At 52.9% G+C, this 140,331-nt stretch overlaps 21 non-coding genes across 21 annotated transcripts; 7 read left to right on the top strand and 14 right to left on the bottom strand.

The window, feature by feature from the left end:
• Positions 1-4,044: 4,044 nt before the first annotated feature.
• TRNAH-GUG lies at positions 4,045-4,116 on the bottom strand. The gene has a single exon. It is a non-coding gene; the product is annotated as a tRNA-His (tRNA).
• A 490-nt stretch (positions 4,117-4,606) lies between these two features.
• TRNAD-GUC lies at positions 4,607-4,678 on the bottom strand. The gene has a single exon. It is a non-coding gene; the product is annotated as a tRNA-Asp (tRNA).
• A 3,161-nt stretch (positions 4,679-7,839) lies between these two features.
• Positions 7,840-7,912, top strand: TRNAR-UCG. The gene has a single exon. It is a non-coding gene; the product is annotated as a tRNA-Arg (tRNA).
• A 5,170-nt stretch (positions 7,913-13,082) lies between these two features.
• TRNAS-AGA lies at positions 13,083-13,164 on the top strand. The gene has a single exon. It is a non-coding gene; the product is annotated as a tRNA-Ser (tRNA).
• Positions 13,165-15,968: 2,804 nt separating this feature from the next.
• Positions 15,969-16,062, bottom strand: TRNAI-UAU. Its single transcript has 2 exons — positions 16,025-16,062; positions 15,969-16,004 (listed from the first exon to the last, which is right to left on the bottom strand). It is a non-coding gene; the product is annotated as a tRNA-Ile (tRNA).
• Positions 16,063-19,575: 3,513 nt separating this feature from the next.
• On the bottom strand, positions 19,576-19,657 carry TRNAS-UGA. Its single transcript has one exon. It is a non-coding gene; the product is annotated as a tRNA-Ser (tRNA).
• A 4,177-nt stretch (positions 19,658-23,834) lies between these two features.
• Positions 23,835-23,916, top strand: TRNAS-GCU. The gene has a single exon. It is a non-coding gene; the product is annotated as a tRNA-Ser (tRNA).
• Positions 23,917-42,716: 18,800 nt separating this feature from the next.
• Positions 42,717-42,790, bottom strand: TRNAT-UGU. The gene has a single exon. It is a non-coding gene; the product is annotated as a tRNA-Thr (tRNA).
• A 1,535-nt stretch (positions 42,791-44,325) lies between these two features.
• On the bottom strand, positions 44,326-44,407 carry TRNAS-GCU. The gene has a single exon. It is a non-coding gene; the product is annotated as a tRNA-Ser (tRNA).
• A 3,451-nt stretch (positions 44,408-47,858) lies between these two features.
• LOC123359045 lies at positions 47,859-48,022 on the top strand. The gene has a single exon (XR_006575813.1). It is a non-coding gene; the product is annotated as a U1 spliceosomal RNA (small nuclear RNA).
• A 4,400-nt stretch (positions 48,023-52,422) lies between these two features.
• On the bottom strand, positions 52,423-52,611 carry LOC123359057. Its single transcript, XR_006575822.1, has one exon. It is a non-coding gene; the product is annotated as a U2 spliceosomal RNA (small nuclear RNA).
• Positions 52,612-58,849: 6,238 nt separating this feature from the next.
• On the bottom strand, positions 58,850-58,921 carry TRNAE-UUC. Its single transcript has one exon. It is a non-coding gene; the product is annotated as a tRNA-Glu (tRNA).
• Positions 58,922-59,570: 649 nt separating this feature from the next.
• TRNAK-CUU lies at positions 59,571-59,643 on the bottom strand. Its single transcript has one exon. It is a non-coding gene; the product is annotated as a tRNA-Lys (tRNA).
• Positions 59,644-61,129: 1,486 nt separating this feature from the next.
• Positions 61,130-61,238, bottom strand: TRNAF-AAA. The gene is made up of 2 exons: positions 61,201-61,238; positions 61,130-61,175 (listed from the first exon to the last, which is right to left on the bottom strand). It is a non-coding gene; the product is annotated as a tRNA-Phe (tRNA).
• Positions 61,239-61,992: 754 nt separating this feature from the next.
• Positions 61,993-62,066, bottom strand: TRNAN-GUU. Its single transcript has one exon. It is a non-coding gene; the product is annotated as a tRNA-Asn (tRNA).
• Positions 62,067-64,491: 2,425 nt separating this feature from the next.
• On the bottom strand, positions 64,492-64,565 carry TRNAN-GUU. The gene has a single exon. It is a non-coding gene; the product is annotated as a tRNA-Asn (tRNA).
• Positions 64,566-76,475: 11,910 nt separating this feature from the next.
• Positions 76,476-76,547, bottom strand: TRNAD-GUC. The gene has a single exon. It is a non-coding gene; the product is annotated as a tRNA-Asp (tRNA).
• Positions 76,548-79,636: 3,089 nt separating this feature from the next.
• On the top strand, positions 79,637-79,709 carry TRNAR-UCG. The gene has a single exon. It is a non-coding gene; the product is annotated as a tRNA-Arg (tRNA).
• An 8,809-nt stretch (positions 79,710-88,518) lies between these two features.
• TRNAS-UGA lies at positions 88,519-88,600 on the top strand. The gene has a single exon. It is a non-coding gene; the product is annotated as a tRNA-Ser (tRNA).
• Positions 88,601-99,255: 10,655 nt separating this feature from the next.
• Positions 99,256-99,327, top strand: TRNAG-UCC. The gene has a single exon. It is a non-coding gene; the product is annotated as a tRNA-Gly (tRNA).
• Positions 99,328-131,964: 32,637 nt separating this feature from the next.
• On the bottom strand, positions 131,965-132,046 carry TRNAS-UGA. The gene has a single exon. It is a non-coding gene; the product is annotated as a tRNA-Ser (tRNA).
• Positions 132,047-140,331: the final 8,285 nt, after the last annotated feature.

Raw genomic sequence — 140,331 nt, 5'->3', positions numbered from 1 at the left:
GAATTTTTGTGCCTTAGTTGTAATATGAATTTGTCTCTTTTCACTGTCCAGCCATTAGGTCTTGTTATGCCTTTCTCTGCTAGATTAAAGAGCCCTTTAATACCCAATCTTTTCTCTCCATTAAGGCCCTTCAACACTTCAGTGAAGTCACCTTTCAATCTTCTTTTGATAAGCTAAACAGGTTGAGCTCCTTCAATAGCTCACTAGAAGGCATTTTTCTCCAGCCCTCAGAACATTTGGTGGCTCTTTGCTGACCCAGCTCCAATTTCACAACATCTTTTTCAAATGAGGACACCAAAACTGGAGGCTATTCCAGTATCAGTCTCACTGATGCCATGTCACCTCCTGTGATGTTAGTGACATAATCTGTAACTGTATAGATCGCCGTTGGGACCACTGTTCTATATTTGCAGCCAATATGGTAGAAAGGTTGTCGTGTAAGGGGTCTATGGAGAGGTTCTGATTGGCTGATTATAATTATGCCATCTCTAGATGTGTATCATTTCTGTAGTTGACGTTATGAATATTGGCTCTATGCTGCCCGTATTTCAAATTTGCGCTATGCTTCCGGGGAACACCCCAGCCAGACAAGTTGGGTGTCAGTTCTGCCTAGCCTGCTTGATGGCTCATTAAGGACCATCAGCTATACAATCGACCCATCGAGAGAAGGCAGATTCGCCTTGTGCCTCAGCAAGGTATGCAGGGACCTGCCTGTGGACAGAACTCTTAAGTTTTTCTATGCCACATGCTGGATAGAGTGTCCTCGAGACAAAGAAAGCAAAGACCACATGGCAAGAGACTATACAAGGCTGATGCCTCATCTCCATCTTGTCTTCAATCTTGCTTCATACCTCTGGAGGGACTTTGATAGAAACTGAAGCTCTAGACAAAGGACTGAATGACCCATCCCCGCTGTGGATGGACTCCAGAGACTTGATTTGAACCTGCAGTTTATTCCATCACTGCTACAAGCCTGAACCAAGAACTTTGCCATTACTGAATATGAAGGGTTAAAATTCATGTGCATTTTGTATAACAACCTGCTCTATGGATTGTGCCAGCTCTTTTCCAGAGCCAAAGTCCAGAGTATGGTCAAGGGACCAGAGGCCTAGCAAATCGTGATCAGCTAAGAGAAAGCTGGGTAAACAGAAAGCCTTGCTTGCTAAGATAGGCCTGGTCAGCAAATTGCCAGGTGTTGGAGCTAAGAACTAAATAATTGTGTCTTATTCAGAGTTGCAGATTGAACAAAGAATCCCTGTTCCTATTGTGTTAGTCCCATCTGTAGGGAGACATTCTTCCCACAGATCCAGCCTTGAGTTTATGAGAAGTTGGCACATATCAGTATAAGATATGGCATCCTTCTCCCTCCCTTCCCATGGACCATGTAGTAAGTTTTTTGGCAGAAGCGGGTTGTAGTGAAAGGAAGTTTGAGAAACTCTGGCATAGAGCATCTCCATTAATGAGCTGCAGTGACATAGACTCAATGTTTGAAATGTTGACTTGTCCTTAGCCTCTGAATACGTCTAGACTTGGCGCACTGTGGGTGATCTGACACTGAAAGTACAACCATGAAGATACCACACACCAGCCTTGTCTTGCTGGCAAGAATCAAGCCTCCACAGAAAGACACCCATGGTTTTCTAGCCCAGCTCCCTAAGCCCTCAGCCACAACCACTTAACACAGGGGCCTTTCTACACTCTGGTTCTGTTCTCACTGAAGGGTCATTTCCAATTGTTTGCTCAGACCAGCTTCCCCAGCACACTCACTGCTGTGCAGCTCTGTACGTGTGGCCATGGCTGAACAGCAAGAATTCCTGCCCATTTCCCTACTGGCTGGAGCATGGTTAGAGTGTGTTTGTGGTTAATGACGTTGCTGTAGATTGTTCATTCCCTGCCTTGGCAATTCAGACAGTCCCTTTTCCCAACATATCTCCAGCACATCAGTCCCTGGCTGGGTCTCCTGGGTAGTGGAAAACATCCCTTGTTTGGCCCTGCCAAGGGGATCGTGCAGAGCTGAGACGTCCCTCGGCTTGGATCAAAGGGGGAGTTGGATGGAATTTATCACACAACCCTCCCTGCTCCCCAGAGCCCCACGGGGAGAATCTAGAGAAGGGGGAGTCATTCCTCACCTGTGCTCCCAGGGGAGCTGCTAGGACTCCTTCCTGCCGGCTTCGCACCTCTGGATTCATCCTCAGCTCCTGGGATCTTTCTGCTCCAAAGGCTCCAGAGGCCTGGGGTGGGGAGGGCGTCACTGCACAGTCTGAAACACAAGGGAGGTTTCTGGAATTGAAGGAAGGAGCAGAAAATGGAGAGGAAAGAAACAGAGAGAAAACACCTCGTCTCTCCCGTCCCCGTCCCAGCAAGAAATGTTACCAAGGAGCAGTGTTAGGGGAAATGGTGCCCGGGGCAAAACTTGTACTTTGGCACTTCCCCATTGCCCCTGGGGGATCCCCCTCCCCCTTTACCGCTAGCTCCTGCACTCCCAACCCTTGTGCCTCCTTCACCCCTAACTCCTGCCCCCTCCTGTGCCCTAACCCCTACACTGTGTCCCCTTTGCCCTTAACTCCCACACTCCCCTCCTGTGCCACCAGCCATTGCCTCGCTCCTGCACCCCCTTCACCCCTGACCCTGCACCCCCTCCTGCACCCATGTGGGGACACTGACCTGTGTGCATGGAGCAGCTGGCATTGCTGCCTGCTCCTCCCTGGGATGCTGCTCCTCCGGGCACCCCAAGGGGCTGCGGGGGCAGGGTGATAAGCGACATCATCCAAGCTCCCTGCATCCAGGTCACTTTCCTCAGCCGGGCTGCGTCAGGGGAGGGCAGAGAGCAGCAGCTTCTGATGCTCCCCTCACAGCCCAGCCCAGGTGGGAAAGCGACCAGGACGCATGGAGCACATAGTGTTCCTCTTCGCTCCCCACAACCCTCTATGGGGCCATGGAGGAGCACTGGGGCAGGGGAGAGCAGTGAGCACCTTTGCACTGGCACACGGTGCCCTTTGACCCCCTGGAGCCCTGGGTGGCTGCCAGGGGCCCCACCCCTAAGGCCGGCCAGGCTCCCCAGCACGAACAGCAGACACAGGGAGACTGCCCCCCCATTGAGCAGTGGTGGCCTGGGCGGCTCATAATGGAGGCTCAGCCTTCCCAAATCTTGTGTCGCCAGGGGGACAGTGGGTCCCATGACTAGGGGCCCTGGGCCAAACTGGGCCCCCCTGGAAAAGTCTCCCCCATGTCAGCGTCATGACAGCGAAGGGAAGTGGCCGTAGAAGGAGAATGCAAGGCAGTTGGTGGGCAGGCCAGGGATTTCTTTGTCCCCCCCCTTGAAAAGGGGTCACCCTCCCTGTCAGGGAATCGAACCCCGGTCTCCCACGTGACAGGCGGGGATACTCACCACTATACTAACGAGGAAAGGGGCACGGGGAGAGGCCCTAGCTCCCACAGACCAGCTATGGTCAGCGTACACCTACACCGTCGCATGGGCCCCAGGAGGCAACAGCACCCCTGGCCCTCTTCTGCTTCCCAAAGGCTTTGGACGCAGCAACAGCCCTGGGAAAAGCCCTGGCCCTCCTCACCTGCCCTTGCCCAGCACCACGCTTTTTCGGGCCTACACAGCTCCTCACACAACACCCGCCTGGGACTTTGCCCTCACCTACCAGCTCAGCAGCACCTTTTTTCCTCTCAAAACCTCCTCTTGACACCCTCCCCCTTCCACACTTCAGACTCACCTCATCACAAACTCACCCACGGCCCCTTTGGCTTCTCAAGCTCCTCTGGAGGGACGCAGCTTCCCAGGCACGCAGATCCTTCCCTTCAACGCGCACTGGATGGACATTCGAAACACAGCCCTTTCCAGGAGGGAATGCGCTGCTTTTGGACCCTGGCGCCCAGCAAGAAGTCCTGGGACTCTTTTTCTGACCGATGGACCCCACTGACTTGCCTTTACCAAGCAGAAACTAAGGACCGGCCGATGGCTCTCTTTGCAAACGGACGCCATCAGACTGAGCCACGAGGCGTGCTGCAGGATAGCCCCTCCCCACCAAAAATTAATGCCGTGACTCGGATTCGAACCGAGGTTGCTGCGGCCACAGCGCAGAGTACTAACCACTATACGATCACGGCCAGGCACTGGGTGACCAGGCAGCAGCCCACTGCAAAATGCTCAGGTCTGAGCTCTCGGGGCGGCCACCTACGTCGCCGGCGGGCACGGGTATTTCTCAAGTCTGCCCATTACAGTCACAGGTAAAATGCTGAGCAAAGGAAAAAATAGAGGAAGCCAATCCCATGCCTGTCCCTTTTTCTGTCTTCCTCCACCCCTGGACCAAGTCCCTCCCCGTTTGTCTGGGCCATTGTCCTCATGCCCCTGGCCAGCCTATTTCCCTTTGCCGCTCTGAAACGTGCCCCCACGTGCAGGCCCCGAAGCTGGGCCCGGCGGCGGAAGGCCAGGGAGAGGCTTTGGCTAGGGCCAGCGTGTCCTTGCGAGGTAATTGTCTCTCTGGAGGTGAAAGTCATCAGTGCGGGGTGCGAAGGGAAGTGGCCGTAGAAGGAGAACGCAAGGCATGTGGTGGGCAGGCCAGGGATTTCTTTGTTCCCCCCTTCAAAAGGGGTCACCCTCCCCGTCGGGGAATTGAACCCCAGTCTCCCGCGTGACAGGCGGGGATACTCACCACTATACTAACGAGGAAAGGGGCATGCTGAGTGGCCCTACCTCCCACAGACCAGCTATGGTCAGCATACACCTACACCGTCGCATGGGCCCCAGCAGGCAACAGCACCCCTGGCCCTCTTCTGCTTCCCAAAGGCTTTGGCCACAGCAACAGGCCCTGGGAAAAGCCCTGGCCCTCCTCACCTGCCCTTGCCCAGTAGGACGCCTTTCCGGGCCTACACAGCTCCTCACACAACACCCGCCTGGGACTTTGCCCTCACCTACCAGCTCAGCAGCACCCTTTTTTCCTCTCAAAACCTCCTCTTGACACCCTCCCCGTTCCACACTTCACACTCACCTCATCACAAACTCACCCACGGCCCCTTTGGCTTCTCAAGCGCCTCTGGAGGATGCAGCTTCCCAGGCACGCAGATCCGGCTGATGGCTCCCAAGTGTGCAAGTCCGTCCCCACAGAGCTGCCCCATAGGGTGACATTGAAGAAACTGTGGAAAACGGGATGGGGGTGGGGGGTAATAGGCTCCTATATAAGAAAAAGTCCAGCCAAACTGGCCTGTCCCTTTAAAAATTGGACATCTGGTCACCCTGGAGCAGCCCCCACACTCCTGCTCCCCGGTTGGTGCGTTTGTAACCTGGGGGCTGAAGCCGACGCGTGAAATGGAGTGAGCGAGCTCAGAGCTCTCCGGCGCCACCTGCTGGGAACAGACGAAATGACTGAGCAACGTCCTGGCTAATTTAAATATCACCTGGTTTTCTATCGGGTGGCTCCACTGGAGAGCTGGGGAGTGGCCTGAGTGTGGCAGCACCTTATTTGCATATTAAAAGTGGCAGTTTGAGACCATTGGGGTAAAATATGAGAAAGTTTTGGGGTTGGGCCCCACATGTTTTTAGTGCAGGCTGTGGGGAGCCGGGCTGAGCAGAGCCTGCCCCGACGGGGAGTGTGATGTCACCCTGAGCTTGGAGCGTGTGGCCAGACATGGGGAAGGGGCTGGGGGTAGGGTAAGGTAGGTTGGTTTTTCTATTTTTGGTATTCTTCTTATGTAAAATTGAGAGTTGGCTTGGGGGAAGGAAATTGCGACTCCTGCTTTGGGGGTTGTTGGGGGGAGTGACACAAGCGTCTTTGGTGGTGTCTGCTGCAGTAGGGCATAGGACAGGTGGGGGCGGGGCTGTCTGGGTGCTTCAGATCAGGGGCGGCTCCTGGTTGGCTGGTGCCTTGGCCTGCCTAGTGTTTTCTGACAGCTGATCTCCCATTGGCCCTCGTGTGGGGTGTGTCTCTGAAAGCTCGTCTCCCATTGGGCCCTCCCCAACTGATGTTTCTGACAGGCTCAGCTCCCATTGGTGACGTTGTCTGACAGTGATGCGGGGCGGAGCCGCCAGGGCCTTGTGCGCTCAGAGCTCAGCGCCGCCCGCGGGAAGCAGCGCGAGGCCGCGCGGGGCCGGGTCCCGCTGCCGGGCGGAGGAACCTAGACCGCAGCAGCGGCGCCGCCTCCCGCCTGGCGAGAAGCCGCAGCACCGGGGGGGGGGGGGTCACAGGGCGCGAGGGGCTTCCGCGCGCGGCTGTTTTCTGCCGGTCGCGGGGTGACGGGTCCTGCCCGGGGTGGCCGGGGGCCGCGGGGTCCCGATGGCAGCGGGGGGCTCTGGCGTCCGCCCGCCCGCGGCGGCTGGGAGCTGCGGGGCCACCTGCAATGGCCGGGGGCTGCGGCTTCTCCTCACCCCCCCCCCGGTGACTGGGCGCTCCGGGCTATGCCTGCGGTGTCTGAGCGCTGGGGGCTCCTCTCCTGCCTGGGGCGGCCGGGAGCTCCCGGGGCTTCGGTGCTGTGGGGTCTATGAGCAATGACGTGGGGCTGCAGGGTCCTCCCGCCATCAAGGCCTGTTGGGAAATCCTGGGTCCATCCGCAGCGGCTGGGAGCTCTGGGGTCCACTCGTAGGAGCTGCAGGGTCCATAGGCAGTGGGGTGGGGCTGTGGGGGCTCCCCGGCCACCCATGGCTGCTGGGAGCTCCAGGGTCTGCCTGTGGGAGCTGTGGGGAGATGAGGGGTTTGGGGTGGAGGAGGGGGCTCCAGGCTGCAGGGTGGGGCCGAGGGATTCAGAGTGCAGGAGGGGGCTGTGGGTTGAGGCAGGGGGTCGGGGTCCAGGACGGGCTGATGGCTCTGGGGTGGGGGCAGGGATGATGGGTTCCAGGTGTGGGAGGAAGCTCTGGGCTGGGGCACGGGGGTGAGGGCTCTGGGGTGCAAGAGGGGGCTCTGGGTTAGGGGGGGTTCAGGGCTCGGGCAGGGGGTTGGGGTGCAGACTTACCTCGGGCAGCTCCTGGTCAGTGGTGCAGCAGGGGGGACCTACTGGCCACTTCCAGGGCACAGTGCGGTGCCCTAGGACACCGTAGGGACCAGCCTGCCTGAGCCCCGCAGCACCACTGACCTGACTTTATAACCTGGTCACCCCACTGGGAGCTCCAGGGTCCCCCTGTCCCATGTGGTGGCTGGGAGCTCTGGGATCCACTCACAGCAGCTGGGAGCTGTGGGATCCATCCATGCTGGCATGGGCCTGTGGGAGCCCCTTCCGACACTGGTGCCTGATAGCTGTGAGGCCCCCACCGGCCGACAGCTCCAATCTTGCTGCCCCAGGGCTGAGGCAGAAAATGTCACTAGAGATCTCTGAAAGTCACAAATTCTGTGACCCCCTTTATATAATCTTAGCCTTAATAGTTGTTGACTGTCTCTCTCAATCTAGTGGTCTGCTCTAGCGCAGATGGGACAGGGAAGACAGACGCTCACCCCCCAGCACAGGTTTGGGCAGAAATGGCTCTTGGGCTATTTGCTGTGCATGCAGAGGACTTGTCCAGGCCGGTGGAGCAGTTCAGCCAGATGAGGAGCTGGAAGAAGGAGACCTGAGCAGCCTGGACATCCCACTTTTTCTCCACAGCCACTGCCTGTCAGCAGGATTCCTTCTCCTCCTCAGTGAGACCAAATCTAAGCACCTAGATAGCTGGTCTGTCCGCTGCACCCCAATCCCTCATGCCTGAGCCTCCCTGCCAAAGTCCTGCACCTGGCTCCAGAGAATTGTCTCACATCTCGCTGGGAACTCGACTTCTTGTGCCCAGAGATTCTCGGCCGCCCTCAGTAGAGGACCAGAGAAACACAGTGTCTGCCTTTTCCAAATCAGTGCTTGGAGAGGTTTTGTTCCTGTGACCACGTGGCCTAATGGATAAGGCGTCTGACTTCGGATCAGGTGATTGAGGGTTCGAGTCCCTTCGTGGTTGTGCTTGTGCAGTTTTACCTTTGTGCTGAACGTCCTGCTCCCTTCAGGGCTGGAACCTCTTCTTGGCTGCTCAGGCCAATGCTCTGGCTTCAGCTAGAGCCCCGGGAAGGAGTTGGGGGTTGGGTGTCACAAAGGCTGGGGCATGAGCCCCAGGTGCTTCCAGTCTCACCTTTGCCCTTCCTGACTTGCCAAAGAAAATGGGCGGCTGCCCGGGCTAGTGTGTGCGCCTGTCCCTGTGCTGGAGGGTACTTGCTACATAGCACCTTGGGAGCCTGGGTGTTTCTCTGCTTCTCGCCAGCTGGGGAAAAGCCTTTTGGGGTAAAATCTCCTGTCCCACTGCCAAAGTGAGCACCTTGAGTGGGAATGGTAAGAGGCCCCACCAGGGGGGCTGGCCCTGCTTTCCTACCATCTTCTGATGTTGGCCAAAGAGCATCAGCAGCTGGCTGTGGGTGGTTTTCAGTGGGTGTTTGGCATGCCAGGGAGCAGGGAGCAGCCTGACTGGGTGTCTCTGTGGCTGTCTGCTGGCCACACATAGGCATGGTTCTCCTCTCCTCTTGCCCTGCCCTTGGTTGCTCTGTGGCTTTTAAGCCTTCCCCTGGAGCTGTCAGTACCAGCCACCTCTGTCCTAGGTGCCCAGAGGAGGAGAGGTGCTGGGCTCCAGCCTGGGACTCTGCCTCCCTCCTGCCTTTCCCTGACTATGAAACCTGGCCCCGACACTCCTTTCTTCAAGTGCCATGTGGGCAAGAGGAAAGTGTGGTAGAAAGCACAAGGGCCAAACTTGTGGGCATCAGAAATCCCAAACACCCAGTCAAACCATTAGCCACTTCTAGACCCCATTCCAACCAAAGACCTGGCTCCAGTGGGGATGAGTCACTCAGCACAAGGTAAACAACTCATTCTTATACAGCTGGAGATAGGAAAGCGCTTGGATCTCCAGGGATTTACCATAAGGTCCCACTGAGATTTGAACTCAGATTCCAGCATGCCAACCATTACACCATGGGCCCAGCTTGTGCTAGTTTCTCTGAACATTGGTGACCCTATCATACAATACCAGGGTTGGAAGGGACCTCAGGAGGTCATCTAGTCCAACCCCCTGCTCAATAGCAGGGCCAATCCACAGACAGATTTTTATCCCAGATTCCTAAATAGCCCTCTCAAGGACTGAGCTCACACACCTGGGTTTAGCAGGCCAATACTCAAACCACTGAGCTCTCCCTCCCTCACAGGCCCAGCTTGTGTAAGGGGACTGTTGGCCCTTTACTAAAACTGAGTGGGGTTTTTTTGGTTGGCTAGTTCCCTTTCCCAATCGAAGGGGGAAGGGTCAATGGGAAATCAGGACCCTGAGACTGACAGGCCCCTGGGGGCGATGGTCACCAACTGGTAGGGAACAAGTGAGAATTTGTTTAATGAGTAAAATTCCTGGTGAAAATTGGCAAAGCTGTGGAGAGTTTTGAAAAGTTCCAGTGAATTTACACATGAAGATACAAACAGAGAGAAAGAGATCCATCACAGACTGCACAGGCCCACACAGACATAAACAAAAACCAAACCCACACAGCACACAGAGCCATAGACACATAAGGGAAAGCCACACAAAACATAGAACAAATCCACACCAAAAAGTACAGCAAAAGCCCACAAGAGGAAAGCACAAAAACCACATAGCAAAAGAATACTTAGCAAAAACCAATCTGCATGCAAAAGTCACACACACACAGACACACACACACAACTATGCAAGGCATCCACAAAAATCACACAGGACCCACACGCACATCAACACGACAGACAACCCCCCCCCCCTCCAACATACAGAAAGCCAGGCAGAGGTTTGAGTCTCACAGCCAAGAGTGGTGAGCACACAGGTGGTTTGGGGAGCAAAGACTGAGCGGGAGTCGGGGGCAGTGCTCTGGGCTCTGCCTGACCCCTCCTGACACAGGCGGCTGGTGGAGAGCAGAGCCTGGTAGATCTGTGGAATCTGCCCTGCTCTCTGTAAAGCAAGGGGACCTCGGTGTCTTCTGAGCTGCAATTGTATTTTCTGCAGGGCAAAATGATTGGCAGAAGCCATTTGCTTAAAGGAAACTAGTGCCTAGGTGAGGTTTGAACTCACCACCTCAGCATGACTCTACTCAGCACAGCTATTAGAAGTTCTGTGCACTAACCCATTGCATGGCTGGTGCCCAACTGAGAGTTTTGTCTCTTTGACTCATGGATGGATTAGGGGTCGAGGGGGTTGCATTAGCTAAAACAAATCCATATGAATTGCAGCAGCAGAGGTGGGGAGCCTCCTTCCATGTGATAGAGCTGGTTCCCCCTTCCGTTGCTCAGGGAAAGGTTGGTGCTTTGAACCCACCCGGTGCTGGAACGTCCCATGGGTGAGATTAACAAGACTTTTGAGAGGGGAGGGGAGGGGAAGTCTTTTTCTATCCCTGCCTAGCTCCATTGGTTTCCTGTAGCCCTTTCGGCTCTCTGCTCCCCTGTTGGGGACATGCAGAGACAAGCCCCCATCTGGATGAGTCACCGAGAGGCTGTGTCCCGTGGTGTGTGGGGGGTAGGGGTGGGATGGGGCTCAAGGGGAGAAGGTTCTGTGTGACAGTGTGTGGGGGAGGGGGAGGGTGTGTTCCTTAGGATAGAAATGATGGAAATCACAGGGGCAGTGACAGTGAAGCCCCGTGGCTGAGTGTTATGACCCTGTGTGGTGCTGCCGTTCCACCTTCGCCCTCCTATGGGCTCATCTTTCATTGAATCCAGCCATTTTTTCACCTGTCCCTCAACCAAGGAGGTGTCCCACATGCCTCAGCTACCGAGTGTCCCCTCTTAGAGACGCCGAGGACTGGAACGGATTTCATCATGCTGGACAGCTCTGCTAGGGTCTTTTATTCATTTGCACAGGAAAATGCTGAGTGTTTTAAATTCCATTTCCAAGCCACCGTGTTTTTGGGGGTGGTTGTGGGTTTGTTTTGGGCGGGTTGCCCCCATTCACAAAACTCCTGAACATACTGGGAGATGGGTCTAGTGGAAATCGATTTTCCATTTGAAAAAGTTTTTAAAGGGAAATCACTTGGATTGGAATTAGGAACCCATCATCCCAGCAAGAAACAATTCACACACCCCACTGACCTATACTCTCAACAGAGAGTGTCCTGGAAAGGCCCAGAGCAGGAACAGTTTTTAACCTGGGGGTTAGTAAACTTTATCTTTGTACAAACAACCACAGCTTACAAACTCCCCACCCCCAGCTCTGTGTCACCAGAGCAACAACAACAACTCTCCTTGGGGCACACACAGCTCCCCCAGCTTCCCTGCCCGTCAGTCTCTCCAGCATTGCTCCAATCCCTTAAAGCAGGGTCTCCAAACCCTCAAATTTACCGTTAGGACCAGGTGCCAGTCCCTCCAGTACCTTCCCAGTGGGCCAAATAATGTCACTCCATACTGCCCAGAACCCCGCCCCCCAAAACTCCAACCCTCCACCTGCCCTAAGGCTCTGGGAGGGAGTTTGGGTAGGGGGAGGAGGTCTAGGGTGGTCAGGCCCTGGGTTGTGGGCTGGGGATTGGCGTTCAGTGAGGGGTGCAGGGTCTGGTGAGGGAGTTTGGGGGCTGGGGGTGGGGAGGGAGGGGGTGCAGGCTCGGGGTGGGAGTTTGGGGGTGGGAGTGAGTATATGAGGAGGGGGTGGTGGTGTTCAGGCACCCAGGAAGGGGGTCAGGGGTGTGGCGCTTAACCTGGGTGCTACCAATGGTGGGGCAGGCTGGGGGGGCCCTCCGTGAGCTGCCATGCCCCCAGGCATCACCCCCACAGCATCCCATTAGGCCCCACAGGGCTTTGATCAGGCAGGGGCAGCGCGTAGAGGCACAGCCCCACCCTGCCCTGCCATGGAGATGGCCCGGCAAGCCACTGGAGCGAGCAGGCAGATGCTGCTCCAGCTCCGCCTGCACCTGAAATGGCCCCTGAGGGGCGCGCCTGGGAGCGGCAGGTGGGGCCAAGGGAGTGACCTGGTCCCAAAACTGTCTGGAATCCCCACGGGCGAGACCTGGGGACCAGGACTGCCAGCCAGACAAACACCTTTAAGAGGAGGCGTCCCTCTCCCTGTCAAAAACTGATCTTCCTCCTTCATTTCAGTGACAGCCTGAAAGCAGCAACATCAAACCCCTGTGTAGCTCGCAGGAATGGACATAAACACTCCCTGGTATCTGAGGAGATGTTCAGCTTTGCCCTTAGTCAACTACAAGGCCAAAGGGAAAGGAGGTGGCGCCAGGTATAAAGAGTGAAACACGACACATGATAGTTATGCCCATGGTGGCTGCAATATCTTTTGATGTACTTCTTCTTATCAGCAGTGTATTGTTTTCTCTGGAGTCCAGGCCTTGACCAAGAAATTTGTACCTTGATAAAATAATCGACTGCCCCTGGTGAAGGCAATGGACTTGACACCCACTGGGGTGTCCCTACACAGGTACAAGTACTAACAACAGTGGCTGCCTTTTAGCCATAGATTTTAATCAGGGCAATAAATTGAAACAAACCCCTGTTAAATCATTTCTCAGCCCGAGTCCTTCACCCACATTCCATAGAGCATTGGGCCACCATGTGGACGTTTCATTTCTGACCTCAGTTTCACACAGAGACAAAATTTCCTTTGCACAGATCCATAAACAGCAAAACCTCCCTGTGTCTCTGGTCTGAGCCAGGGCGTTTGATTCCAGTGAACCCTTCTCTCCTGCAATGGCGATGGTCAGACAGAGGGGACGTGGCACCTGCATCCCTGCCAGGGAGATATTGGCTCAGCTCTTTCTTTCTGCTGCTGTTGTTAGTCCATGAAACATCAAGGGTGGAACGCAAGGCTGAGTTCACGCACCAGCCCTCAGTGCCCCAGAGAAATCCTGCCCCCTGCTATTGGAACGATGTGCTGGAGATTTGAATGGGAAAGGGACTGTCTGAATTGTCAGAGTGGGGAATGAACAACAAGCTACAGCAATGTCGTTCACACAAACACACTCTCATGCTGCTCCAGCCGGAAGGGAAATGGGCAGGAATTCTCGCTGTTCACCCAAGGACACACTTACACTGATGCGCAGCCGTGAGTGTGCTGGGGAAGCTGGTCTGAGCAAACAATTTGAAGTGACAATTCAGTGAGAACAAAATCATCATGCAGAGAAATGGATGCATATCAAGTAGTTGTGGCCGAGTGGTTAAGGCGATGGGCTAGAAATCCATTGGGGTCTCCCTGCGCAGGTTCAAATCCTGCCAACTACGCAAGCACTGTGCTGCTGTTATTATTATTGCAGTCTTAGTGCCTGAGCATCCACAGTGCGAACTGGAGATAAATCTAATTTCACTCTGTCTACACTTAAAATGCTGCTGTGGCACTGCTATAGCACTTTGGAGTAGACCAGGGGTCTCAAACTCAAATGACCCCGAGGGCCGCATGAGGACTAGTGCATTGGACTGAGGGCCGCATCACTGACACGCCCCCTTGCTGCCCCTGGCCCCGCCCCTGCCCTGTCTCTTCTCCACCTCCTCCGCTAAGCGCGCGGCTCCCCGCTCCTCCCGCCTCCCTCCTGGAAAGTGCTAAGCGCCACCAACAGCTGTTTGGTGGCGTGGCGGGGGGCACTTAGGCGGCGGGTCCCGGAACAGAAGGGGCCCCCCACCGCCGAAGACCGGGCTGCACTTCGGCGGCGGCGGGTCCCTCTTTTCCCCACCCCGGCCGGTCCCGCTTGCCCCCCCCGCCCCGGCCGGTCCCGCTTCCCTCCCCCACACCCCTGGCCCGGCCCGGGCCCGGCGGGTCTCGCTTCCCTCCCCCACCCCCCGGCCCGGCCCGGCCCCGGCGGGTCTCGCTTCCCTTCCCGCCCCCCTGGCCCGGCCCAGCCCGGCCCCGGCGGGTCTCGCTTCCCTCCTCCCCCCCACGGCTGGCCCGGCCCAGCGGCGCCCCGGCGGGTCTCGCTTCCCTCCTCCCCCCCCAGGCCCCGGCCCTGGCCCGGCGGCTCCCGCTTTCCCCCCCCGCTTACCCGAGCGCGTCTCCGGCGAGGCCTGAGCTTCGTCCCGCGCAGAGCCGCGTGGTGCGGGGGCGGGGCGGGCAGCCCCCCGCCGAGCGCCGCGCTCAGCCCCGCGCCCCCCGCCCCGCCCCCTCCCCACGCGGCTCGGATCGGGGCGGGGCTCAGGCGCTCGGACGGAGACTCGGCGCTCTATGCGCCGAGGCTCCAGGAGAGGGGCGGAGGCGGGAGCCTCCGCTTTTCTTTTGGGGGCCCCTGCGGAGCCTGGGGCCCGGGGCAAATTGCCCCGTTTGCCCCCCCCTGTGGGCGGCCCAGGGGAGCTCCGCGGGCCGCAGGGAAGAGCTCCGCGGGCCGCATGTTTGAGACCCCTGGAGTAGACAGTGACTGGAGGGATTTTCCCATCCCTCTAATAGCTGCATGGACAGAACAATTCTTCCTTTTCTTTAGCACTAACTAACCCGGGATTAGGTCACCTTAACTCTATGAGTTTGTGTGGGGGGTCACACCCTGGGAGACATCGCTTTGCCAGTTCAGTGCCCAGCGTACACCAGCCCTTAGATCCCTCTGGGTATTTCAATGCAGGCACTGACCTGTGAGAGGAAAACATCAGCTCACAAACACAGAGACTGAATTTCCTACATTTAATCTCGCTGCACTTTCCAGAAAGTCACAAAATTCAATTCATTCTTGCTAGGACAGAGAAAAAATAAGTGATACTAAGTTTTTTGGCTTGATTAAATAAAATTAAGTGTTTAATTAATATAGTAAAAATCTGTACTGATTCCTCTAACTAACACCATAGCGTGAAATAGGAACAGAGACAAATCTTGTCAGTGACGACTAATTTCACAAATGATCTTCCCATTATTAATTTCCACATTGCCCCTAGTGGAGGTCTGGGCATCTCCAGTGTCATTGTTCTGCGTTCACCTTCCCCTAGAATTGTTCTCGGACATTCGCTTTCCTCTGCAGCGTGGGGCACGGGTCACTTGCTGGAGGATTCCCTGCACCTTGAGGTCTTTAAGCCACAATTTGAGGACTTCAATAACTCAGACATAGGTTAGGGGTTTGTTACAGGAGTGGGTGAGTGAGATTCTGTGGCCTGCATTGTGCAGGAGGTCAGACTAGATGATCATAATGGTCCCTTCTGACCTTAAGTCTATGAATCTATGAATCTAGTCCCAAATTTGGAAAACTGTGCAGTTCAGAATGAGAATAGTGACCCCGTCTCCTTCCTGCACCTGCTCTACATTGCTCCACAGCAGCTTCTCCACCTGCAGAGTCACCCCAGCACTGCAGTGCAGCCGCCCAGGGTTCAGCAGGGGCCCCTGGCAAGGACCGTGGGTGCAGCTAACAGCCCGGTGTGCCTGGCCCTGAGGCAGCTGTAAAAAAGCAACACTCCCCCCAGAAGTACAGAGACTGAATTCCTTAACTTTAACATCATGACCCCCTGTAGAAAGCCACACGTCAGTTGTATTTTCACAGGGAGATGCAAAAATCAAATGACCAATTTTTAAGCTGAGTAAATAAATTTGAGGAGATAGTTATTAACCTCACAAAAATATATTAAAGATCCCTCAACATAACACCTGAAGGTGAAATATGAACAGAGACAAACCTTGTCAGCAAAGGCTCATTTCCCAAACGATCCTCAAAATGTTACTAATTTCCACCCTTCCTCCGCAGGAGCTCTGTGCAGTGTAACTGTTCTGCAGGCAGCTTCCCATTCAATGCTGTTGTGGGACATTCCCAGACCTGGGAATGTACCAACGACAGAATTTGAAGAGCAAACCTGGCTCCCCGCACCAGGCGGGATTTGAGTGTTTTGTCCCTGTCACTTAGTGTTTGTCAATAGTACAGACGCTCTGGGCAGGACTCCAGGCTCTGCTTGAGGGATCCTGGCACAGGGGCTGGGGGGGAGAAAGGATTGTAGATTCTGACCTGGAGAGGAGGTAATAAGTGAAGGGGGCATTTTTTATTAGCCCCCTCCTGAGGGTCCCCAGGTCTGGAATTCTACATTCCACAGTCCAAATGAGGGGGTGATGCCACTTGGCTAATGAAAACCAGTGCTCCAGATGAGGTTTGAACTCACAACCTCAGCATAGCTCCTCTCAGCACTGCCCTATAAGTACTGTGCGCTAACCAATTGCACCACTGGAGCACATGTTAATTGTGATTCTCCAAAACCCCTAGGTTGATACAGGCAAGGAGTGACCCCAAAACATTCTCAGTGGGGTTGAGACCAGGTAGCGACAAGTGTTGTACTCGGTGCGGTGGATTTTTCTTAAGGGTCCCAGGCCCCATTTGACCCTTTTGTTCTTCCCTGTGTAATAACAGAGCTGGTTAAGACTCAATGGAGAGTCTTGCTATAGACCAACAGATCTGAAATCACTGATAACCAGCTCTAAGCATTAGTCCTGCTTTGGGACAGTGTCTCTCGTGCAAGAAACTGCCCAGTCTGCGCTAGCAGTGAGGATCCCTCACTAACAGCTGAAATCAGGGAGAGCTGTGTGAAGTGCAGGGCCCCAGGGGTGCCTGAACAGGGGGGAACAACACCCCAGGTGCCCAGAGGAGGAGAGGTGCTGGGCTCCAGCCTGCGACCCTTCCTCCCTCCTGCCTAGCCCTGACTATGAAGCCTGGCCCTGGCCCTCCTTCCTTTAAATGCCGTGTGGGCAAGAGGAAGAGTGTGGCAGCTGCAGGGACCAAAGTTGTGAACATCAGGTGAAGCAGCGAGAAACAACCATATGGTCAAACCACAGGAATCTCTAGCCAGACTGTTAAGTTCTAGGACCCCAACCTATAGCCGCCATTCCATTGAACCAGCCGGACCAAAGACCTATCTCCAGTGGCCATCAGTCACCCAGCAGGAGGGAAAAAACTCACTCTAGTTCACCCTGAGAGAGGGTAGCCAATCATATTGAGCTCCAGGGCTTTGCAGCAAACTAACATATCTCCAGGAGGTCCCACTGAGATTTGAACTCATATTCCAGGATTCAAACTCCTGAGTGCCACCAAATTACACCATGAGACCTGCTGCTACTTCATTTTCTTGACCTCTGTGACTCTTGGCTGGTTTGCACTCTGCAATTATTGCTTCCCACCAGTGGCTTCCTCTCGCAGGACTCTCTCTCCTCCTCCATCCACTGTGGTCCTGCTCCACCAGATCCATGGGTCCTGCCCTGAGTCCCTGCATCCCCCTGCTTTGTCTCCATTCCCTGCAGGCTGCAAAAATGTCAGGGGAGGCCACCCTCCCTTCACTTGGTGCTCCCGCTCAAATCAGCCAGCTGCAGCCTCATCTCCTGGAACTCGGCTAGCTGTCACTTGATCCGGTCGTACAGTCACAGGCTGACTAGCTCCCCTGCCTGGATGCTCTTGTGGAAATTCCACAGATGATGCTTCAGGACTTGGCACCGTTGGTTTCTTTAATGTTGCGGTGTTTGCCCAACTGCCGGAACAAAGCCGCCAACTCCTCCCTCACCGATTCCCACCAATACCCCTGTTTTCCATAGAATCCTATGATGCTTTCCCGTTCTGCCGACACTGCCAGGCCTCATGCCCCTGCTCCTTTATCTTGCAAGCTCTGGATGTTCAGCTTCCAATATCCTCTGCCCTGGGTCAGGGAATTGCCCACATTGAGCACACGGTGAGAGCTGCATGATCTGAACACTCCATAGGCACCACCTTGCACTGGGCTGTTGACGTGCTCTCCTTCACGGAAATCCAGTCAGTGCGACTCCTGGCCTGTCCCCGCAGAAAGGTGTATCCCCTCTGCGGCTGATGTGAGCTCGGGTCAGAGGAATAGGAGGCTACCACCCGCCCTCCACTGGTTCCACTGTGGAGAAACACGTTCTCTAAGCCGACCTCGCTACAGACCTGCGCCAGGTAGTGCTCGTCATAGAAGAGTTTCCTCTGACGATTGGGAAAACAGGACCAGCAGTCCTCAGGCCAGTGCGACAATTGAAATCTTCCCCCCCCCCCCGACACCAAAAACCGTGCGGTCTAGAGGAAGGGAGCCAGTTCCTTCATAGACCTTTCATTTTACACCTTAACTGGGGACCATACACACTAATATAGCCATAACCAGTGCTGCAGAGCACAAAGCCCACCAGTAATGCCCTCCCTGGTGGGAGCTCCAGCCCCTTCTGTACTCGCACCGCAAATGTGAAGAACAAGACTCCAACCCCCTTGTTCTTCACTTGCCTGGAGGACCAGAGAGATGGGCCCTTCCACCAATCACCCTCTGCCTATCAAGCTACCCTAGAGTTGTTAATGTGCATTTCCTGAACACCCACCATGGCCAAGCCCAGCTGCTCCTAGCCAATGAACATGAAGCATCTCCTCCTGGGCCCCCAAATCCCTTCCACCTTCCCAGATGCCCCTTCCCTGGTACTGCCCTCCCTCAGCTGCACAGAGTTTTCATCCCCTTTTCCTGCCTGTCACTGCCCAGCACCTCCTCTGGCACCATTCCTGAGGGCCACCCTGCCTCACTCTCTTCCTGCCAAATTGGGTCCACCAATAACTCATGTAGGAGAGACAGCTCCCGTCCCTCATTGTTAAGGGTCAGGCCAGCCAACTAGGGGCAGAAGCCCACAGTTCTTTTTTCCCCCTATTGCAGAGCCCAAGAACTCACCTTGGGTGCAGGCACCCCTGCGGTCCCAGAGGGAAAGCCACCACTGTACAAAGAGGGAATGAAAGGGCCTGCTAAAGCCTGGGATTGAACCAGGAACCTTTAGATTTTCAGTCTAACACTCTCCCAAATGAGCTACTTTGGTAGTTGTGTGCTAGTATTTTGGCCTGTTGCTTCTCTGTCCGGGAGGTTTTTGCAGGCGTTGCACACAAAAAGGACATCATTGGGAGCGGCCCATGAAGACAAGACTCACTTTTGCCTGCCTTGCTCAGCTTGACTTGCTGCCTCACCCTGTTCCTGCCCTAGTGCCCGGGTTGACCTGGTGGCAGAAGGGGACTGGGGGCCAGTGGCGCGGGGAGGAAGTTGAGCTGGACCCTGAGCTAGACTAGACCCTGGCGGTGAGAGTCTGGCCACCACCTGCCGCCCCCCCCCCCTGTTGTGCTGGCTTCCCCCACTGGGCGTCATTTCGGGAGGGAAGTGGGGCTTCTGCCTCCCCTCCCCAATTTTCACACCGCAGAGGAGTGCAAACAGGAAAACGAATGGCTGCTCCACACCCCCACCGGAGGAACCCGGCGCCCTTAGCTGTGGGGAGGAAGAAGTGGCTGTTGGCTCCCTACCTGCACCCCACTGAACAGCTGGTCACTGGCAAGTGGGAGGTGCTGAAGGGGAAGAGGAGGAGCTTGTCAGCAAGGCCTGTAGTGGGGCAGGGGGGGAGCTGGCTGCCAGTGGGCGCTGAGCACCATTTTTTTCTGTTGGTTCTGCAGCCCCGTAGCTCCCATGGAGTCGCTGACTTGGCTCCTTTCGCACTCTAGAGAGAGGAGCAGAACCAGGGCTATGGCTGATCTATGGGGCACTAGGTGAGTGGCAGAGGCTTCAGGTGCTGAGAGTTTGCCTGACCCCTCAGGGACACAGTGTGAGGTGGTGTCCCAGGGATCTCTATGAAAGGAGCAGAACAGGATTTACTTGGGCTGGGGAGAGAATTGAGAGTGTCTCAGGGGGTTGTACAGAGATGTTGCCTGGGTGAGAGACTGGCTAAAACACAGGCCTCACTGTAAGCAGGATTTGAACCTGCGCAGGGGAACCCTATTGGATTTCAAGACCTACGCCTTAACCACTCGGCCATCACAGCTGTGAGCACAAAAGTGCCCCAATGCCAGAGAAACTGGTAAATAATCCCAATGCCCAGGCGTGAAGTCATCTGAACTACAGAATTCCCACCGCAAACCTGGCTCCCAAAGCACAGGGGGTTTGTTCTGTTTGCTTAGCCAGGTGCCACAGGAGACTTTGCTGCTTTTACAGATCCAGACTAACACGGCTACCCCTCTGATACTTCTAGTGACACTCTCCAATGGATCCCCATCCTCCACCCACCTTGAGCTAGGTAGGAGCGGATCATTATTATCCCTACTTGAAAGAGGGAGAAGCCAAGGCTGAGAAAGGAGAATTGACTTGTCTTAGGTCACACAGCCAGTCAGTGGCAGAGTTGGGAATAGGACCAAGAGCGCTGATTTTCATACTAACCATCAGATCGTGAATTTCAAACACTAAATGACCTGAATAAAGTGCTCTCAGATGAGCTCCAGACCAACAACAGTGCACAGTAATTATTCAGCAAGTATTTGGGGAGAACTGCAACGTTAGAAAGAATCATGAACTGCTCAGGGACAATTAATGCAGCAAAATTTGTCAACATATAACAGGTTCTGACTTATTTCCTTGGTCTTAAAAGAGAACAACAAGGACCTGAATCTCCTCCTTGTCAATAACCCCCTGCTCAGCCAATCAGGGTAGAGACAGGATGGGAGGCTGAGGGTTCTCACCAGAGAGCCCAAAGGGTGGCCCAGGTCACCGGTGGGGATCACTGCCCGAGCACTATTTCAGCCCCACATTTTTGGGTGGACCTTCCACAGTGGGAGCTGCCGAGCACTCCCCCGCAACATACACATACAGACACACACATACACACACACCACTCCTGGTGTTGGGAGGGGAACAGGTGAAAGGACAAAAGAAGCAAGAGACAAAGAGAAAGGAGGACGGGATGGATGGAGGAAAAGGCGAAACAAAAAGGACAAACCCTAATGACCCCAGTGATTTTAAGGGACAAAATCCCAGGTGCGGAATAAAATTCTGCCTCCTTAAGTTCGTGTTTTCCATGCCTAGAATTCAACTGTCACCAGATGGATCAGACTGAACAGGTTTCAAATCTCGAGGAGGCTCTTACCTTCTAAACAGGGATGGCTGTTTTCTAGTAAAATCACTAAAACGGGAGAAGAAAACTCAAAAGAGGTTCCTCCTGGTGCTTACGTCCGTGAACCCGAATACTCTCTCAGTCCTCAAAGAGAGACCTGGAGAAGGAGACTTGCTGAAGCAAAGCGACAGGGGTCTCTGAGGTTTCCCTGGCCCCTCACGCCTGTCCTGCCTGGCTGATGTCAGCATCTCTCTGTGAGGTCACCACCTCCCCACCATCTTTGACCAATAGTCTGAGGTCCTGCAAAAAGCCTTTGTGATGTCACTGCCACACCCCTCCCTTGCTGTGCTAATGTCCTGCCCCTGCCCAGGCACTTTGGAGGTTTGAGCTGTTCCCTGTGGATCACCCCACTCAAGGAGCATTTGTTCTAGGAAGCAAGCCGGCTAGACAGGAGAACATCAGACGCTGCTCCCAATGCTACACTCAGTTTTTCAGAAATTAGTCGACTTTATGGCCAGAAGAGACCATTAGAGCATCTAATCTGACCCCCTGCATATCACAGGCCTCCTGTATGACACAAGAGCTACTTTTGGGGCAAACACATTCCAGAAAGGCATCTAATCTTCACTGAATGACATCAGGACATGGCGAATCCACCACTTTCCTTGGGAGCTTGTTCCTGTGGTGAATCATCCTCGCTGTTTAATATTTGTGTCTTATTTGTAATATGAATTTGTCTCTTTTCACCTTCCAGCCACTGGGTCTTGTTATGCCTTTCTCTGCTAGATTAAAGAGCCCTTTAATACACAACCTTTTCTCTCCATTAAGGCCCTTCAACACTTCAATGAAGTCACCTTTCAATCTTCTTTTGATAAGCTAAAAAGGTTGAGCTTGTTCAATAGCTCACTAGAAGGCATTTTTTCCAGCCTTCAGAACATTTATCATCAGACTCCTGAACTTCAACTGGATGTGGTTCTTTGTTCTTCTGCACAACATAGCTCCTGGAGAAGAGGGATCTGTAAATGTACATTCGTATGATATCTTTGTTTAATTGATGAAAACATAAACTAGACACTTAGAGGATTGGAACTGATTTCAGCTGATGGACAGCTTTGCTAGGTTTTTAATGCATTTGGACAGCAAAATGTTGAGTGTTTACATTCATATCAAGCACTCCCGTACAGAGGAGCTCCTGAACATAATGAAGAATGGAAATGAAAATGTTTTCCTTTTTTTTTAAAAAAAAGGAAGAAGGTTATAAGAGAACACAGGGGTTTGAAGTACAGTTAAGCACTCTACCACTGAGCTAGACCCCCATGACAACAGGCGTATGGAATCGTGATGTCCAGGACTTTGAAGGACAAACCCTGATTCATCGAGGTCCTTTGCCATTCCCAGACCATGGGTTGTTTTAAAAATGGGGTTTGATTAAACTTCTTAAATGTGGCAAACACCACAGCTTGCACACCCACCGATATAGCTTTTCCCACTGACATAGCTGCCACCTCTTGAGAAGTGGATTGACTACACCCACAGGAAAACTCTCTCCCATCGGCATAGAGCAGTGGTTCTCAAACTGTGAGTCAGGACCCCAAAGTGGGTCATAACCCTGTTTTAATGGGGTTGCCAGGGCTGGCATTAGACTTGTTGGTGCCCGGGGCTGAAGCCAAATGTCTGAGCCCCACCACCCAGGGCTGAATCCCTCAAGCTCTGGTTTTGCCCTCCCCCAACTGGGGCAGGGCTCAGGCTTTGTCTCCCCTGCCTCTGCTCCGTGTGGAGGGGCTTGGTCCCTCTTTCCAGGGTCATGTAGTAAGGTTTTTTTTTTTGGCAGAAAGGGGTTGCAGTGAAAGGAAGTTTGAGAAACCCTGGCATAGAGCCTCTGAATATGTCTAGACTTGGCTCCCTGTGGCAGATCAGAGATGGAAAGTACAGCCATGGAGACACCACACACCAGCCTTGCCCAGCAGGCAAGAATCAAACCTCCACAGAAAGACGCCTGTTGTTTTCTAACCCATCTCCCTAAGCCCTCAGCCTCCACCACTTAACAAAGGAGCTTTTCTACACTATGGTTCTGGTCTCACTGAAGGGTCATTTCCAACTGTTTGCTCAGACCAGCATTAGGGAAAATGGTGCCCTGGGCAAAGCTTGTACTTTGGCACTTCCCCATTGCCCCTGGACGATCCCCACTCCCCCTTTACCGCTAGCTCCTGCACTCCCAACCCTTGCACCTCCTTCAACACCTAACTCCTGCCCCCTCCTGTGCCCCCTTTGCCCTTAACTCCCTGTGCCACCAGCCATTGCCCCTCTCAGGCAGCCCATTCACATGGCTCCAGTGCTGGAGCCCCCACACTTGTTCTCCCTTTCCCTGGGCTTTGGCATCACTAGCCCCTGATTAGCGAGTAGGGTTCAGTGGTCCCCAAAATGTGGGGCATGACTCCTAGGGGGACACAGAGGAACATTCATGGGGGCACCTCAGGGTCCGAGCCAGCCCCCATGGAGGGAGCAGCACTCAGCCCCACTCTGTCCCAGCTCTTCCCCAACCCCACCCTCAGCCTGGGCCTCTGGTGCCCAGCTTGGCCTCAACCCCCTTACCCCTGTCTGCACCCCTCTCCCCAGCAAGCCACAGCTCCACTTCCAGCCTCGGTTCTTGACCGTGGCTTCCGAGGGGCCACAGCCATGGCTGAGAGGGCACAGTGTGAAATGTTTGGGGACCACTGGTTTAGGGTGATGTTCTCAATCACTTCTATGAAGTCCAATAAAAGCTATTCCTCACCCACCTACCCCTCCATCAGGACCAACTAGGTATGTTCTGCTGCCCCTCACTCATGCAGGAAGGATAATAACATTTCATTCTATTCACTCCTAAAGTGATTTGTAACCCAACACCACCAAAACTGGTCATTTTGGGAAAGTGGCCCCATCATGCTGCATAGCTAGGCAGAGTAGGTGTGTCTGTGCAAACACGGTCTGTTCCTGAAGTCTTTCCCCCAGCTCCTCACTAGATGTGAGGGGGGAGCTCATTCAGCCTCTGCTTCCGCTTAGTATTTAAAAACTCCTTATTGTCCCTAGCTCTGCTGGCCTTAGATTTCTATTCTGTCTTTTGCTTGACAGCTCAGATGAGGTGGCCGAGTGGTTAAGGTGATGGACTGCTAATCCATTGTGCTCTACACGCATGGGTTCGAATCCCATCCTCATCGGATGCATTTAGTCATCACCCCCTCCTTTGTAGACAACCATCTCCCCCTTTGGTACAATGACAGATCAAACAATGTTCCTTCTTGCAAACAGAAACCCAGAACTCCCTTGCTTAAAATAAAATGTCTAAATCCCAGATTTCTTTAAAAAAAAATTCTCTAGTGCTGTATTTCTTAGTTTTTATCTCAAAAGGGAACATCCTCATCATCTCCCCCAAACACCCTGGGACCTGCCCAAATTATTAAAATACCCTCAACCCGAGCAAGGCCAGAGCAGTGAACCAGAGCTAGTGTCTAGGCCAAGCTGTTCTGAAGGAGGCAACTCAAACATTTTCTCCCTGCTTCCCTTGGCAAAGTCTGACTGAGAAAACAAAATTCCCCAAACTGCAAATTTTCTGCTGAAAAACCAATACTAGTCTGTTTGGGGACTTTGGTTTGCAAGTATTATTGTTATTATTCTCTTCTGATTTCTGAATCAGTTCAGTTCAGTCTTTGTCCTCCAGGTGTGTTTCCAGCTGCTGAGTTGTGGGGGAGAGAGGCCAAGTCATGATGTCTCTTCCTCTCTTTCATAGTTTCTTCCAACTTGCTAGGAAGCTCCTTTGCTATGATGTGAGTCAAGCAGTGTCTATTGTCTCTGTGCTATCTCGGAGAAGCCTGCATTGTACACGGTTCCTGGGATAGTCCTTTGGAGTGTGGATCCCTTCAATGGGCCAGCAGCGAGTCTGGCGCCTCCCTTGTCGCACCTGAAAGGCTGGTGGGGGGCATTTCCCAACCTCATAACATATATCAGTAACGCACACAGAGCAAAACTTCATAACTTCCCAACCAATGCGAGCACACACAAGCCAACACGATATTAATGTTCAACAGATCAAGACTTTTGAAATGATACTTCACCAGGCAGACTTTGTACAAACCATGGCATCATTATATGAGAGTGGTGAATATGGGGCTTCCAGGTGCTGCTTTGAGCACAGCGTGCCACACCTGGGCTTACATTGCAGTGGAGACGTACTCTTAGAGTCCATCTCTCCTGGGATAAAGATGGCAGCAGGGCTGGCCTGGGTCATCTGACTTGGGCTCCTGGACGTAAAGCTGAGGGGCTAAAAACTGTGGTGCAGATATTTGTGTTCACACTGAAGCCTGGGTTCAGAAACCCTCGCCCCTCATGGGGCCTCAGAGGTTGGGCTCAAGCCCATTTGTCTGCACTGTAATTTTATAGTCTTGCAGCCCCAGCTCCATAACCCTGAGTCAGCTGACCCGGGCTTTGGGACAGGTGCCCTGGGTGTGTTAATCACAGTGTAGACGTAACATTAGGCTACATCTCCAGTGCAATGAAACACTCTCGGCTGGCCCGTGTCGGATTAATCAGGATCACGTGGCTTGGTCTGGAGTAAAGATGTAGTGTCCATGTCTGGGCTCAGGATCAGTCCCCTGCTCCAGGAGCCCAGAAGGGTGGGAGGGAGTTTAGCGAGTGGAAATGGTGAAACCATATTGAGGGGACTGGACCACTGACCTATCAGCTCTTAACACCCAAACTTTCAGTAACTCTATTGTCAGTGCCTGTGAATGTAATTCAAACCATAAGAAAAGCCACACTGGGCTAGAGCAAAGGTCCATCTAGCTCTGAATCTTGTCTTCTGACAGTAGCCAATACCAGGTGCCCCAAAAGCCACTCCCGAAGGTACCAGTGGGAGTTGAACCCAGGATCTCCAGTTTACAAAACAGGGGGTTTAACCAGATAAGCCATGGTACCTGCTGTTACTTGAAGCATTGTGCTGCCCACACCTGACTCTCTGCCAATCCCCACTGGGCCCTGACAAGCTTTGCTCATGTTTGGATTCTGTAAAGCAGAGGAGCAGGTGATGGTTTACTCCCAAGGTGTGTGAGCAATTATTTGCACAGGTCTACGCTACAAAATTAGGTCGGTGTAACTACATTACTTAGAGGTGTAAAAAATGTAACCCCTCCCCCCCAAGCAATGCAGTTATATCAACCTAATCCCGGTGTAGATAGCGGCTCAGCTGTCAGAACTTTCTGGAGCTATGAAAGGGGAGGGGCCCAGCCTCTGCAGCAGGAATGCAGGGCAGGCAAGTTCACCGCAGGCATTGTAGGATACTGGAGGCGGCCACTTATGGTGATATAATGAACAGCAGCATTTACACTGACAATTTGTCACTTTAAGTTTGCTGCAAAAAGCTCTAGGCCTCTCGTCGAGGTTGGGATTGAGGGGCACTGGGAATAGGAGGGGCTGTGGGTTGGGACAGAGGAGAAGGGTGCCGACTGAGGGAGCGTTGTGTGTTTTTCACACAACTGAGCAATATAATGATGCTGAAATAACTTTGTAGTGCAGACCTGACCAAAGATTCACACACAGAGACACAGTTTGCAAGGAAAACCTCACCTGCTTCTCTGCTTTGCAGAATCCAAACACATGGAAAGCTTGTCAGGTCCCGGTGGGGATGGCAGGGAGTCATGTGTGGGCAGACACTGTATTTTAGCCACAGGCAGGCACTATGGCTTAGCTGGCTAAAGCACCTGCTTTTAAACAGGAGATCCTGGATTCAACTCCCAGTGGTGCCTTGTTGAGTACCTCTTGGAGCACCTGGTATTGGCTACTGTCAGAGGACAAAACAGAGAGCTAGATGGACCTTTGGTCCAGTTCAGGCCAGTATGGTTTAAATTACGCTCACAGGCACTGATAATAGAGTTACTGAAAGTTTGGAAGTTAAAAGCTGATAGGTCAGTGTTCCAGTCTGTCACAGATAACCCCCTCCCTCTGGGACAGGGACAGGTCTGGGCTCTCAACAGCAAATGGTTCACCCTACTCCACCAGGTCCTGACCCAGGGCCTTGAGGAACCAATACTCCTGTGTCCAGGGTTGATCTCTCACTGCAACAGTCCTGTTCCCTGAGTCACTTCCCCCCCTTACGTCCGGAGTTGGTAATGTCCCGGCATCCAGCGTCGCATCCTTGGCGGTCAACTGGGTGTCTGCAGGGGCCTCAGGGTGGCTGGATTGTGCAGCCTGGGGGTCCAGCAGCTTCCTGGCAGGAGCCCACAACATAGGTTTGTTCTCCTCCTCCGTCCACCCAGGCTGAGCTGAGCTGCTCCCTTTTATACTCCCTCTCCAGTCGGCGCAAGCCCAGAGAGGGGGAGGGGGTGTGGGCTCTTCAGCCCACATGGCGCAGTTAACCCTAGCAGTGCCAGTTCAAGGTTGATACACCTCATCACAGATAGCATTTCCCAAATGTTGGGATTAGCTAGGAGATCTCTTCAGGAGTAACCTCCTGTAGGGACTGGGTCACAAATACCTTGGGAACCAAATACCTGGGCATTTTGCCTAGTTCCAAGTCACTTACTGTGGAATTCTATCCCTGGATCATCTGAGACAATATTGACTTAAACAACTGAACCACCCTGTGACCATGTGCACTTACTTCCGTCGGTTACATGGTTTGGGGTCTGCTGCTGTTCACCTTTTCAGAGTGGAGATTTAAATACACGACTGTTTCTCTGATAATATGTCCAGCAGCTTGGAGTATTCTCTCCTGTTGACTGAACTGCATTTGAATTTTCTCCATGTCACCATCCAGGGATAGGGGAAAAACAAATCTAAAGTAAAGAATGATGGTCATTTGTCTGAAATTTCCCAATAAATCTGACCTACAATCTGTCAAACAACACTAACATGCAGTTATATGACCAAGGACCCTTCATGAAAGATAGAAAACCCATATCACAGAGAGGTAGAAGACACTTTCATTTTAATTTAAAGTGAAATTCCAGACTAGGTTACATCTGATGTTTCAGAATCAGGATGAGAAATTCTCCAATGATCCACTGAAACCTGCTTCACCCAGCGCTGTCTCATTAGTGTTTTTTACAGAAGTTTTAGCACCTTCATAACGGGTGGAAAAAACAGCCGACCTTCCCAGAAGTGGCTTTGCCAATAGAGGGAAAAAGGGATTTGAACAGTGGTTGGGATCCATTTGAAATCCCCTTCCAAGTCTGTGACATTTTCACCTCCTGCCAGACTGACGGATTTAGGATCAAAGACGTACAAGCACCATTCCCAAGTGAGAGCCAAGAACATGACCTCACCGGACACTTTGGGAAGTGAAGGAATATGAAGGGGGTGAACTCTGCATGGCTCAGGCACAAGGTAGCAGTTCTGGGGTGATGGGGTGACTCAGAGATTCCATCCTTCCCCATCTCCTTCCAGTGTCACAGAGCCTAAAATGACACATTTCCCTGACACTGCTCCAGCTCTTCATCATATTTAAATATATTTTAAATGAGAAAAAAAGTCAAAATAACTGCTGTTCTGCACAATCCAGGGTAATGTGACAACAACTGGGAATAAGAAAATCTGTCCTCAAAGAGGAATGTGGCAACTCGAACAATAACTTTGCACTGGGAGGAAGAGTACAAATGTGAATCTCGGGTTTGTTTAGACAAGGAAATGTGACGGTGGTTAGGTCAGATCAGGAGGAAATGTGCAAGATAACTCCACCTACTTTCCATGGCCCATGTCTTTAGTGCAAGAATAGTTATCAGAAAAGTGAACTCAAGCTAGCTAACTCCATGGCAACCACAGTGATGAGGCCCAGGTAGATTTTATCTCAATGTAACTGGTTGAAGACACCCCCTATCTCCCTCACCTGGGGTGATGGACATTCCTGGTAGAAAGGACACCCACTCCCATGACTCGCAGGACAATGGAGTTGATAGAAAGGACCGCAGGATCCATCCCAAAGATGGGCGAGCTTCAAAACTGGGCAACTCATGTGTGGGAGCTGAGGGACCACAATGGGCAAAAGATGCAAATACCTTAATAGTCACTATCTGGAAACTGTCAAAAGAATTAAAGAAAAAAAATCTTCTGACAGCTCTAGAGAAGGTTTTTATGAAGTTTATCTCCTTTACGGATTCTCTGATGTTTAGAAAGGCCTGAGCTATGAGTGAAGCTTTTCCCACACTCGCAGCATTCATAGGGTCTCTCTCCCGTGTGGACTCTCTGGTGAGAGATAAGGGAGGAGAGGTGAGTGAAACGTTTCCCGCACTCACTGCATTCATAGGGTCTCTCTCCTGTGTGGATCCGCTGATGGACAGTAAGGTTTGAGCTCCGAGAGAAGCTTTTCCCACACTCACAACATTCGTAGGGTCGCTCTCCCGTGTGCATTGTCTGATGAGAGATAAGGGCTGATCTCTGAGTGAAGCTTATCCCGCATTTGCAGCATTTGTAGGGTCGCTCTCCCGTGTGGATTATCTCATGTCGAATAAGGGCTGAGCGGTAATGGAAGTTTTTCCCACACTCACTGCATGTCGTCTCTCTCTTTTCCCTGAGGATTTTCTCCTGGGACGTAGTTTCCGTGAGGTCCCTGTGAGTTCCCTGACAATTAATGAGTTCACCCACTCTCTCCTCTGAGTGGTTTCCCTGCTCTCTCTCTGGTCTGTGGTAACTTTCACCAGCTTTTCCCTGCTCACGGGGGCGGGACACGCTCCCTTTGGATCTTCGCAGTAATTCCCCATTCGCTTCGGCGAGCTCAGCATCTTCCTGGGGAGGATTCTGCTCCTCGCTCTCCCTCACCAGCCCATCACCTGCTAGAAGGGAGGAGAAATCTCAGAGTTGGGGATGGAAAGGCAGAGAACAAACCCAAGTAAGTGCTGGAGAGACAGAAAATAAAAATCGGGGACTGAATTCCCCCAAACTCATCCCCACAGGGGACAGTGGAGGGGATCAATTCTGCTCCCCACCCAGGACCGGCCTTTAGGGGGGGCCGTACGGGTGCCCCACCCAAGGGGGTGCCGGGCGCAGGGTTTGGATTCCCGCCTGACCTGCTGCCGAGAGGCTCGCTGGGCTGATGAACGCGGCACGGGAGGCAGATAAGCAGCAGCGTGGGGGAGTGGGAGAGAGCCGAGCTGCAGGGGGCAGTTGGACAACCAGCCGTCAGAGCCAGGTGACTGCTCCGGAGCGGAGGGGCCCCTCCTCCGCCCTGCTCCACATGTGCAGCTGCTGCTGTTCCTGGCCCCCCAAACCCCCACCCTCCGTTCACCCCCAGAGTCGCCCTGTCCACTCCCGACGGGGAGCATCGACCTGACTGCTCTGCGGGGGGGAGGTGCTGATTGATGGCGGGGTGTCCCCCTGCCCCCCACCCGGGTACCCAATTTCCACTGAGCTGGGGTGACGGGACGGGGGGAATCTGCGTGTGCTGCTGCCTCCCTGGGGCCGGAGCTGCCAGCAGCTGCTTGTGTCTGAACAAGCCTAGTTCAGGCTCCTGACCCTGAGAGCTTTCTTAAAGAGACAGCGCACTCACTCACTCAGGCACACACACACAGTCCTTCACACACTCCCTTCAACATACACATACTCCTTCATATCCTCCCCTCAACACACACACACACACACACACACACACACACCCCAGGGCTCCCTGCAGCCAGGTCACTTCGCGGGCCCCCCGCCCCCCCCCCGCTGAGCTGAGACATCAGGAGCAGCTGCTCTCCTGCCCTCCCCTTACACAGCCTGCAGGGAAAGTGACCTGGGTGCAGGAAGCCCTGACGTGGCTCCTTACTCCCCTCTCCCAGCCCCCCAGGGCTGCGTGGGGCGGGGGAGCAGCAGTCCAGTGGGGGAGCGAGCAGCAATGCCAGCTGCTTTGTGCATCTAGGTCAGGTTCCCCACTTGGGTGCAGGAGGATGCAGGGGTTAGGGGCAAATGGGGCAGAGTGCAGGGGGCTCAGGAAGGGGCAGGGTTTGGGGTGCGGGGGGGCAGAAGTTAGGATTGAAGGGGGTGTAGGGATTAGGGGTGCAGGAGGGGGAGAAGGCATTTGGGGCAAAGGGGGCACAGTGCAGGGGCTGGGGGCTCAGGAGGGGGCAGGGGTTGGGGTGCGGGGGGCAGAAGTTAGGATTGAAGGGGGTGTAGGGATTACAGGTGCAGGGGGGAGAAGGCATTTGGGGCAAAGGGGGCACAGTGCAGGGGCTGGGGGCTCAGGAAGGGGCAGGGGTTGAGGTGCAGGGGGCAGGGTTTGGGGTGAAGGGGGTATGCACCATGCAGGGGTTCAGGGTGCAGGAGGGAGGTGCAGGGGGTATGAGTGAAGGGGGCACAGTCCTGGGATTAGGGGCACATGAGGGAGGGGAGGGGGTTGGGGTGAAAGGGCACAGTGCAGGGCTTAGGGGCACAGGAGGGGGCAGGGGTTGGGAGCGAAGGGGGAGCAGGTATTTGGAGCGAAGGGGGCACAGTGCAGGGGCTGGGGGGAGAGAGGGGGAGGAGCCTGGGGAGCCCATGGGGGACAGAGGGAAGGGGGGCTGCCACGCCCATGGGAGCCAGGGGCACCAAAATGCAAGTTTGCCCAGGGTGCCATGTCCCCAAGGCCGGCCCTGCCCACATCCCATCCAAACACTCAGTAGGAAGGGAGGGAGCTCCAGCCAAGCTGTCAGTCATCATCTGTAGGAAGCCAGGAGTGAGATCTGCTGGGGACTGTCCTGAGCTCACAGAGTCTGTGTGGGGAATCCCAGCTGGTTCTCTCAGGCACTTACAGTTTCTGGGTTGATTTCATGTTTCCTCACCTGTCCAGGGACTTCTCAGGATCTCGCTTTCCTCTGAACCCTGGAGATCCAGGACCCACGGCTCTTCCCCTCCTTCCAGCTGGGAGATCACGTAGGGTTTGGAAACTGGAAACCCTGCTCAAGGGAAAGAAAACAAGGGAGGCAGGAGGGTACTTTGCCCACCTCCGGTATAGATGGTGACTAAACTTAAACCTCTGCGAACCAGGAAATGAGAAGTTAATATAAACGCCCCCCCATCCAATGCAACCTTCACTTTGCCCCCAACCCTTAACCCTGCAGCTGGCAAGAACCACTGAGGGTGGTTCTGTGTGGGCCGTGCAAAGGTTAACAAACTGCCACAGGGACTCAGGTGTTCAGCTCAATGCAGCAGTAACGGGATGAATTCTATGGTCTGTGGTTAGGGTGACCAGATCACAGGGATGAAATATCGGGACACGGGGGGGGGGGGGGGGGGGGGGGCGGAGCAAAAAAAATGGCGGCAGAGCAAAAAAAAAAAAAAAACAGTTTTGTAGGGGCCGGGGGCATTAGCAGGACCCAGCCGCGCCGCCGGATCGCACACAGCGCCCCAGCCGCGCGCACTGCATTCCCCACGGAGCCTCCCACCCCGGGCACATGAGATTCGTCCCACCGCAGGCGGGGAGCCCCGCGCCTCTCCCGCTCAGCTGCACTCCAGCAGCTCCTTCCCGGCAGGGCAAGATGCTGGAGCGCAGCCGAGCGGGAGAGGCGCAGGATTCCCCAGCAGCGTCGGGGAAGTTTATCGGTTCGGGGGACCCTGGCCGGCTCCTCGCGCCAGCTGCCCCGCCTGGGACAGATCTCGCCCCCGCAGCCCCTCTCCACCACATGTCTCCGGCGGGCAGCCCACACCCCCGGGCCACGCCGCTCACCCGGGCCCTGCCTGCTCCGCGCTGCCCCTGGACCCACCATGCTGCCCCGTGGACTGCAGGGCTGGAGCAGCCTCCGCGCTGCACTGCAGCGCTCCCGGCCCCAGCCAGCCATGGCCCGTGTGCCCAGGCTGCTGCACAGGGGCGTCTCCTCCCCAGGTTCGGCTTGGGATCCAATGGGGCAGTGAGGGGGCGGGGCAGGGGGCAGGGATTTGGTGAGGGATCCAATGGGGGAAGGAAGGGGCGGAGTCAGGCCGGGGGGCAAGAGCCCCTCCAGGCTCCGCCTGTGCACGGGAGCGGAGGGCAAAATTGTTTGTTTGTCCAGTGTCCCGACCGAACATTGGTCGGGACGCGGGACAAACAAGCAAATATCGGGACAGTCCCGATAAAATCGGGACGTCTGGTCACCCTATCTGTGGTATAAAGGACGTCAGAGTAGATGACCTAATAGTCATATCTGGCCTTCAAAGCTACGAACCTATAATCGATCTGAGGAAAGACTAAGAGAACGTGTCACTGTCTGTGCTGTGTTCACAGGTGGGAATCCCAGCATCTATCCACATGTCCTCCAGCTGTGTGCACGGGGCCAGCTGTAGCTGTGACTGGCTGACGGAGGGATGGGTTGCAGCAGCTGGGCAGAGCTGTGCCTGAGCTATGCAGAGAGGTGCATGTGAAACTTGGGAGGCCAATTCTGCCTCAGTTCTGTGCTGAGTGTTGCAGGCTTTGTCAGCAAAGGTGCCCAAGGGCGTGTTCTTGCCACGGGGGTTGTCAGCACCCTGGCGGCGTATGTTCGAGTGATCTGTGGGGCTTAGTGAGGGGTAAGTGAAGCAGTGACTCAAAAGGAAAACTCAGGTTGAGGGCAGAGGTGGTAACACTGCGAGTCTCAGCTGGTCTGTGTGCAGGAGGTTCAGTACCGGAGAGCAGGCCAGGGGGAGGAAGCTTCTGTTTGCTATGACGGAGACGAACCCGAATATTATCTTAGCAAAGAGAAGTCGTGAGACTTTCTGCTGTACTGCTCTGTTCCCAGAGCGCTCTGTAACCGGGGAGGGGAGAGGGCTAGTGTGTGTCTCTCTGGCATGTTGGGGTGGTGCTGAAACAGGGCAGAGCAGAGGTGGCATTGTGGGAGTGCCATGAACCTTAACTCTTCATTTCCTCTTCTAAGAACGGAGGGGACGGGAATCCTTACCCAGCGAGGTCACATTCTCATAGTTCTCCTGCACGACGTCTCTGCAGAGGGCTCTCTGAGTGGGGTCCAGCAGAGCCCACTCTTCCCTGGTGAAATACACAGCCACCTCCTCGAAGGTCACCGGCCCCTGGAAGAGCAAGAGTCCAACACCTGCTGCCCCACTAGTCATGGGGGAAAGGAACCAATCAAACGGAAGCTCTGAGACAGGGACAGACAGCAGAGTCCTATCCCCACACTGCCGAGAGCAGCCAGGGGGCACCACGGTGAGAGAACAAAGAGAGACCCCTTGTCTCTGCCAGCAGATCCATCACACGGCTAGGAGCCAGAGGCTGATCCAGCCCCATGGTAGGAACCCAACACCCTCCCCACTACCAGCAGCTGGATGTGAGGGGCCAGGACATCTTCCCTACACCTCCCAGGTGGGTGCCCCCTTTCTATGTCACACCAGCCCCTGGCTCGCAGGGGTTCAGCACTGGAAGTCTGGTCAGTTTTCCCAGCCCCACCCAGGGGGTTGCTTTGTCTGTTTCCTGTTTCACAAATTAGGGAATTTTCTCCCCCAACACCCAAGCGTTTGTTCTGAGGATGTAGGCCCCCGTTAAACAAGTCCCAGGAGGTTTGTCACACTCTGTCCCCCTCCCTCTCCTCACCCAGCGGATTCCCTGCCCCCTCCAGACCTAACTCCCCAGATGTTGCCACCTCTTCAGTATTTCCTGCCCCTCCCCCTCCAGCAGGAACCCACCAGCTGCCCCCCAATAACCCGACCTGAGCTGGCTCCACCGCAGCCAGAGAAGCCCCCGCCCGGGCCCGGAGGGGTTAATGTCGGGCTCCCCCCAGCACAGACCCCGCTGGGGAAGCAGCAGCTGCTCAGCTCCCAGCTCCGGATGGAGGCGGCAGCATCTGGTCTCTCCGGAGCTGTCGGGGGCTGATGCTCCCGGTTCTGTCCGCTCCCGGCTCCCGCCTCCTTCCTCCCGCCCCCCCGGCACCCAGCTGCCCCAGCCCCTTCCCGGGCCCTGCAAACCCCCGTGCCCTGCACCCGGGCACCGCGGGGGGGGGGAGGGGCCGAGCTGCTACACCAGCCCCTGGCCCCGCTTTTCCCCTGGGGAGACCCGGCCCCGATTCTGCCCCCTCCGGGCTGAGGCGGGTCCCGCTTCCCTGTGGGTCCCAACCCCCCTGCGAGGGGCCCGGGGGCGGGGCCATGGCCGGGGGCAGCGCGTGGGAGGGGACACGCGTGGGGCGGACACGCTCCTGCCGGGAGGGGTCGGGGCCGGGGGCTGCTCGGGGCTGGTTATTACGGGGGGGTCACAAGCCCCCCCCGGCTCTGCCGCTCCCCGGGAACAGGCGGGGGGGGGGGGGTCTGAGAGGCACCGGCTGGGGGAGGGGGCGGGGCCGGGGGGAAGGAAGAGCGGTGCGGGGAGGGTCAGGCTGGCCCCGGGGACCTCCCTTCCCTGGGCTGGAGATGCCGGAAGCGCCCCCGGGGCAGGCTGGGAGATGTAGTTCCTCACGCTCTCTGGACAGGAACTGACGTCGGCGAGGGAGGCGGAGCCGGTCTGCGAACGCGCGCGGGGCCGTTGGAGCCTCTCCCGGAGCCAGAGAAGAGTTTTGTGTCTCCCGGCTCTGGGCATGCGCAGATCGGGGGGGGGGGGGGCCGAGCGTGATCAGCTGCTGGGTGAGCGCCGCGTGGCTGCTCCATTGTGAGCCGGGAGCCCGGGCGGGGCAGCGGGGTCTGTGCCGGGGGCCCCTGAACCCCCCCGCGCCCGGCCCCGTCCCGCCCCCCCTGGGGCCGCCCCAGGCCCCGCCCCCACTGCGGAGCTGCAGCCTCCAGGTCCCGGCGGTGACTCCGCCCCAGTGTCGGGGGGCGGGACCCGGCATCTCGCAGCGCCGGGATCTGCTCCCTTGGGGGGGGGCTCGGAGCTGCTGCCCCCGCCCGAGTCCAGCGCCCCCCCCCTGAGCCCGGCCAGGGCGGGGGCTGCCGGGGGGAGACCGGGCGGGGGGGTCCCGAGGGGGCTGGGAAAGGGGCGGGGGGGGGAAGTGTCGGTGCAGCCCGGACATGGCCGGGGGGGGGGGGGAGCCGGTGACCCCCGAGGAGCGGGGCGAGAAAGGGGGGGGCTGAGATCCCCTCGGATTTACCGCTGTCCTCCCGTGGGGACCCCCCGTCCCCCCCCCGTCCTGCCCCCTTTCTCCCTAGAGAGCCACGAGCAGCCCCCAGGGTGATCCCCCCTCCCCCAACCCCTGAGAAGTTCCCTGTTCCCCCCCCCCCGATTGTGCCCCATTTTCTCTGCACTTCGCCAGTGGCCAGTTCAGAGCTCGGGTTTGGGGGGTTTCCCCCATTTCCACCTGCAGAGATTTGTCCTTGTGCGGGTGGGAAATGGTTCCCCCGAGTGATTCCTGAGCTGGGCAGAGGGTGAATGGGCAGAGGCTGGGGGGGCCCTGAGACAGGGACACCTCTGGGCTGGGCTGGGGGGGCCTCTCTCTGCTGGCAACGGGGCCTGGGAAGGCCCAGGAAGGGGGGAGGCAAGCGTCCCCCATGGAGACAGCCCAGCCCCAGGTTTCCCAGTCCAGCTACTGCCCCCCTCCCCCACCCTGCCCAACCCAGCAGCCCCCCCCATGCCCTCTCCACCACCTGCTAGTCACATTCCCAGACCCCACTGCCAGCCCTTCCGCAAAGCCAGTGACCTTCTGGCTCCAGCCCCACTCCTGTCCCCTGTGAAAGCCACATCACCCAGGGCTCCCTGCCGGCCATGGGAATATGAAGCAAGAATCCATCCCATTCTGTTGCTGATTCAATATCGCTGTATAATCCCCTCAAATTTCCCCTTTTCTCTTAAATGGTTGAATGGTGACACAAAATCTCCCCACCTGTTGATGCTTGTCCCTTATATTGGCAAATATTTAGTTTGTGCCCCATTTTCTCCTCAGTTCTGAAATACTGATATCGAATTCTTGAAAATCTTCCCGCTTTTCTCTCCAGGTGTGTGACTAAGATCAGGGCTCTTATTGCACTGAGCGTGGCCCTGTTCTGCCAGGCGCTGCAGAGACCCCATGTGAGATCAGACCCCACTGTTGTGCCAGGTAAAACTGAGCCCTGGACCGAGATCACGGGCCCCCTTGTGCCAGGCAGTGCACGACTGCGACCCGAACTGCTGCCTCCATTGTGCTGGGCACTTCAGAGACCTCGACTGAGATCTGTGACCCCGTTGGGTCCGGCCCTGCACTGACCCCAACCCAGATCACGTCCCATCACTGTACTGGGCACTGCACAGACCCTGACAGAGATCCTGGCCCCACATTTTGCCAGATGCTCCAGGGACCCCAAACAAAATCCGGGATCCTGTAATGCTAGGGTTTGCAGAGCCCCAACTGAGATCAGGCCCTCTGTTGTGCAGGGCTCTGCACAGACACTGACCGAGATCAGGGTCCCCATTGTGACAGGTGCTGAACAGACACCCAGGATATCTCTACCCTGCTGTTAAAACCCCCCAGCTGGCCCATGGCAGCTGACTTATGCTCACAGGGCTCAGGCAAAGGGGCTGGTTAATTGCAGTGTAGATGTCTGGGCTCGGGCTGGAGCCAGCCTGTAGGACTCTGCGAGATGGGAGGGTGCCAGACCTTGGGCTGCAACCCCAGCCGGAACATGGACACCACCATTAAGCAGCCCCATGGCCTGAGCCGTGTGCACCCAAGTCAGCGGGCACGGGCCAGCCGCCGGTGTCTGACTGCAGTGTAGATGTGCGCACAGGGACAGAGAGGCCTTGCCACAAAAGGCTCAAAGGCTAAATAGGCCAATGGTGGGAGGCGACTCTCCATTTTACAGATGGGGAAACTGAAGCTCCGAGAGCTGAAGTAATTTGCTCAAGTTTGCACGGAGAATTTGGGGCAAAACTGGGAACTGAACCCAGATTGTTTAAATTCTTGCCTCTCCCCTTAACCCCAAGCCCAGTGTGTGTGTACAGCTTGTTTTGGGCTGTGTTTGCCTTGCATTGGCTTCCAAGGGAGGCTGTGGCATTTTCGTCACTGGAGGTTTCTAAGACCAGGTTAGAGATACACCAGTCTGGGAATGTCTAGGGATTCTTGGTCCTGCCTCAGCACAGGAGGCTGGAGTAGACGCCCTCTCAAGATCCCTTCCAGGCCTACACTGAAATATTTCTGTTTTGTGCTGTGCCCTGTTCTACGCTGAGCTGTTTTGCATGGTGCCATTTGTGACTGCACCATGTTGTGTTGCATAGTTTTATGGTGCATTGTTTTGCCTCAGTGTATTTGGTGCCTGTGTCATGCTGGTTTGAGTTGAGCTCTTTTTCATTGTGTAATTTGGTCCTAGGGTGTATTAGTTAGCATTGTGTTGTTTTCTTTTCCTTTGTATTGTCATTGTATGCTGGTTTTTTTTTCTGAATTGCCTGACATGTTGTGGGTTTTACTCAGTACGTTGTGTTTTATACGTATTTATTTCATAGCATCATAGACATGTAGGGCTGGGCAGGAGCTCAAGATGTCATCAAGTCCAGCTCTCTCTGCGGGGGCAGGATCAAGTCTGTGTAGATTCCCTCTGACAGAGCTTTGTCCTACCTGCTTGTCACGGAGTCCCCGGGCAATGCTCTGGAACTGCTCCCCACGAAGCCAGGCAGGACTTTGGGGAACCCCCTCTTCCTCGGAGCAGACTGTCTTCAGGGCAAGAAGCTCACACGGCTTCACCTCCTGGGTCTCTCCTTGGAGCATTCAGCATCCTCTGCCCCTTTGTGCACTTCCAGGGGCGTCCTGGGGAAGCCACAGGGTCCTGCCCCCCCACTTCGCAGTCAGACGTGACTCTCAGCCAGCCAGTAAAACAGAGGTTTATTCGATGACAGGAACAGGGTCTAAAACAGAGCTTGTAGGTACAGAGAACCGGACCCCTCAGCCGGGTCCATTCTGGGGCCCAGCAAGGCAGGCCCCCACGTCTGCCCTCACACCTCGTCCCCAGCCAGCTCCCAAACTGAAACCCCCTCCAGCCCCTCCTCCTCTGGGCTTTGTCTCTTTGCCGGGCCAGGAGGTCACCTGATCTCTCGGTTCACCTTTAGCCATCCCCTTGCGGGGGGAAGGGCCCCAGCCATTTGTTGCTAGGATACAATGTGTCGGCCATTTATGCACACTGGGGACTTAAGAAATGCCTAGGGGAAACCGAGGCAGCCACACAGTATTCAGAGGAAACATTAAGAACAGCCCCACTTCGTCACACTGCTCTTAAAAACTTCCAGGGAAAGAGACCCCACAGCCCCCCTTGTAAGACTATTCCCGAGCTGAACTGCCTTAGCTCTGGGGACCCCCGCACAGATTTGAGTGGTGAGCAGCTCTGGAGAGAGAGGAGACCCCGTGAGTGGGCAGCTGGGTAAATAGATTAAAGTTGGGAGGAGAAACATTGATGTGTCCAAGGTCACCCAGGCTGTCCTGACAGAGCTAGAAATAGATCCCAGTTCTAGTGCCACCGTACTGCTGGTTTGGGCACTGAAGGACTCTGCCACACTGGTGGTGCAAACTCTTAGTATAGACAGAATTTACACTAGTGCACTCGGATTGGCACTGGTGCACCATGTCCCAGTTTGAAGGTTTGGGATGTGGGGGGACAGTGACCTCTCTGAGGCCTGGGGCTGGCTGAACAGTGCAGCTGGTAGCAGAGGGGCAGCAGTGAGTGCTGGAGGTGAGTCAGGAGCACAGCCCCACAGGGCTGGACACTGACTTCTCCTGATCCAGGACACCCCCACCCCCAGCTGTGTGCAGGGACTGCAGATGAGCTGCCATGGGCAACCCACCTGTTCCTGCAGCCTAATGCAATGGGGTCTGGGACCTTTCCAACCTGCGGGTGATGTGGCTCTGTCATTAACGGGGCCGTTCCTGGCTCTGTCCCTGACCTGCTTGGTGGCCTTGGGTAAGTCACAGCCCCCTCTGTTTTCCTCCTACCCATTGTCTACTTGGACTGTGATCTCTTTGGGGCAAGGATTGTCCCTCTCTGTCTGCAGTGCCCAGCACAACGCGGGTGCTGATCTCAGTCAGGGTCTCTGCCGTGTGCAGCACGATGGGGCCCTGATCTCCACCAGTGTCTGTGCAATGCAAGGCACAGTTTATAGACTCACAGACTTTAAGGGCAGAAGTACTAACCCTTCCCTGTGTCTACTGGAAATACCTCGCCTGATGCATCCTAGGACTGCATTAGCCTATTTCATGGCCACACCACATTGGCAGCTCATAATTATCCTGTGATCGACCAATGCACTTACGTCTTTCTCCGCCATCACTTCCAACTGATATTTCTGGGGAATGTCTGTAATTTTGCACTAGGGGCCAGGTCCTTGGAGAGACGGAACCTTGATTTCATTTTAACTTCTCCATGCTCAGCAGCTTCTGGAATTTGTTTCAAAGTATTTACATGTTTCCCTGCCCTGTTCTTAAAAGTGCTGCTATAGAAAGTGGGGAGGGGCAGGAACTCACTGCAGGATCAATAGCTGAGTCCCTTAGATATTTAGAGCTCATGGGAAGGAGGATGGGGATTGGTGGGTGTCTGGGGATTTAATAATAAACACACAAATATCATTGTTCTTAGTGAGTTTTCATCTTCTAATTCCCATAACCCACTAATTATCCCTGGCTGCCCCCGGCAGTCTGGGGAGGGAGTACTAGTCAACTCCTGGGGCCAGTGTGGAACCTAAAGCACAAGGATCTTTCCGTGACCGGCTCAAAGTCACCCAGAGTGAAATTCACTTCCCTGGATAAATCCCTAGTTCCTGGGCTCTGCAGAGGGGTGGGGAGGTGAATTCCATCCCCCATTCTTGAGCATGGACCCCCCCTCCAATGCCCCCCCCAATCACAAACAGTGCCCCTGCCTTCCCCTGCAGTGACGGACCCACTTGATGCTGCCAGAGCCATCTGCCATGGGGCCTATGGGGACAGAGGCCCAGCTCCAAAACTGCTACCCCTGCCCACAACCCCCAAGCTGTGCGGGAGTTGCCCTGACTTTCCAGTCTGCAGATCAGTCTAGCTGTTAGCTGTACCCAGCCCGTGCACCCACCACACACAAACTTCCTCACAACACACATCCCAGGCTGGGGAAGGACCATCTGGGCTGGCTGCAGTCTCCCCTTGCTGCTGTGAGAGGAATGGGGTGGTCCCTCATATAGGACACAAACATACCCAGGGGCAGAAGGGAAATGTAGTTTCTTCCAGGGGCTTGAAACTGTTTGATTTAGAGTCCTGAGCTCTGTCTTCCTGTTCGTCTCCTGCCACTTTCAGATCTCTTGGAGAGACAAGGTGGGTGAGGTCATTTCTTTTAGAACCAATTAAAATCCCTCTCTTTGATATCTTGGGACCAACATGGCTACAACAACTCTTTTCCATTTGTACCCGCTTCCCCTCTCATCTCCCCCTGAGCTGAGACTGTCCCATATGATGGGAGAATAAGGGTTCAGTCCTGTAACTGGATTGGGTCGTGCCAGCACTGACGGGAGTGAAAGCCTGTGTGCATTAATGACAGCAGCAGCTCTGGGACTCGGCGCATAGGGAGAAGAGATGGGAGTGAGCAGGTTATCTTTGTGCCGGGTGTGAGTTACTCATGTGGGAATTCTGGGCCACTGCGTACGCACAGAATTCACGTCCAGTGCAGAATTTCATTTTTTTTGCATGAAGAAAATAAATTCTGCCTGAGAAGTGCTGCAGTTCTGCCTTTCACCCACCCTGTTGCACCAGAACAGTCAGCAGCCAGCTGGGTTCATCTTGGTGGGAAATTGTTGCCCGGAGCTAGACCCCAAATGGGAAGAGAGTTAGTGGGTGCAGCTTGGGAGAGTCCTGAGACACGGCTGCCGCTGGGGGTGGGGACAGGGTGGTCATTCTCTACTGGCAAGAGGGTGTGGAAAGGGCCCAGGAGGAGCAAGTGTCCCCTATGGAGACTGCCCAGCCCCAGGTTATCCAGTCCCAGGTGCTTCTTCCCCCACCATACCCCAAACCTCTTCACCCCTCCAGCCATCAGTTGCCAGGCTTCCCTCGCTGCTCCCCCTTCCTGACTGGCAGAGACCCTCTGAGCCAGTCGTGTGTCAGGGCTCAGCCCTCTGTTTGAGGCCTCAGGGCACTTTCTTCCCCTCTCGGGGCACCATGCCACAGGGGCCCCACAAATCTACATTGCTCAGGCCTTGGCTTCAGCCCTGGTGGTGGGGCTCAGGGCCCTGGACTTCAGCCCCATGCGCTGGGTCTTCAGCTTTCTGCCCTGGGCCTCAGCGAGTCCAATGCCGGCCTTGCTTGGCAGCCCCCCTGAAAACTGCTAGTGTCCCCCCTAGCGGGCCCAGGACCCCTGGTTGAGAACCACCACCTTACCCCTGGGCTTACATTGCAGTGTAGACATACCCTGAGAGGGCATCTATACTGTGATAAAATCCCTGTGGCCCGGCTGGCCTGGATGATCTGATTTGGGCTCCTGGGGCTCAGACTGGAGCCCACACTTCGAGACCCTCACCCCTCGTGGGGTCTCAGAGGCCACACTGTAATTTTATAACCCTGCAGCACAAGCCCCACAAGCCTGAATCAACTGACCCAGGGTTTGAGAATAGTGACTTGGGTGTGTTAATGGCAGTGTAGACATAATGCTAGGCTATGTCCACACTGCGATGAAACACCCATGGCTGCCCTGTGCCAGTGCAGGCTCCCAGGCTAGGGCCGTGGGGTGGTAAATTTGCAGTGTAGACATCTCAGCTCAAGCTCAGCCCTCAAGTTTGGGAGGGAGTTTATCAAGCAAACAAGGTAAAATGGCAGTGGAGTATTAGCCTGGACTCAATGGCATTTCTCCATTGGTCTGTCTGCTTTGGGGCAGGGACAATAACACGTCCTGCTGCATTCGTTATTTCAAAGGCCGGTTTAGGATTTTCATTCTCACACACGGTGCACAAAGCAGGACTCAACCCTCAGCATAAACTAAATGAGCTGCTCACAGGTTCTGGCAGCCACAATGAGCCATTTGGTGTGAGAGCCTAGACCTGCCCCTGTCCCAGAGGGAGGGGGGTTTATCTGTGTTGGGCTGGACCACTGACCTACCAGCTCTTAACTCTCAGACTTTCAGTAATTCTGTTATCAGTATAATTTAAACAGCCATACTGGGCTGGACCAAAGGCCCATTTAATTCTCTGACAGTAGCCAATACCAGGTGCCCCAAGAGGTACTCAACAAGGCACCACTGGGAGTTGGACCCAGGATCTCCTGTTTACAAGACAAGTGCTTTAGCCAGCTAAGCCATGGTGCCTGCCTAGGGCTAAGACACAGTGTCTGCCCACACCTGACTCCCTGCCATCGCCACTGGGGCCTGAAAAGCTTTGCTTGTGTTTGGATTCTGCAAAGCAGAGGAGCAGGTGAGGTTTTCCTTGCAAGCTGTGTGTGTGTGTGTGTGTGTGTGTGTGTGTGTGTGTGTGTGAGTGTGAGTGTGTGAGTGAGAATCTTTGGCCAGGTCTGCACTACAAAGTTATTTCAGCATCATTATATTGCTCAGTTGTGTGAAAAACACACAACGCTCCCTCGGTCGGCAGCTTGTGGCTGGTGCACACACTGCAATGCCACATCTGGTGACAAAATTGCCCTGTTTTGGTGACAAAATAAAACCATCATGATGAGAGGCCTAGAGCTTTGTGCAGCAAACTTAAAGTGACAAATTGTCAGTGTAAATGCTGCTGGTTATTATATCACCATAACTGGTCTCCACCAGTATCCCACCATGCCTGCCGTGAACTCGCCTGACCTGCATTCCTGCTACAGAGGCTGGGCCCCTCCCCTTTCATAGCTCCAGAAAGTTCTGACAGCTGAGCCGCTATCTACACCGGGATTACGTTGATAGAACTGAATTGCCAGCCTAAGTAATGTAATTACACCAACCTAATTTCATAGTGTAGACCTGTGCAAAGAATCACACACACACCTTGGGAGCAAAACTTCACCTGCTCCTCTGCTTTACAGAAGCCAAACACAAGCAACACTTGTCAGGGCCCAGTGGGGATTGGCAGAGAGTCAGGTGTGGGCAAACACGCTGCTTTAAGTAACAGCAGGTACCATGGCTTGGCTGGTTAAAGCACCTGCTTTGTAAACAAGAGATCCTGGATTCAACTCCCAGTGGTACCTTGGTGAGTGGCTTTTGGGGCACCTGGTATTGGCTACTGTCAGAAGACAAGATTCAGAGCTAGATGGACCTATGGTTTAAATTACACTCACAGGTACTGATAATAGAGTTACTGAAAGTTTGGGTGTTAAGAGCTGATAGGTCAGTGGTCCAGTACCCACAATGTGGTTTTAGCTGGAAACACACCTGGAGGAAAAAGACTGAACTGAACCGATTCAGAAATCAGAAGAGAATAATAACAATAATACTTTCAAACCAAAGTCCCCAAACAGACTAGTATTGGTTTTTCAGTTTGGGGAATTTTGTTTTCTCAGTCAGACCTTGCCAAGGGAAGCAGGGAGAAAATGTTGGAGTTGCCTCCTTCAGAACAGCTTGGCCTAGATACTACCTCTGGTTCACTGCTCTGGCCTTGCTCGGGTTGAGGGTATTTTAATAATTTGGGCTGGTCCCAGGGTGTTTGGAGGACATGACGAGGATGTTACCTTTTGAGATAAAAATTAAGAAATACAGGACTAGAGAATTTTTCTTTTTTTAAGAAATCTGGGATTTAAACATTTTATTTAAAGCAATAGAGTTCTGAGTTTCTGAGAAGGTTTTTGTTTGCAAGAAGCAACGTTGTACCAAAGGGGGACATGGTTGTCTACAAAGGAAGGGAAATGACTAAATGCATCTAATGAAGATGGGATTTGAACCCATGGGTGCAGAGCACAATGGATTAGCAGTCCATCACCTTAACCACTTGGCCACCTCATCTGAATTGTCAAAAAAGAGACAGGAGGAGAAATCTAAGGCCAGCAGAGATAGGGACAAAAAGGAGTTTCTAAACACTAAGCGGAAGCAGAGGCTGAATGAGCTCCCCCCTCACATCTAGTGAGGAGCTGGGGGAAAGACTTCAGGAACAGAGTGTGTTTGCACAGACACACCTACTCTGCCTAGCTATGCAGCATGATGGGGCCACTTTCCCAAAATGACCAGTTTTGGCTGGTGGCGGGTTACAAATCACTTTAGGATTGAATGGAATGAAATGTTATTATCCTTCCTGCATGAGTGAAAGGCAGCAGAACATACCTAGTCGGTCCTGATGGAGGGCTAGGTGGGTGAGGAATAGCTTTTATTGGACTGCATAGAAGCGATTGAGAACGTCACCCTAAACCAGGGGTCCCCAAACATTTCACACTGTGCCCTCTTAGCCATGGCTGTGGCCCCTTGGAAGCCGTGGTCAAGAACCAAGGCTGGGAGTGGGGCTGTTGCTTGCTGGGGAGAGGGGTGCAGACAGTGGTAAGGGGGGTCGAGGCCAGGCTGGGAGCCAGAGGCCCAGGCTGAGGGTGGGGTTGGGGAAGAGCTGGGGCAGAGTGGGGCTGAGTGCTGTTCCCTCCATGGGGGCTGGCTCAGGCCCTGAGGTGCCCCCATGAATGTTCCTCTGCGTCCCCCTAGGAGTCATGCCCCACATTTTGGGAACCACTGAACCCTACTCGCTAAGCAGGGGCTAGTGATGCCAAAGCCCAGGGAAAGGGAGAACAAGTGCAGGGCCCCCAGCACCGGAGCCATGTGAAGGGGCTGCAGGAGAAGGGCAATGGCTGGTGGCACAGGGAGTTAAGGGCAAAGGGGGCACAGGAGGGGCAGGAGTTAGGGGTGAAGGAGGTGCAAGAGTTGGGAGTGCAGGAGCTAGCGGTAAAGGGGGAGTGGGGATCGTCCAGGGGCAATGGGGAAGTGCCAAAGTACAAGCTTTGCCCAGGGCACCATTTTCCCTAATGCTGGTCTGAGCAAACAGTTGGAAATGACCCTTCAGTGAGACCAGAACCATAGTGTAGAAAAGCCCCTTTGTTAAGTGGTGGTGGCTGAGGGCTTAGGGAAATTGCTTAGAAAGCAATGGGTGTTTTTCTGTGGAGGTTTGATTCTTGCCTGCTAGGCAAAGCTGGTGTGTGGTGTCTCCATGGCTGTACTTTCAGTGTCTGATCTGCCACAGGGAGCCAAGTCTAGACATATTCAGAGGCTCTATGCCAGGGATTCTCAAACTTCCTTTCACTGCAACCCCCTTCTGCCAAAAAAACCTTACTGCATGGTTCTGGAAAGAGGGACCAAGCCCCTGGGCAGAGGCAGGGGAGACAAAGCCTGAGCCCTGCCCCACTTAGGGGATGGCAAAACCAAAGCTTGGGGGATTCAGCCCTGGGTGGTGGGGCTCAGACATTTGGCCTCAGCCCCAGGCACCAACAAGTCTAATGCCAGCCCTGACAACCCCATTAAATCAGGGTCACAACCAGTGATGAGCTGCTAAAATCTTAACAACCGGTTCCCTATAAAAAGTTCTGATTTAAGGGATGTGCCACAGTATGGATTTTTGTACCAATAGGGTTACCATACGTCCGTATTTTTCTGGGAGGAATTTTTAAAATTTACCACCCAGACAGCGATTTAAGAACCAAAAAGCCTGACATGTCCAGGAAAATATGGATGTATGTTAACCCGACCTAAAGTTCTTTTTTAAAAAGATGGGCCTGCACTAGAAATGAGGTTCGTTTCACATGTGTGGGTCCCCGCCACTCCCTGGGGGTGTGCTAGGGTGACCAGATGTCCCGATTTTATAGGGACAGTCTCAATTTTTGGGTCTTTTTCTTATATAGGCTCCTATGACCCCTCACTCCGTCCCAATTTTTCACACTTGCTGTCTGGCCACCCTAGGGTGTGCACATATGTGGGTCCCAGCTGCTCCCTGCCCCCCTCATTGAAGCAGGTGTGCAGGGTTACTGCCCTGAGAACTGCAGGGCACCAGTGGACGTGGGGCTGGCTGCAGACAGGGGCGTGGGGCAGGGCTAGCTGGAGGCAGGGAGTGTGACACGGGCTGGCTGCAACAGGGGCTGGCTGTGGGCAGGGGGTGCAGACAGGCTGTGGAGGGGAAAGGGACTGTGGCAGGGGTCGGGGGGTGGCAGGGGCTGTGGGCAGGGGCTGGCTGCAGGCCGGGACTGTGGCAGGGGGCAGGAGGGATGGCAGGGGCTGTGGCAGGATGGATGGCAGGGGCTGGCTGTGGGCGGGGGAGGGCAGGGAGGGGCTGGCTGTGGGCAGGACGGATGGCAGGGGGGTGGCAAGGGCTGGCTGCGGGTGGGGGAGGGTGGCAGGGCTGGCAGGGGGCAGGGGCTGTGGCAGGAGGGGTGGCAGGGGCTGGCTCTGGCCAGGGTGTGCAGACAGGTGTTGGCTGGGGGAAGGGGGGGCAGAGGCTGTGGGCGGGGGGAGGGTGGCAGGGAGCAGCTGTGGGTAGGAGCCGGAGCGGGCAGGTGCAGACACTCACACAGGGAGAGTAGCTGGGAGCAGGAGACGGCTGCAGGCAGGGGCTGTGGGCAGGGACGTAGGGGGATGGCTGTGGGCAGGGGGGTGGCAGGGGCTGGCTGCAGGCAGGGGGTGCAATGGGGGGTGGCAGGACAGGGGCTGCAGATGGGGCTGGGGGCAGGGGGTGCAATGGGGGGTGGCAGGGCAGGGGGTGCAGACACGGGCTGGCTGTGGGCAGGGGGGTGACAGAGACTAGCTGCAGGCAGGGGGTGCAATGGGGGGTGGCAGGGCACGGGGGTGACAGGGGCTGGCTGCAGCCAGGGACCCACCAGGCAGTAGCAGAAGCCCCAGGGTCAGAGAAGCAGCAGCAACAAGGCCAGTAGACAGCTCACATGGCTCCCGCAGCGCAGCGCAGCACCCCCTGCAGGCCGGGAGGAGGGATGACACCCTTCCCACCAGAGCCCATCAACGCTTCCATCGCGGGGAAGCCAGTTTGCAAGCAGTTCTAAAATCGCTTCTAAATTTAACAACTGGTTTGTGCAAACCACCTCCAGCTAACCACTGGTCACGACCCACTTTAGGGTCCTGACTCACAGTTTGAGAACCACTGCTCTATGCTGAGGGGAGAGAGTTTTCCTGTGGGTGAAGTTAATCCACTTTCCCAGGGGCCCGAGCGAAGGGGCGGAGCCGCGTGAGCAGGTATGCAGATCTGTGTGCGAGCAGAGCATTGTGGGAGCGGATGCAGGCTGCCAGGCAGGGCCCGACTTTGGCACCGGGAGCTCGGCGTGGGGAAGGGACGGTCTCCGGGGGCCGCGTCGGGGCAGCTGTCGGCAGTGGGGGCCGGTGTGGGCGAGGCCGGTGGGGGGGGGGGCGCGGCGGTCCGCCCCGTGTGTTATAAGTGCGGGGCGAGCGAGGGCGGGCGGCGGCCGGGCGGCAGGAATTCATACTTACCTGGCAGGGGAGATACCATGATCATGAAGGTGGTTTTCCTAGGGTGAGGTTCATCCATTCCACTGTGGGAGTGCTGACCCCTGCGATTTCCCCAAATGCGGGAAACTCAACTGCATAATTTGTGGTAGTGGGGAACTGCGTTCGCGCTCTCCCCTGGCAATTGGTTTGAACAACAGGAAACCGACAGTGGGCTGTTTAGGCTTAGTGCACTGCAAAGCAGACTCTCAGGAAAGCAGTTGTTAGTCTGGGCCTTTGGGAGTGCTCTTTTCCACAGGCCCTGTATTTTTAGGCATCTTTGTCACACGTTCCTCCTTGTAAGCAAAGCTCAGCTCTGAAACTTTACTTGGGTCTTATAAGGCTCTCTGTGTTCTTGGTTTTCCCTGGTCTTTTGCAGCTGATCTGCTCTCTAGTCTGCTTTTGGGGGGCTTGGACCGGTGCCTTCCTTGGCTCTAAGGGGAGCTGCCTGCCTGCTCTGCTTCTTTCCCTGCTTGTAGCTTCTTGCCCGGCCCTTCTTCTCGGGCTCTTCCTCCTTTGACGGGAGGACGGCCTGTCCAAAACGCCTGTCCCACCTGGTCTCCTCGTCCAACAGGCAGCCTCGCCCCCTGCTCTGGGGCCGCTTTGGCTTTCGCTGTCTGTTCCTGTCTCTTGGTGGCCACCCTGTCTGTGCTACGGAGACTAGGCTGTCACAACCCCGTGCTGGAGGAGGGCTTTCCGTCGCTTGAGGCCCACCTGCCGCCTCCCCGAATGCCCTTAGCTACGCTGGGGGTTAGGGCGGCGTGGCCGCGTCACCCAGGAGCGGGTTTTCCCTTTTGCACACCTCTGACGGACGGAGCTGTTTTGACTTAACTGTTCAGCACGCACCGACCCTCGGGCCTGGGCTGCACGGGGAACGTAAATCAGCGCGGCTACATCAGTCCGCGCCTTGGTCGGAAGAATTCTTCCGTCGACCTAGCTCCCGCCTTTCGGGGAGGTGGATGGCTGGCACCAACGAGGAAAACCCTCTCCAGGACCCTTCTCCGGAAACACTGCCCTTCCATTTGGGGAGATTATGCTGCTTTAAAAAAGAGAAATTGTTTAACTGCCTTTCTCTGAGGCAAGGTTGACTTTGTATTGCTTCCCTCGTGGCTCCTTATAGCAGTTGTGTTCTGAAATCTTTAGGGTTTGACTTCATTTATGATGAAATCTTGCTGTAACTTTATTCTAATTTTCAATGAGTAACTAGACCTGAGCTGTTTGGTGTGTTAGTGGAGGATTGTTTAAAAACCTGGGATTCCACTTTCGGCTGCCTTTCCATTACATTTCCTCTGAAAGCCCACCGAAAGCCTCCACTTCCTACATAACTCTCTCAAACTTGCAGTCATCAGGCATACAGAAGATGCTTACAGTTTCACTCCATACGAGTCCAGTTCCTTGCTGTTCCCTGTCTAACCACTGCACACATATGGTATCCCCTCCCTACCCGGAGCTGCTTCCTGGCTTTTGCGCTCAGGACAGGAAAACGAGAATGGAGAGGTAAGCTGTGCAGGGAACTCTTCCTCAGCTTGCACTCCACCCCCCAAGGGCCTTTCGAGGTCTTCTACGGACTTCAGGTTTCATTTGATTTCCAAGGTTTATGGGCTCATTAATTAGCCATCTCTCCTAATGCAGGGATCCTACGGGTCAGACCAAAGATCGATGGCCCAAAAGAGCTAAGAAACAGAAATAAAGGTGAGCGCTAGGCGTTACATTCAGATGAGCATCCAGAATCTGACTGTGCCCTGGCAAGTTCAACGCTGCCGAAAAGAAGGAGCTCGTCAGGTCCCTCTGCTAGCACCCAAATCTGGTGGTTAGTCGGTCTGCTGGGAAATAAGGAAAAGGAAATGAATTAAAGGAGTCAGGCAATAACAAGGAAATGAAGAGGTTTGTCGAACGGGTTCTGTCTGATTTACCGTCTTCCCAGCTACCCGTCCAAGTTAAAGACCTAGCCCAGTATCCTGTCTGCTGACAGCGGCCAATGCCAGGTGCCCCAGAGGGAATGAACAGAACAGGGAATCATCAAGTGCTCCATCCCCTGTCGCCCATGCCCCGCTTCCGGCAAACAGGGATACCTAGCTAGGGATACTGCTGGCAAAGCGCCATAGATGGACCTATCCTCCATGAATTTATCTAGTGCTTTTTTGAACCCTGTTATAGTCTTGGCCTTCACGACATCCTCTGGCAAAGAGTTCCACAGGTTGACTGTGTGGTGCGGGAAGAAAGACTTCCTTTTGTTTGTTTTAAAGCTGCTGCCTATTAATTTGATTTGGTGACCCCTAGTTCGTGTGTTATGAGAAGGAGTAAATAACTCTTCCTTATTTACTTTCTCCACGCCGGTCATGGTTTTATAGATCTCCCTCGTATCCCCCTTTAGTCATCTCTTTTCCAAATGAAAAGTCCCAATCTTATTAATCTCTTCTTAGATGGAAGCTGGTCCATATCCCCTCATCATCTTTGTTGTCCGTTTCTGAATCTTTCCCATTCCCATATATCTTTTTTGAGATTGGGGCGACCGCATCAGCACGCAGTATTCAAGATGTGGGCGTACCATGGATTGATATTGAGGCGATATGATAGTTTCTGTCTTATTACCTGTCCCTTTCTTAATGAGTCCCAACGCTCCGCTGCACATTGAGTGGATGTTTTCAAATAACTATCCACGACGACTCCCAGATCTCTTTCTCGAGTGGTAACAGCTAATTTAGACCCCATCGTTTTACAGGGATAGTTGGGATTATGTTTGCCAATGTGCATTACTTTGCACTTATGAGCACCGACGTTCATCTGCCATTCGGTTGTCCCGTCACCCAGTTTTGTGAGATCTCTTTGTGGCTCTTGGCGGTCTGCCCGGGACTTAACTCTCTTGAGCAATTTTGTATCATCTGCAAATTTTGCCACCTCACTGTTTAGCCCTTTCCCCAGATCATTTATGAATAAGTTGAACAGTACTGCTCCCAGTACAGACACCTGGGGATAAGAGATGGCAGATCCTCTTCGGACACTGGCAGACCAGGTGCCAGCTCATGCCAAGGCCCCTAGGCCTTACTGAAAAGTGACAAACGCATGGCTGGAAACTAGTCTTGCTCACCTGTTTGTTAGTGTTGTTAAAACAGGCATTAGCTTTATAAAAACGTGTTTAGAGTTTACGACAAGCTCGTGAGTTGCTGCATGCATTATTCTCACCTATAATAGCCGTAGCCCATGTTGTAAGGTGATATATAAGCGTTGGCACTAAAGCTGTAAACCCCCTTGCCGCCGCCTCGCCACCAGTCAGGAGAGATGTATTAGCAAGTGTGAAATGCTAGTTTACCAGAAGAGGCGTCATCTCCTTTCCAACAAGAGAAGGCCCTGACTGAGACACCAGACAAGCCACTGTGGATCGTCCGTGGACAAAAGACTTGGTTGATTGCTCTGCCTCACACACCTCCGAGGAGGCAGAGCCCTGCACAAACACTTGCCCCCATCAGCTTGAGCTCTGGGAGAATGGAATAAAAATCCCTGTCAGGAAGAAACTGTTGTTCCCCCCGCCCCAATGCTGCTTGGACTTAAGGGAGACAGCACACCTTCTAAGCATCAGCAAGGGATCCCGGCTGTTTGGCTAGGGTTAGCCCTAAAGGACATACAGAGCTTGCGTGTTACAGCAGCTTCTACTACCCCTGGGTGGCAAGATAGAGTCAGGGTGCCCAAGGGGTCTGTCTGTGACTCCATGTTAAGGCTGTTCTAGTGTCTGAGGAGTTCACACTTGATACTTGGTGGGTGAAATCAAAGTGTGGAACATACAACCGTGAGGAGCCCCGCTGCCTGCCAGCCCCAGGCGCCGGGGGCGCCTGTTCTCTGGGGCTCTGGCCATACTAGAAAGGTAAGTTTATAGCTTGCCTGGTTCAGAAAACCAGAAGGGAAAGAAAGAGAACCCACATTACATTTTTTAAAAAAAGAATCCTCCTGATTTGTAAGCCACTGTCGTGATTTTGGGGATTTTCCAATAGTGAGGGTGGAAACAATGAGAAGCTAAGGGTTATTATTGAGCATTTAGATTACAGTAGGCTTGGGGGGAAAAAAATCAGGATTGGGTCCCCTGTGTGCCGGGCGCAGCACGACACCTAGTGCCTTGTCTTGATCTTACGAACCAAGATACATAGAACGTAGGCCGGGTGGGGAGAAGTCTATGTAACTCATGCAGTTGTGGATATACACATGACCTCAAATATTTCCAACCGCCCCACCCCAAACCACCCCCCAAAAAACAAACAAAAACAAACCAAAAAACCCCATCTCCCCAACAGACCCAGAATCTGGAAAGCATTTGTCCCTCATACTGTTGAAAAGTCTCACAGCAGAAAGAAGGAGTCCAGCTTTTTAATAATTCTCTAGCAAGACAAAGAAGAACCTCTTACATCTATAGTCTCACAAAACACTTCCAAGAAACTGTAAAGAAAGAAAAACACCCAGATTTTTCTGCTACTTCAAAAAAACATCTGCTTTAAAGAAAGTGTCACAGTTCAACTTTTTTCTGCTTTTCTAACCAGAAGGTTCTCCCCTAAAGGAGATACACCGTTCCTGGAAGCACTGCAATACCAGGTCGATGCATGGGGCAGACAAAGCAAGCTTCTGTTCTAACCCCCCCTGCTTCAAAAATTAAGCTAATATACAGCCCTCACATCAAGGACATATCAGAGATTAAACTGATAAGAACAGATTTAAAGTTTATTAGAGAATATTTGAAAATTTATTAGAGAATATTTAAAAATAAACAATACATAGTGTTTGAAGCGTCAGTTATTGTGTCATTGGGGGTAACATACAGGTTGTAGGGGGATATTAGCGTTTGGGTATTGGACGGCATATACATATACACAGTCTGTCATGTCCCCAATGCGGGCTATACCGTGGGTGAGTTCAAGGTACAGACAGCAAACAGTGAGGGTACATCATTCATACAAACAGGTTATAGGTAATCGTGGGCACGAAAAAATGAGCGGACTGGGTAATGGCAATAAAGTGACCTTCCACTACACTTTGATCTGGGAGCCAAGGAGCCAAGAAACAATGCTCACGCTCTGCCACGCACGCACACCCCTGCGCCCACCCATTTCGACCTCACCAGGACGAGCTCCCAGACACGCAACAAACACCACAACTCGGGAACTCTACCTGAGAATCACTTCCCCGAAATTACTCCAGTGGAAGACTTCGAAGCAAGAACCCTTAACACACAATTCTGTTCAAAGACAGACAAGTCTTGCAGACGCCTTCCTCTCCCTGGTTTCCCCTCTATACTCCTAATTTCCATAAACCCACCCACTGACCTGGACTACCAATCTCTCACGGTTAACTCTTACAGCAAAACAGGGCAAAGAAAGCCTATGCAGGCACTATTCCGCAGCCCCGAGGCTCTTTTCTGCTCCTTCCCACAGAACTAGCTCAAACAGACAGTCAATTGCATCAAAGCAATTCCTCGCCATTTGGGGCATTGGTGCCCCTTAGTCCCTCTGAGGTGATCGGCTGGTTCCTTCTGGCCTGAAACGCTAGGAATCTGACTCAAAGGGCCACAACCTTCCTCTTCTTCTGCTCCTATGAACTAGCCTTCATCTGGGCAAAACGTTGACCGTTTCCTAAGTTAAAACACTGGTGTTTTCCCAACAGGAAAGGGATGGACAATTTCTCTTCTGTGGGAAGACGAGGGAAACCATGCAATCACCTTCTGGAAGGTATATTAAGGAGGGTGGCAGAAGAACCCTCACGGACTAGACTAAGAAAGCAGCTCTTGAACTGACCTTCCAACAATGACAAACTAAAATCTGCAAGAGCAGCTTTTCAACTCAGGGGCCCAATAAGAAGCCGTTACCAATAACTAACCAAAGAGTTACAAATGAATCCAAACCATACACTTTTAGGAAAAAACCAAACGTTAACACAAACAACAACGCATTTCTTTGCTGCTCTTCAACCGTGATACTCTCCTCCACCGTTCCTCCGAAAAACATACAAAACCAAAGAGCCAGTAGAATGCACATCACAAAACAGTCCCCTGCTAGCTAGGAAACCATCTCACTAACATGAGAATCTTAAAGAAAAAAAACCATTTTCAGAGCTCTGAGCTTTTTTCATATACTATAGAAAAGCTTCAGCCAGTGACACCAGTTCAGGTAGCCCCCTTCTGTTTTTCTCACAGCAGGCAAGAGCCTTGCCAAAGCAAAGCCTTAAAAAATTGGGTACAAACTCATAAACATTCCTCTCCAAGGAAAAATGCAAAGGGAAACAGGCTGGCCAGGGGCATGAGGACAATGGCCCAGACAAACGGGGAGGGACTTGGTCCAGGGGTGGAGGAAGACAGAAAAAGGGACAGGCATGGGATTGGCTTCCTGTCTTTTTTCCTTTGCTCAGCATTTTACCTGTGACTGTAATGGGGAGACTTGAGAAATACCTGTGATGCCGGCGAGGTAGGTGGCCGCCCCGAGAGCACAGAGCTGAGCATTTTCTACTGGGTTGCTGCCTACGCCCCCAGCGCCTGGCCATGATTGTATAGCGGTTAGTACTCTGTCCTCTGGCCGCAGCAGCGTCGGTTCAAATCCGTGTCACGGCATTGCTTTTTGGTGGGGAGGGACTATCCTGCAGCACGCCTCGTGGCTCAGTCTGATGGCGTCCGTTTGCAAAGAGAGCCATCGGCTGGTCCTTAGTTTCTGCTTGGTAAAGGCAAGTCAGTGGGGTCCATCGGTCAGAAAAAGAGTACCAGGAATTCTTGCTGGGCGCCAGGGTCCAAAAGCAGCGCAATCCCTCCTGGAAAGGGCTGTGTTTGGAATGTCCGTCCAGTGCGCGTTGAAGGGAAGGATCTGCGTGCCTGGGAAGCTGCGTCCCTCCAGAGGCGCTTGAGAAGCCAAAGGGGCCATGGGTGAGTTTGTGATGAGGTGAGTGTGAAGTGTGGAAGCGGGAGGGTGGCAAGAGGAGGTTTTGAGAGGAAAAAAGGTGCTGCTGAGCTGGTAGGGGAGGGCAAGGTCCCAGGCGGGTGTTGTGTGAGGAGCTGTGTAGGCCCGAAAAGGCGTGGTGCTGGGCAAGGGCAGGTGAGGAGGGCCAGGGCTTTTCCCAGGGCTGTTGCTGTGGCCAAAGCCTTTGGGAAGCAGAAGAGGGCCATCTCGCTTTCAACACCTACATCACATCTGGTTTTTAGACACCATCACCCTCATCTAAAGTTTCAGGTTTCCTACAACCCTGTGCCTTCTGAGGAGTTCTAATCTCCCCCCTCACTTATTAGATGGACACTAGGACAGAGGCAGAATAGAGACACTTAGCTTAATGAGAACCTCAAACTCCCGCACGGTGGGCCACAGAGTCAAGCAGCCAGCACTCACAATCGGTACCGGCCTTGTTTGGGTTTTTTTCCCAAACTGGCTCAGCACTCAGGGTGTTGAGCCCTTCTGGAAATCTTGCAAAAGAGTTTGGAGCCTGAATGGGTGTTGAGTTCTTAAGAAAACCATGTTTTTGTTTTGTTTCCCCAAGAAAATTGGGGACAAAAGATTAATCTAGGGTGAACCTGGATGTTTATTGCTGTTTTCGTTCAGCTCCACTAGGCTCTTTCGAAAGCTGGTCCGTTCCCCATTACAGAGGGTCCAAGCAGAGAGAGTGAAGGAACCCCTGTGCTCAGCATCACAACCTGAGCCCGAGGAAAAGCACTGAAACACGCTCAAATGACGCTTTAGGTTCATCCATCAGAATCACAAGAGCAAGACAAAGACATCTCAAGAGGAAGAGTCCTCGGCTTTCATTTACCCCATCGCAACCCTCTTCACTTCTTCTGCCTACCTCGAGGCTCGTCCAGGAAAATCACTCAACTGATTATAATTTGGGCAGAGAAACCCAGGGAGGGCTTGTGCTCCCCCTCCATGTGAGCGGATAGCATTCTGACTTCGTCTACGGGGTCTCTCAGCTTTGGCTTCCCCAGTTTGTCAACTCGGTGCAGGCAGGAAGCAGGCTCTCCTCGGCTTTGGCAAGCCACTTTCTGTCCAAATTGGGAAACCGGTCCAGTCTCCATTCCCCTGTGAGAACAAGAGCAGAGAGTTCACCAGCTGAACCCAATCCGAGGCATTGAAAAAAATGGAATTATGCTTCCCGTTCCTCCGTCAGGATCACCAGGGAAACACACCAAAATCCCAAGAGGAACAACTCGTCTCTTTTTTATTTACCCCCAACGCAATCCTCTCCGCTTCTTCTGCCTCCCTCGAGGCTCTTCCAGGGACAAAACTCATTGAGCTGATAGGATTTGGGGGATGGAAACGGAGAGAGGGGGTTTGTCACCTCCTGAGAGGATGTGGACGCGATAGAACAGCTCTCTCGGTTTTAGAAGCCTCCTAGCCTGGCTCTTTTGTTGTCAATTCTGTGCCATCAGGAAGCAGCGAAAGCAGGGTAGGTAGGGCACCCGGTGACGTTGCACTCCATACGTTTTATGAAAAGATGCTTATAAGTGTGAGTATGATGTAAGTGGAATATGCTTGATGCAAAAGGTCTCTTGTAAGGTATCATAACAAAGGTTCTAACCTACTGAATATATGCCTCCTATTTGTATGCATGTCTCATTCTTGTCTCTGAAGCTGGAAATATGAAGTCTAACTCTGAGGTCCTATTGTAATTGTGCAAAGCGTGGGCCACTAATGACGGTTTAAAACCTTGACGGCTCCCATTGACAATTGGTTGTAAATGGTTTATTGACCTGCAAACCTTCCTGTGTACGTGTGGGCCAACCCAGGAAGAATGGAAACTAGGGGTCTTACAGAGACCACGATAGTGGAATCCATCTTAAATCTGGTATTTTTCCGTTTAGAAGGAAGGGTGAGGACCCGGAGAGACAAAAGATTCCCGCCTTATGCCAAAGCTATAAAAGGGGGTGAAGCAGGACAAAGGGGCTGCCAGTCATGAGAAAACCCCTGCCAGTCATGAGAAAACCTAAGATGTCTGCTGGAAGTAACAAAGACCGAAGCAGGGGAAAGGATTGGGCCCAGACTAGGCAGGAGTCTAGTCTGTGAAAGAAGCTGATTGGAACACCTCTGAGGGTGAGCTATTCCCTGGAATCAGTTTCTTAATGTATTAAGCTTAGGCTTGCGTGTTTTGTTTTAGTTTGCTTGGTGACTTCCTTTTTTTTGTCTGTTATTACTTGAAATCACTTCACTCCTACTTTTTAACCTTAATAAAAATGACTTTTGTTTATTAATAAACCCAGAGGAAGTGATTAATCCCTGGGGGAGCAAACAGCTGTGCATCTCTCTCTCTCAGTGATCTAGAGGGTGAAGAATTTAGGAATTTACCCTGTATAAGCTTTATAGAGAGTACAAGGGATTTATTTGGGGTTTTGGATCCCACTGGGAGCTGGGTGCTGGAGACAGGTGCTGAGCTGTTTTGAGTTAAAGTCTGCAGCTTTGGGGGTGTGGCCCAGAGCCTGGGTCTGTGTTGCAGCAGGCTAGGGTGTCTGGCTCAACAAGGCAGGGTTCTGGAGTCCCAAGCTGGCAGGGAAAACGGGCTCGGAAGTAATTTCAGTCCCAAGGGGATCTCTGTGACCGAACCCATCACAGTGGCGTAGTTGAGCAGGATATGTGCACAGCTGATTGCTTTGAGACACTGGTAGTGATTTTTAAGCGTGTTGCCCGGAGGACAGACAAAGTGCTTATTCGGGAAAGGGAAGATGACAACTTTGGTTGCCAAATTGGCTGGGAAAGCTCTGGATATATTCAGTAAGATGCCTATTGTTGATGCTTCAAACTATGGTCTATTTAAGGAATTGGTTTTGAAACAGTTTCAGATTAGGCCCGAAACCTAGAGGGTTAAATTCACAACTCTTTCAACTCCCAGAGCCCTTCTACAGCACAGATGATTTGTATACACCTTCAGCGTGAGCCAAATTGGCAGGTTTCCGGGAGCCCTGTGAGTCCGATGTTGTTTTAGTCTCCCTGCTGATTTATTAGGAGAATAAAAGATGGACACCAGAACTGAGGCAGACTACGGACACCGCATTCTGAGAAAACACTGGTGAACCTCCAACTCCAGCAGTGTGGGCCACATAGACAAGTAACCAGCACCCACAATCTTTACAAGCTTTTTTCCAAAATAACTCATCTTTTGGAAAAATAGGTTGAGCCTTTTTGACAATCTGGCTGAAGATTTTAGTGCCTAACTGGGAGCCTAGTTCTTCTGCAAATCTGGCCCTAGCGGTGGGTGTGAGACCTTCTGAAAATTCTGGCCAATGTGTCTGGAAGCTCCAAGAAGCATCGCAACTTTGAGCATTTACTAGAACAGGATGAACAAAACCTTCCTTCCTTGACCTACAATCACCTTGATTCCAGGTTGAGGTTTCAAGAGAATTGATTTGATTCTTAGATGCAATGCGAAACAAACACCCTCCTGTAGACATTGGAAGAGGGAGGCTGAAATGGATCTGCCACTAAACCATGTTGCCTTTCATCAGTAGCCACCTGAGCAAGAGGGTAACCACTGGCCTAGAGGTGAAAGGCCCATAGCCCATGCTCAGAAGCCTTCAGCGGCTAGATCTTAGGAATGGAAAAGCTTAATGATCTTTCTCCGGGGTGTTACTTCCAAAGACTTGTATATAGCGCTGGGTGAAAGGTTTTTGGATGAATATTATATTTAGTGAAATATTTTGGTGGACCCAAAATGATTGTTTGGTTTGGTTTGGTTTCACCAAGAAAAATGAAAAGAAAAGAAAAAGATCTTGGGTCAAAGTGCAATGTTGTTCTAATTTAGGTTAGGCTCGGTAAGAAGGAAAAACTAAATTGTTTGCACAAGTAAGTGTATTTGTGTAAAAGGGTGCAGAGGCTGGGCTTTAAAGGGCAGATAGCCATATTGTAGTAATTGGAAGCTTTGCTTTCCCCATGATCTCCAAGCATTCTGAAGGAGGCCAGGAAGTTGCAGTCTTCCGCTTGAACTCCTAGCGAGGAAGGCAAGGTAGATTTTTGTTGAAGAGGGTAACTCCCTGACCGGGAATTAAACCCGGGCTGTGGCGGTGAAAGCGCCAAATCCTAACCACTAGACCACCAGGGAGATGACATTTGTGGGGGTTGGGCATAACTTTCTAGGCCTATTTTCTGTCCAACTGAGGCCATTTGTTCGTCTTCAAAGGAGGTTAACACAAGCTCTGAGCTCTTCGTTTCCTTACGGTTCCCTTCCTATTTTTAGCACTGATATGAAAAAGAAACAGAAAACATATTAAAACAATTTCCAGTATTGTTATACATTGAGGCCACGTCTTTTTTTTTTTAAAAACAGTTTTGTTGCTATCTTGTTTTACTCTCCATGGGCTTACAGAAATGTACGAGGGATGAATAAGATGTGGTGTAATCGTCAGCCTTAAGCAATCTCCATCCCAATGAAGAGGGCTGGTGGAGGATTTGAGAAAGAAGCACTTATCTCAACTACTGAGCGCTGGCGAAGATATAGAAATAAGTAGAGAAGCTCTAGATGGCTGCTCAGGGGGTGGGGGGCAATCAGCTTCTGAAAGGTTATTTTTTCCCTCTCTTGCCTGGGCTAGAAGAGACTCAACTCTTTTAGGACCATGGAATTGTCAATGTGTCTTGTCTTCATGATGTACTAAAGGTCCGAGACCGCCTCAGCTGGTTGAGAGGACAAAGAGTGGATTCCGTTATGCTCTGAGACTCTAAGGGAGAGTGATGTTGAAGAGTGCAAGATCAAACGCCCAATGTGGGGCTTGAACCCACGACCCTGAGATTAAGAGTCTCATGCTCTACCAACTGAGCTAGTCAGGCTAGGCCTGAAGGGTTTGCAAAGGCACAGACAGTGCAAAAGAAGAGCGAAGGAAGTTTCTTTGCGTGCTGAGATTCGTTTCCTGACATTTGCCTTCTTTCCTGGTTCCTTTGCTCTCCAGCTAGCAAACAGGGCCCGTTCCAAGGCTAGTTAGATGCTGGTGTCTAGACCAGAGAAGTGGGGTTCATCTAGCAGCTGCTCAGAGAAACCTGGGTGGGAGGGTGGAATTTAGGATTCTCCCACCAGGAGGAGGTGCTGTTTCTCAGAAAAAGCTTCTCAGCGCCCAAAGAGGGGGCAGAGAAGACAGTTTCCCGCCGGCCGCCAGACACATCTTTTCGCAGGGAATCAGAACCCCCTGGGGTAAAACTCCTCCAAGGATGTGCGGCTCCAGGAATGTCAGAGAAGGGAAGGACTGTTTGCTTTAGGAGGTGGGTGTGGGAACCTGCAGGTCCTTAGGTCCCTCCAGCGTCCGATGAAAGCATTTGGGGGGAAGGGGCCGGGATAGACAAAGACAGGAAAGACGGGCTTGCGGCTCCTGTGCAAACACCATGTTGCCAGCGGTCCAAGAGAAGCGGGTGGGGGTTCGAGCATTTTGGCTGCTTCCTGAGGGCACGGAACTCACAACCTGGCAATGCTCAGAGCCCCGTTCCTCGGGAGTTTTCTTTGTGTTGGTCTTGTGATGCTGAGGGAGGAAGCTGAAGCATCATTTGAGTTTGTTTCAGTGCCTTCGGTTGGGCTAAGGTTGTGACCCTGAGCACAGGGGTTCCAGCTCTTAACCCCTGAGGGGAATGGACAATGGACCAACTTAATCTGTTGGACAGAAAGTAGCCAGAAAAAAATCAAATGATGCTTCCGGTTCCTCCGTCAGGATCACAAGAGAAACACAAAAAATCCCAAGAGGAACAATTCTTCTCTGCTTTAGTTACCTCCATCGCAACCCTCTCCACCTCTTCTTCTGCCTACCTAGCGGCTCTTTGATGGAGAAAGATCCTGGAGCGGATAGAATTTCTGAGATACAAACTGAGAGAGAGGCTTTGAGACCTCCTGATAGGATGTTGACACAACCTAACAGGGCTCTTGGTTGTAGCTGCCTCCTATCTCTGCTCCCTATGTTGTCAATTCTGTGCCCTCATGAAGCAGCCAAACCAGAGTACGTAGAGCACCCAGTTTAGGGCTCAAGCCCAAACCCTGAGACTAAGAGTCTTACCTTCCCTTTATCAGTGTCTACTGTACTGCTCCCTTCTTCCTCCACCTGTATATGTTTGACCTCCCTACCTGCCCAAGATCAAGCAATGCCAACTTTCTGGTGGGGAATAAACTGGAATTTACCCAACTAGGTGCCTTGAGTACAGGGATTCCGAAGGTATTTACGATTCCCTCTAACTTCTCTTGCCGCTACTCTAAGAAAGCTCCTAAACAAGGGCTCTTCCAATATGTTACAAGGGCAATTGAAACCAGGCCACCTCTTGAGGTGGAATCAAGAGGTTGTGTCAGAAGTGGGATTTGAACCCACACCTCCTGCAGGAGACCAGAAGCCCCAGTTGTGGGAAAGATAGAGCCTTTCATCTGGCACCTTAGACCACTCGGCCATCCTGACACTGGGACAAAAGCAGCTCTCTCAATCCTCCTTTTCTTCAATATTGTATGAGCCGCTCAAGGGGGCCAAGACAGCATCTCTCGTTCAACACCTACATCACATCTGGTTTTTAGACACCATCACCCTCATCTAAAGTTTCAGGTTTCCTACAACCCTGTGCCTTCTGAGGTGTTCTAATCTCGCCCCTCACTTCCTGGTCCCCTTTTCACACCCACACCGGCAGGCGGCTGCTGTGGGAGAACACGAGGGAGGCTCTCGGGGCGCTAGGCAGCGCTGTGTGTGTGGCTGTCAGGGGAAAGAGCCGAGGCTCCCGACTCGACCTGCCATTGACTCGCGTGGCTCTGCGCGCTGTCAGCCGGGGCGGGGCGGGCCAGGCCGCGGACGTGACTCAGGCTTGGGCCGCATGGCCGTGCTTTCCTGACGAGGCACGAGGCAGGCCAAGAGCTTTGCACAGCATACAGGGAAGTGGGAGGGAGGCATCTTTGAGCCGGTCTGTCTCCTCCGCTTCTCCCTTGCTGCTTGGGCGGAGGCGGGAAGGGAGCGAAATGTTCCCGGCTGAAAGTTTTTGTGCTCGGCTTTGAGGATTAAGCCTGAGCCTCCGGCACGGCTGCTGGCAGATGGGTTTCTGAATGGCATCCAGCCTGCTCTTTGGACCACCAGCTGAAAGCACTGAGGCCAAGAGGCAGCAAAATGGGACCTTTGAGGCTCCCCCTACAGGCCTCGGGGAAGTAAGGAAGTAGCACAGGCTTAGCATCGTCCCTGGCTGGGCTCGAACCACCATCCTTTCGGTTAACAGCCGAATGCGCTGACCCATTGCGCCACAGAGACACGGTGGGACAAGGCTGCATTGAGAACAAAAGCCGGGAATCAGCTCAGGGTACGGTATAGCACATGCATGCAGTGGTTAGCCAAGCAACAGCAAGGAACTGGACTGCTATGGAGGGAAAGTTCTGTGAGAAGGAACCGAAAAGAGCACCGGGGCTGTGGTACAGCGCTCGCATACACTTTCTTTGGCCTGTTTTGCTGGAAGAGTTAGCAGAGCGAGATTGTTAGTCACAGGTCAGTGGGTGGGTTTATGCAAATACTGGACTCTTGGACCAGGGTGGGGGCAGCACACGACTTCTGCGGTACATGCACCACCTCTGCAACTAACGTTTGCTACCTCACTCCCTAACAACACACCTTTTACCTCTCAGGACCAAAATACACCGTGAAAGAGATCTAACAGCATAAGCTGAGGGTGAGCAACTGCAGCACTAACAACAATTTTAAGAGATTCAAAACCACCTCTGTCTTTCCACACCAGGGACAGCAGAAAGGACATCAGCAGCACCTACAAGAAACCAACAAACATCCATTTCTACCTCCCTCCACGCGCTGCCGTTAGGAACCCATACCCCTTAATGGTGAGTCCTTTTCAGGCCAGGGTGACACTCTCAGGCCTCAAATGCCAGGTACAGTTACTCTGTCCTTGATCCAAAATCAACAGGAAAATACACTGGATTACTCCTGCCCCAATAACAAAGAGACTGGGGATCCCGCAGCAGCCGAAATGACCGTTTGGACAAGCACTCCCATCATGCAATCCGGGGTGGGTGTAACCATGCAAATGACATCAGCCCCAAAAGGCCTTGACGACAGATCACCAACAGATGGCAGGGTAGACTTCATACTGACCCTGCTTCAACTAGATTGTGGCAAAGATTCCAAAACACCGAACGTTAAAACTCACCTAACGCGGGTCAATCCATCCTCATCGTCGTAACCGCTCGTTATACTCCACACCCGAACGTAGCCCTCATATGGACAACATACCCTCCTAACTCAGTGTCTGTATGTTAACCTTTTACCCCCAGTCAGGGCTATTGCACATTATGTATTCCTTACGCCACCCCATTTTAAACCGAACTTTGCACCCCCTGGGTAAATTGTATGTTGTTCCCTGAGCACCAGAAACTTCTACACCGAAACTCTGTACCATACACTTTTTTTTTCTTTGAATGTTATCTTAATAAAATGTTGACTTTTGTTCGAGATCCTGGCTTCTCTTTCTTTGCAAGGCGTGTGCGTTCGCTCCGCGTTTTAGTCTGCTAATACGGCGGGGGGCGATTGAGCCAGAGGTGCTTGCCTGCTGCAGACACGGATCCAAGGCTGAACCTCGTCCCCCACAAGCGTAACTGAAAACAGTTTAAGAAGTGCTCCCGTCTCCGGCACTCAGCTACACAGCTCCCAATGGGGTCCAAACCCCAAATAGATCCTTTTTACCCTGTAGAAGCTAGCTGTAAAATCCTGTGACCAGGGCAGCTGCCTAGCAGCCTGTGTATCTGCCTGCCAGAGCGAGGGCGTGTAAGGCACTAATCCGGATAGTGGCAGCTAGGTGGCAGGGGGAGAGTGTGAAGAAACAGCAGAGTGGCGCAGCGGGAGCGTGCTGGGCCCGTAACCCAGAGGTCGATGAATTGAAACCATCCTCTGCTACGTGTGCACTTGTTTCTTTTCCCTCTGGGCCTTCAAGCAAGCCGGTGACCAGCAGAGCCCCAAGAGCCTAGGCCATGAGGCAAGAGGTGGCTGAAGCAAAGCGGCAGCCTGCCAGGGAGCTCCCTGGCACCTCTGGCTGCCTGGGCTGAAGGCAAGAGGCAGGCCCGGGCGTGGCGAGGGCCTCCTGTCCGGGAATGAGGCTGCAGTGCTTCCTGGTCCCCTTTTCCCACCCACACCGGCAGGCGGCTGCTGCGGGAGAACACGAGGGAGGCTCTGGGGGCGCTAGGCAGCGCTGTGTGTGTGGCTGTCAGGGGAAAGAGCCGAGGCTCCTGACTCGACCTGGCATTGACTCGCGTGGCTCTGCGCGCCGTCAGCCGGGGCGGGGCGGGGCGGGCCAGGCCGCGGACGTGACTCAGGCTTGGCCCGCATGGCTGTGCTTTCCTGATGAGGCATGAGGCAGGCCAAGAGCTTTGTACAGCGTACAGGGAAGTGGGAGGGAGGCGTCTTTGAGCCGGCCTGTCTCCTCCGCTTCTCCCTTGCCGCTTGGGCGGACGCGGGAAGGGAGCGAAATGTTCCCGGCTGAAAGTTTTTGTGCTCGGCCTTGGGGATTAAGCCTGAGCCTCCGGCACGGCTGCTGGCAGATGGGTTTCTGAATGGCATCCAGCCTGCTCTTTGGACCACCAGCTGAAAGCACTGAGGCCAAGAGGCAGCAAAATGGGACCTTTGAGGCTCCCCCCACAGGCCTCGGGGAAGCAAAGAAGTAGCACGGGCTTAGCATCGTCCCTGGGTGGGCTCAAACCACCATTCTTTCGGTTAACAGCCAAACGCGCTGACCCATTGCGCCACAGAGACATGGAGGGGCCAGGCTGTATCGAGCACAAAAGCCGGGAATCAGCTCAGGGTACGGTATAGCACACGCATGCACTGGTTAGCCAAGCAACAGCAAGGAACTGGACTGCTATGGAGGGTTTTTTGCCCCACTTGCCCACCTGCTGGGTGGCCTTGCCTAAAAGTGGCGGCCACTAGAGCCCAAGCAGTAGCCCCACCCCTTCAACTTGAGGCCACGCCCCTGCACCACCCCGTCCCCAAGGCCCCGCTCCTACACTGCCTCATCCCCCAAGATCCTTCCTCCCGCTCACTGCTCTCCGTCCCCTCCCCCCCTCACTCACCCTTACGGTCATTACAAAGTGGCAAGGCAGAGCCCTCCCATTTTTAAAAGTCCTGGGGTGTTGTTCCCCCCTGTTCAGGCACCCCTGGGGCCCTGCACTTCACACAGCTCTCCCTGATTTCAGCTGTTAGTGAGGGAGCCTCACTGCTAGCGCAGACTGGGCAGTTTCTTGCATGAGAGACACTGTCCCAAAGCAGGACTAACGCTTAGAGCTGGTTCTCAGTGATTTCAGATCTGTTGGTCTGCAGCAAGACTCTCCATTGAGTCTGAACCAGCTCTGTTATTACACAGGGAAGAACAAAAGGGTCAAATGGGGCCTGGAACCCTTAAGAAGAATCCACCCCACCAAGTACAACACTTGTCGCTACCTGCTCTCAACCCCACTGAGAATGTTTTGGGGTCACTCCTCGCCTGTATCAACCTAGGGGTTTTAGAGAATCACAATTAACAGGTACTCCCGCAGCATAATTGGTTAGCGCACAGTACTTCTAGGGCAGTGCTGAGAGGCGCTATGCTGAGGTTGTGAGTTCAAACCTCACCTAGAGCACTCGTTTCCATTAGCCAAATGGCTTCACCCCATTATTTGGCCCTGTGGAATGTAGAATTCTAGCCCTGGGGACTCTGAGGCTGGGCAAGAGTCAAAAACACCCCCTTCACTTATTACCTCCTCTCCAGAGCACAGGTCAGAACCTGCAATCCTTTCTGCCCCCCTCCCTCCTGCAGCCCCTGTGCCAGGATCCGTCAAGCAGAGCCTGGAGTCCTGCCCATCCTTGACCCCTGAGCCTGGAGGGAGAGGAGCAAGGAACCATTGTTAGAGGGCTTTCCCTTCCCCTGCCCACTTCCCTGGCTCTTGTCACGCAGACAGCAAGCAGCAAAAGGCCAGAAGTCAGAAGAGCAGACAAAGGGATGTTTACTGGGGTTAGTTTCCAAGCAAGCAGATTTCAAAGCCCTTCACACCAGTCGGGCTTATCTCTATAGACCGACAGAGTCTGTTCCCCAGTGTCCCCCTTCCCAGCTCTGACACCGCAGAGCGTTTACCCCACATCCCTACAGACAATTCTTTCCTGGGTGCTGGCTGGTGAGTCCTGCCCACATGCTCAGGGTTTAGCTGATTGCCATATTTGGGGTCAGGAAGGAATTTTCCTCCAGGGCAGGTTGGCAGAGACCCTGGGGGGGGTTTCACCTTCCTCTGCAGCGTGGGGCACGGGTCACTTGCTGGAGGATTCTCTGACCTTGAAGTCTTTAAACAATGAGTTGAGGCCTTCGCTAGCTCAGACATAGGCCAGGGGTTTGTTACAGGAGTGGGTGGGTGAGAGTCTGTGGCCTGCGTTGTGCAGGAGGTCGGACTAGACGATCATAATGGTCCCTTCTGACCTTAAAGTCGATGAGTCTATGAGGTCTGACACTGCAGAGTGTTTACCCCACGTCCCCATTACCAGCTCTGACACTGCAGAGCCTTGGCTGTGTCCCTGTTCCCCGTTCCCTATTTCCATCCCCCCCGTTAGCATGATTCCAATTTCCTCTTCCACTTCCTGTCTGACCCCAGTTTATACAGGAATATTCTCAGCTAGACCTTAACCAATCATTTTACTGAAATGTAACTAACCAATTCTAACCTATTGTAACAGAATTCTCTAACCAATTACATCCCACGCCCCTAATTAACTTACACCCAGCAAAATTAATTCTGCAGCAGCCAGAAACAATTAGAGAACCAGACAGATTGACAATAGAAAAGTGGGGGCCAGAAAGATAAACCCTACAGAAATGAGGGTTTCCCAACCACAACCATTGAGAAGGGATTTCTTGCCAGACCGGATGCTCTCTTAAGATCTGTTTCTTTATCTGCTGGTGATGGGCACTATCGGGACAGGATTGTCTTCCTAACAGCCCAACCCCACCTTAGTTCAGTGTGACGGGTTTGGGAGGTGAGGATGGGACCGTTCGCTTCCCAGCTTATGGCTGCCCCTGCTGCTTAGCCAAAGGCCTTAGCCTACGAACAAGGGCTCAGACTCTCCTAGGGAGAGAAGGCCCAGACACAGGCAGACTGGGATTTTGGGTCTTTGTTTTATACCCCTGTCACTAGCTGAGTGATGTTACCGAAATATCGGGTCTGCCTAGCTGAGAGCCAATAACAGCCTGACAGGGATAAGGAAAAAATGCTTTATTCTGCAGAAGAAAGGAGAGCTCTGTAATAGATACAGAAAACTCTACTGCACACAAGTTTCACAAGCTTTTTATACACTTTCAGACAAAGACCATGCCATGTTAACACTTCATTGGTGGTTACTAAACCCCGTAACACCGTTATCTGGTAAGGAAAAACTGGCTTAAAGCAGGATCTTTTTCTGCCTCTGGCAAGCAAAAAAGATTAGTTACAAAGTTCAAGGTACTGTGTATGTGAGGCCTTTTGGAGGCTTCTGCCTCCACCTACTGGCTGTTTGCAAAACTATTAAGAAGGGGGGTGGGGGCTACCCCAAATAGCTTTCACAGTGATAAAAATACACCTAAGTTCTTAAAGTCTTTGCAGGCAGCCTGAATATCTCTAGGCCTCCGTATTCCAAAAAAAGAGGAAATGAAATTAAAACATTCCCGGGGCTCTTTCTGTGCACCTGGCTAGTGCATTGGAGTTGAAAGTGCTGTCCAGAGTGGTCACATTGGAGCACTCTCAGATAACTCCCAGAGGCCAATACCGTTGAATTGCACAATGCTGTGGCTGCACTACCCCAAATTCAGTGGCTGCTCAGTAGGCCACCCAGCCTGCCTGCCTTGTTTGTGGGGCACAGAGGGCACAAAAAAATGGCAGTATCACTGCAGAAGAGAGCTCACCCCCTGCCATCAGGGAGGGTTGCCTCACAGCCGCTGACTCCAGGAGCAGGCAGGAGCTAGCCAAGGAAACATGCCACTGCTCTGCCCTGTTACATTAGCATTTCAGGGAGCATGGCACAATGGAAGGCAGAACATGGGTGGGGGGGAGACAGGTGACCCCATGTGCCCCCCACCCCCCGCTTCACCAATGGTTGGGGATCCACAGGGCTGTGTGTTTAATTTTAGGGGCCCCTGGTAAAAAGATGTTGAGAACCACTATGCGAGAGGTCTGTGAAGCCAGGAATGAATGGGCTAAAGTGAAGCGCGAAGTGTTATTTACCCTTTCCCACCATGCAGTAAAGGTGGGGGGAGGGGGAGCCACCTGATGACATTAACGTGCGGAACTCCTTGCCATGGTATGTTGTGAGGGCGAAAGGTAGAACTGGCTTCCACCGAGAATGAGAGACGTTAATAGAGACTAGGTCCCTTGAGAGTTATTAGTGAAGTTGGTCAGTGATGCAATCTCACGCTTGAGGGAAGCCCTAAATCTCTGACTACACAGAGACCAGGAGTGGAAGATGAGGGTGGATCACTTCAGCTTGTCCTGTTCTGTGCACTCCACCAGAAGCTCTTGTAATGCCCAATGTCAGAGACGGGACACTGGGCTAGATGGACCGTTGGTCTGACCCACTCTGGCCTTACAGGAAATCATGGGAGTGAAAGAATGAATTGCTAATGAGCTCTGCTGCATAAGGTCATCTAGAATAACCGGACAGGCCAGTATGAATAACCTTTTTGTACCATTCAATATTAACACAGAAAATATGGGGACTAGTTATTCTAATTCCTTCCTTTGGAAATGAAATGATGCATGAAGAAAAAAAATGAAACTCAAAACGATATCGGTAAGTTATTTTCAACATTATGCAAGCCTTGCCTCAGCAACTCACTAATACCGACAACACATGAAACCAGACAGCTAGGTGAATAAAGATCACAAAATAGCCCCCTCCTGGAAAAACCTCATGCTAACACATCAAGCTCTAAAGATAATATAAATGCTATTTCTCTCAAAGCTCTGTTGGCCTATGGGGCTTTTTTTGTTTTCTAAGCAATTTAAGCTTCAGCCGTCTAAAGAAGTTCAAGAAAAAAAATCCAACCACGAGGGTCTTGTCTAGCTCAGGGTCTAGCTCAACCTCCTCCCTGCACCACTGGCCCTTCCCTTCCACCACCAGGTTGACCCAGGCACTAGGGCAGGAACAGGGTGAGGCAGCAAGTCAAGCTGAGCAAGGCAGGCCAAAGCGAGTCTTGTCTTCATGGGCTGCTCACAATGACATCCTTTTTGTGTGCAACTGCTGCAAAAACATCCCAGGCAGCGAAGCAGCAGGCCAAAGAAATGCCATGCAGCTCTATGAGCCTGACGATCTAAAGGTTCCTAGTTCAAACCTGGGCTTTGGCAGGCCCTTTCATCCCTCTTTGTGCCAGGCTGGCTTTTTTCCTGGGAGCAGTAGCAGAGCCTTTAGCTGATATGAGCCCCTGCTCCCAAGCCAGACAACAGACTGTGGGCTTCTGCCCCTAATTGGCCCACCTGACCTTTAACAATGAGGGCTGGGATCTGTCTTTCCCATATGACTTATTGGTTGACCAAATATGGCAGGAATAAAGTGAGGCAGTGGGAATAGTGCCAGAGGGGGTGATGGGCAGGGACTGGGGATGAAAGCTCCTCTGTACAGCTGAGTGAGGACAGTACCAGGGAAGGGACATCTGTTAAAGTGGCCATGTGGAAGGCAGAAGGGATCTGGGGGCCCAGGAGGAGGCACTTGATGTTCAGTGCCTTGGAGCAGCTGGACATAGACATGGTGGGCATTCAGGAAATGCACATTAATGACTTCAGGGTACATTGATGGGCAGACGGTGATTGGAGAAAGGGCCTGTCTTTCTGGTCCTCTAGGCCAGGGAAGAATGATGGGGTTGGAGTCTTGTTCTTCACATCCGTGGTGCGAGTACAGAAGGTGGTGGAGCTCTGACTAGGTACCTAATTACTGGTGGACTTTGTGCTCCATGGCACTGGTTACTCTATATTAGTGTTTATCGTCCCCAGTTAAGGTGTGAAAGAAAAGATCAATGGAAGGAACTGGCTCCCTTCCTCTGGACTGCACGGTGTTTGGTGTTGGGGGGATTTAAATTGTTCCAACTGGCCTGAGGACCACTGGTCCTGTTTCCCCAACCATCAGAGGAAACTTTTTTATGATGAGCACTAGCTGGCGCAGGTCTGTAGCAAGGTCGGCTTAGAGGACTTGTTTCTCTGTAGTGGAACCAGTGGAGGGCGGGCGGTAGCCTCCTATTCCTCTGACCCGAGCTCACACCACCCGCAGAGGGGATACACCTTTCTGCGGGGACAGGCCAGGGGTCGCACTGACCGGATTTCCGTGAAGGAGAGCACATCGACAGCCCAGTGCAGGGTGGTGCCAATGGACAGTTCGGATCCCGCAGCTCTCACCGTGTGCTCAATGTGGGCAATTCCCTGACCCAGGGCAGAGGATTTTGGAAGCTGAACATCCAGAGCTTGCAAGATAAAGGAGCAGGGAGGCAAAGCCTGGCGGTGTTGGCAGAACAGGAAAGCATCAGAGGGTCCTATGGCAACCAGGGGGATTGGTGGGAGTCAGTGAGGGAGAAGTTGGCAGCTCTGTTCTGGCAGTTGGGCAAACACCGCAACATTAAAGAAACCAACGGTGCCACGTCCTGCAATGTTGCCTGTGGGATTTCCACAAGAGCATCCAGGCTGGGGAGCTAGTCAGCCTGTGACTGTGTGACTGGATCAAACGAGTTCTAGGAGATGAGGCTGCAGTTGGCTGATTTGAGCGGGAGCACCAAGTGAAGGGAGGGGCGGCCTCCCCTAACATTTTTGCAGCCTGCAGGGAATGGAGACAAAGCAGGGGGATGAGGTGACTCAGGGCAGGACCCATGGATCTGATAGTGCAGAACCACAGTCGATGGAGGAGAGAGAGTCCTGCGAGAGGAAGCCGCTGGTGGGAAGCAATAAGTGCAGAGTGCAAACCAGCCAGCTGAGAGTCACAGGGGTCCAGAAAAGTGACTAGCAGCAGGTCCCATGGTGTAATTAGCAGCACTCAGGACTCTGAATCCTGTAATCGGAGTTCAAATCTCAATGGGACCTCCTGGAAATACGTTGCTTTGTTGCAAAGCCCTGGAGCTCAATGTCCTTGACTACCCTTTGTCTGGGTGAACTACAGTGAGGTTTTTTTCCCCTCCTGCTGGGTGACCAGGGCTTTAGGCCTATTCCCCTGAATCAGTCCCCACACCTAAGAGGGCCCCGCACCTAGTGAGAATCCCTTCCCTGGCTAGAGGCGCCTTTTTAATTTTTACTCACCTGGCAGCACTTCGGGTCTTCGGCAGCAGGTTCTTTGCTTCCTCTGGGTCATCAACGGCACTTCGGCGGTGGGCCCTTCAGTGCTGCTGAAGACCTGGAGCAAGTGAAGGACCCACCACTGAAGTGCCGCCGAAGACTCGGAGCACCGCCCGGTGAGTACAAGCCCCACGTGGTTTTTTTACATGTGTTTTTTTTTAAGTCATCCCTGCCGGGGCCCCGTTGAAACTGTTCAAACCCTAAAGCCGGCCCTGTGGGTGACTGAGGCCGGGGCCAGCTCCAGGCACCAGCACAGCAAGCTGGTGCTTGGGGCGGACCAACGGAGAGGGGCGGCACATCCGGTTCTTCAGCGGCAATTCGGCAGCAGGTCCCTCAGTCCCTCTCGGAGGGAAGGACCTGCTGCTGAATCACGGTTGAAGAATGAAGTGGTGGTGGTAGAGCTGCCGCCAAAGTGCCGCTGACTGCAGCTTTTTTTTTCCTCCACTTGGGGCAGCAAAAAAGCCGGCCCTGACTGATGCCCACTGGAGATAGGTCTTTGGTCCAGCTTGTTCAGTGGACTGGCCACTGTAGGTTGGGGGTCCCAGAACGTAACAGTCTGGCTAGAGATTCCTGCAGGTTGACTGGATGGTTGTTTCTCGCTGCTTCACCTGATGTCCACAACTTTGGTCCCTGTACCTGCAGCTGCCACACTCTTCCTCTTGCCCACATGGCATTTACAGGAAGGAGGGCCAGGGCCAGGCTTCATAGTCAGGGCTGGGCAAGAGGGAGGCAGAGTCCCAGGCTGGAGCCCCACACACCTTTCCTGCTCTGGGCACCTAGAGCAGAGGCAGCTGGTGCTGACAGCTCCAAGGGAAGGTTTAAAAGCCACAGAGCGACCGAGGGCAGGAGGAGGGGAGAACCATGCCTATGTGTGGCCAGCAGACAGCAAGAAAGACACCGAACTGCCTGCTCCCTGCAATGCCAAACACTCACTGAAAGCCACCCACAGGCCAGCTGCTGACGCTCTGTGGCCAACATCCGAAGACGATAGGAAAGCAGGGCCAGCCACCTTGGTGGGGCCTCTTACCATTCGTACTCCAGGTGCTCACTTTGGCAGTGGGGCAGGAGATTTTTTCCCCAAGAGGCTTTTCCCCAGCTGGTGAGAAGCAGAGAAACACCCAGGCTCCCAAGGTGCTATGTAGCAAACCCCCTCAAGCACAGGGACAGGTGCACATTTGGAAGAGGGAAACTGCTCCACACGCTAGCCCGGGCAGCCGCCCATTTTCTTTGGCAAGTCAGGAAGGGCAAAGGCGAGACTGGAAGCACCTGGGGCTCATGCCCCAGCCTTTGTGACGCCCAACCCCCGATTCCTTCCCGGGACTCTAGCTGAAGTGAGAGCATTGGCCTGAGCGGCCAAGAAGAGGTTCCAGCCCTGAAGGGAGCAGGACTTTCAGCACAAAGTTAAAACTGGACAAACACAACCGCAAAGGGACTCGAGCCCTCAATTGCCTAAGCAGAGGTCAGACACCTTATCCGTTAGGCCACACACTTATAATGGAAAAGCATCTCCAAGCCCTTCTTTGGAAAAGGCAGACACTGTGTTTCTTGGGTCATCTACTGAGGGGAGCCGAGACTCTCTGGGCACAAGAAGTCAATTTCCCAGCGAGATGTGAGACAATTCTCTTGAGCCAGGTGCAGGACTTTGGCAGGGAGGCTCAGGCATGGGGGACTGGGGTGCAGCGGACAGGCCGGAAGTCTAGGTGGGGAGATTTAGTCTCACTGAGGAGGAGAAGGAGGAATCCTGCTGATAGGCAGTGGCTGTGGAGAAAAAGTGGGATGTCCAGGCTGCTCAGGTCTCCTTCTTCCAGCTCCTCATCTGGCTGGGCTGCTCCACCGGCCTGGACAAGTCCTGTGCATGTACAGCAAATAGCCCAAGAGCCATTTCTGCCCAAACCTGTGCTGGGGGGTGAGCGTCTGTCTTCCCTGTTCCATCCGCACTAGAGCAGAGCACAAGATTGAGAGAGACAGTCAACAACTATTAAGGCTAAGATTATATAAAGGGGGTCACAGAATTTGTGACTTTCAGAGATCTCAGTGACATTTTCCGCCTCAGCCCTGGGGCAGCAAGACTGGAGCTGTCGGCTGGTGGGAGCCCCACAGCTATCAGGCAGGAGGCGGCGCCCAGTAGTTTCCCCAGGAATTGAAATTAGGGGGGGGCGTTTGAATTTACAGGGGGTGTGTGTCAGGGCCAATGAGATATATAAAAGAGATGTGAATAAAGTAAATATTTGTAAGGATAATGCAAATTTAACATAAGGATAATGCAAGTTACACATAACAGGTCTAGATTTCTAAAAATATATATAATTTTAAAAAATGTATTTAATTTAAATTGACTTTTGAAAAGTAAGCCATCATGGGATAAGAGGGAAGTCCTCTCATGGATCAGTAACTGGTTAAAATCTTGGAAACAAAGGGTAGGAATAAATCATCTATTTTCAGAATGGAGAGAGATAAATAGTGATATCCCAGAGGGGTCAGTACTGGGACCATTACTGTTCAACATACTCATAAATGATCTGGAAAAATGGGTAAACAGTGAGGTGACAAAATTTGCAGATGATACAAAACTGTTCAAGATAGTTAAGATCCAGGCAGACTGTGAAGAGTTACAAAGGGATCTCACAAAACTGGGTGATTGGGCAACAAAATGGCAGCTGAAATTCAGTGTTGATAAATGGCTTCATCGGATGCATAGAATGGAACATATAGTGAGGATATATGTATATGCACACACACATACACACAGAGAACATGAAAAGGTGGGAGTTGCCCAACCAACTCTAAGAGGCTAATTAATTAAGATGAGCTATTCTCAGCAGGAGAAAAAAAAACTTTTGTAGTGATAATCAAGATGACCCATTTAAGGTAGTTTGACAAGAAGGTGTGAGGATACTTAACATGGGGAAATAGATTCAATGTGTGTAATGGCTCAGCCATTTCCAGTCTCTATTTAAGCCTAAATTGATTGTAACTATTTTGCATATTAATTCAAGTTCAGCAGTTTCTCGTTGGAGTCTGTTTTTGAAGCTTTCTGTTGCAAAATTGCCACCTTTAAATCTGTTACTGAACGGCCAGAGGTTGAAGTGTTCTCCTACTGGTGTTTGAATGTTATAATTGTTGACGTCTGCTTTACATCCCATTTATTTTTTTGCACAGAGACTGTCTGCTTTGGCCAATGTACATGGCAGGGGGGCATTGCTGGCACATAATGGAATATATCACATTGGTAGATGTGGAGGTGAACGAGCCCCTGATGGCATGGCTGATGTGATTAGGTCGTATTATGGTGTCACTTGAATAGATATGTGGACAGAGTTGGCATCGGGCTTTGTTGCAAGGATAGATTCCGGGGTTAGTGTTGTTGTTCTGTGGTTGCTGGTGAGGATTTGCTTCAGGTTTGGGGATTGTCTGTAAGCAAGGACTGGCCTGTCTCCCAAGATCTGGGAGAGTGAGGGATCATCTTTCAGGATAGGTTGTAGAAATTTGATGATTCGCTAGAGAGGTTTTAATTGGGGGATGAACGTAAAGGCCAGTGGTGTTCTGTTACTTTCTATGTTGGGCCTGTCTTGTAGTAGGTGACTTCTGGGTACTCTTCTGGCTCTGTCAACCTGTTTTTTCACTTCAGCAGGTGGGTATTGTAGTTTTAAGAATGCTTGATAGAGATCTTGTAGGTGATTATCTCTATCTGAGGGATTGGAGCAAATACGGTTGTATCTTAGAGCTTGGCTATAGACAATGGATCATGTGGTGTGTCCTGGATGGAAGCTGAAGGCATGTAGATAAGTATAGCGGTCAGTGGGTTTCCGGTATAGGGTTGTGTTTCTGTGACCATCGCTTATCAGCAGAGTACTGTCAAGGAAATGGACCACTTGAGTGAATTGATCTAGGCTGAGGTTGATGGTGGGATGGAAATTGTTAAAATCATGGTGGAATTCCTCAAGGGCTTCTTTTCCATGAGTCCAGATGATGAAGATGTCTTCAGTATAGTGCAAGTACAGTAGGGGCATTAGGAGACGAGAGCTAAGGAAGCGTTGTTTTAAGTCAGCCATAAAAATGTTGGCATACTGTGGGGCCATGTGGGTACCCATAGCAGTGCCGCTGACTTGAAGATATATATTGTCCCCGAATGTGAAATAGTTGAGGGTGAGGACAAAGTCGTGAAGTTCAGCCACCAGGTTTGGCATGTAACTAGTTCACAAAACTGTGGGGGGTGTTAGGAAATCACTGCTCATGCCCCTGGCCAGCCTATTTCCCTTTGCCGCTCTGAAACGTGCCCCCACGTGCAGGCCCCGAAGCTGGGTCCGGGGGCGGAAGGCCAGGGAGAGGCTTTGGCCTCACCTGCCCTTGCCCAGCAGGACGCCTTTTCGGGCCTACACAGCTCCTCACACAACACCCGCCTGGGACCTTGCCCTCACCTACCAGCTCAGCAGCACCTTTTTTCCTCTCAAAACCTCCTCTTGACACCCTCCCCCTTCCACACTTCACACTCACCTCATCACAAACTCACCCGCGGCCCCTTTGGCTTCTCAAGCGCCTCTGGAGGGACGCAGCTTCCCAGGCACGCAGATCCTTCCCTTCAACGCGCACTGGACGGACATTCGAAACACAGCCCTTTCCAGGAGGGAACGCGCTGCTTTTGGATCCTGGTGCCCAGCAAGAAGTCCTGGGACTCTTTTTCTGACGGATGGACCCCACGGACTTGCCTTTACCAAGCAGAAACTAAGGACCGGCTGATGGCTCTCTTTGCAAACGGATGCCGTCAGACTGAGCCACGAGGCGTTCTGCAGGATAGCCCCTCCCCACCAAAAAGCAATGCCGTGACCCGGATTTGAACCGAGGTTGCTGCAGCCACGGCGCAGAGTACTAACCACTATACGATCACGGCCAGGTGCTGGGGGCGCAGGCAGCAACCCAGCGGAAAGTGCTCAGCTCTGCGCTCTCGGGGCGGCCGCCTACCTCGCCGGTGGCCACAGGTATTTCCCAAGTCTCCCCATTACAGTCACAGGTAAAATGCTGAGCAAAGGAAAAAAGACAGGAAGCCAATCCCATGCCTGTCCCTTTTTCTGTGTTCCTCCACCCCTGGACCAAGTCCCTCCCCGTTTGTCTGGGCCATTGTCCTCATGCCCCTGGCCAGCCTATTTCCCTTTGCCACTCTGAAACGTGCCCCCACGTGCAGGCCCCGAAGCTGGACCCGGGGAAGGCTTTGGCTAGGGCGAGCGTGTCCTTGCAAGGTAATTGTCTCTCTGGAGGTGAAAGTCATCAGTGCAGGGTGTGAAGGGAAGTGGCCATCAAAGGAGAATGCAAGGCATGTGGTGGGCAGGCCAGGGATTTCTTTGTCCCCCCTTGAAAAGGGGTCACCCTCCCCGTCGGGGAATCGAACCCCAGTCTCCCGCGTGACAGGCGGGGATACTCACCACTATACTAACGAGGAAAGGAGCATGGTGAGTGGCCCCAGCTCCCACAGACCAGCTATGGTCAGCGTACACCTACACCGTCGCATGGGCCCCAGCAGGCAACAACACCCCTGGCCCTCTTCTGCTTCCCAAAGGCTTTGGCCGCAGCAACAGCCCTGGGAAAAGCCCTGGCCCTCCTCACCTGCCCTTGCCCAGCAGGACGCCTTTCCGGGCCTACACAGCTCCTCACACAACACCCGCCTGGGACCTTGCCCTCCCCTACCAGCTCAGCAGCACCTTTTTTCCTCTCAAAACCTCCTCTTGACACCCTCCCCCTTCCACACTTCAGACTCACCTCATCACAAACTCACCCACGGCCCCTTTGGCTTCTCAAGCGCCTCTGGAGGGACGCAGCTTCCCAGGCACGCAGATCCGGCTGATGGCTCCCAAGTGTGCAAGTCCGTCCCCGCAGAGCTGCCCCATAGGGTGACATTGAAGAAACTGTGGAAAACGGGATGGGGGTGGGGGGTAATAGGCTCCTATATAAGAAAAAGTCCAGCCAAACCGGACTGTCCCTTTAAACATGGGACATCTGGTCACCCTGGAGCAGCCCCGCACTCCTGCTCCCCGGGGGCTGAAGCCGACGCGTGAAAGGGAAGTGAGCGAGCTCGTAGCTCTCCGGCGCCACCTGCTCGGAGCAGAGGGCAATGACTGAGCGACGGCCTGGCTAATTTAAATATCACCTGGTTTTCTATCGGGTGGCTCCACTGGAGAGCTGGGGAGTGGCCTGAGTGTGGCAGCATCTTTTTTGCATATTAAAAGCGGCAGTTTGAGACCATTGGGGTAAAATATGAGTAAGTTTTGGGGTTGGGCCCCACATGTTTAGTGCAGGCTGTGGGGAGCCGGGCTGAGCAGAGCCTGCCCCGACGGGGAGTGTGATGTCACCCTGAGCTGGGAGCGTGTTGCCGGACATGGGGAAGGGGCTGGGGGGTGAGGGAAGGTAGGTTGGTTTTCCTCTTTTTGGTGGAGTTTTTCTTATGTAAATTGAGAGTTGGTTTGGTGGAGGGAACTTGAGACTCCTGCTTTGGGGGTTGTTGGGGGGAGTAACACAAGCGTCCTTGGTGGTGACTGCTGCAGGGGGGCATAGGACAGGTGGGGGCGGGGCTGTCTGGGTGCTTGAGATCAGGGGTGGTTCCTGGTTGTCTGGTGCCTTGGCCTGCCTAGTGTTTTCTGACAGCTCGTCTCCCATTGGGCCCTCCCCAACTGATGTTTCTGATAGGCTCAGCTCCCATTGGTGACGTTGTCTGACAGCGATGCGGGGCAGAGCCGCCAGGGCCTTGTGCGCTCAGAGCTCAGCGCCGCCCGCGAGAAGCGGCGCGAGGCCGCGTGGGGCCGGGTCCCGCTGCCGGGCGGAGGAACCGAGACCGCGGCAGCGGCGCCGCCTCCCGCCTGGCGAGAAGCCGCAGCACCGGGGGGGGTCACAGGGCAGGAGGCGCTTCCGCGCGCAGCTGTTTTCTGCCGGTCGCGGGGTGACGGTTCCTGCCCGTGGGAGCCGTGGGGTCCCGATGGCAGCTGGGGGCTCTGGCATCCGCCCGCCCGCGGCGGCTGGGAGCTGCGGGGCCACCTGCAATGGCCGGGGGCTGCGGCTTCTCCTCACCCCCCCACCCGGTGACTGGGAGCTCCGGGCTCTGCCTGCGGTGTCTGAGCGCTGGGGGCTCCTCTCCTGCCTGGGGTGGCCGGGAGCTCCCGGGGCTTCGGCGCTGCAGGGTCTGTGAGCAATGACATGGGGCTGCAGGGTCCTCACGCCATCAAGGCCTGTTGGGAAATCCTGGGTCCCTCCACAGCAGCTGGGAGCTCTGGGGTCCACTCGTAGGAGCTGCAGGGTCCATAGGCAGTGGGGTGGGGCTGTGGGGGCTCCCCGGCCACCCATGGCTGCTGGGAGCTCCAGGGTCTGCCTGTGGGAGCTGTGGGAAGATGAGGGGTTTGGGGTGGAGGAGGGGGCTGCAGGCTGCAGGGTGGGGCTGAGGGATTCAGAGTGCAGGAGGGGGCTGTGGGTTGAGACAGGGGGTCAGGGTCCAGGACGGGGTGATGGCTCTCGGGTGGGGGCAGGGATGAGGGGTTCCAGGTGTGGGAGGAAGCTCTGGGCTGGGGCAGGAGGTTGAAGTGCAGAGGGGTGAGGGCTCTGGGGTGCAAGAGGGGGCTCTGGGTTTGGGGGGGTTCAGGGCTGGAGCAAGGGGTTGGGGTGCAGACTTACCTCGGGCGGCTCCTGGTCAGCAGTGCAGCAGGGGGGACCTACTGGCCATTTCCAGGGTGCAGCGCGGTGCCCTAGGATACGTAGGGACCAGCCTGCCTGAGCCCCGCAGCATGACTGACCGGACTTATAACCCAGTCACCCCACTGGGTCCCCCTGTCACATGTGGTACCTGGGAGCTCTGGGATCCACCCACAGCAGCTGGGAGCTGTGGGGTCCATCCGTGGTGGCATGGGCCTGTGGGAGCCCCTTCTGCCACTGGTGGCTGATAGCTGTGAGGCCCCCACCGGCCAACAGCTCCAGTCTTGCTGCCCCAGGGCTAAGGTGGAAAATGTCACTGAGATCGCTGAAAGTCACAAATTCTGTGACCCCCTTTATATAATCTTAGCCTTAATAGTTGTTGACTGTCTCTCTCAATCTAGTGGTCTGCTCTAGCGCGGATGGGACAGGGAAGACAGACGCTCACCCCCCAGCACAGGTTTGGGCAGAAATGGCTCTTGGGCTATTTGCTGTGCATGCAGAGGACTTGTCCAGGCCGGTGGAGCAGCTCTGCCAGATGAGAGCTGGAAGAAGGAGACCTGTGCAGCCTGGACATCCCACTTTTTCTCCACAGCCACTGCCTATCAGCAGGATTCCTCCTTCTCCTCAGTGAGACCAAATCTAAGCACCTAGATAGCTGGTCTGTCCACTGCACCCCAATCCCTCATGCCTGAGCCTCCCTGCCAAGTCCTGTACCTGGCTCCAGAGAATTGTCTCAAATCTCGCTGGGAACTCGACTTCTTGTGCCCAGAGAGTCTCGGCCCCACTCAGTAGAGGACCTGAGAAACACAGTGTCTGCCTTTTCCAAATCAGTGCTTGGAGAGGTTTTGTTCCTGTGACCACGTGGCCTAACGGATAAGGCGTCTGACTTCGGATCAGGCGATTGAGGGTTCAAGTCCCTTCGTGGTTGTGCTTGTGCACTTTTACCTTTGTGCTGAACGTCCTGCTCCCTTCAGGGCTGGAACCTCATCTTGGCCGCTCAGGCCAATAATCTGGCTTCAGCTAGAGCCCCGGGAAGGATTTGGGGGCTGGGTGTTACAAAGGCTGGGGCATGAGCCCCAGGTGATTCCAGTCTCGCCTTTGCCATTCCTGACTTGCTAAAGAAAATGCGCGGCTGCCCAGGCTAGAGTGTGGAGCAGTTTCCCTCTTCCAAGTGCGCACCTGTCCCTGTGCTGGAGGGTACTTGCTAAATAGCAACTTGGGAGCCTGGGTGTTTCTCTGCTTCTCGCCAGCTGGGGAAAAGCCTCTTGGGGTAAAATCTCCTGCCCCACTGCCAAAGTCAGCACCTTGAGTGGGAATGGTAAGAGGCCCCACCATGGGGACTGGCCCTGCTTTCCTACCGTCTTCTGATGTTGGCCACAGAGCATCAGCAGCTGGCTGTGGGTGGTTTTCAGTGGGGGTTCGGCATGGCAGGGAGCAGGGAGCAGCCTGGCTGGGTGTCTCTGTGGCTGTCTGCTGGCCACGCATAGGCATGGTTCTCCCCTCCCCTTGCCCTGCCCTTGGTTGCTCTGTGGCTTTTAAGCTTCCCTTGGAGATGTCAGCACCAGCCACCTCTGTCCTAGGTGCCCAGAGGAGGAGAGGTGCTGGGCTCCAGCCTGGGACTCTTCCTCCCTCCTGCCTTTCCCTGACTATGAAACCTGGCCCTGACACTCCTTTCTTCAAGCGCCATGTGGGCAAGAGGAAAAGTGAGGTAGAAAGCACAAGGGCCAAACTTGTGGGCATCAGAAATCCCAAACACCCAGTCAAACCATAGCCACTTCTAGACCCCATTCCATCCAAAGACCTGGTTCCAGTGGGTATGAGTCACTCAGCACAAGGTGAACAACTCATTCTTATACAGCTGGAGATAGGAAAGCACTTGGGTCTCCAGGGATTTACCACAAGGTCCCACTAAGATTTGAACTCAGATTTCAGCATGCCAACCATTATACCATGGGCCCAGCTTGTGCTAGTTTCTCTGAACATTGGTGACCCTATCATAGAATACCAGGGTTGGAAGGGACCTCAAGAGATATCTAGTCCAACCCCCTGCTCAAAGCAGGACTAATCCACAGACAGATTTTTATCCCAGATCCCTAAATAGCCCTCTCAAGGACAGACCTCACAAACCTGGGTTTAGCAGGCCAATACTCAAACCACTGAGCTCTCCCTCCCTCACAGGCCCAGCTTGTGTAAGGGGACTGTTGGCCCTTTTCTAAAACTGAGTGGGGTTTTTTTGGTTGGCTAGTTCCCAGTCCCAATAGAAGGGGGAAGGGTCAATGGGAAATCAGGCCCCTGAGACTGACAGGCCCCTGGGGCGATGGTCACCAACTGGTAGGGAACAAGTGAGAATTTGTTAATGAGTAAAATTCCTGGTGAAAATTGGCAAAGCTGTGGAGAGTTTGAAAAGTTCCAGTGAATTTACACATGAAGATACAAACAGAGAGACAAATAGAGAGAAAGAGAACATCACAGACTGCACAGGCCCACACAGACATAAACAAAAACCAAACCCACCCAGCACACAGAGCCATATACACATAAGGGAAAGCCACACAAAACATAGAACAAATCCACACCAAAAATACAGCAAAAGCCCACAACAGGAAAGCACAAAAACCACATACCAAAAGAATTCTTAGCAAAAAACAATCTGCATGCAAAAGTCACACACACACCCACGCACACACAAAACTATGCACGGCATCCACCAAAATCACACAGGACCCACATGGACATCAACACAACAGATGAAAACCACACCAACATACAGAAAGCCAGGCAGGGTTTGAGTCTCACAGCGCAGAGGGTGAGCACACAGGTGGTTTGGGGAGCAAAGACTGAGGGGGAGTCGGGGGCAGTGCTCTGGGCTCTGCCTGACCCCTCCTGCCACAGGCGGCTGGTGGAGAGCAGAGCCTGGTAGATCTGTGGACTCTGCCCTGCTCTCTGTAAAGCAAGGGGACCTCGGTGTCTTCTGAGCTGCAATTGTATTTTCTGCAGGGCAAAATGATTGGCAGAAGCCATTTGCTTAAAGGAAACTAGTGTTGTAGGTGAGGTTTGAACTCACAACCTCAGCATGACTTGACTCAGCACTGCTCTGGAAGTACTAGGCACTAACCCCTTGCACTATTGGACTCTACTTTCAGGCACTTGTCTCCATGTTTCATGGATGGATTAGTGGAGTGTGGGGGGGCGGTTGCATTAGCTAAAACAAATCCATATTAAAGGCTGCAGGATGGCAGCAGCAGAGGTGGGGAGCCTCCTTCCATGTGATAGAGCTGGTTCCCCTTCCGTTGCTCAGGGGAAGGTTGGTGCTTTGAGCCCACCCGGTGCTGGAACGTCCCATGGGTGAGATTAATGGGACTCTTGGGAAGGGAAGGGAAGTATTTTCTATCCCTGACTAGCTCCATTGGTCTCCTGTGGCCCTTTTGGCTCTCTGCTCCCCTGTTGGGGAGATGCAGAGACAAGCCCCCATCTGGGAGAGTCACCGAGAGGCTGTGTCCCATGGCGTGTGTGGGGGAGAGGGGGAGGGGTGGGATGGGGCTCAAGGGGAGAAGGTTGTGTGTGACAGTGTGTGGGGGAGGGGGAGGGTGTGTTCCTTAGGATAGAAATGATGGAAAACACAGGGGTAGTGACAGTGGAGCCCCGTGTCTGAATGTTATGACCCTGTTTGGTGCTGCCGTTCACCTTCCCCTCCTATGGGCTCAGCTTTCATTGAATCCAGCATTTTTTCACCTGTCCTCACCACAGAGGTGTCCCACATGCCTCAGCTACTGAGTGTCCCTCTTAGAGACGCCGAGGACTGGAACTGATTTCAGCTGCTGGACAGCTCTGCTAGGTCTTTATTCATTTGCACAGGAAAATGCTGAGTGTTTAAATTCATTTCAAGCCCCCTGCCCCCATTCAGCGAACTCCTGAACATACTGGAGATGGGTCTGGAAATTGATTTTCATTTGAAAAAGTTTTTAAAGGGAATCACTTGGATTGGAATTAGGAACCCATTACCCTGCAGGGAAACATTCACCCACTGAGCTATACTCTCAACAGAGAGTGTCATGTATAGCCCAGAGCAGGAACAGTTTTTAACCTGGGGGTTAGTAAACTTTCTCTCTATACAAACACCACAGCTTACAAACTCCCCACCCCCGCTCTGTGTCACCAGAGCACAACAAAAACTCTCCTTGGAGCACACACAGCTCCCCAGCTCCCTGCCCGTCAGTCTCTCCAGCGTTGCTCCAATCTCTTAAAGCAGGGTCTCAACCACAATTTACCTTAGGACCAGTGCCAGTCCTCCAGTCCTCCCAGTGGGCCAATAATGTCACTCATACCGCCCAGAACCCGCCCCCCAAAACTCCGCCTCTCACCTGCCTAAGGCTCTGGGAGGGAGTTTGGGTGGGGGCAGGAGGTCTAGGGTGCAGGCCCTGGGCTGGGGCTGGGGATTGGGGTGCAGGAGGGGTGCAGGCTCTGGGGGGAGTTTGGGTGCAGAAGGGGTGAGAGGCTGGTCTCTGGGAGGGAGTTTGGGTGGGGGAGGGGTTCTGGGGGGCAGGCTCTGGGATGGAGTTTGCAGCGCCGTAACTTGGGCGAGGCGAGTGAGGCACTTGCCTCGGGTGCAGAAAGTGGAGGGGCGCAGCTCTACCATGATCAGCGGCGCTTCGGTGGCAATTTGTCAGTGGGTCCTTCTCTCCGAGAGGGACTCAGGGATCCGCTGCCGAATTGCCACCGAAGGATGAATGAAGCGGCGGCGGTAATTCGGCAGTGGGTCCTTCCCTCCGACAGGGACTTAAGGTCCCGCAGCCAAAGAGCCTGGAGCCGGCCCTTGCCTCGGGCACAAAAATTCCTTGTACGGTTCTGGGAGTTTGGGTGCTGGGTGCAGGCTCTGGGCTGGGACAAGAAGTAGGGGGAACAGGAGGAGGGGTGGGGGTGCAGGCTCTGGGGGGGAGTTTGCGGGGAGGAGGGGGTATGTGGGGAGTGGGTGGCGGTGCATGCTCTGGGAGGGAGTCAGGGGTGCGGCGCTTACCTGGGTCTCCAAGGCAGGGCAGGCTGAGGGGCCTCCACGTTCTGCTGCCCCCAGGCATCACCCCCGCAGTGTCCCATTGGCCATAGGGGTGATCAGGCGGGGGCAGCGCATGGAGGCCCAGCCACACCCTGCCCTGCCATGGGGAGGGGCCGGCAGCCACTGGAGCGAGCAGGCAGACGCTGCTCAGCTCCGCTGCACTGATGGGGCCCCTGGGGGGGGGAGCGCCTGGGGGCAGCAGGTGGGGCCAAGGGAGTGACCCGGTCCCAAAACTGCTGGAGCCCCACGGGCGAGACCTGGGAACCAGGACTGCCAGCCAGACAAACACCTTTAAGAGGAGGCGTCCCTCTCCCTGTCAAAAACTGATCTTCCTTCTTCAGTTCAGTGTCAGCCTGAATTGTTCCTTATCCCGCCAGAGCAGGAGGATTGAAAGCAGCAACATCAAACCCCTGTGTAGCTCGCAGGAATGGACATAAACACTCCCTGGTAGCTGAGGAGATGTTCAGCTTTGCCCTTGGTCAACTACAAGGCCAAAGGGAAAGGAGGTGGCACCAAAGGGAAAGGCGAGTGAAACACGACACATCATAGTTATGCCCATGGTGGCTGCAAAATCTTCTTATGTACTTCTTCTTCTCAGCCGTGTATTGTTTTCTCTGGAGTCTAGACCTTGACTATACCTTGGCCAAGAAATTTGTACCTTGATAAAATAATTGACTGCCCCTGGTGAAGGCAATGGACTTGACACCCACTGGGGTGTCCCAACACCGGTACAAGTACTAACAACAATGGCTGCCTTTTAGCCATAGATTTTAATCAGGGCAATAAATACAAACCCCTGTTAAATCATTTCTCAGCCCGAGTCCTTCACCCACATTCCCTAGAGCATTGGGCCACCATGTGGACGTTTCATTTCCTGCCTCAATTTCACACAGAGACACAATTTCCTTTGCACAGATCCATGAACAGCAAAACCTCCCTGTGTCTCTGGTCTGAGCCAGGGCATTCGATTCCAGTGAACCCTTCTCTCCTGCACTGGCGATGGTCAGACAGCGGGATCATGGCACCTGCATCCCAGCCAGGGAGATATTGGCTCGGCTCTTTCTTTCTGCTGCTGTTGTTAGTCCATGAAACATCAAGAGTGGAATGCAAGACTGAGTTCATGCACCAGCCCTCAGTGCCCCAGAGAAATCCTGCCCCCTGCTATTGGAACGATGTGCTGGAGATTTGAATTGGAAAGGGACTGTCTGAATTGTCAGTGTGGGGAATGAACAACAATCTACAGCAATGTCATTCACACAAACACACTCTCATCCTGCTCCAGCTGGAAGGGAAATGGGCAGGAATTCTCACTGTTCAGCCAAGGACACACTTACACTGATGCGCAGCCGTGAGTGTGCTGGGGAAGCTGGTCTGAGCAATTTGAAGTGACAATTCAGTGAGAACACAATCATCATGTATTGGAGCAACTGTATGTCAAGTAGTTGTGGCCTAGTGGTTAAGGCAATGGGCTAGAAATGCATTGGGGCTTCCCTTTGCAGGTTCAAATCCTGCCAACTATGCAAGTACTGCACTGCTGTTATTATTACTCTAGTCTTAGTACCTGAGCATGCAGAGTGCAAATTGGAGCCAGATCTAGTTTCACTCTGTCTACACTTCAAATGCTGCTGTGCCACTGCTATAGCACTTTGGATTAGACAGTGACTGGAGGTGTTTTCCCATCCCTGTAATAGCTACATGGACAGAACAATTCTTCCTTTTCTTTAGCACTATCTAACCAGGGCTTAGGTCACCTTAACTCTATGGGTTTGGGGGGGTTCACACACTGAGAGACGTCGCTCTGCCAGTTCAGTGCCCAGCGTACACCAGCCCTTAGATCCCTCTTGGTATTTCAATGCAGGCACTGACCTGTGAGAGGAAAACATCAGCTCACAAACACACGGACTAAATTCCCCACATTTAATCTCTCTGCACTTTCCAGAAAGTCACAAAATTCAATTCATTCTTGCGAGGCCAGAGAAAAAATAAGGGGTCATTCAGTCCTTTGTAGAGAGCTTCAATTTGTAGCAAAGTCCATCCAGAGGTATGAAGCAGGACTGAAGACAAGATGGAGATGAGGCATCAGCCTTTTATAGTCTCTTGCCATGTGGTCTTTGTCCCAAGGACACTCTATCTAGCACGTGGCATAGAAAAACCTTAAAGTTCTGTGCATAGGCAGGTCCCTGCATACCTTGCTGAGTCACAAGGCGTATCTGCCTTCTCTCAATGGGTCGATTTTATAGCCAATGGTCTTTAATGAGCCATCAAGCAGGCTAGACAGAACTGACACCAACTTGTCTCGGGTGTTCCCCAGAAGCAGAGCACAAGTTTGAAATACGGGCAGCATAGAGCCAATATTCATAACATCAACTACAAAAATGATACACATCTAGAGATAGCATCATTATAATCAGCCAATCAGAACCTCTCCATACACCCCTTACATGACAACCTTTCTACCATATTGGCTGCAAATATAGAACAGTGGTCGCAACAGTGATCTATACAGTTATAGATTATGTCAATAACGTCACAGGAGGTGACACGGCATCAGTGAGACTGATACTGGAATAGCCTCCAGTTCTGGTGCCCTCATTTGAAAAAGATGTTGTGAAATTGGAGCTGGGGCAGCAAAGAGCCACCAAATGTTCTGAGGGCTGGAGAAAAATGCCTTCTAGGGAGCTATTGAAAGAGCTCAACCTGTTTAGCTGATCAAAAGAAGATTGAAAGGTGACTTCATTGAAGCGTTGAAGGGCCTTAATGGAGAGAAAAGATTGGGTATTAAAGGGCTCTTTAATCTAGCAGAGAAAGGCATAACAAGACCCAATGGCTGGAAGGTGAAAAAAGACAAATTCATATTAGAAATAAGACGCAAATATTCAACAGCGAGGATGATTCACCACAGGGACAAGCTACCAAGGAAAGTGGTGGATTCACCATCTCGTGATGTCACTTAATGAAGACTAGATGCCTTTCTGGAATGTGTTTGCCCCAAAAGTAGCTATTGTGTCATACAGGAGGCCTGTGATTTGCAGGGGGTCAGATTAGATGCTCTAATGGTCTTTTCTGGCCATCAAGTCGACTAATCTCTGAAAAACTGAGTGTAGCATTGGGAGCAGCGTCTGATGTTTTCTTGTCTAGCCGACTTGCTTCCTAGAACAAACGCTCCTTGAGTGGGGTGATCCACAGGGAGTAGCTCAAACCTCCAAAGTGCCTGTCCAGGGGCTGGACATTAGCACAGCAAGGGAGGGGTGTGGCAGTGACATCACAAAGGCCTTTTGCAGCACCTCAGACTATTGGTCAAAGGTGGTGGGGCGGTGGTGACCTCACAGAGAGATGCTGACATCAGCCAGGCAGGACAGGCGCGAGGGGCCAGGGAAACCTCAGAGACCCCTGTGGCTTTGCTTCAGCAAGTCTCCTTCTCCAGGTCTCTCTTTGAGGACTGAGAGAGTATTCGGGGTCATGGACGTGAGCACCAGGAGGAACCTCTTTAGAGTTTTCTCCTTCCCTTTTCCTGATTTTACTAGAAAACAGCCATCCCTGTTTAGAAGGTAAGAGCCTCCTCGAGGTTTGAAACCTGTTCAGTCTGATCCATCTGGTGACCGTTGAATTTTAGGCATGGAAAACACGAACTTAAGGAGGCAGAATTTTATTCCACACCTGGGATTTTGTCCCTTAGAATCACTGTGGTCATTAGGGTTTGTCCTTTTTGTTTAACCTTTTCCTTCATCCATCCTTTCCTCCTTTCTCTTTGTCTCTTGCTTCTTTTGTCCTTTCACCTGTTCCCCTCCCAACACCAGGAGCAGTGTGTGTGTGTGTGTGTGTGTTGCAGGGTAGTGCTCGGCAGCTCCCACTGTGGGAGGTCCACCCAAAAATGTGGGACTGAAATAGTGCTCGGGCAGTGATCTCCATCAGTGACCTGGGCCATCCTTTGGGCTCTCTGGTGAGAACTCTCAGCCTCCCATCTTCAGTCTCTACCCTGATTGGTTGAGCAGGGGGTTATTGACAGGGAGGAGACTCAGGTCCTTGTTTTTCTCTTTTAAGACCAAGGAAATAAGTCATAACCTGTTATATGTTTGATGAATTTTGCTGCTTCGCAGCATTAATGGTCTCTGAGCAGTTCATGATTCTCTCTAACATTGCAGTTCTCAAATACTTACTGAATAATTACTGTGCACTGTTGTTGGTCTGGAGCTCATCTGAGAGCACTTTATTCAGGTCATTCAATGTGTAAAATTCAAGATCTGATGGTTAGTTTGAAAATCAGGGCTTTTGGGTCCTATTCCCAACTCTGCCACTGACTGGCTGTGTGACCTAAGACAAGTCAATTCTCCTTTCTCAGCCTTTGCTTCTCCCTCTTTCAAGTAGGGATAATAATGATCCGCTCCGACCTACCTCACGGCGGGTGGAGGATGGGGATCCATTGGAGAGTGTCACTAGGAGTATCAGAGGGGCCGTGTTAGTCTGCATCTGTAAAAGCAGCAAAGAGTCCTGTGGCACCTTATAGACTAACAGACGTATTGGAACATGAGCTACTGCACATGGCTAAGCAAAGAGAACAAACCCCCAACCCCCCCTGTGCTTTGGGAGCGAGGTTTGTTGTGGGAATTCTGTAATTCAGATGACTTCATGCCTGGGCATTGGGATTCTTTACCAGTTTCTCTGGCATGGGGGCAGTTTTGTGCTCACAGCTGTGATGGCCGAGTGGTTAAGACGTTGGAGTTGAAATCCAATGGGGTTCCCCTGCACAGGTTCGAATCCTGCTCACAGCGAGGCCTGTGTTTTAGCCAGTCTCTCACCCGGGCAACACCTCTGTACAACCCCTTGAGACACTCTCAATTCTCTCCCCACCCCAAGTAAATCCTGTTCTGCTCCTTTCATAGAGATCCCTGGGACACCCCCTCACGCTGTGTCCTGGAGGGGTCAGGCAAACTCTCAGCACCTGAAGCCTCTGCCACTCACCTGGTGCCCCATAGATCAGCCATAGCCCTGGTTCTGCTCCTCTCTCTAGGGTGTGAAAGGAGCCAAGTCAGCGACTCCATGGGAGCTACGGGGCTGCAGAACCAACAGAGAAAAAATAGGTGCTCAGCGCCCACTGGCAGCCAGCTCCCCCCGCCCCACTACAGGCCTTGCTGACAAACTCCTCCTCTTCCCCTTCAGCACCTGCCAGTGATCAGCTGTTCAGTGGGGTGCAGGAGGCGCTGGGCAGGGAAGGGGAGGAGCAGGGACAGCAGGAGGTGGGGGAGGGAGAGGAATGGAGCAGGAAGGTGCAGGGTGGGAAGAGATGGGACAGGGGTGGAGTGGGGGCAGGGCCTGCAGTGGAAAGGGGGTATTTGTCACAGACCCCTCTAGGGCCGGCCCTGAAGGGAAGCACTGACTATCACAGTGACAATACAACTGACCAGCCTTGCGGGGGAGGCTGAGGGAGATCCGCACTCACCAGGTCTCTTCTCTCCCCCACGGTGAGCCAGACACTGCTCTCTCCTGGCTCTCACTCTAGCAGCTGGACACCAAGGAGCCATTTCCCCACAGGAAGTGCATTGAGTGCCCCTGTGGTGCTGGGGGGCTGGCGCTGCTGCTGCCTGTGGGGCTGGCAAGGGGGCCGATGTCTGCACAGACTCTCAGCTGCCAGGCCGGAGGGGGCACTTGGGACCTTACCAGACTGGCTCAGTGAAGACGGGGGGTTGACAGAGCAATACAGACGCTCTCCAGAGCACGGAGCAGCAGCCGTCCATGCAGCCAGGCAATGAGCATTTCCCACAGCCTGGAGCCGAGGGGGAGGCGGCAGCTGCTGTTCCAGCTCCTGGGGGACAGGCCCTGTCAGCCAACAGCCACTTCTTACTCCCCACAGCTAAGGGCGTCGGGTTCCTCCGGTGGGGGGGTGGAGCAGCCGTTGATTTTCCTGTCCTTTTTGTGTGCAACTGCTGACAAGAACATCCCAGACAGAGAAGCAACAGGTCAAAATGCTACCAGGCAGCTGCTAAAGTAGCTCAGTTGGGCGAGCGTTAGCCTGAAGATCTAAAGGTCCCTGCTTCAATCCCGGGCTTTGGCAGGTCCTTCCATCCCTCTTTATGGAGGGGTGGCTTGTTTTCTGGGAGCACAGCAGTGTCTGCACCCAAGGTTTGTTCCTGAGCTTGGGCTCTGCAGTAGGAAAACATAAAATGGGCTTCTCCCCCTAGTTGGCCCACCTGACCTTTAACAAAGAGAGATGGGAGCTGTCTTTCCCAACACGGCAGGAAAAGAGTGAGGCAGGGTGGCCCTCAGGAATGGTGCTAGAGGGCTGCTGGGCAGTGACAGGTAGGGATTGGGGATGGAAGCTCCTTTGTGCAGCTGAGCAAGGGCAGTGCCAGGGAAGGGGCATCTGTAAAAGTGACCCAGCAACACCTCTCCTCCTCTGGGCACCTAGAGCAGAGGCGGCTGGTGCTGACAGCTCCAAGGGAAGGCTTAAAAGCCAAAGAGCCACTGAGGCCAGGGCCAGAGGAGGGCAGGACCATGCCTAGGTATGGCCTTCAGACAGGCACAAAAACACCCAGCCAGGCTGCTCCCTGCCATGCCAAACACCCACTGAAGGTCACCAGCATGCGGGGCGGCTGCTAATGCTCTGTGGCCAACATCTCAAGATGGTAGGAAAGCAGGGCCAGCCCCATGGTGGGGCCTCTGACTGGTCCCACTCAAGATGCTCACTTTTGCAGTCGGGCAGGATATTTTACCCCAAGAGGCTTTTCCCCAGCTGGCGAGAAGCAGAGAAACACCCAGGCTCCGAAGACGCTATGTAGCAAGTACCCTCCAGCACAGGGACAGGCGCACATGCTAGCCCGGGCAGCCGCCCATTTTCTTTGGCAAGTCAGGAAGGGCAAAGGCGAGACTGGAAGCACCTGGGGCTCATGTTCCAGCCTGTGTGACGCCCACCCCCCAACTCCTTCCCGGGGCTCTAGCTGAAGCCAGAGCATTGGCCTGAGCGGCCAAGAAGAGGTTCCAGCCCTGAAGGGAGCAGGACTTTTAGCCCAAAGGTAAAACTGCATAAACACAACCACAAAGGGACTCAAACCCTCGATCCAAAGTCAGACGCCTTATCCATCAGGCCACGTGGTCACAGAAACAAAACCTTTCCAAGCACTTATTTGGAAAAGGCAGAGACTGTGTTTCTCAGGTCCGCTACTGAGTGGGGCCGAGACTCTCTGGGCACAAGAAGTAGAGTTCCCAGTGAGATGTGAGACTTAATTCTCTGGAGCCAGGTGCAGGACTTTGGCAGGGAGGCTCAGGGCCGCCCAGAGAATTCCGGGGGCCCGGGGTCTTCGGCGGCAGGGGGCCCCCGCTCAGGGGCGGCTCTAGACCCCAGCGCGCCAAGCAGGCGCGTGGGGCAGCCCTTTCCCTGGGGGGCGGCATTTGGCTCCGGTTGAGCTCCCGCAGGCATGCCTGCGGCAGGTCGACCGGAGCCCGGGACTAGCGGACCTGCATGACTGCGGCGGGTGCCGTGTTCCCGCGGCTCCGGTTGACCTGCCGCAGTCATGCCTGCGGGAGGTCCAGCCGAGCCGCGGGACGAGCGCCCCCCTCCGCAGTCATGCCTGCGGGAGGTCCAGCCGAGCCGCGGGACGAGCGCCCCCCTCCGCAGTCATGCCTGCGGCAGGTCCACTCGTCCCGGGCTCCGGTGGACCTGCCGCAGGCATGCCTGCGGGAGCTCAACCGGAGCCGCGGGAAGAGGGGAAACACTCCGGGGGCCCCGGAACACACTCCTGGGGGCCCCTGCGGGACGCGGGGCCTGGGGCAAATTGCCCCTCTTGCCCCCCCCTCTGGGCGGCCCTGGGGAGGCTTAGGAACGGGGGACTGGGGTGCAGCAGACAGACCGGCTGTCGAGGTGCTCAGATTTGGTCTCACTGAGGAGAAGGAGGAATCCTGCTGATAGGCAGTGGCTGTGGAGAAAAAGTGGGATGTCCAGGCTGCTCAGGTCTCCTTCTTCCAGCTCCTCATCTGGCTGAGCTGCTCCACCGGCCTGGACAAGTCCTCTGCACGCACAGCAAATAGCCCAAGAGCCATTGCTGCCCAAACCTGTCCTGGGAGGTGAGCTTCTGTCTTCCCTGTCCCATCCGCGCTAGAGCAGACCACTAGATTGAGAGAGACAGTCAACAACGATTAAGGCTAAGATTATCTAAAGGGGGTCAAAGAATTTGTGACTTTCAGAGATCTCAGTGACATTTTCCACCTCAGCCCTGGGGCAGCAAGAGTGGAGCTGTCGGCCGGTGGGGGCCCCACAGCTATCAGCCACCAGTGTCGGAAGGGGCTCCCACAGGCCCATGCCACCACGGATGGACCCCACAGCTCTCAGCTGCTGTGGGTGTATCCCAGAGCTCCCAGCCACGGGAGGTTGTGCCGATCGGGTGTCCACACTAAGTTCAGCATCAATATGGTGATCCTGGGGAAGCTTGGGCTCCCCAGGTTGCCTAAGGAGGGGTGAACCGGCCCAGGTCGGAAACGGAGCAGGTCAAAACTCCCGTGCCGATCAGTAGTGGGATCGCGCCTGTGAATAGCCCCTGCAGCGTAGCCTGGGCAAGACAGTGAGACACGGTCTCTGTTTATACACCCCCCCCTCCCCTGCAGAGACTGTAGGGGGGGATGGGAGCTCCCATTGTGGGGATCCTGAACTGGTGGGAGGGAGGCACCATGTACCAGGGATCCCGAAACGCAGAACAGGGACACGCACACACCAGGTGTCTTGCAGCAAGAGCTGCGGTCTTGATTTACAAACTGCAAGTGATGGGGAATTTACCACCTCCCTTGCGGAGCTTGTTCCACCAGATAATTAGCCTCACGGTTAAAAAATGGTCATTTCCAGTTGGGATTTTCAGGCATCGACTGCAAGGCAATGGGGTCTTGTTCAGTCTTTGTCTGGTGAATTAAAGAACCCTTTAAATCACATATCCCCCCCTCTGGGAATTTGAAAAACGTATTTAAATCAGTGATTAAATCGCCTCTTAACCTCCAGTCAATGAAATCAATTGAGCTTCTTCAGTCTCTCGCTGGAGACATTTCCCTTGTTTTTAAAGGCAAAAATCCTGATCTTTCCAATGGGAGCTGCTGCTTCAATGTTCAGTTTGGGGAGGGATTTGGCTGCACTCAGAGATCTGCCCGCGGGTTACAATCTGCGATCCGAAGGGCCGAACGCAAACAGCGTTTAGATGGGACCGTTAGTGCTGCCCCCGTGTGGCCAAAGATTAGAACTGACCAGCAGAGTTTACAGCTGGAGCCTGGGACGCTCCTGAACAAACTGGGCCCAAAGCCTCTCGCGTGGGATCCTCGCTGTGCAGCAGGAGGCGGAGGGAAGCTGATTGTCAGGGCTCAGGGCAGCTCCCTGCCAGGCTGAGCTGGTGTCTGTGCTAAGCTCGGCATCAATCAGGTGATTCTGGGAAGTTCGGGGTCCCCGGGCTCCCACAGGAGGGTGAAGCAGGTCACCCCTGGAGCAGGTTAAAGCTGCAGGGTGACAGTGGGGTTGCTGCCCCTGTGAACAGCTGCTGTAGCACCGCCTGGGCAGGACAGGGAGAGCCAGTCATACCCCACCCCAGCCTGTATCGGGGGATGGGAGCACTCACACCCTGGGGACCCACCCACCAGAGATCTACTGGGGGGAGAGTGGCACCCACCCACCCAGGATCTTGTAGGGGGGGAAAAGGGCATCCACACTCCGGGATCCTCTGCAGAGGGACGGACACCCACACATCCAGGATTCTGTATGGGGGGCAGAGGTACCCGGACACCTGGGCAGGGAAAGGGGGCACCGAAACATCCAGGATCTTACCTGGGAGGACAGCGGCGCCTGCAGCTCGACATGAGACGGGGGTGGGGGGAGCAGGAGCATTTCCCAGTTCCAGGCTGTCCCTGTCTGGCCAAGGCACAGAGCTCACAAGCAGAGTTTAAAGCTCCAGCTGCCAAACTGTAAAGCAAGCCGGGTTCTGTGGCTGGTGCCTGTGATCCCAGCGCCTGGGGAGGCTGAAACTGGCGGATCGCTTGAGCTCAGGAGTTCTGGGCTGCAGGGGGCTGTGCCGATCGGGTGTCCGCACTAAGTTCAGCATCAATATGGTGATCCCAGGGAAGCTTGGGGTCTCCAGGTTGCCTAAGGAGGGGTGAACCGGCCCAGGTTGGAAACGGAGCAGGTCAAAACTCCTGTGCTGATCAGTAGTGGGATTGCACCTGTGAATAGCCCCTGCAGCGTAGCCTGGGCAAGACAGTGAGACACAGTCTCTTTTTAGACACCCCTACTCCACAGAGCCTGGATGAGGGGATGGGAGCACCCACACGCTGGGGAATCTGACTTGGGGGGAGGGATGCACCCAAGCAACACGGATCTTGAAAAGAGGAACAGAGACACCCACACACCACAGAGCCTGGATGGGGGCAGGGGAACCACACACGGGAGCTAGTTCATGGGGTGGCGGGACACACCCTTATGCTCCATTGCACCATTCTTAATGAGAAGAACAGGGGCATCCGCACAACACGGATCCTTAACAGGCGGGGAGACACCCACACACTCCACTATTAACCAGGAGGGACAGGGGCACCAGACACCCCCAGTAGCATGGAGAACCCCCACATCCACCAGATCTCTCATGGGGGGTAAGACAGAGGGGATTATAATGGGGCCCAGCGCACCCACGCACCAGGGATTGTTAAGGGTTGAAGGGACAGGGACACCCACACACACTGAGATCACGTCCTTGGAGGAACGCAAACCCTCCACAGAAGGACCTGGTCTGTTCCATGATGGCAGCCCAGCCTGGGTGAGTCAAAGTCTCTTTTTATACAGCCATGCCCCAGAGGTCCTGACTAGGGCGAGAGAGACACCCACCCACCAGAGATCCTTAATGGTCTAGGGTGCACCCACACACCAGGGATTCTTATGGGTGGGAGGAATGGAGACAGCCAGACACACTGAGATCACTTCCTCCCAGGAGCCTGGGCCAGAAAGGGAGACACAGTCCCCCTTTTCATATCTGCCAGACAACCTTCCTCCCACTCCCTCCACACAATGTTCTTATCTGGAGGTGAAGCCAGGGAAACCACATGGAGGATTCTTATCTGGGGAACTGGGGGGACCCACTTACCACCAGAGATTCTTAAGGGCAGGAGGAACAGGGACTCCCACCTCTGCAGCATGGGGGTGGGTCGCCTGCTGGGATCATCGGGGCATATTTCACCTCGTCAGTTCCCTGCCATTGCCTTGGGGGCCCCTTGTTCGCTGCCTCTGGCACCCAGTTTAGCCTCCTTCCTGAGGGCTGAAACGCTTTGATCTATCTAAGGTCTGTGGGATCAATATGTGTCATGGTGTAATTCTGTGTTATTCGGTGGTCAGACTAGCTGAGCTAATGGCCCCTTCTGCCCTTAAACGCCATGAAAACATTTCCCTGGTTTCTCCTTGCGCCTGACAGACACCACGGTGAGGGGCCCGATAGAAGATCCTGGACACAGCGCTCTGGCTCTTACTTTACTTGGGGACGTCAGCGCTTTCCTAGCAAAGCTGCTGCTAAAGCGCTGGATTTGGGGAACAGTTCGGCTCCGATTCAGAGATCTGCCTGCGGGGTGTGAACCTGCCACGAGGAGCGGGAAATGCAACCAGCAACGGGAGGCATTGGCTGAGCTCCAGGCTGCCCCCATGTGGCCAACGCTTAGAACTGAGCAGCGGAGTTTAAAGCTGGCACTGGGAGGGACCTGAACACGCGGGGCACGAAGGCTCCTGCGTGTAACGCTTGTTGGGTGGGCAGCTGAGTGTAGCTGATTGCCGGAGTCCAGGGCTGCACCCCGGGGTGCTGAGCAGGTGTCTGTGCTCAGGTTGGCCTCGCTATGATGGTTTCTGGGAAGTTTGGGGCCCCCAGTTCCCCCTAGCGAGAGGGGAGCCAGGTCAGCCCAGGAAAGGAGGCTTTCAAAACTCTGGTACTAATTGGCAGTGGGACTGCCCCTGTGAAGAGCTGCTGCAGCCCCGCCAGGGAGAGCCGGTCTCTCTTTATGCAGCCCCCCCCCCATTCCTCAGGACGAGGGTTGTGCTCAAAGATCTGTGCCCCGTGTTTTCACCTCTGTGTGAAGCGCGCAGTGCAAATAACCCTCAGCGCATCAGCTCAGCTCCAGGCTCCACTTCCACCCGCTCAGAGTGCAGAGCTCCCAGGCTGGGCCTGACACTGGAAGCGGGAGACTCTGTAACCAGCTGGGTCCCGTGGCTGGTGCCTGTGATCCCAGCTCTTGAGGAGGCTGAGGCCAGCGCATCGCTTGAGCTCAGGAGTTCTGGGCTGCGGGGGGCTGTGCTGATCGGGTGTCCGCACTAAGTTCAGCATCAACATGGTGATCCTGGGGAAGCTTGTGGCCCCCAGGTTGCTTAAGGAGGGGTGAACCGGCCCAGGTCAGAAACAGAGCAGGTCAAAACTCCCGTGCCGATCAGTAGTGGGATTGTGCCTGTGAATAGCCCCTGCAGTGTAGCCTGGGCAAGACAGTGAGACACAGTCTCTTTTTACACAGACACCCCCCTCAGAGCCTAGAGGGGGGGTTGGGAGCACCCACACGCTGGGGATTCTGACTTGGGGGGAGGGACGCACCCAAGCAACACGGATCTTGAAAAGGGGAACAGAGACACCCACAGATCCCGGTTAGGGGCAGGCGGGGGAAACCACACACTGGAGCTAGTTCATGGGGTGGGGGACAGAGACACCCACCAGAGATCCTGGATGGGAGCATCCACATGACGGGGATCTTGAACTGGGAGGAGGGAAGCACCATGTACCAGAGGTTCTGAAGGGGGAACAGGGACACCCACACACCAGGTGTCTTGCAGCAAGAGCTGCGGTCTTGATTTACACAGGGCAGTGATGGGGAATTAACCACGTCCCTTGCAGAGCTTGTTCCACTAGATGATTAGCCTCATTGTCAACACGACGAGTTTATATCGAATTTAGCAGTGTTAAATCGCATTAACCTTGCACCCATCCACACAACGAAGCCCTTTATATCGATATAAAGGGCTCTTAATACTGGTATCTGTACTCCTCCCCGACGAAGGGAATAGCGCTGAAATCGTTATTGCCATGTCGGATTAGGGTTAGTGTGCCCGCAATTCGATGGTATTGGCATCCGGGCGCTATCCCACAGTGCACCATTGTGACCGCTCTGGACAGCAATCTGAACTCGGATGCACTGGCCAGGTTGACAGGAAAAGCCCTGCGAACTTTTGAATTTAATTTCCAGTTTGCCCAGCGTGGAGCGCTGATCAGCACAGGTGACCATGAAGTCCCAGAATCAAAAAAGAGCTCCAGCATGGACCATATGGGAGATACTGAAGCTGATCTCTGTATGGGGAGCTGAATCTGTTCTATCAGAAATCGGTTCCAAAAGACAAAATGCCAAAGCATTTGAAAAAATCTCCAAGGCCATGATAGACAGAGGCCACAACAGGGATTCAATACAGTGCTGAAACTTAAGGAGCTGAGACAAGCGTACCAGAAAGCCAAAGAATGAAATGGACGCTCACGGAGGGAGGGGCGACTGATGACTGTATCTATCCCACAGTTCCTGCACTCTCCGAAAACCATTTCAATTCTTGGCTGAGTTCCCAAAGCCTGAAGGGTAAAAAACATTGTTGCGGGTGGTTCAGGGTATATGTCGTTGCCCCCCCTCCCTCCTCCTGTGAAAGCAAAGGGGAAAAAATCATTTCTTGCCTTTTTCCAATGTCACCGTATGTCTACTGGATGCTGCTGTCAGACGCAGTGCTGCAGCACTACACAGCAGCATCCCCTTCCCTTCCCTTCCCTTCCCGATGGCAGACGGTACAGTAGGACTGGTATGCGTCATCGTCATCCCGTGAGTGCTCCTGGCTGGCCTCGGTGAGGTCGCCCAGGGGCACCAGGGCAAAAATGGGAATGACTCCCAGGTCATTCTCTTCTTTAAGCTTTGTCTAATGGAGATTCAGTCCTGCCTGCAATATCATAGCAGCTGGAGGCTGCCCTCCCCTCCCGCCTTTGAGCTCTACTTGCAGAGACAATAAAGTCAGTGTTGTTTCAAATTCCTGCATTCTTTATTACTCTGTCACACAAATGGGGGGATAACTGCCACGGTAGTGCAGGAGGTGTGGGTGAGGAGGGAAGCAATGGGTGGGGTTGTTGCAGGGGCACTCCCTAGAATGGCATGCAGCTCATCATTTCTGTGGGGTGTCTGGGGCTCTGACCCAGAGCGGCCGTTTGCCTCTCTGGTTCTTTAGTAGGCTTGCCCGATAGTCCAGACAGGACTGACTCTCCCTTTAGACAAAACTTAAGGAAGGGAATGACCTGAGGAGTCATTCCCATTTTTGTCCATGCACACCTGGCCGACCTCACCGAGGCCAGACAGGAGCACCCATGACAGCAACAAACGGTACAGTATAACTGGCAATTGTCATTGTCAAGTTGCAAAGCAGCAGACGGGACAGTATGGTTGGTAACCATCTTTGCTAAAAGAACAGGAGTACTTGTGGCACCTTAAAGACTAACAAATTTATTTTAGCATGAGCTTTCGTGAGTTACAGCTCACTTCTTCGGATGCATAGAATGGAACATACAGACAGGAGATATTTATACATACAGAGAACATGAAAAGGTGGAAGTATGCATAACAACAGGAAAAGTCTAATCAATTGAGATGAGCAATTATTAGCAGGAGGAAAAAAAACTTTTTGAAGTGATAATTAAGATGGCCCATAGAAGGTGTGAGGAGAACTTAACATAGGGAAATAGATTCAATTAGTGTAATGACCCAACCATTCCCAACTTGCAAAAGGCAAGGGGATGCTGCTGTGTAGCGCTGCAGTACCGCGTCTGTCAGCACCATCCAGTAGACATATGGTGATAGTGAAAAAAGCCTGAACGGGCTCCATGGTTGCTGTGCTATGGCGTGTGCCTGGGCAATCCAGGGAAAAGGGCGCAAAATGATTGTCTGCCATTGCTTTCACAGAGGGAGGATTGACTGACGACATTTACCCAGCATCACCCATGACACTGTTTTTGCCCCATCAGGCGTTGGGATCTCAATCCAGAATTCCAATGGGCGGGGGAGACTGCAGAAACTATGGGATAGCTATGGGATAGCTACCCACAGTGCAACGCTCCAGAAATTGACGCTAGCCTCAGTACATGGATGCACACCGCCGAATTAATGTGCTTAGTGGGTCTGCGTGCACTCGACTTTATACAATCTGTTTCCAAAAACTGGTTTCTGTAAAATTGGAATAATCCCGTAGTGTAGACATACCCTGTGATTAACAACTTTGGTGGCTAATTGAAAGGCAGATGGTTCAAACCCAAGTGAAGATGGAGGTGTTTTTTTTTTAGTGATGAGAATCCAGTACATTTTAACAGGCAGAAAATCTCCTCAATGCTACTCTAGCCTCATTAGGCAAGCATAAGTAGCATTTTTGCCAGATGCATTGGTGGTATAGTGGTGAGCATAGCTGCCTTCCAAACAGTTGACCTGGGTTTGATTCCCAGCCAATGCAGAGATATGATGTTTTCTCCCCTGGGAATTGGTTTTATTTCAGTCACATTGTATCAGTTTACCAAGGGAATGAGAGAATCAATGTCCTGCAGGTCATTCAACACACAATGGAGGAAGAAAGGGGAAGGACTGTACAATGAGCTGTTGGAGTTATCCTGTTATTACAATGTTTGGTTTATTTTTTTTAAAAACTTCCTTTACTTCCCTCTCCCTTTTAGACTCGGAGCCTTTAAGGTCAGAAGGGACCAGTGTGATCGTCTAGTCCGACCTGCTGCACCTTGCAGGCCAAAAGACCCCACCCACCCACTCCCGTAATAGACCCGGGAGGGGAGGCAGCTCTGTGCACTGCCCTTACCCCAGGCAGCACATGGAGGCTCTCTGCTCCCCTCCCACCATGGGTGTGCAGAGATGTGCCAGCAGCACTAAGGTGGCTCCCTGCCCACTCTGCCTCCGTCCCTCCGTGCCACTCCCAGAAATGGACGGCATTTCCCAGCATCCCCGGGGCGGGGGAAGTGTCTCCATTCATTGCTCCTGCCCCGAGTACCAACTCTGCAGCGGCCATTGGCCAGGAACTGCAGCCAATGGGAGCTCTGGGGGCAGTGCCTGCAGGCAGCGGTGCACAGAGACCCCCTGGCACGGCCCACCTAGGAGCTTCTGCCAGAGGGTTGTGTGTACCGGTCACTTTGGGAGCTGCAGTGCCCAGGGTAAGTGCCACCCCTCCTGCACCCCAACCCCCTCCCCCAGCGCAGAGCCAGCACCCCGCACCCAAATTTCCTCCCAGAGCTTTGCTTGTCTTCCTTTCACCCAGAACTGTCCTTCTCCTGGGCTGCAAGTAGCCATCCCTGGGAAGCCAAGAGGCAGGCACAGGATTCTACCTCCCAGTAGCCAACCGCACCTCCCCAGGCTTTGCAGAACAAATGGTGACGCTCTACTAACCCCACTTAGCCGCACTGAGGTGCTTAGCTTCTGCCCTGCCTTCCTTAGCTCGACTTTCCTCTTTTTCCCCATTCCTGCCTCACTCCCTCCTTTGGCAAGTCACACAGAGGAGGCAGCAGGAAGAGCCGGCCGCCATAGGCCAATCTCCAAGTTCAGAGGAAGCCAAGCCACAAGGCTTCAAAAGGTGACTGGCCAAGGTCCCCAAGCTTTCCCCTGCTGATGCCAAGGCTTTTTTCTCAGCTCATTTCACCACCCTCTATCCTGCAGGGGTTGAGTTTATCGCAGGTGTTACCCAAAATTGGGCCAGCTAGTCAGTGTAGGGAGAACTAATGACACACCAGAGTTTGGCAGAAAGCAGCACGTTTATTATACTGACAGCTAAGCTCAAAAGAAGAAGAGGGGGGTGTCACACTCACACTCGCATACTCACACTCCCAGGACTGGCAGGGAACTGGAGATGTCAGGATTCTGCAAGGTAAGTGTCCCACAGCGCAGCTATGGATGGTGCGATGAAGGTAAGTCTTCCTGAGGCACAATGAAATACAATGCAGAGAACCACTGGCCAGGCGGTCCGGACAAAGGGCATTCACTGGAGGTACAAGCTTGTGAGTGCTCTCCTGAGCACAGGGCTCCTTCCCCTTTTAAGGGCCTGCTCATGGCCTGCGACTAGAGATGACTTGGCTGCATCTGGTTGGTCACACTCCACCTTGGGCAGTGTCCATGCTCTGGGTGTGTGAGCGCTGCCTAATTAGCGTCCCAGACACCTTGTCTACCTGGGAGCTCTTCTGCTCTTCAACCAGCCCATTCATCCCACCAGCATTCCACGGGGGAGCGGGAGGGGAAAAGCCACTTCACAGGCATTCAGAGAGGGAGAGGAGACAAAAGCGGGAGCAGGGGAAGTATAACAGACCTTTTGAGCATAGAAATCACTGCTGCTCCTACAACAGCAGCAGCCATGGGTGGCGGGGAGCCCCCACAGCCCCACCCCACTGCGTATGGACCCTGCAGCTCTCAGCCCCTACGAGCGGACCCCAGAGCTCCCAGGGGCTGCGGATGGACACAGGATTTCCCAATAGGCATTGATGGCGTGAGGACCCTGCAGCCCCATGTCATTGCTAATAGACTCTGCAGCTCCGAAGACCCTGGAGCTCCCAGCTGCCACAGGCAGCCCTCAGCTGCCACAGGCAAGAGAGGGAGCCCCCAGCTCTCAGACACTGCAGGCAGAGCCTGGCGTTCCCAGTCACCGGGGGGCGGGGTGAGGAGAAGCCGCAGCCAAATGACATTGCAGATGGCCTGGTAGCTCCCAGCCACTGCAGGTGGATGCCAGAGCCCCCAGCTGCCATCGGGATGCCACGGCTCCCGGCCGCCACAGGCAGTGAGGGGACCCCACGGCTCCCGGCTGCCACGGGCAGCGAGAGGACCCCACGGCTTCCAGCCGCCACGGGCAGCAAGGGGACCCCACAGCCCCCAGCTGCCACGGGCAGGAACCGTCACCCAGCGACCGGCAGAAAACAGCAGTGGGCAAAGGCATTAAGCAAAACCTCAGCTTCTGCTGCTGCCATTCCTTCAAGTGGCTCTCGGTTTCCCCTGTTCACTCTGCGTCGCTGCCGCTCCACGGCGTTGTCCTTCACCCTGCTGCTGACAGCTCCTGTGTCGCCACCAGGGCCAGCTCTAGACCCCAGCGTGCCAAGCGCGTGCATGGGGCGGCATTTTCCAAGGAGGGCGGCAGGCGGGTCCGGCGGACCTCCCGCAGGCATGCCTGCGGAAGCTCCACTGGAGCCGCGGGACCAGCGCACCCTCTGCAGGCACATCCCCTGGAACCGCGGGACCGGCACCCGGCAGCGCGTCCCCTGCTGCATGCCGCCCTGCTTGGGGCAGCCGGATTACTAGAGCCACCCCTGGTCACCACTTCCCCTGCTGTCACCTGCCTGTCTCCTGCAGCCTCTGCGCGGCCACCTAGTGGGGGAACCTCGCTACAAGTGCAGCCTGGGCAGCCTCTTTCCTTGCAACACCATGGGCAGGGCGTGAACCGCCATCTGGGGGAGACTAACGCCCTGCCCCGCCCCTTCCACCTGAGGCCCCGCCCCTTCTGCAAACACCCCTGTGCCCAGCGTACACCAGCCCTTAGATCCCTCTTGGTATTTCAATGCAGGCACTGACCTGTGAGAGGAAAACATCAGCTCACAAACACAGAGACTGAATTCCCCACATTTAATCTCGCTGCACTTTCCAGAAAGTCACAAAATTCATTTAGTTCTTGTTAGGACAGAGAAAAAAATAAGTGACACTAAGTTTTTGGCTCAGTTAAATAAAATTCTGTGTTTAATTAACATAGTAAAAATATGTCCTGATTCTGCTAAATAACACCACAATGTGAAATGAGAACAGGGACAAATCTTGTCAGTGACGACTAATTTCGCAAATGATCTTCCCATTATTAATTTCCACACCGCCCCCGTTGAAGGTCTGGGCATCTCCAGTGTCACTGCTCTGCATTCACCTTCCCCTTAGAATCGTTCTCGGACATTCCCAAATATGGAAAATTGTGCAGTTCAGAATGTGAATAGTGACCCCGGCTCCTTCCTGCACCTGCTCTACATTGCTCCACAGCAGCTTCTCCCCCTGCAGAGTCACCCCAGCACTGCAGTGCAGCTGCCCAGGGCTTTGCAAAAATTAATAATACAGAGTTTGGAGGAAAGTAAACATTTGGGAGTTGTGGAAATAGCAAAAGGCAACAGTTGTGGTGTTACAAGAAGGCAGTTTTTGGTTTAATAATAAAACCCAGTTATATAAATGTAAGTGTATGTGCAGCTCTGTGCACTCATGTTGGATGGAAGCTTAGTAATTAAATTATACAAGAAGGTCAGGTAAAGTGGCTACTACCACCACTACGTTTTGTCCCCAGAAGCCTTTACAGCCATTCTGAGGGGAAATGGGCCCTTTGCCCACAGAAATGGTCTATAGGGGACGGCTGCTGGCAGCAGGCGGAGAGATAATCTCATCAAAATGATTTGACTCCTGGGTAATGTAAGCAAAATCACTAAAGGAATGTCCGGGGTTTCTATTGGCACTTAACTTGCCTGCCCCTGGCTGTCTCTGGTTGTACAAGATGGATGTGTAATCGGGGTACAGTTGTGTAAAAAAAATTTATTGCAGTGCAAGGGATGTTAGACAAAACAAAATGGTGTGTGTAATTGTGTAAGGTTTTAAAAACCTAAACTGAGACTTATGGTTTGTAATATAATGTCATGAAGATTAAACTATGGAAGGAATGTGCGTTTTCCCAGGACGTGTGCAGTGTATATTGGAGGATGAGTAAAGGAAATGTAAACAAAACATGGTACTTAATTAAAACCCTATTAGGGCTCCAAAGGGAGCCACAATAGGTTGAGGTTTCTTTTTCAGATCTGTGTGTTTTGAAGCAGAAGATGAAAGTGGAAAGCAATCAGAACTCCGGTGGAAGTTGATTGTGTCTCTGAGCTGCTGATGGCTTTGGATCCAAAAGCAAGCCCGAAAACCGGGGTGAATGCAAATGACCTAGCTGATGGGGGAAGGAGATAACTGCCCATCAGTGGCAGCACAAAGAAGCTGCAAATAATAAATACTCTGGTCAGCAACCAAGCTACTGGAAGACTCAGATTGTGGCCCTCCAGGAAAGGGAGGTGAAAAAACAAGTCAAACCTGAAAATAAGGGGGACAGGTTAATCCTAAGGAGTGTGTATGTGTATGTACAGTGCTAAAGCTAAATCTAAAGCTGTCTCTCAGCTATTACCTGAGGATAAACTTAAAGGTTAGTACAGCAGAGAAACTATTGCAAACCTGGTCTGTTGTACAAGAGGGGAAACTGAGGCACACCACCTCATGAATTTCATAAATGACCAGCGAGTGGGGTAATTCACTATCTGATGATAGACCACAGTAAGGACAGCCTGGAGGTAATTATTCTGTTTTTCCTGCAATTAGCAAGGACATTTGTAAAAGGAAGTGGTATTATTATTAAGCACTAATCTGTCCCCACCAACGGGGGGGGGGAGGGGTGGAAATTGTTTGTTTTTCAGACACTCTACAAGCAAGCTGGCACCAGCAAAAGAATAACCCATAATACCATGAATCTATGTTTTGTGTTGTTTGTCTGTGGTGTTTGTCTTGTTGTTAGCATTGTTGTGTTTCAATGAACAGAAAAACCTCATGACATGAGTGGGGATGGCTTCAAAAGGTTGACCTGGGGGAAGATATGTATGGAAATTCAAAATGCTCGACAAGGAGGCCAGCACCTGTGTAATAGCTACCTTGGTATCTGGAAGTGAATCGGCAGCTAAGGTGGGCCCCACAAGCCCTATGGGAATAATGAGAAGGGGATTTGCTCGGTGGGAATCAATGCAGGGGTGTGTAAAATGGTGTAAATCCAGAGAAAATGTTTGACTGTGCCCCTCCCTGATGGCCATGGAGGAGCACACCCAATGGCCCGTGGCAAGGGGTGGACAATTGGGTGTACTGTGTATGAGGTGTTTTGCTGGAAATGTACATATTACTGGGGGCACAATTACACCAGCCCCTAACCAAATTCTACACTACACACTGCTCTCTGGGCTTTGGTGCACAGATGGATCTGTGACTCTTACTGCTGTGAATAATCGAACCAGCGCATACCGCCTGATTCCACACCATGCGGTTAAGTTGGTTTGGACACTAACCCATTTCTCTGTGGACATTCAATGGACTTATATGGACAAAAGCACGAAAACCTGCAGCGGCAGCGTATTGCAACTGCCAGCAACTGGACATGTTAAGGGCTTGACCCCGTCAAAGGAGGAGAGGAGGTGTTTCGGTGGTGGCCGGGATGTTGGACCATGCTGCAGTGCTCAGGTCTCTCGGTGTTGCTGTGGATTATTACAGCGGCTGGTGTATTGCTAAGTATACTTGTGTTACGTTGCCTATGGAAATAACCTAGAAGTAATGGAGTAAGCCCCTCCCCCCTGTACTAGATAACCTGGACCCAACCTTCTCGGGCCCACTATAGTGGGAAGTCTGGATGCTAATTGGAACAGGTGTGACACACCCGTATGAGAGAAGGTGCAGGGCACTGTACTACACACGGGGCAGTGGGACAAATGGAATATCAACACCTTCCACCTTGATGCCTGGCCCTATCAGGAAATGTGTCACCACATGTCCGATGTTTTGCTAAGGGGGAGAATGGGAACAGGGACACAGGCAAGGCTCTGTGGCATCAGGGCTGGGATGGGGACACTGAGGAAGGAAACTGGAATCGTTGCTTGCTGGAAGTTCAATCCAATAAACATCTAATTGTTTGCACCTTGGGACTTTGGGTATTGCTGCTCTGTGTGTACGCAAGAAGGACCCGGTAATGGGAGGGTGAAGGGATAAACCCTCTGTCATAAACAGATAGTTAAGGGTTAAGGTCTGTTTTACCTGTAAAGGGTTAACATGTAGTACCTGGTGACCACCTGACCAGAGGACCAATCACAGATAAAAAATTTTCAAATCTCTGTGGAGGGAAGCCTTTGTCTGTGTGAGAACTGTTTTTGGATCTAACAGAGGACAGTCATGTCTCCAAGTTCTCCTGGAGTAGTTTCTACTAATTAATAGTGAGTATTAATTAGAAAGGCGAATTAGTCTTATGATTTGATTTCTATATTTGCAATTGTGTGTTTGCTAAAGGAAATGCTTTATTCCTGTTTGCTGATATTGCTTTTACTGAGAAAAAGGGGGAGAGGGGATTCTCTCCAGAGATTGATAAGGTTATACCCTATGAGTGTCCAGCTTGGGCTCATAGAGATTCTGTATTTTCTTTTTATTCTTTAATAAATTCTTTTCTATTAAGGACTTGTTGGTCTTTCCTTGGGTGGATTCTCAGGGAAAGGGGAGGGGGAGGTATCCCTCTGTAGTTGGATCCCGGTATCTCTCCTAGGAAAAGGGAGGGGGGGGAGGAAGCAGGGGGAATGGTTTGTTTCTCCTGGGTGTGAGAACTCCATGGATTTGGGGCTCTTGGAATCCCCTACGATTTTGGGGAAGGACTGTGTCTCAATCCACATTTCTTGATTGAGTGGTGGCAGCGAGAAGGAACCCCACCCTAAGGGTTAGGGTGGTGGCAGAATACATGTGGGTCCCCATCTTTGAACCCACAAGCTCAAAGTGGGGGTGAGATCCCATGACATGGTGGCAGCGGAGTTTCGAACCCATTGTTACAAGGAGTTTTTTTTCAGCTGGGCTACGCTGAAGGGAGCTATTCTCTTCTTCTAGAGCAGGAAAGCAACCTGAGAGAAGAGGAAGTTTACAGTTTCAGCCAGGTTGGCTGGAGGGAATTAAGTTTCCAGCAGGCTTTGTTGGAAGCAGATTTTCTTTCTTGTTGCTTGGACAGGCAGCTTGAGGAAAAGGCAGTTGAAGCAGTTTTCAGGGTTAGGAGTTTTTTTTTCTCTGCTGGCTATGCTGAGGAAAAACTCTTCCCTAGGAGGTGTGTGCATTCCTTAGGTGGGGGGAAGTGCCCTCACAGGTTTGCTGGGGAGATAACGATTCTCAAGCCAGAGGTTTTTAACAGTTCAGAGCCAGAAACATTTTTAGCTCTGGTTGCAAGGAGGTGTGTCCCTCCTTTGTGTGATCAGGATTCCTTGGGTGGGGGGAGGTGCTCCTCGGAGCTCATCCCGTCCAACAGGGAAAACAGGTTTGGGGGTTGGAGAGAAAAACCCTCCAGCCAGGTTTTTTTTTCCCTGTGTCTTTTAAAATCCTCTGGAGGCAAGGAACTCCCTGCTCAGAGAGTACTTAGCAATTGCAAGGGAGAGTTGCAGGGCAGGTTTCCACCTTCTTGGGAGCCAGGAGAGGGAGATTGTTTTTTGTTTTTCTTTTAAACATATTTTCAGCTGGGTTTAGCTGGGGGAAACAGGTTTTTTAGAAACCTTAGAAACTAAGGTTTTCTATGGGCTGTGTTAGGAAAGGATTTTTTTTTCTTCTTCTTTTCTTTTTTTTTCTTTTTTCTTTGTCTGCTTGAAAACAGCTAGGAAAGAGGTGTAAGTTTTTCTAACAGGCTGTTAGAAGGACCCCCACTGTGAGGTACTTAGCAAGTTGCTAGAAACAGGACAAACCAGTTTTGGTTTTTTTTGGTTTTCTCAGTATATCAGCAAACAGCAACTACACATTTGCAAATGAAAAGGTTTTGTTTATTTTCTATTCAGTCTCTCGGGAATAGAAAGGGTTAGGAATTGGGGAAACCAGTTCACTGACTGCAGAGGGGTGTGGCCAGCACCAAAAAGCAACACCAGCAAGCCACACATAAAATTCACTGACTGCAGAGGGGTGTGGCCAGCACCAGAAGGCACTGTTCCCCATCCCAAGAAATTTCCCACCTACATGGCAGGTGAGGACACTAAGGCCTTCTTCAAAAAGGTTAAAAGGACCTGCCATGGGTACAGCATCCCTGAAGACCAGTACAAGGACTGGTCAGGAAAGTGGACTTTTGCTGTCTATAACAATTATTCCATCCCCATGCTATTGGGGGAAGACTTGGCCAACCATGTGCAGCTGGCCAAGAGGGGGGGAGTGGTCACCCGCGGCCAGGCCAAACAAGCAGGCACTCCCATCCCTGTTCCTGAGCCATCCACCAGGACCCTGTCTGTGTTACCAAAGACCCAGACAGAGGTGGTGGAACCGGATCTCATGCCAACAACTACAGCAGCCATAGTACATCCAGTCCCAGGACCGGAACTGGAAAAGCAACCAGCAGCAGAACCAGCGTCAGCACTGACGCCAGCGCTTGCAACTCCACCGCCAGGGGGCGCCAACGGGCCTAAACTGGCAGAAGCAGCAGACAACTCTACCCAAGAGGCTCAGCCAGAGCCTGAAATATCACCTTGTGCACCAGCGTAGAGCGGTTCACAGTCAACGGAAACAACCTCATCACCTACATCGCTCCCAGAGGAACTGGTGTCTCCCGCCTCAAGGGAACAGTTCCAGACAGAGCAGGAAGCCGAGTACAGCATTAAGAAAGCTTGGGCGGCGGCACGCAGCAACCCACCGCCTCTCAGCTCTTCTACCCAATTCCAGTTTGTTCTAAAACAAGGACTTTTATATAAGGACATTCTTTCTGGTGGACACCAGGAAGGCCAGCATCCTCAAAGACAGTTGGTAGTTCCAACTAAGTACTGGGACAAGCTCTTAAGCTTGGGCCCTGACATCCCAGTGGGCATTCTGGGGTCAACAAACCAAAGACAGGTTGGGGAAGTCCTTCCACTGGGAGGATGGGCAAGGACGTCGCCAAGTATGTCCGGGCAAATGCATACAAAGTGTTCTTCAATGTCAAATATCTTGTTGTTTACATACTTAGTAGTATATGTAATAGTGCATGTGTTTTGTTTATCTGTTTATTTTACAGTTCTAGGAGGAAATCACCACCAGTAGTTCCCACTGTTGGCGATTTGGGGGGCGTGTCATAAACAGATAGTTAAGGGTTAAGGTCTGTTTTACCTGTAAAGGGTTAACATGTAGTACCTGGTGACCACCTGACCAGAGGACCAATCAGAGATAAGATTTTTTCAAATCTCTGTGGAGGGAAGCCTTTGTCTGTGTGAGAACTGTTTTTGGATCTAACAGAGGACAGTCATGTCTCCAAGTTCTCCTGGAGTAGTTTCTACTAATTAATAGTGAGTATTAATTAGAAAGGCGAATTAGTCTTATGATTTGATTTCTACATTTGCAATTGTGTGTTTGCTAAAGGAAATGCTTTATTCCTGTTTGCTGATTTTGCTTTGACTGAGAAAGGCGGGAGGGGGAATTCTCTCCAGAGATTGATAAGGTTATCCCCTATGAGTGTCCAGCTTGGGCTCATAGAGATTCTGTATTTTCTTTTTATTCTTTAATAAATTCTTTTCTATTAAGGACTTGTTGGTCTTTCCTTGGGTGGATTCTCAGGGAAAGGGGAGGGGGAGGTATCCCTCTGTAGTTGGATCCCGGTATCTCTCCTAGGAAAAGGGAGGGGGGGGAGGAAGCAGGGGGAATGGTTTGTTTCTCCTGGGTGTAAGAACTCCATGGATTTGGGGCTCTTGGAATCCCCTAGGATTTTGGGGAAGGACTGTGTCTCAATCCACATTTCTTGATTGAGTGGTGGCAGCGAGAAGGAACCCCACCCTAAGGGTTAGGGTGGTGGCAGAATACATGCGGGTCCCCATCTTTGAACCCACAAGCTCAAAGTGGGGGTGAGATCCCATGACAATTGTGCACAGAATTTTTATTTTTTTGGTGCAGAATCTCCTGAGGAGTGAAACCAACTCAGGGAACCTCCTGGGATTGTCACTGCTTGGTTAACCACTCAGCCACCACACCAATGTACAGAGAGTACCAAGCCCTACTGCTATGTGGGGATGGGGGCTGGGGTCGGGTCACACACATTCAGACTGTTCGCTCCCCCAGCTACAAACCGCTGCTGATTTCCCATTAAGGACATTAGCCGTTACTGACAAGGTTTGTCCGTGTTCTTTTTTTTTAATCTCATGCTGCTAGTTAGAAAGATCAGTATTAAGTTAAAAAAAATACACAACCCCCCAAAACCTGCTTTTAGCAATCAGAATAATTTAGTGTCACCTTATTTGTGCCTGCCCCAGTACAAAAGAAGAGGCTTTTGTGGTTTTCCTGAATCAGAGGATGAAAACAAACATGTGTCGGTCCCAGGGGCAGCTCTAGGCACCAGCAAAGCAAGCAGGTGCTTGGAGCAGCCCATTTGCAGGGGTGTCAGCCAGCAGGGATCCAGCCTGGGAGCTGAGAACCACAGGGGGCCCTGGGAGCTGTAGTTCCTTGGTTAGCTACCTGCCTCTAGAGCCAGCCCTGGAGCAGGGAAAGAACTACATTTCCCAGCATTCCCTTGGCTGCTATCAACAGGAAAGGAAGGGGGAGGGAGTATGGTAGCTGCAACCTCATGCTGCAGCTTGCTGTGAATGGAGAGCTGACTGCTGGAGTGGAGTGGCACTGTGAATGGGGAACAAGTGTGCCCAAGGAGTAGAAGGCTTTGGCCCAGATATCCCCTTCAGAAGACATCCCCAGACTGGATTAGGGATACTGGTGTGACCTCACCTTGAAGCCCCCAAAGAAGGAATTGGGGGGGACTAAATGAACAGTGCACCTCTCTATCTGAAGCCTAGCAAGGGAAGTACGTGGACCCACCCTGGGAGCAAGTTACCAGTGACCCAGGGCTGGGGCGGCAGGGGGTGCAGGTGGGGGAGGAGCCCAGGGCTGGGGTGGCAGGCGGTGTGGGTGGAGGGGGCAGAGCCCAGGGCTGGGGTGACAGGGGGTGTTCGGGGGGAGCCCAGGGCTGGGGTGGCAGGGGGTGTGGGTGGAGGGGGCAGAGCCCAGGGCTGGGGTGGCAGGGGGTGTGTGGGGGTGTGTGTGGGGGAGCACTGGTGGGGGGAAGGGGAGAGCCCAGAACTGAGTCAGCATGGGGTGTGGGGGGGGGAGGAGAGGACTGGGGTGGCAGGGGGTGCGAGTGTAGGGGGGAGAGCCCATGGCTGGGGTGGCAGGGGGTGAGGGTCAGGAGGGGAGAGATCATGGCTGGGGTGGGAGGGTGTGTGGGTGTGTGGGGGGGGAGAGCCCAGGGCTGGGGTGGCAGGGGGTGAGGGTCAGGAGGAGAGAGCCCAGAGCTGGGGCGGCAGGGGGTGCAGGTGGTGGGGGGAGAGCCCAGGGCTCGGGCAGCAGGGGTGTATGGGGGGATCCCAGGGCAGGTGTGGGGGCTCCAGTGCTGTGGGCCCGGCACTTGTTCTCCCTTTCCCTGGGCTTTGGCATCACTAGCCCCTGCTTAGCGAGTAGGATTCAGTGGTTCCCAAAATGTGGGGCATGACTCCTAGGGGGACACAGAGGAACATTCATGGGGTCACCTCAGGGCCTGAGCCAGCCCCCATGGAGGGAGCACCACTGAACTCCACTCTGCCCCAGCTCTTCCCCAACCCCACCCTCAGCCTGGGCCCCTGACTCCCAGCCCAGCCTCGACCCCCTTAACCCTGTCTGCACCCCTCTCCACAGCCATGGATAAGAGGGCACAGTGTGAAATGTTTGGGGACCCCTGGTTTAGGGTGATGTTCTCAATCACTTCTACCAAGTCCAATAAAAGCTATTCCTCACCCACCCACCCCTCCATCAGGACGGATTAGGTATGTTCTGCTGCCCTTCACTCATATAGGAAGGATAATAACATTTCATTCCACTCAATCCTAAAGTGATTTGTAACCCACCACCAGCCAAAACTGGTCATTTTCGGAAAGCGGCCCCATCATGCTGCATAGCTAGGCAGAGTAGGTGTGTCTGTTCCTGAAGTCTTTCCCCCAGCTCCTCATTAGATGTGAGGGGGGAGCTCATTCAGACGCTGCTTCCACTTACTATTTAAAACTCCTTAGTGTCCCTATGTCTGCTGGCCTTAGATTTTGCCTCCTACACCTTTGCTACCAGCTCAGATGAGGTGGCCGAGTGGTTAAGGTGATGGACTGCTTATCCATTGTGCTAAACTAGTGTGCTCTGCATGCGTGGTTTCAAATCCTATCCTCATCAGAGGCATTTAGTCTTCATCCCTCCTTTATACACAACTATCTCCCCCTTTGGTACAATGACAGATCAAACAACGTTGCTTCTTGCAAACAAAAACCTTTTCAGAATCTCCAACCCCCCTTGCTTTAAATAAAATGTCTAAATCCCAGATTTCTAAAAAAACCCTCTAGTCTTGTATTTCTTAGTTTTAATCTCAAAAGGAAACATCCTCATCATCTCCCCCAAACACCCTGGGACCTGCCCAAATTATTAAAATACCCTCAACCGGAGCAAGGCCAGAGCAGTGAACCAGAGCTAGTGTCTAGGCCAAGCTGTTCTGAAGGAGGCAACTCCAACATTTTCTCCCTGCTTCCCTTGGCAAGGTCTGACTGAGAAAACAAAATTCCACAAACTGAAAATTTTCTGCTGAAAAACCAGTACTAGTCTGTTTGGGGACTTTGGTTTGCAAGTATTATTGTTATTATTCTTTTCTGATTTCTGAATCAGTTGAGTTCAGTCTTTGTCCTCCAGGTGTGTTTCCAGCTGCTGAGTTGTGGGGGAGAGAGGCCAAGTCATGATGTCTCTTCCCCTCTTTCATAGTTTCTTCCAACTTGCTAGGAAGCGCCTTTGCTACCATGTGAGTCCAGCAGTGTCCATTGTCTCTGTGCTATCTCGGAGAAGTCTGCATTGTACACGGTTCCTGGGATAGTCCTTGGGAGTGTAGATACCTTCAATGGGCCAGCAGTGTGTCCTCAGTTATGGTGATATAATGATCAGCAGCATTTACACTGACAATTTGTCACTTTAAGTTTGCTGAAAAAGCTCTAGGCCTCTCATCGAGGTGGTTTTATTTTGTCACCAAAACAGGGCAGTTTTGTCGCCAGACGTGGCGTTGCAGTGTCTGCACCAGCCAAAAGCTGCTGACCGAGGGAGCATTGTGTGTTTTTCACACACCTGAGCAATATAATGATGCTGAAATAACTTTGTAGTGCAGACCTGGCCAAAGATTCACACTCACACACAGCTTGCAAGGAAAACGTCACCTGCTCCTTTGCTTTGCAGAATCCAAACACAAGCAAAGCTTGTCAGGCCCCGGTGGGGATGGCAGGGAGTCATGTATGGGCAGACACTGTGTTTTAGCTACAGGTAGGTGTCATAGCTTATCTGGCTAAAGCACCTGTTTTGTAAACACGAGATCCTGGGTTCAACTTCCAGTGATGCCTTGAGGAGTGGCTTTTGGGGCACCTGGTATTGGCTACTGTTGGAGGACAAAATACAGAGCTAGATGGGCCTTTGGTCCAGCCCAGGGTTGCTGTTTTTATGGCTTAAATTACACTCACAGGCACTGATAATAGAGTTATTGAAAGTTTGGGAGTTAAGAGCTGATAGGTCAGTGTTCTAGCCCATCGCAGATGACCCCCTTCCTCTGGGACAGGGGCAGGTCTGGGCTCTCACACCAAATGGTTCATTGTGGCTGCCAGAATCTGTGGGCAGCTCATTTAGTTTCCATCGAGGGTTGAGTCCTGCTTTGTGCACCGTGTGTGAGAATGAAAATCCTAAACCTCCCTTTGAAATAACGAATGCAGCAGGAGGTGTTATTGTCCCTGCCCCAAAGCAGACAGACCAATGGAGAAATGCCATTGAGTCCAGGGTAATACTCCACTGCCACTTTACCTTTTTTGCTTGCTAAACTCCCTCTCAATCTTGTGGGGTCCAGAGCCCAGTATTGAGCCTGAGCTGAGATGGCTACAGTGCAAATTTACCACCCCATGGCCCTCGGAGCCTGCACTGGCACGGGACAGCCGTGGGTGTTTCATTGCAGTGTGGACATAGCCTAGCATTATGTCTACACTGCCATTGACACACCCAAGTCACTATTCTCAAACCCTGGGTCAGTTGATTCAGGCTTGTGGGGCTTGTGCTGCAGGGTTATAAAATTACAGTGTAGACACTTGGGCTTGAGCCCAGCCTCCGAGATCCCACGAGGGGTGAGGGTCTCCGAGCCTGGGCTCCAGTCTGAGCCCAGATGTCTGCACTGCAGTTTTTAGCCCCACAACCTGAGCCCCAGGAGCCCAAATCAGATCATCCAGGCCAGCCGGGCCAACGGGATTGTATCACAGTATAGATGCCCTCTCAGGGTATGTCTACACTGCAGTGTAAGCCCAGGGTTCGTAAAAGTCATGTCAGCAGCCCCAACACATAAACATTTGCGGGGTGGAAAGACCCACCCCCCAAATAAGCTGGGCAGTGTCCTTCTCCCTACGGGTCGTAAGTTCAGCAACCAAAAGTCCTTTAACATGACCCATCCCCTCTCTGCACACCACTCACAGCTGTTGTCCTTAGTCAGTTCAAGCCCAGAGGTGCCTCTGTACAGTTCACCTGCCATCCTGGGTGGAAAAGGGGGAAAATAAGAAGGCACTGTACTCACTATGTTGTCTAGGGACTCACTCATTCCTCCACAGCCACCCTGGCCTAAAGTTGGTCTAACACCTACATTTTAGTATTAGGACCCAGGCCCCAGCCCACTTGGCTTTGGAACCCATGTCCCCTGCCTAGCAAGTGCTATTGAATTGAGGGTAAGTCTCTCAATCTGTGTCTGCCAAGCACAGTAGTGCTGCCCTCAATTCACACAGCAAGGATAACAACCCTTTATTTCTCCTGCCCCTATAACAGACTGAGAATCCAACACCAGCCAAAAGTGATCATTTCGGCAAGCAACCCAACCTATTTCCAACATACTGTAAAATCCACATGCAGACTCATACACGAAACCTTGCAAGAAAATCTTCCTGAGGGGTCTGAAGCACCTACTGCTGGAGGGAAGGAGGGAGCTGTGGGTTGGGATTGAGGAGCAGCATGAGGAGAGGGGGGCCGGGTTGGGATTGAGGGGCACTGGGAATAGGGGGGGCTGTGGGTTGGGACAGAGGAGAAGGGTGAAGAGGAGCAGGCTCTGATTGGGAGTGAGGAGCAGTGAGCATAGGAGGGACTGAGGGTTGGGACTGAGGGGCACTGGGAAAAGAGGGGACATGGGTTTAGGCTGAAGAGCATCTTCATTTGGGGATCCAGCAGGAAAGGAGAAGGCAGCAGGTCATTCTAATTCCTTAGGGATATTCTGTGTGTTTGTCTGTGTGTGTGTGTGCAGGGAAGGAACATGCTGTATGCCCAGAGTCCTTTATTCCTCCAGGCTGCAAGGACAGAGGGGATGTCAGGAAGTTGCCCCTTCAAACCCACACACAAAAAGGCCCGTCTGAGGAAAGGGAAAATCCTGCAGAGAAAAAGTAACATCAAAGAGGACATGAGAAAGACAGTTTAAGATCTTCATGAGTAGTTTATCACCTGACCAGGGACTTGAATCCTGGACCCTCGGATTGAAAGTCTGATGCTTTGCCAATTGAGCTAGCCAGGTTTGCAAAAAAAGCAAGCAAGTTGGTGCAGAGGAGAAACTAGTCAAGAAAACAAGAGGGGGAAACAATAGGGGAAACCTGCTGCTCTCTCTGGCTCAGTCAACACTATGTGTTTATATCGAATTTAGCAGCATTAAATCGCATTAACTCTGCACCCAGCCACACAACGAAGCCCTTTATATTGATATAAAGGGCTCTTAATACTGATATCTGTTCTCCTCCCCGACGAGGGGAGTAGCGCTGAAATCGGTATTGCCATTTCGGATGAGGGTTAGTGTGGCCGCAATTTGACGGTATTGGCTTCCTGGCGCTATCCCACAGTGCACCATTGTGACCGCTCTGGACAGCAATCTGAACTCGGATGCACTGGCCAGGTTGACAGGAAAAGCCCCGCGAACTTTTGAATTTCATTTCCTGTTTGCCCAGCGTGGAGCGCCGATCAGCACGGGTGACCAAGCAGTCCCAGAATCCAAAAAGAGCTCCAGCATGGACCGTACGGGAGATACTGAAGTGATCTCTGTATGGGGAGATGAATCTGTTCTATCAGAACTCCGTTCCAAAAGACGAAATGCCAAAGCATTTGAAAAAAATCTCCAAGGCCATGATGGACAGAGGCCACAACAGGGACTCGACACAGTGCTGAAACTTAAGGAGCTGACACAAGCGTACCAGAAAGCCAAAGAATGAAATGGTCGCTCACGGAGGGAGGGGCGACTGACGTATGTAGCTATCCCACAGTTCCCGCACTGTCTGAAAACTATTTGAATTCTTGGCTGAGTTCCCAAAGCCTGAAAGGTCAAAAACATTGTTGCGGGTGGTTCCAGGTATGTGTCATTCCCCACCCCCGTGAAAGCCGAGGGATAAAAATTGTTTCTCACCTTTTTTCAATGTCACTGTATGTCTACTGGATGCTGCTGGCAGACACAGAGCGGGGGTGGGGAGTTTGTAAGCTGTGGTGTTTGTATAGAGATAAAGTTTACTAACCCCCAGGTTAAAAACTATTCCTGCTCTGGGCTATACATGACCCTCTCTGTTGTGAGGGTAGGTCAGTGGTTGAATGTTTCCCTGTGGCATAATAGGTTTGTAGTTACAATACAAGTGATTCCCTTTAAAAACGTTTTTGAATGAAAATCAATTTCCAGACCCATCTCCAGTATGTTCAGGAGTTCGCTGAATGGGGGGTGGGTGGGGCTTGAAATGAATTTAAACACTCAGCATTTTCCTGTGCAAATGAATAAAAACCTAGCGGAGCTGTCCAGCAGCTGAAATCAGTTCCAGTCCTCGGTGTCTCTAAGGGTATGTGTACACTACAGGATTATTCCGATTTTACAGAAATCGGTTTTGTAAAACAGATTGTATAGAGTCGAGTGCACGCGGCCACACTAAGCACATTAATTCGGCGGTGTGCGTCCATGTACCGAGGCTAGCGTCGATTTCCGGAGCGTTGCACTGTGGGTAGCTATCCCATAGCTATTCTATAGTTCCTGCAGTCTCCCCCGTTCATTGGAATTCTGGGTTGAGATCCCAGTGCCTGATGGGGCAAAAAACATTGTCGCAGGTGCTTCTGGGTACAGCCTCACCCCTCCATCCGTGAAAGCAGCAGCAGCCAACCATTTCGTGCCTTTTTTCCTGGGTGAACTGTGCAGATGCCATTCCACGGCAAGCATGGACCCTGCTCAGCTCAAGACAGCAATCATAGATGTTTTAAAAACCTCGTGCATTCTCGTGCACTCAATGCTGAACCGGGACCTGGAAAGCCAGGCGAGGAGGAGGCGGCTACGGCAGCACGGCGACGAGAGTGATGAGGACATGGACACAGAATTCTGTCAATCTGCAGGCCCCTGCGCTTTGGAGATCCTGATGGTAATGGGGCAGGTTCTAGCCATTGAACGCTGATTTTGGGTCCGGGAAACAAGCACAGACTGGTGGGACCGCATAGTTTTGCAGGTGTGGGACAATTCCCAGTGGCTGCAAAACTTTCGCATGCGGAAGGGCACTTTCATGGAACTTTGTGACTTGCTTTCCCCTGCCCTGAAGCGCCAGAATACAAAGATGAGAGTAGCCCTCACAGTTGAGAAGCGAGTGGCAATAGCCCTCTGGAAGCTTGCAACGCCAGACAGCTACCGGTCAGTCGGGAATCAATTTGGAGTGGGCAAATCTACTGTGGGGGCTGCTGTGATGCAAGTAGCCAAAGCAATCACTAAGTTGCTGCTACGAAAGGTAGTGACTCTGGGAAATGTGCAGGTCATAGTGGATGGCTTTGCTGCAATGGAATTCCCTAACTGTGGTGGGGCGATAGATGGAACCCATATCCCTATCTTGGCACCGGAGCACCAGGCCACCCAGTATGTAAACCGCAAGGGGTACTTTTTAATGGTGCTGCAAGCACTGGTGGATCACAAGGGACGTTTCACGAACATCCACGTGGGATGGCCAGGAAGGGTTCATGACGCTCGCGTCTTCAGGAACACTACTCTGTTTAAACGGCTGCAGCAAGGGAATTACTCCCCAGACCAGAAAATAACAATTGGGGATGTTGAAATGCCTGTAGTTATCCTGGGGACCCAGCCTACCCCTTGATGCCATGGCTCATGAAGCCATACACAGGCAGCCTGGACAGTGGTCAGGAGCTGTTCAACTACAGGCTGAGCAAGTGCAGAATGGTGGTCGAATGTGCCTTTGGCCATTTAAAGGCGCGCTGGCGCACATTACTGACTCGCTCAGACCTCAGCCAAACCAATGTCCCCATTGCTATTGCTGCTTGCTGTGTGCTCCACAATCTGTGTGAGAGTAAGGGGGAGACCTTTATGGCGGGGTGGGAGGCTGAGGCAAATCACCTGGCCACTGATTACGCACAGCCAGACTCCAGGGCGATTAGGAGAGCACACCAGGAAGCGGTGTGCATCAGAGAAGCTTTGAAAACGAGCTTCACCACTGGCCAGGGTAGGGTGTGACTGCTGTGTTTGTTTCCCCTTGATGAATGCCCCCCTTGATTGACTCATTCACTGTAAGCCACCCACCCACCCTCCCCCCTTCAATCACAGCTTGCTTTCTAAGGAAATAAAGTCACTCTCATTTAAAAATAATGTATTCTTTATTACTTAATTATAAAAAGAGGGAGAGAACTGACAAGGTAGCCCGGGTGGGGTTTCAGAGGAGAATAGCAGGGAAGTAAAAGGCCATCATAAAAATGTCATAATAATGAGAGCGTTTTGGTTGGGTTGTCCACTGGGGTGGAGTGGGCGGGTGCATGGAGCCTACCCCCATGAGTTCTTACTCGTCTGGCGGGTGAGGAGGCTAAGGAACATGGTGATGGGGGAGGGTGGTTATACAGGGGCTGCAGCAGCACTCTGTGATCCTGCTGCCATTCCTGAAGCTCCACCATACACCGGAGCATGTCAGTTTGATCACGCAGCAGCCCCAGAGTTGCATCCTGCCACCGCTGATCTTCCTGCCACCACCTCTCATCTTGAGCATCTCTCCTCTCATCTCGGGCATCTCTCCTGTCCTCACGTTCATCCCTCCTATCCTCACGTTGCTCCCTCCTGTCCTCACGGTCACTGGCATCTTTCCTGTACTCTGCTATGACGTCCTTCCACTCATTCAGATGCACTCTTTCATTGCGTGTCACTTCCATGATTTCCGAAAACATTTCTTCTCGCATCTTTTTTTTCCGCTGCCTTATCTGAGATAGCCTTCGGGACGGAGTAGGGAGGCTTGAAACATTTTCAGCTGCATAAGGGAGGGAAAAAAGGGAGAGAAGTATTTAAAAAGATACATTTCAGAGAACAATGGTCATACTCTTTCATGGTGAACAACACTATTCACCTTACATAGCATATGTGTTTTCACTACAAGGTCGCATTTTGCTTCTTAATATTGAGTACCTGCGGCTTTGGTGTTACAGATCACAGACGCAGGTCCAGGCATCAGAATTCTGATTGCATGTGGACATGGTAAGCCATTGTCTTTCATCTTCTGCAGCCTTCATCTATCCAGCGCCCTCCTTTCCCAAATAGCAAGCAAAGCCCATTGAGTGCTGCTTCTTTCCTGTTAACGTGCAGCAGCAGAAACCACCCCGTGGCTGGTATCATGGAAGATCACTGCTAAACACCCCCCTTTATGCCCCCCCGAACTGCGTGGCTGGTAGCAGGAAAGATCCCTGCTAGCCAAACGCGGAAAAGCGCAGCACCAATCGTGCCCCCCTCCCCGGCTTGGCTACCTGCAGGGAAGGATTTCTTTTAAGCAAGAGGCAAACAGCCCAGTAGGGATGGCCATCTCTGTCCCCTTACAGAAATTCCTGAATTTCAACCAGGTTACCATGAATGATATCACTCTCCTGAGGATAACACAGTGAGATAAAGAACAGATGTTGCTTGAATGCCAGCAATCACCGGGACCATATGCAGCTAGGCTTTGTCATACAATGATACCAGATTACTTGCTACATGCATGGTGTGGTCAAGTGTCCTACCATGGAGGACGGAATAAAGCAGCGCTGCCCAGAAACCTTCTGCAAAGGCTTTTGGAGTACCTCCAGGAGAGCTTCATGGAGATGTCACTGGAGGATTTCTGCTCCATCCCCAGACATGTTAACAGACTTTTCCAGTAACTATACTGGCCGCGAATGCATCCCAAGTCCTCAGGCCAAATTAATCATTAAAAAACGCTTGCTTTTAAACCATGTCTTATATTTACAAGGTACACTCACCAGAGGTCCCTTCCATGGCTTCATTGTCTGGGATAGTTGCTTGAGAGTGCTGGGAGGGTAATTCCGTCAGGGTGAGAAAAATCTCCTGGCTTTTGGGGAGAACGGAGTGCTGTGTGCTCTCTGCAAGCTCGTCCTCCTCTTCCTCCTCCTCATCTTCCCCATCCGCAGAATCCTCAGCCATGGCTGCGATTATCACCCCCACCTCGGAATCCACGGACAGGGGTGGGGTAGTGGTGGCGGACCCCCCTAGAATTGCATGCAGCTCAGCATAGAAGTGGCATGTTTTCAGCCCTGCCCCGGACCTTCCGTTTGCTTCTTTGGTTTTCTGGTAGGCTTGTCTGAGCTCTTTAACTTTCACACAGCACTGTACTGAGTCCCTGGTGTGGCCTTTCTGCATCATGGCCTTGGAAATTTTTTCAAATGTTTTTTCATTTCGTCTTTTGGAACGGAGTTCTGTTAGCATGGAATCCTCTCCCCATACAGCGATCAGATCCAGTATCTCCCGTGCGGTCCATGCTGGAGCTCTTTTTCGATTCTCAGGAGACTGCATTGTTACCTGTGCTGATGAGCTCTGCGTGGTCACCTGTGCTGATGAGCTCTCCATGCTGGCCAAACAGGAAATGAAATTCAAAAGTTCGCTGGGCTTTTCCTGTCTACCTGGCCAGTGCATCTGAGTTCAGATGGCTTTCCAGAGCGGTCACAATGGGATAGCTCCCGGAGGCCAATACCGTCGATTTGCGGCCACACTAACCCTAATCTGACATGGCAGTACTGATTTGAGCACTACTCCCCTCGTCGGGGAGGAGTACAGATATCGGTATTGAGAGCCAATTATATTGATATCTGTATCGATATAAATGTCTTCGTTGTGTGGACGGGTGCAGCGTAAAATCAGTTTAACGCTGCTAAATTCAGTATAAACGCGTAGTGTAGACCAGGCCTAAGAGGGACACTTTGTAGCTGAGGCATGTGGGACACCTCTGTGGTGAGGACAGGTGAAAAAATGCTGGATTCAATGAAAGCTGAGACCATAGGAGGGGAAGGTGAACGGCAGCACCACACAGGGTCATAACACTCAGACATGGGGCTTCACTGTCACTGCCCCTGTGTTTTCCATTATTTCTATCCTAAGGAACTCCCCCTCCCCCACACACTGTCACACACAACCTTCTCCCCTTGAGCCCCATCCCACCCCTACCCCTCTCCCCCCACACGCCATGGGACACAGCCTCTCGGTGACTCACCCAGATGGGGGCTTGTCTCTGCATCTCCCCAACAGGGGAGCAGAGAGCCGAAAGGGCCACAGGAGGCCAATGGAGCTAGGCAGGGATAGAAAATACTTCCCCTCCCTTCTCTTCTCTTCCCTTCCCTTCTCAAGAGTCTTGTTAATCTCACCCATGAGACGTTCCAGCACCGGGTGGGCTCAAAGCACCAACCTTCCCCTCAGCAACGGAAGGGGGAACCAGCTCTAGCACATGGAATGAGGCTCCCCACCTCTGCTGCTGCCGTCCTGCAGTCTTTAATATGGATTTGTTTTAGCTAATGCAACCCCCGCCCCCGCTAATCCATCCATGAAACATGGAGACAAACTCCTAAAGGCAGGGTCCAGTGGTGCAATGGGTTAGTGCCCAGTACTCACAGAGCAGTGCTGAGTGGAGTCATGCTGAGGTTGTGAGTTCAAACCTCACCTACAGCACTAGTTTCCTTTAAGCAAATGTCTTCTGCCAATCATTTTGCCCTGCAGAAAATACAATTGCAGCTCAGAAGACACCGAGATCCCCTTGCTTTACAGAGAGCAGGGCAGATGCCACAGATCTACCAGGCTCTGCTCTCCACCAGCCGCCTGTGGCAGGAGGGGTCAGGCAGAGCCCAGAGCACTGCCCCCGACTCCCCCTCAGTCTTTGCTCCCCAAACCACCTGTGTGCTCACCCTCTTCGCTGTGAGACTCAAACCCTGCCTGGCTTTCTGTATGTTGGTGTGGTTTTCATCTGTTAAGTATCAGAGGGGTAGCCGTGTTAGTCTGGTTCTGTAGAAGCAGCAAAGAATCCTGTGGCACCTTATAGACTAACAGAAGTTTTGCAGCATGAGCTTTCGTGGGTGAATACCCACTTCTTTGGATGCAAGCAGTGGGTATTCACTGCTTGCATCCGAAGAAGTGGGTATTCACCCACGAAAGCTCATGCTGCAAAACTTCTGTTAGTCTATAAGGTGCCACAGGATTCTTTGCTGTTTTCATCTGTTGTGTTGATGTGCATCCTGTGTGATTTTTGTGGATGCCATATAGGTGTGTGTGTGTGTGTGTGAGAGAGACTTTTGCATGCAGATTGTTTTTTGCTAAGTATTCTTTTGGTATGTGGTTTTTGTACTTTCCTGTTGTGGGCTTTTGCTGTATTTTTTGGTGTGGATTCGTTCTATGTTTTGTGTGGCTTTCCCTTATGTGTATATGGCTCTGTGTGCTGTGTGGGTTTGGGTTTTGTTTATGTCTGTGTGGGCCTGTGCAGTCTGTGATGTTCTCTTTCTCTCTAGTTGTCTCTCTGTTTGTATCTTCATGTGTAAATTCACTGGAATGTTTCAAACTCTCCACAGCTTTGCCAATTTTCACCAGGAATTTTACTCATTAACAAATTCTCACTTGTTCCCTACCAGTTGGTGACCATTGCCCCAGGGGCCTGTCAGTCTCAGGGGCCTGATTTCCCATTGACCCTTCCCCCTTCTATTGGGACTGGGAACTAGCCAACCAAAAAAACCCCACTCAGTTTTAGTAAAGGGCCAACAGTCCCTTACACAAGCTGGGCCTGTGAGGGAGGGAGAGATCAGTGGTTTGAGTATTGGCCTGCTAAACCCAGGTGTGTGAGCTCAGTCCTTGAGAGGGCCATTGAGGGATCTGGGATAAAAATCTGTCTGTGGGTTGGCCCTGCTTTGAGCAGGGGGTTGGACTGGATACCTCCTGAGGTCCCTTCCAACCCTGGTATTCTATGAGAGGGTCACCAATGTTCAGAGGAAACTAGCACAAGCTGGGCCCATGGTGTAATGGTTGGCATGCTGAAATCTGAGTTCAAATCTCAGTGGGACCTTGTGGTAAATCCCTGGAGATCCAAGTGCTTTCCTGTCTCCAGCTGTCTAAGAATGAGTTGTTTACCTTGTGCTGAGTGACTCATACCCACTGGAGCTGGGTCTTTGGTTGGAATGCGATTTAGAAGTAGCTATGGTTTGACTAGGTGTTTGGGATTCCTGATGCCCACAAGTTTGGCCCTTGTGCTTTCTACCTAACTTTTCCTCTTGCTCACATAGCACTTGAAAAAAGGAGTGTCAGGACCAGCTTTCATAGTCAAAGAAAAGCAGAAAGAAGGAAGAGTCCCAGGCTGAAGCCCAGCACACCTCTCCTCCTCTAGGCACCTAGGACAGAAGCAGCTGGTGCTGACAGCTCTAACAGAAGACTTAAAAACCACAAAGCAATCAAGGGTAGGACAGAAGAGAAGAGAAGAGAAGAATCATGCCTATACATGGCCACCAAACAACCACAGAGATACACAAACAGGCTACTTTCTAGCATACTGAACACTTACTGAAACCCCTTCCCCCCAGCCCCTTCCCCATGTCTGGCAACACACTTCCAGCTCAGGGTGACCACACACCCCGTCGGGGCAGGCTCTGCTCAGCCCGGCTCCCCACAGCCTGCACTAAACATGTGGGTCCCAACCCCAAAACGTACTCATATTTTACCCCAATGGCCCCTAACTGCCATTTTTAATATATGCAAATAAGGTGCTGCCACACTCAGGCTACGCCCCAGCTCTCCTGTGGAGCCACCCGGCAGAGAACCAGGTGATATTTAAATTAGCCAGGACGTCACTCAGTTATTGCCCTCTGCTCCCAGCAGGTGGCGCCGGAGAGCTCCGAGCTTGTTCACTTCCCTTTCTCGCGTCGGCTTCAGACCCCGGGTTACAAACGCACCAGCCGGGGAGCAGGAGTGTGGGGCTGCTCCAGGATGACCAGATGTCCCATGTTTAAAGGGACAGGCCGGTCTGGGAGGACTTTTTCTTATATAGGAGCCTATTACCCCCCACCCCCGTCCCGTTTTCCAGTTTCTTCAAGGTCACCCTATGGGGCAGCTCTGCGGGGATGGACTTGCACACTTGGGATGTTAGTGCAAAAAACTCCCCCTGGGCTGAGTAAAGGGCAGAGACTGCCCAAACGGACCCTCACTCGCCAGGCAGGTGTCACCCTTCTGCCTGGGGAAAAGGCAACACGCCCCCACTCCCCAGCTCTGCGTGGGCGGAGAGCCAATGAGAACTTCTATTAAAAGGGAAAGAGAATCAAGCCTGAGTTTCGTAAAACCCCACAACCACATTCAAATCTACACTCATCAGCAACCCCCACCCCCACCCCAGAGTACGCTGGGCAGTGCTGTGGCTCAGTTTCTCACCTTGCAGTGTGACAGGCCAATCCAATGTTCCTTTAACAGACCCCACTGCTCTCCTTCCCCCAACCCTACTCCTCTTGGGCAGCAAAGCCCCAGGAGTGGAGGAGGGAGGGGAAGGCATCAAGCAAAACCTCAGCTTCTGCTGCCGACACTCCCTCAACTGACTCTCCGTTTGCTCTGTTCACTCTGTGTCGCTGCCGCTCCACGGCATTGTCCGTCACCCTGCTGCTGAGAGCTCCTGTGTCGCCACTTCCCCTGCTGCTCCCTGCCTGTCTCCTGCAGCCTCTGCGCGGCCACCTAGTGGGGGAATCTCGCTACAAGTGCAGCCTGGGCAGCCTCTGTCATTGCAACACCATGGGCAGGGCGTGAACCGACATCTGGGGGAGACTAACGCCCTGCCCCGCCCCTTCCACCTGAGGCCCCACCCCTCCTGCAAACACCCCTGTGCCCAGCATACACCAGCCCTTAGATCCCTCTTGGTATTTCAATGCAGGCACTGACCTGTGAGAGGAAAACATCAGCTCACAAACACAGAGACTGAATTCCCCACATTTAATCTCGCTGCACTTTCCAGAAAGTCACAACATTCATTTAGTTCTTGCTAGGACAGAGAAAAAAATAAGTGACACTAAGTTTTTGGCTTGGTTAAATAAAATTAAGTGTTTAATTAACATAGTAAAAATATGTCCTGATGCCGCTAAATAACACCACAATGTGAAATGAGAACAGAGACAAATCTTGTCAGTGACGACTAATTTCACAAATGATCTTCCCATTATTAATTTCCACGCCATCCCTGTTGGAGATCTGGGCACCTCCAGTGTCACTGCTCTGCATTCACCTTCCCCTTAGAATTGTTCTCGGACATTCCCAAATTTGGAAAATTCTGCAGTTCAGAATGTGAATAGTGACCCCGTCTCCTTCCTGCACCTGCTCTACATTGCTCCACAGCAGCTTCTCCCCCTGCAGAGTCACCCCAGCACTGCAGCGCAGCCGCCCAGGGTTTTGCAAAAATTAATAATACAGAGTTTGGAGGAAAGAAAACATTTGTGAGTTGTGGAAATAGTAAAAGGCAACAATTGTGGTGTTACAAGAAGGGCAGTTTTTGGTTTAATAATAAAACCCAGTTATATAAATGTAACTGTATGTGCAGCTCTGTGCACTCACGTTGGATGGAAGCTTAGTAATTAAATTATACAAGAGGGTCAGGTAAAGTGGCTACTACCACCACTGTGTTTTGTCCCGAGAAGCCTTTACAGCCATTCTGAGGGGAAATGGGCCCTTTGCCCACAGAAATGGTCTATAGGGGATGGCTGCAGGCAGCAGGCGGAGAGATAATCTCATCAAAATGATTTGACTCCTGGGTAATGTAAGCAAAATCACTAAAGGAATGTCCGGGGTTTCTATTGGCACTTAACTTGCCTGCCCCTGGCTGTCTCTGGTTGTACAAGATGGATGTGTAATCGGGGTACAGTTGTGTAAAAAAATTATTGCAGTGCAAGGGATGTTAGACAAAACAAAATGGTGTGTGTAATTGGGTAAGGTTTTAAAAACCTAAACTGAGACTTATGGTTTGTAATATAATGTCATGAAGGTTAAACTATGGAAGGAATATGCGTTTTCCCAGGACGTGTGCGGTGTATATTAGAGGATGAGTAAAGGAAATGCAAACAAAACATGGTACTTAATTAAAACCCCATTAGGGCTCCAAAGGGAGCCACAATAGGTTGAGGTTTCTTTTTCAGATCTGTGTGTTTTGAAGCAGAAGATGAAAGTGGAAAGTAAACAGAACTCGGGTGGAAGTTGATTGTGTCCCTTTTAAGACAGTCTCTGAGCTGCTGATGGCTTTGGATCCAAAAGCAAGCCCGAAAGCCGGTGTGAATGCAAATGACCTAGCTGATGGGGGAAGAAGAGAACTGCCCATCAGTGGCAGCACAAAGGAGCTGTGAATAATAAATACATCTGGTCAGCAAACAAGCTACTGGAAGACTCAGATTGTGGCCCTCCAGGAAAGGGAGGTGAAAAAACAAGTCAAGCCTGAAAATAAGGGGGACAGGTTAATCTTAAGGAGTGTGTGTGTGTGTATGTACAGTGCTAAAGCTAAATCTAAAGCTGTCTCTCAGCTATTACCTGAGGATAAACTTAAAGCTTGGTACAGCAGAGAAACTATTGCAAACTGGGTCTGTTGTACAAGAGGGGAAACTGAGGCACACCACCTCATGAATTTCATAAATGACCAGCGAGTGGGGTAATTCACTGTCTGACGATAGAACTAAATAAGGACAGCCTGGAGGGAATTCTTCTGTTTTTCCTGCAATTAGGAAGGACATTTGTAAAAGGAAGTGGTATTATTATTATTAAGCACTAATCTGTCCCCACCGGGGGTGTGTGTGGAAATTGGTTTTTTTTGTTTTTCAGACACTCTACAAGGAAGCTGGTGCCAGCAAAAGCTAACCCAGAATACCATGAATCTCTGTTTTGTGTTGTTTGTCTGTGGTGTTTGTCTTGTTGTTAGCATTGTTGTGTTTCAATGAACAGAAAACCTCATGACGTGGGTGGGGATCGCTTCAAAAGGCTGACCTGGGGGAAGATGTGGATGGAAATTCAAAATGCTCGACTAGGAGGCCAGCACCTGTGTAATAGTTACTGTGGTATCTGGAAATGGAACAGCAGCTAAGGTGGGCCCCACAAGCCCTATGGGAATAATGAGAAGGGGATTTGCTCGCTGGGAATCAATGGAGGGGTGTGTAAAATGGTGTAAATCCAGAGAAGATGTTTGAATGTGCCCCTCCCTGATGGCCGTGGAGGAGCACACCCAATGGCCCGTGGCAAGGGGTGAACAATTGGGTGTACTGTGTATGAGGTGTTTTGCTGGAAATGTACATATTACTGGGGGCACAATTACACCAGCCCCCTAACCAAATTCCACACTACACACTGCTCTCTGGGCTTTGGTGCACAGATAGACCTGTGAATCTTCCTGCTGTGAATAATCAAACCAGCGCATACAGCCTGATTCCACACCATGTGGTTACGTTGGTTTGGACAATAACCCATTTCTCTGTGGACATTCAATGGACATATGATATGGACAAAAGCACAAAAACCTGCAGCGGCAGCGTATTGCAACTGGGCAGGTTAAGAGCTTGACCCCGTCGAAGGAGGAGAGGAGGTGTTTCGGTGGTGGCCAGGATGTTGGACCATGCTGCAGTGCTCAGGTCTCTTGGTGTTGCTGTGGATTGTTACAGTGGCTGGTGTATTGCTAAGTATACTTGTGATACGTTGCCTATGGAAATAACCGAGAAGTAATAGAGTAAGTCCCTCCCCCCTGTACTAGACAACCTGGACCCAACCTTCCCGGGCCCACTATAGTGGGAAGTCTGGAACACTAATTGGAACAGGTGTGGCAGCCTGTACGAGAGAAGGTGCAGGGCACTGCACTACGCACGGGGACAAATGGAATATCAACACCTTCCACCTTGAGGCCTGGCCCTATCAGGAAATGTGTCACCATATGTCCTATGCTTTGCTAAGGGGGAGAATGGGAACAGGGACACAGGCAAGGCTCTGTGGCGTCAGGGCTGGGATGGGGACATGGAGGAAGGAAACTGGAATCATTGCTTGCTGGAAGTTCAATCCAATAAACATCTCATTGTTTGCACCTTGGGACTTTGGGTATTGCTGCTCTGTGTGTACGCAAGAAGGACCCAGTAATGGGAGGGTGAAGGGATAAACCCTCTAACACTAACTAACATCTAACACCCATTTGAACCTCTTCTTCTCACACAGCTGCTTTGTCTCCAGACAGATCCCTTCTCTTTCTGTCTGTTTCACTCACTGAGGTGTGGGAGTAAACACTCCCCTTCCTAGTCTCAGACAAACACTAGTATTAACTGTTTGCTACTGATGGATTTAGAAAGCATTTGTCAAGATGCCATTTCTGGGGGATTTTTCCCAAGATCTAGTATTTTGTGTTCAAACATCTCCCAGCTTCCTGGGTGAAAATAAGGCCAAGGTTTCCTTGCAATGTAGAGACAGTTTTTCACCCCAGATGGGACTCGAACCCACAATCTCTGATTTAGAAAGCCATTGCCTTGTCCATTAGGCCACTGATGAAAGAATGGAAATTCTATCTCCTAAATGCATATTTCTCATATTAACTTGGAAGCCAAATACCCTCTTTCTGCACCTTACAGAAATGTCTGCATCCCCTGGCAGCGAGGCTACTGGGCAGGTCGCTTGCAGAGCTGAGCACCACCTTTCTGCCAGCCATCTTTAGAGAAGAAGGCTCTTTCCCCTGACAGCTACACAGCGCTGCCTAGCATCCCGAGAGCCTCCCTCGTGTTCTCCTGCAGCAGCTGCCTGCCGGTGTGGGTGGGAAAAGGGGACCAGGAAGCACTGCAGCCTCATTCCGGGGCAGGAGGCCCTCGCCATGCCCAGGCCTGCCTCTTGCCTTCAGCCCAGGCAGCCAGAGATGCCAGGGAGCTCCCTGGCAGGCCCCCGCCTGAGCCAGGAAATAAGGAAAAGGGGATGAATGAAGAAGTCAGAAAATAACAAGGAAATGAAGAGGTTTGTCCAACGGGTTTCTGCCCGATTTACCATCTTCTCAGCTACCACTCAAAGTTAAAGCCCTAAAGTCGACTTATCAGCATAAGTACAGATGGTTGGATGGGAATTAAAAGGAGCTGCTGTCACAAGTGTTAGGTGCCTGCAAGCAGCATGCAGAGCGTTTAAAAACACTGCAATTAGAGGCTCAGATGAAACGTTTGCCCTAAATCAGAAACGACAATAGGAGGACCAGCAGAATGCCACTCTAGGTAAACGGCCGAGTAATGGAGGCTGTTAGAGGCAAAAAGTCATTCCTCAAAATTTGGAAATCAGATCCTAGTGAGGATAATAGGAAGGTGCACAAACTCTGGCCTGTTCAGTGTCAAAGTGTAACAAGTCAGCCAAGAAAGAATCTGAGAAGCAACATGCTAAAGACACAAAAGCTAAGCATAAATCCGGTCAATGCGAGTCCTGGTCTGTCCCCGCAGAAAGGTGAACCCCCTCTGTGGCTGGAGTGAGCTCCTTTAAGCTGACCTCACTACAGACCTGTGCCAGGCAGTGCTCATTGTAAAAATGTTTCCTCTGATGGTTGGGAAAACAGGACCAGCGGGCCTCAGGCCAGCTGACACAATTAAAATCCCCCCCCCCAACACCAAACATCATGCAGTACAGAGGAAGGGAGCCTTTGATCTTCCCTCTCATGCCTTAACTGGGGACCATACACACTAATATAGCCGTAACCAGTGCCACAGAGCACAAAGCCACCAGTAATGCCCTCCCTGGTCAGAGCTCCAGCACCTTCTGTACTCGCACCGCGAATGTGAAAAACAAGACTCCCGCCCCATCGTTCTTCCCTGGCCAGGAGGGCCTTCCTCCAATCACCCTCTGCCTATTGATCTACTCTAGAGTTGTTAATGTGCATTTCCTGAACACCCACCATGGCCAAGTCCAGCTGCTCTAAGGCACTGAACATCAAGCGCCTCCTCCTGGGCCCCCAAATCCCTGCCACCTTCCACAGGGCCACTTTCACAGATGCCCCTTCCCTGGTACTGCCCTTGCTCAGCCGCACAGAGGAGTTTTCATCCCCAATCCCTGCCTGTCACTGCCCAGCAGCCCTCTGGCACCATTCCTGAGGGTCACCCTGCCTTGCTCTCTTCCTGCCACGTTGGGAAAGACAGCTCCCATCTCTCCTTGGTAAAGGTCAGGTGGGCTAACTAGGGGCAGAAGCCCATTCTATGTTTTCCTACTGCAGAGCCCAAGATCTGAGACTCACCTTCAGGGCCACCCAGAGGGGAGGCAAGTGGGGCAATTTGCCCCAGGCACCACAGGGGCCCCCATGAGAATACAGTATTGTAACTTTTTTTTAATGGAAGGGGCCCCCAAAATTGCTTTGTTCCAGATCCCCTAAATCTTCTAGGGCAGCCCTGCTCATCTTGTGTGCAGACACCACTGTGCTCCCAGAAAACAAGCCACCACTGCACAACGAGGGATAAAAAGATCTGCTAAACTCTGGGATTGAACCAGGGACCTTTAGTCTAACGCTCTCCCAACTGAGCTACTTTAGCAGCTGTGTGCTATTATTTTGGCCTGTTGCTTCTCTGCCCAGGAGGTTTTTGCAGCAGTTGCACACAAAAAGGACGTCATTGTGAGCAGCCCATGAAGACAAGACTCGCTTTTGCCTGTCTTGCTGCCTCACCCCGTTCCTGCCCTAGTGCCCGGGTTGACCTGGTGGTGGAAGGGGACTCGGGGCCAGTGACACGGGGAGGAGGTTGAGCTGGACCCTGAGCTAGACTAGACCCTGGCGGTGAGAGTCTGGCCACCACTTGCCGCCCCACCCTGTTGTCCTGGCTTCCCCCACTGGGCATCATTTCGGGAGGGAAGTGGGGCTTCTGCCTCCCCTCCCCGATTTTCACACCGCAGAGGAGTGCGAACAGGAAAACGAACGGCTGCTCCACACCCCACCGGAGGAACCCGGCGCCCTTAGCTGTGGGGAGTAAGAAGTGGCTGTTGGCTGACAGGGCCTGTCCCCGAGGAGCTGGAACAGCAGCTGCCGCCTCCCCCTGGGCTCCAGGCTGTGGGAAATGCTCATTGCCTGGCTGCATGGGCAGATGCTGCTCCCTGCTCTGGAGAGCGTCTGTATTGCTCTGTCAACCCCCGTCTTCACTGAGCCAGTCTGGTAAGGTCCCAAGTGCCCCCTCCGGCCTGGCAGCTGAGAGTCTGTGCAGACATCAGCCCCCCTGCCAGCCCCACAGGCGGCAGCAGCAGCGCCAGCCCCCCAGCCCCACAGTGGCACTCAATGCACTTCCTGTGGGGAAATGGCTCCTTGGCGTCCAGCTGCTAGAGTGAGAGCCAGGAGAGAGCAGTGTCTGGCCCACCGTGGGGGAGAGAAGAGACCTGGTGAGTGCAGATCTCCCTCAGCCTCCCCCACAAGGCTGGTCAGTTGTATTGTCACTGTGAGAGTCGGTGCTTCCCTTCAGGGCCGGCCCTAGAGGGGTGCAGGGCCCAGGACAAATCCCCCCTTTACACCACAGGCCCTGCCCCCACTCCACCCCTTCCCCCAAGCCCCCACCCCTGTCCCATCTCTTCCCACCCTGCACCTTCCTGCCCCATTCCTCTCCCTCCCCCACCTCTTCCTGTCTCTGCTCCTCCCCCTCCCCGCCCAGCGCCTTCTGCACCCCACTGAACAGCTGATCACTGGCAGGTGGGAGGCGCTGAAGGGGAAGAGGAGGAGCTTGTCAGCAAGGCCTGTAGTGGGTGGGGGGAGCTGGCTGCCAGTGGGTGTTGAGCACCATTTTTTCTCTCTGTTGGTTCTGCAGCCCCGTAGCTCCCATGGAGTCGCTGACTCGGCTCCTTTCACATGCTAGAGAGAGGAGCAGAACCAGGGCTATGGCTGATCTATGGGGCACCAGGTGAGTGGCAGAGGCTTCAGGTGCTGAGAGTTTGCCCAACACCTCAACAACACAGTGTGAGGTGTTGTCCCAGGCATCTCGATGAAAGGAGCAGAACAGAATTTACTTGGGGTGGGGAGAGAATTGAGAGTGTCTCAGGGGGTTGTACAGAGATGTTGCCCGGGTGAGAGACTGGCTAAAACACAGGCCTTACTGTGAGCAGGATTTGAACCTGCACAGGGGAACCCTATTGGATTTCAAGTCCAATGCCTTAACCACTTGGCCATCACAGCTGTGAGCACAAAACTTCCCCAATGCCAGAGAAACTGGTAAATAATCCCAATGACCAGGCGTGAAGTCATCTGAACTACAGAATTCCCACCGCAAACCTGGTTCCCAAAGCACAGGGGGGATTTGGGGTTTGTTCTGTTTGCTTAGCCAGGTGCCACAGGAGTCTTTGCTGCTTTTACAGATCCAGACTAACACGGCCCCTCTGATGCTCCTAGTGACACTCTCCAGTGGATCCCCATCCTCCACTCACCGTGAGGTAGGTAGGAGCGGATCATCATTATCCCCACTTGAAAGAGGGAGAAGCTAAGGCTGAGAAAGGAGAATTGACTTGTCTTAGGTCACACAGCCAGCCAGTGGCAGAGTTGGGAATAGGACCCAAGAGCCCTGATTTTGAAACTAACCATCAGATCATGAATTTCAAACACTGAATGACCTGAATAAAGTGCTCTCAGATGAGCTCCAGACCAACAACAGTTCACAGTAATTATTCAGCAAGTATTTGAGGAGAACTGCAATGTTAGAGAGAATCATGAACTACTCAGAGACCATTAATGCAGCAAAGCAGCAAAATTTGTCAACATATAACGGGTTATGACTTATTTCCTTGGTCTTAAAAGAGAACAACAAGGACCTGAATCTCCTCCCTGTCAATAACCCCCTGCTCAGACAATCAGGGTAGAGACTGAGGACGGGAGGCTGAGGGTTCTCACCAGAGACCCCAAAGGATGGCCCAGGTCACCGGTGGGGATCACTGCCCGAGCACTATTTCAGCCCCACATTTTTGGGTGGACCTCCCACAATGGGAGATGCAGAGCACTCCCCCGCAAAACACACATACACACACACACACACACACACACACCGCTCCTGGTGTTGGGAGGGGAACAGGTGAAAGGACAAAAGAAGCAAGAGACAAAGAGAAAGGAGGGAGGGATGGATGGAGGAAAAGATGAAACAGAAAGGACAAACCCTAATGTTCCTACTGATTCTATGGGACAAAATCCCAAGTGTGAAATAAAATTCTGCCTCCTTAAGTTCGTGTTTTCCATGCCTAGAATTCAACTGTCACCAGATGGATCAGACTGAACAGGTTTCAAACCTCGAGGAGGCTTCAACCTTCTAAACAGGGATGGCTGTTTTCTATTAAAATCAGGAAAAGGGAAGGAGAAAACTCGAAAAAGGTTCCTCCTGGCACTCACGTCCGTGAACCCGAATACTCTCTCAGTCCTCAAAGAGAGACCTGGAGAAGGAGACTTGCTGAAGCAAAGCCACAGGGGTCTCTGAGGTTTCCCTGGCCCCTCACCCCTCTCCTGCCTGGCTGATGTCAGCATCTCTCTGTGAGGTCACCACCTCCCCCCCACCTTTGACCAATAGTCTGAGGTCCTGCAAAAGGCCTTTGTGATGTCACTGCCACACCCCTCCCTTGCTGTGCTAATGTCCTGCCCCTGGCCAGGCACTTTGGAGGTTTGAGCTACTCCCTGTGGATTACCCCACTCAAGGAGCGTTCGTTCTAGGAAGCAAGCCGGCTAGACAGGAAAACATCAGATGCTGCTCCCAATGCTACACTCAGTTTTTCAGAAATTAGTCGACTTTATGGCCAGAAGAGACCATTAGAGCATCTAACCTGTACCCCTGCATATCACAGGCCTCCTGTATGACACGAGAGCTACTTTTGGGGCAAACACATTCCAGAAAGGTATCTAGTCTTCATGAAATGACATCAGGACATGGCGAATCCACCACTTTCCTTGGGAGCTTGTTCCTGTGGTGAATCATCCTCGCTGTTGAATATTTGTGCCTTAGTTGTAATATGAATTTGTCTCTTTTCACCTTCCAGCCATTGGGTCTTGTTATGCCTTTCTCTGCTCGATTAAAGAGCCCTTTAATACCCAATCTTTTGTCTCCATTAAGGCCCTTCAACACTTCAATGAAGTCACCTTTCAATCTTCTTTTGATAAGCTAAGCAGGTTGAGCTCGTTCAATAGCTCACTCGAAGGCATTTTTCTTCAGCCCTCAGAACATTTATTGGCTCTTTGGTCATCAGATTCCTGAACTGCAGCTGGATGTGGCTCTTGTTCTTCTGCAGAGCATAACTCCTGGAGAAGAGGGATCTGCAAATGTACATTTGTATGATACCTTTGTTTAATTGATGAAAACATAAACTAGACACTTAAAGGACTGGAATTGATTTCAGCTGATGGACAGCTTTGCTAGGTTTTTATGCATTTGGACAACGAAATGTTGAGTGTTTACGTTGATATCAAGCACTCCTGTATAGAGGAGCCCCTGAACATAATGGAGAATGGAAATGAAAATGTTTTCCTTTTTTTTTAAAAAAAGAAAGAAGGTTATAAGAGAACATGGGGGTTTGAACTGAGGACTACGTGACCTGCAATCAAGCACTCTAACACTGAGCAATATCCCCATGACAACAGTAATATGGAATCGTGATGTCCAGGTCTTTGAAGGACAAACCCTGATTCATCGAGCTCCTTTGCCATTCCCAGACCACAGGTGGTTTTAAAAATGGGGTTTGATTAAACTTCTTAAATGTGGCAAACACCACAGCTTACACACCCACCGATATAGCTTCTCCCACTGACATAGCTGCCACCTCTTGGGAAGTGGATTAACTACACCCCCAGGAAAACTCTCTCCCCTCAGCATAGAGCAGTGGTTCTCAAACTGAGAGTCAGGACCCCAAAGTGGGTCATAACCCTGTTTTAATGGGGTTGCCAGGGCTGGCATTAGACTTGTTGGTGCCTGGGGCTGAAGCCAAATGTCTGAGCCCCACCACCCAGGGCTGAATCCCTCAAGCTCTGGTTTTGCCCTCCCCTAACTGGGGCAGGGCTCAGGCTTTGTCTCCTCTACCTCTGCTCAGTGTAGAGGGGCTTGGTGTGTCTTTCTAGTGTCAGGTAGTAAGTTGGGTTTTTTTTGGCAGAAGGGGGTTGCAGTGAAAGGAAGTTTGAGAAACCCTGGAATAGAGCCTCTGAGTGTGTTTAGACTTGGCTCCCTGTGGCAGATCAGAGACAGAAAGTACAGCCATGGAGACACCACACACCAGCCTTGCCTAGCAGGCAAGAATCAAACCTCCACAGAAAGACGCCTGTTGCTTTCTAACCCATCTCCCTAAGCCCTCAGCCACCACCACTTAACAAAGGGGCTTTTCTACACTATGGTTCTGGTCTCACTGAAGGGTCATTTCCAATTGTTTGCTCAGACCAGCATTAGGGAAAATGGTGCCCTGGGCAAAGCTTGTACTTTGGCACTTCCCCATTGCCCCTGGACGATCCCCACTCCCCCTTTACCGCTAGCTCCTGCACTCCCAACCCTTGCACCTCCTTCACCCCTAACTCCTGCCCCCTCCTGTGCCCCCTTTGCCCTTAACTCCCTGGGCCACCAGCCATTGCCCCTCTCCTGCAGCCCCTTCACATGGCTCCAGTGCTGGGGGCCCTGCACTTGTTCTCCCTTTCCCTGGGCTTTGGCATCACTAGCCCCTGCTTAGCGAGTAGGGTTCAGTGGTCCCCACAATGTGGGGCATGACTCCTAGGGGGACACAGAGGAACATTCATGGAGTCAATGAAATCAATTGAGCTTCTTCAGTCTCTCGCTGGAGACATTTCCCTTGTTTTTAAAGGCAAAAATCCTGCTCTTTCCAATGGGAGCTGCTGCTTCAATGTTCAGTTTGGGGAGGGATTTGGCTGCACTCAGAGATCTGCCCGCGGGTTACAATCTGCGATCCGAAGGGCCGAACGCAAACAGCGTTTAGATGGGACCGTCAGTGCCGCCCCCGTGTGGCCAAAGATCAGAACTGACCAGCAGAGTTTACAGCTGGAGCCTGGGACGCTCCTGAACAAACTGGGCACGAAGCCTCTCGCGTGGGACCCTCGCTGTGCAGCAGGAGGCGGAGGGAAGTGATTGTCAGGGTTCAGGGCAGCTCCCTGCCAGGCTGAGCCGGTGTCTGTGCTAAGCTCGGCATCAATCAGGTGATTCTGGGAAGTTCGGGGTCCCCGGCCTCCCACAGGAGGGGGAAGCAGGTCACCCCTGGAGCAGGTTAAAGATGCAGGTTGACAGTGGAGTTGCTGATCCTGTGAACAGCTGCTGTAGCACCGCCTGGGCAGGACAGGGAGAGCCAGTTATACCCCCCCCCAGCCTGTATCGGGGGATGGGAGCACTCACACCCTGGGGACCCACCCACCAGAGATCTACTGGTGGGGAGAGTGGCACCCACACACCCAGGATGTTGTAGGGGGGGACAAGGGCATCCACACTCCGGGATCCTCTGCAGAGGGACGGACACCCACACATCCAGGATTCTGTATGGGGGGCAGAGGTACCCGGACACCTGGGCGGGGGAAGGGGGCACCGAAACATCCGGGATCTTACCTGGGAGGACAGAGGAGCCTGCAGCTCGACATGAGACTGTCCCCGTCTGGCCAAGGCACAGAGCTCACAAGCAGAGTTTAAAGCTCGAGCTGCCAGGCCACAAAACAAGCTGGGCCCTGTGGCTGGTGCCTGTGATCCCAGCGCCTGGGGAGACTGAGGCCGGTGGATCGCTTGAGCTCAGGAGCTCTGGACTTCAGGGGGCTGTGCCGATCGGGTGTCCGCACTAAGTGTGGCATCAATATGGTGATCCCGGGGAAGCTTGGGGTCCCCAGGTTGCCTAAGGAGGGGTGAACCGGCCCAGGTCGGAAACGGAGCAGGTCAAAACTCCCGTGCGGATCAGTAGTGGGGTCACGCCTGTGAATAGCCCCTGCAGCGTAGCCTGGGCAAGACAGTGAGACTCGGTCTCTTTTTATACACCCCCTCCCCCACAGAGCCTGGCTGGGGGGATGGGAGCTCCCATTGTGGGGATCCTGAACTGGTGGGAGGGAGGCACCATGTACCAGGGATCCCGAAACGTGGAACAGGGACAGCCACACACCAGGTGTCTTGCAGCAAGAGCTGCGGTCTTGATTTACAAACTGCAAGTGATGGGGAATTTACCACCTCCCTTGCGGAGCTTGTGCCACTAGATAATTAGCCTCACGGCTAAAACATGGTCATTTCCAGTTGGGATTTTCTGACATCGACTGCGAGCCAAGGGGGTCTTGTTCAGTCTTTGTCTGGTGAATTAAATCACATATTCCCCCCTCTGGGAATTTGTAAAACGTATTTAAACCAGTGATTAAATCGCCTCTTAACCTCCAGTCAATGAAATCAATTGAGCTTCTTCAGTCTCTCGCTGGAGACATTTTCCTTGTTTTTAAAGGCAAAAATCCTGATCTTTCCAATGGGAGCTGCTGCTTCAATGTTCAGTTTGGGGAGGGATTTGGCTGCACTCAGAGATCTGCCCGCGGGTTACAATCTGCGATCCGAAGGGTCGAACGCAAACAGCGTTTAGATGGGACCGTTAGTGCCGCCCCCGTGTGGCCAAAGATTAGAACTGACCAGCAGAGTTTACAGCAGGAGCCTGGGACGCTCCTGAACAAACTGGGCACGAAGCCTCTCGCGTGGGATCCTCCCTGTGCAGCAGGAGGCGGAGGGAAGCTGATTGTCAGGGCTCAGGGCAGCTCCCTGCCAGGCTGAGCCGGTGTCTGTGCTAAGCTCGGCATCAATCAGGTGATTCTGGGCAGTTCGGGGTCCCCGGGCTCCCAAAGGGGTGTGTGAAGCAGGTCACCCCTGGAGCAGGTTAAAGCTGCAGGGTGACAGTGGGGTTGCTGCCCCTGTGAACAGCGGCTGTAGCACCACCTGGGCAGGACAGGGAGATCCAGTTATACCCCCCCCCCCAGCCTGTATCGGGGGATGGGAGCACTCACACCCTGGGGACCCCCCACCAGAGATCTACTGGGGGGAGAGTGGCACCCACACACCCAGGATCTTGTAGGGGGGGACAAGCACATCCACATCCGGGATCCTCTGCAGAGGGACGGACACCCACACATCCAGGATTCTGTATGGGGGGCAGAGGTACCCGGACACCTGGACGGGGAAAGGGGGCACCAAAACATCCGGGATCTTACATGAGAGGACAGCGGCACCTGCAGCTCGACATGAGACAGGGGCGGGGGGAGCAGGAGCATTTCCCAGTTCCAGGCTGTCCCCGTCTGGCCAAGCCACAGAGCTCACAAGCAGAGTTTAAAGCTCGAGCTACCAAGCCACAAAACAAGCCAGGCTCCATGGCTGGTGCCTGTGATCCCAGCTCCTGGGGAGGCTGAGGCTGGCAGATCACTTGAGCTCAGAAGTTCTGGGCTGCAGGGGGCTGTGACGATCAGGTGTCCACACTAAGTTCAGCATCAATATGGTGATCCCGGGGAAGCTTGGGGTCCCCAGGTTGCATAAAGAGGGGTGAACCGGCCCAGGTCAGAAACGGAGCAGGTCTAAACTCCTGTGCTGATCAGTAGTGGGATTGCACCTGTGAATAGCCCCTGCAGCGTAGCCTGGGCAAGACAGTGAGACACAGTCTCTTTTTATACACCCCACCCCACGCAGAGCCTGGAGGGGGGGATGGGAGCACCCACACACGGGGGATTGTGACTTGGGGGGAGGGACGCCCCCCTGCAACACAGTTCTTGAAAAGGGGAACAGAGACACCCACACACCACAGAGCCTGGATGGGGGCAGGGGAACCACACACAGGAGCTAGTTCATGGGGTGGGGGACACCCCCATATGCTCCATTGCACCATTCTTAATGAGAAGAACTGGGGCATCCGCACAACACGGATCCTTAACAGGTGGGGGGAAACCCACACACTCCACTATTAACCAGGAGGGACAGGGGCACCAGACACCCCCAGTAGCATGGAGAACACCCACATCCACCGGATCCCTCATGGGGGTAAGACAGAGGGGATTGTAATGGGGTCCCGCACACCCACGCACCAGGGATTGTTAAAGGTTGAAGGGACAGGGACACCCACTCACACTGAGATCACGTCCTTGGAGGAACGCAAACCCTCCACAGAAGAACCTGGTCTGTTCCATGATGGCAGCCCAGCCTGGGTGAGTCAAAGTCTCTTTTTATACAGGCACGCCCCAGAGATCCTGACTAGGGGGAGAGATACACCCACCCCCAAGAGATCCTTAATGGTCTAGGGTGCACCCACACACCAGGGATTCTTATGGGTGGGAGGAATGGAGACAGCCAGACACACTGAGATCACTTCCTCCCAGGAGCCTGGGCCAGACAGGGAGACACAGTCCCCCTTTACAGATCTGCCAGACAACCTTCCTCCCACCCCCTCCACACAATGTTCTTATCTGGAGGTGAAGCCAGGGAAACCACAGGGAGGATTCTTATCTGGGGAACTGGGGGCACCCACTTACCACCAGAGATTCTTAAGGGCAGGAGGAACAGGGACTCCCACCTCTGCAGCATGGGGGTGGGTCGCCTGCTGGGATCATCTGGGCATATTTCACCTCGTCAGCTCCCTGCCATTGCCTTGGGGGCCCCTTGTTCGCTGCCTCTGGCACCCAGTTTAGCCTCCTTCCTGAGGGCTGAAACGCTTTGATCTGTCTAAGGTCTGTGTGATCACTGTGTGTCATGGTGTAATTCTGTGTTATTCGGGGGTCAGACTAGCTGAGCTAATGGCCCCTTCTGCCCTTAAACGCCATGAAAACATTTCCCTGGTTTCTCCTTGCGCCTGACAGACACCACGGTGAGGGGCCCAAGAGAAGATCCTGGACACAGCGCTCTGGCTCTTACTTTACTTGGGGACGTCAGCGCTTTCCTAGCAAAGCTGCTGCTAAAGCGCCGGATTTGGGGAACTGTTCGGCTCCAATTCAGAGATCTGCCTGCGGGGTGTGAACCTGCCACGAGGAGCGGGAAACGTAACCAGCACCGGGAGGCGTTGGCTGAGCTCCAGGCTGCCCCCGTGTGGCCAAAGCTTAGAACTGAGCAGCGGAGTTTAAAGCTGGCGCTGGGAGGGACCTGAACACGCGGGGCACGAAGGCTCCTGCGTGTAACGCTTGTTGGGTGGGCAGCTGAGCGTAGCTGATTGCTGGAGTTCAGGGCTGCACCCCGGGGAGCTGAGCAGGTGTCTGTGCTCAGGTTGGCCTCGCTATGATGGTTTCTGGGAAGTTTGGGGCCACCAGTTCCCCCTAGGGAGAGGGGAGCCAGCCCAGAAAAGGAGGCTTTCAAAACTCTGGTACCCATTGGGTAGTGGGACTGCCCCTGTGAAGAGCCGCTGTAGCACCACCAGGGAGAGCCGGTCTCTCTTTATGCAGCCCCCCCCGCATTCCTCAGGACGAGGGTTGTGGTCAAAGATCTGTGCCCCGTGTTTTCACCTCTGTGTGAAGCGCGCAGT

The sequence above is a fragment of the Mauremys mutica genome, unplaced genomic scaffold (genome assembly GCF_020497125.1).
Source record: "Mauremys mutica isolate MM-2020 ecotype Southern unplaced genomic scaffold, ASM2049712v1 Super-Scaffold_100100, whole genome shotgun sequence".
Classification (NCBI taxonomy): Eukaryota; Metazoa; Chordata; order Testudines; family Geoemydidae; genus Mauremys; species Mauremys mutica.
This window is presented reverse-complemented; position numbering and strand designations above follow the sequence as displayed.